We start from the raw sequence: 134,512 nt of genomic DNA on the forward strand, positions 1-134,512 counted from the left end.
AGTCAGTAAGAACCAGAAACAAGCAAACAAGTTGAAACATAAGCAAAGGACAAAGTGGCAATTCCCACAAGAACTCCTGATTGCAGAGGGAAGTGCAAATTAAAGTGAGTAGATACCATAGAGTATGGAAAGAGGGAAATAGTAACTTTACAGTGAAAGAAACATGGGAACACCACCTTAACCAAGTCAAGAAAGGTAATAACATCACCAGTAATCAGGCATGTGGGTAGCATGTGACCTCCAGTAGGGTGTGATGAGAAAGGTAGTTCATCTCTTCCCCCAAATCTATGACCTCTGGAAAGCCATGAATAAAACATCAGATAAGCTCCAATTGAAGGACATTCTGCAAAATGGATTAGGTTTGTGGTTTGTGCAGGTAAAGAATCTGCCTGCAATGCAGGAGACACGCGTTCAATCCCTGGGTTGGGAAGGTCCCCTGGAGAAGGGAAAGGCAACCACTTCAGGATTCTTGCCTGGAGAATTCCACGGACAGAGGAGGTGGGCAAGCTATAGTCCATGGGATCCCTGAGAGTTGGACCTGGCTGAGCAAGTAACACTTGCACTTTCTTCTGCAAAATACCTGACCAGTATTCCTCAGGACTATCAAGGTTATAGGAATAAGGAAAGACTGAGAAATGGTCACAGACCAGAAGAAACTAAAGAAACAGGACAATGTAGTATTCTGGGTGGGATCCTGGAACAGAAAAAGGACATTACTGAAATCTGAATAAAGTCTGGATTTTAGTTAACAGTAATAAGCCAGTGTTGACTTCTTAGATTTGACAAATCTGCCATGGTAATGTAAAATGCTAATATTAGGGGAGATTGACTGGAGGGTATTTGGGAACTCTCTTGACTATCTTTGTAACTTTTCTATAGATCTAAAGATACTGGTGGCTCAGTGGTAAAGAATCCACCTGCAACGCAGGAGATGTTGTTTCGACCCCCGGGTTGGGAAGATTACCTGTAGAAAGAAATGGCAACTCACTCCAGTATTCTTGTGTGGGAAATCTCATGGTTAGAGGAGCCCGGCAGGCTAAGTCCATAGAGTTGCAAAAAAGTCCATGGGATTTTCCAGGCAAGAGTACTGGAGTGGGGTGCCATTGCCTTCTCCGTACCAGCAGACAGGACTTAGCGACTAAACGACAACAACAAAGGTATTCCAAAGTAAAACGTTTATTTAAAAAAATGATGAGATACTGGGACTTCCTTGGTGGTCCAGTGGCTAAGACTCTGCCACCAATGCAGGGAGCCCACATTTGCTCCCTGGTCAGGGAACTAGATCCCACATGTCACAACTAAGAGTTCGTATTGTTGTTGCTGTTGTTTAGTTGCTAAGTTGTTGTTTAGTTGCTAAGTCGTGTTCAACTCTTTTGCAACCCCATGGACTGTAGCCCTGCAGGCTTCTCTGTCCATGGGATTTTCCAGGCAGGAATATTTGAGTGGGTTGTCATTTTTTTTCTCCAGAGGATCTTTCTGACCCAGGGGCCGAACTTATGTCTCCTGCATTGGAAAGGGGATTCTTTACCACTGAGCCACCAGGGAAACCCAGAGAGTTTGTATGCCACAACTAAAGCCCATGCAGGCTGTAACTAAAGACTGTGTATGTGGCAGGGAAGACTGAGGATGCTGTGTGCCACACCTAAGACCTGGCACAGTCAGATAAATAAACATTTTTTTTTGAATGATGAGATATTATTCCTACTCATGAAATTAACAAAGAATAAAAAGTCTGACTCAAAGAAGTATTGAGGAGGATATGGGAAAAATAATTCTCTCATATTTGCAGGTGGAAGGGTCAAAGGTATTGTAGGAAGCAATGTAGTCTAGGAAAGCAGAAAATATACAAACCCTGGAATCCAGAATTCCATTTGGACACCAAGAGATATTTATAAAGGCTTTGATACAAATTGTCCACAATAACATAAAACTGAAACAACTTGAATGTCTATCAACAGGGGGACAGACATACAAATTATATACAGGTTATAAATATGGTGGAATATTTACTACATAGCAGCTAAAAGGAAAGAATGAAATTTCTATATATCAATATGGCTAGATGTTAAAAATGCAATACTGAATGAAAAAGTAAAGGTGAAGAGGGGTGTATGTGGTGTGTGTGTGTGTGTGTGTGTGTGTGCTCAGTTGTGTCCGGCTCTTTGCGACCCCATGGATTGTAGCGAGCTCCTCTGTCCATGGAATTTTCCAGGCAAGAATACTGGGTTGCCATTTTCTTCTCCAGGGAATCTTCCTGATCCAGGGATAGGACCTGTGTCTCTTACATCTACCTGCATTGGCAGACGTGTTCTTTACCATTAGCACCGCGTGGGAAGCCCAGCATTTACTATCCTATAAATGTTGTGACACAGGCTCTGTTATTAACCCCAACATACTGATGACAACACCAAGCGGCAATGGAGTTCAGTAACTTGTCTTGGGTACCACACTTGGACAGTGGTAGAGACAGCAACCACATCCTGGAAGCCTGGCTTCAAGTCTGTCCTACCAACCATTATACTCTCTGCCTCGAATTCCCCCTCCTCATGCAGCTCCATTCTAGGGAAGGTAAGTAAGTTAGACAGTGAACGAGCTGTGGAGAAAAACAAAGAAGGGAAGGGAAAAGGGAGTATTACCCTTCAAAGAGGGAGTGTGGGGGTCATGGATGGCCTCACTGAGAGATAACATCTGAGCAAAGACTCTAAGGAAGTGAAAGAGGAAACCATGCCTGTATCTGGGGGTACCCGCATTTCAGCCTTGACAACAAGATCACAGGCTCTGGGGAGTGGTAAACCTGGAGTGTTTGAAAAATAAATAGCAAGGAAGCCAGGGTCACTAAAGCAGAGGGAATAAAGAAATGAGAATAAAAGAAATGAGCCCAGAGAGAGATGGAGGCTAGATTGGGTGGGGCCTTATCCGTCATGAGGACCTTGGAGGGGTCTGAGCAGGGGGTGACAATATCTGACTTGGGCTTAAGAGGGATCCCTCTTTGTTGAGGTGAGATTGCTCAGAGGTTCGGGTGGTAGCTTGCATTGGAGTGGTAGCAGTGGGTGGTGGTAAGAAGTGATTGGATTTTGGATATATTTTGAAGATCAAGTTGACGGTATTTGATGAGGATTGACATGACAGAGGGAAAGGAGTCAAGGATGACTCAGGTTTTTGGCCTACGTAAATGGGAAGACAGAGCGATTGTTTCCTGAATGGAGAAGACAATAGGAGAAGCAGATTTGAGGAGGGGGTGGGAAGGCCTGGAGTTTCGTTTTGGACATGCTGAGTTTGAGATTTCTACTGGACAACCAGGTGGACACGTTGAGCGTTCAGTTGGACATAATAGTCTGGAGTTTTGAGCAGAGGAGATAAAAATCTATGCCTCATCTGCATATAGATTTTATTTGAAACCACAAGAAAGGATGAGATCATCCAAGAAATGAATATAGATATAGAGCAGTGAAAATGTGAGAACTGAACCCTGGCGCCCCAGCATTCAGAGTTTGCAGCTGAGGAGGAGGAAAGGGAGAAGGGGGAGAATTCAGCAACAGGAAACTGAGAAGGAACAGCCAGAGAGGCGGGAGGAAAACCAGGAGAAAAGCCAGGAGAGGGAGCCAGCCAGTTGAGGAGAGAGAGCCAGCTAGTTGAAGAAAGCGTTCCAAGAAGGATCAAGTGATCAAATGTGTTGAAGGCTGCCGATAGGGAAAGAAAGATGAGGATTGAGAAATGACCATTTGATCAAGCATCATGGAGGTGCTGGGTGGCAGAATGTGCCATCCTCAAATATGCCACTTTGGCACAAGGATTGTTTTGAGCTAAAGGCAATTGAGAAGAAGCAGATAGAAGAAAGGCTCTCTGCCCTATACCCTCATTTGCATAAAAGCAGGACACACATTCATAAAGTTGTCCCAACTCCTGTCTCTACCAGGAGGGACAGAAAATCATCAGAAACAAGTTTTACTGACTATCCTTTATCTACCATCATTTTCTTTGATTTGCCTTTCCACAATTTGCTGCCCCTAGTGAAAGTGAAAGTTGCTCAGTTGTGTCCGACTCTTTGCGACCCCATGGACTATACAGTCCATGGAATTCTCCAGGCCAGAATACTGCAGTGGGTAGCCTTTCCCTTCTCCATGGGATCTTCCCAACCCAGAGATCGAACCCCAGTTTCCCGCATTGCAGGCAGATTCTTTACCTGCCCCTAGAGTCAGATCTTTTTCTTTCTCTTGTCATATCTCTAAAAATTTCATTCTTTTGCTAAGATGTTATATCAGCCCAAGCTCTAACTAAATCTTTGAGTTATTCATCTCTGGGTATATGCTGCACATGTTTATGAACTTCTATTTGCTTTTCTCTTGTTAGTCTGTCTTTGGACAGTCTAATTTATGCAGCCCCAGCTGCATGGGTATAGGAAGAGATCTGGGGGCAGAAGAAGAGACTTTTCTTGTCCTACAGTGGTCATTAGTGACATTGACAAGAGTGGCTTTAGGTGAGTATGTAGAGGTTAAAATCTAATTGGATCAGATTTGAGAGTCAGAGAGAAGGGAAATGATACAGGCAGTACAGATAATTCTCTCAAGTGTTTGACCACAGCTGGAAGGAAGTGTGGGTGAACAGCAGTGTGTTAAAGTGTCAAAATAGTGCATCACATTCATGATAAAGTTTCCTGTCATTGGTAGAGGTTGATGTACATTAACTGTGTTTTATTTTTCCAAGTGTCCTGTGGGGTCTTAGTTCCCCTACCAGGGATCAAACCCATACCCTTTGCATTGGAAGCACTGAGATTTAATCACCAGGAACTCCTACATTACATTCTTTTTTTTTTACTTATTCATTTATTTGGTTATGCCCGTTGTGGCATGTGGGGTCTTTTAATTGTGGCATGTGGGATCTAGTTTCCTGAGCAAGGATGGAACCTGGGCCCTGTGCACTGGGAGCATAGTTTTAGCCACTGGACCACCAGGGAAGTCCCCCATATTACATTCTTATAATATAACCTTGTCTATAACCTTGTCAGTGAAGGTTCAAAGAGACTTTAAAATCTGATGAAATAATACAGATATATCTTTTAAAAAATGAAGGCAAACGGAACAAACTGTAACACCCAATAATTCAGAAAGGTGAACATTTTGATGTTTGCTATATTATCTTTACACTTTCAAATTTCCAAGGAATCTTAACCACAGGACCGCCAGGAAAGTCCCCCTTAAAGATAATTAGAAGGGACTTCCCTGGTGGCTCAGATGGTAAAGAATCTGCCTGCCAATGCAGGAGACCCAGGTTTGATTCCTGAGTCAAGACGATCCCCTGGAGGAGGGCATGGCAACTCACTCCAGCATTCTTGCCTGGAGAATTGCATGGACAGAGGAGCCTGGCAGGCTACAGTCACTGGAGTTGCAAAGAATCGGACACGACTGAGCAACTAACACACACACACTCCTCGGTGGTCCAGTGGTTAAGAATCCACCTGCCAATGAGGGCACATGGCTTTGATCCCTGGTCTGGGAAGATTCCACATGCTGCAGAGCAACTAAGCCCGTGTGCCACAGCTACTGAAGCCCGCGTGCCTGGAGCCCATGCTTTGGCAACAAGAGAAGCCACCGCAATAGAAGCCCGCGCACTGCAAACAGAGAATAGCCCCCGGCTCACCACAACTAGACAAAGCCTACGTGCAGCCACAAAAACCCTCTGCAGTCCAACGTATAAATTAATTAACTACAATATATAAATAATTAGAGCAGGGAAAAATGTTTGTGGGCCTGAAGGTGTGAAGGCCTTTGAGTGCCATGTCAAGAATGCGGTGGGGGGAGGGGCATGGCTCAGAACGTTCTCCCTGAAAACTCTGGAGGGTGTGGGAACAATAAAAAATGTCCTTTACCCATTCAGGCTAGAGTTTTCTGAAGTGTGGACAGGACCACCTGCATCAAAATCTTCCCAGGGCTCATAAAATTCAAACCCTGGGCCTTTCTCCTCTGGCTTACTAAATCCTAACGTCTCCAGCAAGGCTAAGCAATCTGTACCTGAGAAGGTGGAGTGGTAGCAAGTTCAGGGAAAGGTTGGGGCTGTGATTAGTACCTGTGGAGATGGAAGTGCCCATAGGACTTCTGGTCTGTGAGTGGATATGAGAGTCTCAGGTTCACCGATGGGTGTTAACCAGATTCATTGTCCAGTCTCCCACAGCAGGAAGCACAAGGACTTGCACATAGTAGGTGCTAAAAGTTTATTGAGTGAATTAAGAATTTAGCTTAAGGGACTGCCCTGGTGGTCCAGTAGCTAAGACTTTGAGCTCCCAATGCAGGGAGCCTGGGTTTAATCCCTGGTCCAGGAACTAGATCCCACATGCTACAATTAAAGATCTCATGTCCCGCAACTAAGACCTGGAGTGGTCAAATAAATAAATAAATATCTGAAGAAAAGAATTTAGCTTCAAAGCCAATCACTCAGTCACAAATTCTACCTTCTTACCAGTAACTCTCTCCTGGTTGCCTAGCATGCAACGTATCTTCATGGTGGCCAACAGCCCAAAGAAGTTGGAAAAACTTGGACTTCAGAGTCAGACAGACTTGAATTCACACCTGGTTCCCCTTATTCCCAGCTCTGTGGCCACAAGTGAGTCTCCCCTTGGAACTTGGTTTTCTCAGGTGCAAATAATGTCATTCGCTCATTCATTCATTCAGTCTCTTTTGCCCTCCTGGAGTTTGCAACCTAAGGAGGTAATGGTAGTAAACAACAAATATAGTAAGTAGGTTTATTATACCATATGTGAGTGAAAATTGCTATGGAAAAAAAAAAAAGCAGCAGAGTGAGGGCTGGGCCTGACTGGGAGTGGCAGCAGTGATCAGGCTGGGGAAACGTCATTATTAGTTAGCATTATCATGTAGTAGGTCACGTTGACTCAGACAGTAAAAAATCCACCTGCCATGGAGACCCAGGTTCGATCCCTGGGTTGGGAAGATTTCCTGGAGAAGAGGATGGCAACTCAGTCCAGTATTTTTGCCTGGAGAATTCCAAGGACAGAGGAGCCTGGCGGGCTAAGTCCATGGGCTGGGAAGGAATCAGACGTGACTGAGTGACTAACACATTTGCAGGCCACACTGAGGAGGATTTGCAGAAGTGATGGGATGTGGAGGGTTTTGTGGAGGGATGTGATGGGGTGGACCAAGTGGATAGCTAGAGAAGAGTATTCCAGGCAGAAGGGACAGCAAGCACTAAGGCACTGACAGAAGCGTGCTTGGCACTGTGTGAGAAATAGCAAGGAGGCCGCGTGGTTGGAGTGGAGTCCGTGATGGAAGAAGAGGGCCTTGCAGGGCTGTGATGTCAAATAACAAAGCAAAGAAGGAGGTGAAGTCAGTTACTGAGTACCAACAATATGCAAGAAACTGAGCTTTGTGTATTAATATATCAGCTACTTAATATTTGCACTAACCTTCAAGGCATATATTCAGTCCTCACCCGCCTTTTATATACATGAATAAACTGAGTGACAGAGACAAAACCTTACTTCCTCATGATGCACAGCTAGTAAGTGGCTCAGAGGATCTTTTCCAAGTATGACACGTTGTTTGCTACTTATCTGTCATAGCTATAGCAATTCCACAAAATCCCCACTACTCAAAATTTATTTGGCTTTGCTGGATCTTAATTTGGGCACGTGGGATCTTAGTTCCTGGATCAGGGATTGACCCTATGTCCCCTAGGGTCAAGGTAGACTGGACAACCAGAAGGGGGATTTGCATAAAGGCTTGAGGGATGTGATGGAGTAGGCCCAAGTTCCCATTACTTTTACCAAAATGATTGAAGGAGGAGCACAGAGGGACAGACATGGCCTAAACAAGGGGAGATGCTGCCCAGGGCCAGGCATCTAGAGATGGTTCTGGATCTGCAGGAGAGGAGTCTGCAGAGACACAGCCCCTGTGAGTCAAGAGAACGTGTAACAGTAACACAATAGGACTTGCCAAAATGGGGTTACAAGTATTGCAGCATATATTAACTGATGACCTTTAACAAGATAGACTTCCTTGGTGCTCAGACAGTAAGGAGTCTGTCTGCAATGCGGGAGACCTGAGTTTGATCCCTGGGTTGGGAAGATCCCCTGGAGAAAGAAATGGCAACACACTCCAGTGTTCTTGCCTGGAAAATCTCATGGACAGAGAAGCCTGGCAGGCTACAGTTCGTGGGGTCACAAAGGGTCAAACACAACTGAGCAGCTTCACTTTCTTTCTTTCTTTTAACAAGATCATGCTTTTAACATGCAGAATACACAATATAATTTATCTAAAATTATTAAATTCAAAACATAATTTTAAGAAATTATTAAACTCATAGCATGCCACAGGGGTTGTGGTCTGATGATCAGTTTCTCAGATGTGAGGGATTTTTTTCTAGCCAGCATTTCTGTGTCTGAATGTGGCCCTAACACCAAAAGTCTACATTTGAGGCCCTCAGTGCATGTAAATGAAGATACAGACGGTAAATATAAGTGGTACTGCTGTGTGCTGCCCCGAGTTCCACATGTACATTGGCTAAGATCTTATAACAGCCCCATGAGACTGGCATTGTTGTTGCCCGCACGTGATGGAGGAAGAAACTGTGAAACAGGGAGGTCGACTGACTTACCCAAGGTCTTCTAACTACAGAGTGGTGATGTGGGGATCTGAACCTAGACTCTGGCTAGACTCTTTTTTTTTTTTTATGATTTATGTATTTTATTTTTGCCCGTGCTGGGTCTTGGTTGCTGTTCTCCGGCTTTCTCTAGTTGTGGCGAGCAGGGGCTACTCGTCATTGCTGTGCATGGGCTCCTCACTGTGGTGGCTTCTCTTGTTGCAGAGCATAGAGTCTAGGCCTACGAGCTTCAGTAGCTGTGGCACAAGGGCTTAGTTGCCCCTCGGCATGTAGGATCTTTCCAGACCAGGCTTGGAACTGGTGTCCCCTGCACTGGCAGGCAGATTTTAACCACCAGAGCACCAGGGAAGCCCACAGTCTGGCTAGATTCGTAAACTTAACTTTTCTGTTCTACTGCGTGGTCCAGGCTGGGCCTTGGTTGTCCCAGGTGGTTTTTCCCAAGGGCTCTTTCTTGGCACTGCCATGTTGGTGCAACCTTCTCCAGGCTGCAGAGGATCTCAGGGCTGGTATTTCCTGGTCCTCACGGGATCTGCTACTTCCCAGGCTGGTACCCAAGGACTGACTGAAGACTGGAGTGATGAGTCAGAGAGTGAGGAGGGAATGTTGCCCTCAAGACTGGAAAGAACTGGGAGCTCCCTGATGGTCTAGTGGTTAGGATTCGGCACTTTCACTGTCGCAGCCCAGGTTCAAGCCCTGGTCAGGGAACTGAGATCCTGCAAGCTGTGTGGCATGGGGAAAAAAAAGCTGGAAAGGTCTCAGGGTTCCCTCTCCATGTCACCTGCATAAAGTCCCTCCACTAACCCCACATTTGCCCTTCTTTTTGCTGTATTGAACCTGTGGTGTTTTGCAAGAGCTCTGGATTAAGATGTAAGAAAACTAACTTAAATCCTGGATCTATTATCTAACAGCTGTGTTATCTTCGCCAAATGGCTTTATGTTTAAATCTTCACTTTTTCTCCATCTGTAAAATGGAAATGCGAGTAATGGCTACCGTTGAGCAACAGGACTCGGTACACTGATAAACCTGGAAAACTTGGGTGTAAACTGTTTAGGACTGAACCGTTGTGAGGCATAATGCCATCATTCTCATTCTTGCCCCACACGCTTTTCTTCTCTTCGGTTATTTCCATTATAGCTGATGTTATCCTTTCATCTGCTGTCAGGTGACACAAGGCCCTTGGCTTTCTCTGAAGGCTCTTCTGGGCTCTTCTGTCATCTAGCAAGTAGCTGGACCTGTGCCAGGAGAATGTGAAGTGCAGAGAATCGGTTTAACGTTGGCACCTTCAGTCACAATCACATCACCCTCGTATCATTGGAATATACCTCCTTGTGAAAGGAGAGCATATCTTATGAAAAGTGCACAGATCATGAGCACTCGGTGGGTTATCACAGTATAACCTTTGTATCCACCACCCAAGAAAGAAAGGGAACAGTGTCAGCCCCTAGAAGCCCTTGTTGTACCTACTTTGTGCCCCCTCCCAATCACTGCCGCCTCCTTCCTCCCCATTATGTCTGTGTTGCCAAAGCCTAACATGAATCCTTGTCAAGAAGCCCATAAGCAGTTGCTAAACTGAACCGAGCCCCTTTGAAATCATTTTGTGATCTCAAGGTAATCACTTCAACTTCCTTGGCCTTGATTTACTCTTCTGAAAAACAGGGTTGGCATTTCAGTATTTTCAATAGTTTTCAATCCTAGCTGTACACTAGAATCACCTGGGGAATCTTTTGAAAAACTGTCCACCGCTCTTGGGCTCTGGCTACGAACCTCTGAAGGTCCCAGGCAGTGGTAGTTTTTCATAGCTTTCCAAGGATTCCAGTGTACAAGAATGATCACTTGAATCTTACCAATTCCAATCAATACACAATCACATATACATTCAAATCTCAGTTCCACCCCTGCCGTGGGTTGAATTGTGTCCTCTGCAAAGATGTTGTTTCTAACCCTGAGCACCTGCGAATATGGACTTATTTGAAAACAGGGTTATTGAAGATGAGCAAACTAAGATGAAGTCGTTAGTGTGTGTGTGTGTGTGTGTGTGTGTGTGTGTTAGTCACTCAATTGTGTTCGACTGTTTTGTAGCCCGCCAGGCTCCTCTGTCCATGGTATTCTCCAGGCAAGAATATTAGAGTGGGTAGCCATGCCCTTCTCCAGGGGGTTTTCCCAACCCAGGGATCGACCTGGGGGCTTCTACATTGCAGGCAGATTCTTTACCATCTGAGCCACCAGGGAAGCCCAATAGGTCTTTAGGGTGGGTCCCTAATCCAGTGTGACAGGAACCCTTGTAAAAAGAGGAAATCCTGGACCCAGAGACAGAGGCCCAGGGAGATCACCAAGTGAAGATTGGCGTTACCATGGAGCATCAAAGATTGCTGCAAACCACCAGAAGCTAGGAGAGAGACCTGGAAGAGATTCTTCCTCAGAACCCTCAGAAGTCCTCTGCTGACCCCTTGACTTCAGACTCTAAACTCCAGTATATGAGACAATAAGTTTCTATTCTTTAAGCCACTCAGTTTGTGGAACTTTGTTACAGCGGTCCTAGAAAATCAACATAACTATTTTCATACTAGCCAAGGAACTCTCTTGACCTGTTTCTTCATCTGCAAAGCTGGAGGCATAATCATGGTTTCACATCCTGGGCTCCATTCTAAACACTTCGCATAGATTATCTCATTTAGTCATCACATATACTTTACTACTGACTTCCCTGGTAGCTCAGTTGGTAAAGACTCTGTCTGTAGTGTGGGAGACCAGGGCTCGATCCCTGGGTTGGGAAGATCCTCTGGAGAAGGAAATGGCAACCGACTACAGTATCCTTGCCTGGAAAATCCCATGGACAGAGGAGCCTGGTGGGCTGCAGTCCATGGAGTTGTGAAGAGTCGGGCACGACTAAACCACTAACACAACATACTTTACTACAACAGGTATAGGTACTCCTGTTATCTTCACTTTTTCAGATGAGATAGCTGTGGAACAGAGGTTAAGTAATTTGCTCAAGGTCACATGGTAACTAAATGTCTAAGACAATAAAACATCATTCACGTTTCCTGGGAAGTCTCCATGAGACTGCGAAGGTGGATGTGAACAGCGCTTTGTAATTAGCAGAGCATTTTACCCTTTTTAAAGTTAGAATCTCTGTAGATGCTGGACTTTGGCTATCTCTGACTCTTCCCTTCTCTTTCGACGCGATACTTTCTTTCCTCGGCGACAGGGGTCGCTGCATCGCGCGGGCACTGACAGGTCCTTCTAGCCCGCAGCGCCGGCTGCTCGCTGGTGCCTATAAGTGGCAGTACAGCGCTCAGTAGACAGCAGTCAGCCGCCGCCGGTGCCAGGGCCGGGGCTGCAACTGGAAGCGGAGCTGGATGCGGAGAAACTGAAGCTGGGCCGGGGCGCAGCGCAGCACCGCGCCGGGGCCGCAAGGAGGGGCGTTTCGCTGCTGGCCCACCTCGAGCCGCCCCCAGCCCGCGCCAAGGCGCCCTTTCTCCAGGCCGCCTGCCTCCGCCTTCCGCCTCCCTCCATTTCCCCGGAATCTCAGCCCGGCGCGCCTGCACCCGGGTTCTTCTTTGGGTGGGGAAGCTCCCGGCCGCTCTCTGGTTTCACTCCTTCCTCGCAGCCTGGGCTCTCAGCTCCCTTTCTTCTTTTCCTGGACTGGGTCCCACCCCCTTCGATCCCCTTCTTTTAGCTCAGGCTCTCTGCTCCTTCCCTTAGCAAGAGTCCCAGCAGCTCAGCCACTTTTCTCAGCAGAGGGTCCCCGCCTTCCCTTTTCCTTGCCTGGGGTACCCCCCATTCTATTCCTTCCTCTGTCCCTAGGGTGCCGCCTCTCCCCTCCCCCACCCTCTTTCCCAGGCCTGGAGTTCCAAACCTTTTGGTCTCTTCTTATGGTCCTAAATAGGTCCTGGTCCCTCTTCCCCAGTTTGGCGTTCTAGATCAGGAACCCAGCCTTCTTTCCACCTCCAGAGGACTGCTTCCACAAAAACACATCTCTCAAACATGAACTTTGTCTAGAGTCTCTCCTGCCCCCTCCTGCTGACCCTTGCTACCTATGTCCCAGGTCTTACTCTCATTTTGCTAAGGGTCGGGGGGGTGGGTAAGCAGCGGGATGCTTCTGTGGCCTGGCGCCAGTGGCCTCCCTCCGCCTCGAATCTTCCCTTCCTTGCTTGTGGTGGTAGCCTTGGTGGGGCTGCTACCCGTTCTCAGAAGCTATGGCCTCCAGATCAGCCCTACCGCCAGCACCATCAGAGGCTCAGAGCCGCCCCGGGAACGCTCAATTGGGGATGTCACCACCGCCCCACCGGAGCTCGCCCCCGAGAGCCGCCCTGTTAACCATTCCTTCGCTGAACATAGCCCAAAGGCTCGAAAGGCCTTTCCAGTCCTGGGCATCGACTACCAACACGTGCGCATACCCTTCGAAATCGCCCTCTGGATCCTACTGGCCTGCCTCATGAAGATAGGTAAGTCCACCTCGCCCCCGATGCTTCTGCTGTCACCTAACTGATGAGCCTGTTGCCCATCCTTACCACTTGAAGCTGCCCAGGAATGAGGGTCTGGACTGCTCCTGTATAGTAGGCAGCCTCCATCCGGCCATCCTGATGCTTCTCAAACTTGAGCTCTGCGGCCTCCTCACATGGGAGCAGGGTATTGTTCACGGGAGAGAGCAGGACTGGAGGGTGCTTCTGGTCCTAGGTACTTTCAGCGAGGCTTCCAGGCCTGGCAGGTCTCCTCTGGAGCCAGGTGCCCAGCTGTGTGTGTGTGTGAGACAGGCGTGTCTTCAGCAAGTGACACAGTCTGCTCTGTCACCAGCCACCATTGTAATTACATGCTTCATGGAAGGCTGTTTCAGGACGGAGGATCTTTCTACTTGGTTTGCCTAAGGAGTTTGAGTAGAGTGGGCAACGTGTGTGCTGGAGACTTACAGGTGTGGTGGAAGATGAGGCATCACTGTATTCTCACCTTCCTTCCTTCATCCCGGGAGTGTTATCCGTCAGCTCTGCCTGCCCAGGCTGGTCAGGAGCCCCTGAGTCAGTTTCCTGCCCGGGAATGCCATTCTTTATACAGTTTATGGGACAGGGGGCCTTGGGAATTCCTGAAGTCTGGTTTGAGGCGGGGGAGGGGGAGTGGAGCACGGTCAGGCTCACCTCCAGGTTGCACCCTGCAGTGTCTCAAAGTGCTGTCCAGCCGGGCCAGTCATGGTGGCCTGCCTGCTACTCAGCCAAGTGGGAGAGGGACGGGTGGAGAAGCTCAGGATGTTCTGATATGAAGAGACTTTGAAATGTTCTTTTTGGAAGAAGGAAACAGAAAAGTGGTTCCCCTCCAGAGGCTGTCTCCCCGCTAGGTCTGGGCACTCTGTTCTGCTGGGTGATAGATGCTGGAGATGCTCCAGCTAATAGATGCTCCAGATGCTGCTGGAGCTCACCAGAGCCTGTCCAACCCAGAAGTCCCTGGAAGTGGTGTCCTGGGGGGCTTTGACATCCGCCTTTACCTTTTTAGCCCCCAGCCAGCTGTGGAAGGCACGAGGGCCTCGGACTCTGCTGGTTTGGGTTTGGAGAGTTTGTGATTCTTGGCAGGATCCTTGCAGCTCTCCCAAGGACACGCGGGAGCTGAGGGCGATGCCAGGCTGGTATGAGGCAGGCTCCGGAACATGCTGCAGGAGGGCTCGGGTGCTTCTGTCGTTACAGATCTAGGAGCTGGCTTCCTGATTCAGGGCTTTGGTGCTGTGACTGTGGCAGGCCTGTACATGGGGCTGGGCCACCAGCACCTATCCCCTGATGGCAGCCGGGAAAAAAAAAATCAAGGCCGGGGCGAGGGGAGTCGTGTGTACTGATTCTGACAAACACATGACCTTGAACAAACTGGGCTTTTTTCTGCAAGTCTCGCCCACCTGTGAAACTGGCAAGAATCTCTAAATTTGACCATATCCATTGAATCCTGAAGCCCCTGTGTCCTATTTTGCTGTAAGAACCTGAAGTGACTGATGTGTCATTTGCCTGTGTGAGACCGGGAAGAGGCCTCACAGGCACTATTTATAAATTGCCCTCCTCCTCTCTCCAACCCCGTCACCTCCCAGCCGCACCTGGCATTGTGTTAGGGCATGGGGCGGGGGGCTGGGGGACTAGTGCATGCGCGGTGGGTCTCAGTGACTTCTGGTAGGTCGACAGCATGACCACTGAGCTCCTACTCGGGACAGTCAGGAGTTTGTCTGTGCAGGCCTAACTCCAGTCCCAATGGGACCAGGTTTGGCCTGATTTGTCCCCGCCAAAACTGTGCCGGGGCCCCGGGCAGTTGGCAGAGGTGGTGCCATGACACGGGTATCAGCCTAGAAGTTAGGAAACTTGGCCTTTTGTCCCGTCTCCCTTGTGACCTTGGGCCAGTGACGCCTCTCCACTTGTCAGTTGATCTTTGTGGCTTCTTCCAGGTCTGACATTTCTGCCATTCCACTGACTTGGGTAACCCTGGCAAGTCATTCAGCCTTGGGCCATAGTTTTCCCATTGTAAAAGTGAGGATGCTGGATATGATCTCTGAGGGCCTTTGCAGTTGCGAGAGACTGTGTGTCTGCTTTGACAGGACGTTTTTCTGCCTCTGGAAATAGAGGTGCCCTCACACCTGGCCATCCTGGGGAAGAGAGTAGAGAGAAAGGTGATCTTAAGGGTCCCTGTTCAGGTGGCCAAAAGCGAATGCCCATTTCCCCCTCTTTGTTTGGCTGTTTGTTTTTTGGCCACACAGCTTGAGGGATCTCAGTTCCCCACCCAGGGACTGAACCGAGGCTGCAGCAGTCAGCCTGGAGTCCTAACCCCTCGGCCACCAGGGAACTCCCCCGCCCCTTTGCAGTGTTGAACTGAGGTTGGCACCCCTCTGCCCCTTACCCTCTCTGACCCTCAGTTTTCTCAAGTATAAAAAGGGGGAAATACTAGTATCTAGTTATGGTGCTGCTGACGTGGTGAGGACAGAAATTAACACGCCTGAAGCTGCCTTTGTGCTCACAGGAAGCACTCAGTGAGGCGCAGCCACCCCTGTTTGTAGTTCAACCACCTCAGGTAAACGCCTCCCCACCTCAGCCTCCTAGAGCCTTCCTCGGAGGCTGGAGGATTACGGATCTCTCGGCCTAGGCTGCCGCCAGGAGCCCCTCCTTCAGGTTTCAGGAAGGACTGAAAGTCAGTCCCACCGACTTTATTCTTCCTTTCGCTTTAGCAGGTCCTGTGGGGAAGGAACATGGTGCCAGCTGACTCCGGGGGTGGGCTGGGCGGCCGAGGCCATGCTCCCTCTCTACTACACTCTGGAGCCTTGGAGTTCATCTTGGGGTCTTGCCCCTTCTCTCAGCGCTCCAGCGTAGGTAGGCGCCCTGTTGGAGGCCTCATTCTGTCATCTGTGGCAGCTGCTTCCCTTGCACGTCACCTCTCCTTTAAGAACAGAAGGTTCTGTGTGCAGTTCTACGCTTGTCCTGGTCGTGGAGCTGAGCCTCAGGTAGACACTGGCCGAGGGCGGATGGCGTTAGAGCCTAAGATTAAAAAACAATTCTTCACCTGTACACCCATGGCTGATTCGTGTCAATGTATGGCAAAAACCACTACAATATTGTAAAGTAATTAGCCTCCAATTAAAATAAATAAATAAATTTAAAAATAATAATAAAGTGATGCTATTAAAAAAAGTTATTTTGGCCGCACAGGTGTGGCACGTGGAATCTTAGTTCCTAGCCAGGAATTGAACCGGTGCCCCCTGCAGTGGAAGCACAGAGTCAACCCCTGGACCTCCTGGGGAAGGCCCTAGAGCTGAAGTTCTAGAGGAGATGCTTCTGGGTTCTTTCTGAGTGACTCAGTGGGTGACATGGGGCAAGTCTCTTCCCTTCTCGGGCCTTTCCTGTCTCTCTGACAGTCTCCTTCTCCAAGGGATCTTCCCAACCCAGGGATTGAGCCCAGGTCTCCCGCATTGCAGGCGGATTCTTTACCAGCTGAGCCACAAGGGAAGCCTGACAGTCAGAGATTCTTGCCTTTTTCCTCGTGGGGAGGGCCTAGTGATGTGAGTCGGGGGTGAGCCCACTGGGAGAACTGTGAGAACGACTCCAAGCCCTGGGTAGGACCACTCCGCATCCCACCCCACCCCACACTGGGGTTTGGACCCTGCATGAATCCCGCTTTGTCTCTCTGTTTACCTGGCTCCCAGTCCTGTGTGTGTTTCAAGGGAGCGCCTCGCTGTAACCCAGCTCTCCACTGGCACCCCATACAGTTGTTCACCCACGTCCAGCTCCTGGCAGCCTGTGAAGCAGGGATTCAACTCGTCTCCTGACCACAGACAAAAAAAAAAAAGCCTTCCTTTGTCCCTTCACAGCTTATAGCTTTTCTTGGTTTTGGTCTTTGCAAGGTGCGTCCTGACGTGTCGTCCTCAGAACAGGTCTGTGAGGAGGGGAGATGGGAGTCGTTATTGCCCAGTTCACACATGTGGATATCAGACCCAACGGCTGGTTTCCTGTGTAAGACTAGAACTCGCTTCTCTCACTTCTCAGAAGGAGAGAGGAACAACTTAAAGGTCACCTTGAAACTGTCCCTAGAAGTCCAGGTGGAACTCTCCAAAAAGGAAAAGGTGACCTTTTTCTCTTTGGGAAGAAACAGCAGAATACCCGCGGGACAGTGTGGGGAGGTCAGCTGGGCCCTAGGAGGGAGTTCAGGTAGGAGCCCTGGGTCCCGGGGCTCAAGGACACTTGGAGGGCCTCTGCTGGTCGTGTGGCCTGGGCTTCACTCAGCTGAGCCCCCATGAGATGCCCCTCTCCTCTCTGTCCTGCCCCTTGCGGCCGCTCCCCCTCTAGTTCTGGTGGGAAGGACAGACAAGGTCACAAAGTCGAGGCTTTGCCCCTGGTACCTGCGTGACCAGGCACCTGGTGTCTCTGAACCTGACTTGCCTCATCAGGAGGGTGAGGATGCCTTCTCTTTCTTCCAGCATCGAGACAGAGGCCAAATGTGGGATGCCCAGCACGGAGTCCAGCGCTGTGGCGGCTTTTCAGGGCCCGTTCAGGTTCCTCCCCTTTGGGCGGTCTTCCCAGGCCACTCCAGCCCACAGCCATTGCTTTCATTTCTCCCCCAAAGCCGTATCCCGTATTGTTTATCCACAACTTTGGCGTCCGGCCTAGCCTGCCCTGTGACATCTCTTCTGCTGGGGGGGCTGTGTGTTTTAAAAAGAATTACCATTTATTGAGTATATGCAGAGTAGTGTCAGGCAGAAGTAATCTCGTTTAATTCTTACTAAAATTGGATGAGATAAAGGCTATCTCTGTTTCGCAGATGAGGAAACAGCTCAGAGGGCTTATCCTCTGTGATGTGGAGCTGCCGTTGTCTACTTGAGTCATGGTACAGCTTCCTCTCAGGGTACAGCTGCATCTCCCACCCTCACGTTCCCCTCAGCAGATGCCTGGCCTCTGCAGGGAGTAGCTGCCCAGCTCACCACACCTGCTAGCGGGGATTTTAGTACTCCCTGTCGGAGCTGGCGGCTTCCCAGGTGGCTCAATGGTAAAGAATCTGCCTGCCAGTGCAGGAGACGCGGGTTCGATCCTTGGGTCAGGAAGATCCCCTGGAGAAGGAAATGGCAACCTACTCCAGTATTCTTGCCTGGGAAATCCCAAGGACAGAGGAGCCTGGCGGGCTACAGTTCATGGGATTGCAAAGAGTCGGACATGACTTAGTGACTGAGCACTCACCCCTTAGGGGCTGGCACTTGTTGATGGCAGGAGCTCTCTCCCTCCACTCAGAGAGCCATCGGGGTTCTATGCCGGCATCCTCTGTCCCCATGAGCCTGCATGTGTGCACCTGAATCCCGCAGGGCTGGGCCTATCCCTTGTCCTCTGCTAGCGACCCTGCCTGCCATCTATTTGTTCTCTCAGTGGTCTGATCCAGAGTGCTTCTTCCCTGCTTGGACCGGGGAGGACCAATTAGAGGGTCATTTCCTTTTGCCAGCAGGGGTGGCTAACCTTGTGATTACCATCTCCTGCCTCTGGGTGGGAAGGGTGCTGGGCTGCTTTGGGTTACCCTTGGGGCCCAGCAGGGTCCCCAGAGAGGCAGCCTCTGTGTTGAGAGCAGGTGGCACAATTGTCTTTAGCCCTTTAAGGCATGTGGAGTTTAGTACTGATTCTCATTAGTATTGTAACTTGTTTCCAAAGCACTTGCATATACACTGTTTAATTCTGATCTTCTCAGTGGTCCTGTGGGCTAGAATAGCAGGTGGTGCTTTTGTTTTCGTTAATATTTATTTATTTGGCTGCACTGGGTCTTAGTTGCAGCACACAGGGAGCTTCAGTTTTCGTTGTGGAATGAAAATTCTTACTTGCGACATGCGAGATCTCGTACCCTGACCAGGGATCGAACCCAGACCCCTTGCATTGGGAGCACGGAGTCCTAGCCACTGGATCACCAGGGAAGTCCCTCGCAAGTGGTATTGATGTACCACTAATGACATCTGATGTACCAGATGTCATTTTACATCTAAGGAAACCTCAAGCAGGTCACTTAACAAGTAAGGACTCAGTCCCCAGACTTATAACCCAAAACCCTGTCCTCTTTCCTGCCTGGTCAGGTCATTGTGAAGACAAAGGGAGACCGGAGGTCCCAAGAGGCTTTAGCTAGAGTAAATGACCAGACGCATCCCTGTTGGTAACCTGAACGGTTGACAGGAGGGACAGTTTCCTCTTGGAGGAAGGAAGGGCGAAAGGAGCATGGTGGTTTGGGTTGCTCTGGAGCCCAGGCCACCTCAACTCCAAGTCCTTGACCCCTCACACACGCCTAGTATTTGTATGAAGAAAGAGCGTGAGCGTGTGAAGGCTGACTCAGCTTTGGAGTCTGTCCTTCTCCTAGTCTGTGGAGCAGCAAGCTTTTGAAATGGAGAGCTTTCCCTTTCCCTTGATGTGTTGTAGGCCCTCTGGGAGGAGAAAGGAGAGGCAGAGGAGTGAATTATAGCAGAAAACACGTGGGATGGGGCAGAAGAGGGAAAGTCGAGAGACCTGAGATCTGGTTCCAGCTTTTTGCCGCTTGTGTGACCTTTTAGGCAAGGTGCTCTTCTCTGAGCCCTCATTGCCTCATTCGCAGTGTTTATGTTAGATACTTGTTAATTATGTGAGCCGTCACATATCAAGCTCCTGTTGGAGACACTGTGTCAGATATTGCCCAGCTGGAAAGCACTGGGGTTGAAGCTCAGATCTGTGTGACTTTGCAGCTGGTGTTTTCCATCATCATGCCCTGATTCCCTTTCAGTTCAAAAGTTTTCTTTTTCCCATGATCATTGTAAAATAGGGAGGGAATGAAGGCATTGCAAGTCTTGGCTGCTCTCTGTGGATCATTTCTTGGGTTGAGGGGTGGTAAAACTGTGCGCCCCCGTTCCCTGCAAAGCCTCGCTGTGAAGCAAAGAGGCCTTCTCGGAAGTGGTGGCATTCGGAAACACGGGAGGGACCTGGGCTCCCTTCGGAATGCCAGCCTGTGTGCAGCTGGCTGGCAGGCCTGCCTCTCTCCCTCCCTCCTCCTGTCTCCCTGCCCTCCCCCACCTCCCCCCTTTCCTTCCGTGGTGGGGAGAGAAGGCTCACTCAGCAAACCCAGGACCTGGGTTATCCCTGAGTCATCCATCGCCTGTGTGGGCCTCCTTCTGCAGCGCTCACTGCCCCTGCAAACGTCTGAGTCAGACACGTCTCCCCAAGGTTGTCTGCACACACCGCGCTGGGCCCGACCATCTCTTTAGATGCCGACAAACATCAACTGGTACTTTAAGGCAGCCCGTGATTACATGTGGGTATTTTTAATCTTATAGGCTAATCTAATTTTAACTGAACTAGGTTTTGAATTGGGCTCGGATCAGTGGGCTGCCCCCACCCCCTTCCCTGAGATCGTGCTGACTTCATTTCCTTACCCCCTAAAGTTCTATCAACATATGAGGCCAGTTTGGGGGTCTGTTAGGTCAGACGTGACCCCTGAGTTCTGACACTGACTTGATGAGAGCCTGGAGTTTCCCCAAATTACCCAGTCAAGCGCTTTCCTGAAAAGATAGCGTCCTTAAGCAGCTCTGAGCGAGATTCAGAAGAAGTCCTATTCCTTCCCTAGTCCCCTTCCCAGTCCCTTGTGGGGGACACTTGCCCCTAAGCCCAGACTGGCCCTTCCACAGCGCTGGGCCTATTTGAGACCAGGTCACAGAAGGCAAAGAGACAAACTCACAGAGGCTCTGGCTTTGGGCTGGCCAGCCAGGACTGAGGGCAGCTAATTAATTCGTCTGTTCCAGCTGAGGTCGTAGAGGGAAATGAGCCGAAACCCACCAGCAGGCTCTGAGCTTGGCGGCCCGTCCGGAACCAGGAAGAGTGAGAGACCCAGGCCTGGCTCACCGGGAGCTTCCAGTCTGCTTGGAGAAAATGGTCTCTGTGTGCTGAGGGCTGGGCGGACTCCCGGCAGAGGGAAAGTTCAGAGGGAAGAGGCAGTCCCCCGAGGGCACAGATGGTTAGGGAAGGCGTCTCAGAGGAGGGGAACTTGAGCCAGTCTTGAAGACGGAGAGGAATTCGGGAAGCAGGCAGGACAGAGATCTATTCTTAGTACGCGATTCCTACGAGAATGTCAGCCCATTGAGGGCAGAGCCTTCGTTTGCTTTCTCCTCTGTGCCTGGCATGGAAGAAGGGCTCTGAAAGATCTGAGGGGACAGTGAGCGTATGACTGACTTCCATGCAGAGACAGTGTCCGTGGGAAGCGTTTGAGGCAGCCAGGACACCCGCCTGACACAGGGATGTCAGGCGTCAGCCAGCCCGCGTGTAAGTGCCTTCCGCCCCTGCCTCTCCCATCTCCCTCCGCTTCGCGCTAATGGAGGGTCTGCAAGGGCATCCTCTCTGAGCTGGGTGGGGTCTCTCTGGGAGAGTCTGGATCCATTTGGTTTGCCCTCAATTTGTGTAAGTAAAAGCAAGATACCAGAGCTTCCTCAGGGAGCTGCCAAGAGCCCTAATTGAATTTAGCTTTTCCCAGTAAGATTCCTCAAGTCATCACCCGCACGATGACTGTGAATTAATGAGACCAGTGGCCATAAACTATGCAAAAAGGCAGTCTCGCTAATTTATAGTTTACCCGGACAGGAGGACTTAAGGCTTCTCTTTGTTTCTATTTATGTGTTGGGGGTGGGCTGGGGCCAGAATCTCCATTCGGTGGCAGATTTATTTTCATAATTTGAATACGTAAAACACATTCATGGTAAAACAAAACAAACAAAAATAAAATCCAGCAGTAGAGAAAGGTATTAAGGTAAATATTAGCCTCCTCACTTCTCTGACCACCTCCACTATCACACTCCCCAGAGGTTACCCCTGTTAACTTTCTTGTGCACCTTTTCAGAAACTCTCATGCATGTACGAGTGTGGGAGGACAAATTTAGCTTTTTTTTAAAGTGTATTTTAAAAATTTTGTTATTTATTTCTGGCTGTGCTGGGTCTTCATTGCTGTGCAGGCTTTTCGTTGCAGCCAGTGGGGCTACACTCCGGTTGCAGTGCACAGGCTTCTGATTGCTGTGGCTTTTCTTGTGCGGAGCACAGGCTCTTGAGCAGGCGGACTTCAGTGGTTGCATCATGTGGGCTCAGTAGTTGTGGTTCCTGGGCTCTAGAGACTAGGCTCATGGGCTTAGTTGCTCCATGGCATGTGGGATCTTCCCAGACCAGGGATCAAAGCCATGTCTCCTGCATTGGCAGGCGGATTCTTTACCACTGAGCCACCAGGGAAGCCCCCAGATTTAGTTTTTATCAAGCCACCTGTGTAAGGTAAAGAGCTCTAGGCTTGGACTCAGGGACTGGGTCTAGTCCTAGCTCCGCCTCTTTCTATGAATATTGATCTGTGGCACGTCATTTTGCTCCCCTGGGCCTTAGTTTCCCTGTCTGCCGGTTTCAGTTGCTGAAAGGCTCTCTGGGACATTCCAGTAGGAAAGGCAGTCATCCCAGGGGAGCTCCTGCTCTTGTGAGGCCTGCGCAGACAGGCTCTTGGAGGGAGATTTCCGCAGCCCCACTGTTCTGGGGAATGCGCCACTGCTGTCATGAACCTTGGCTTCAAAGCACAGAGTTCTCATGTTCATGACCATGGTCATCTCCGACTCTGGTTCAGGGTTATGGGGTTAAATAAGTGGGTCCACACAGAGCCAGCTCTCTTGCTTGGGAACAAAATACAGGTGGGAACTTGTGTGGCTCTGACTGAGATGCTGAGGGGCTCAGAGAGGAGGAGAAGAGATGAGGGAAGGCTCCCTGGAGGAGGTGATCTTGAGCAGTGGGCCAGATGAAGAAGAGGAACATCACTTGATGGAGGTGGGAGGCTTGCTGTTCTGTCAAAAGAGCTGTTCCTGGCCAGGAAGCTATTTGGCTTTGTCCAGACAGGTCCATGCAGGAGAACCAAGTGCAAGCCTTGCAACCCAGAAGCTGCTGCTCTCACCCATCAGATTCTTCAGGCCTTTGACTCTTTTACAAACCAGCAAAGAGCCTGAGAGCTCTGCTTTTTATTGGATCTTTGCCATCAGTCCAGGGGATGAGATCTTATCTCCTGGGGCCAGGGCCCACAGGAATCAGGATGTCATACCATGTAGGCAGGATGCCAGCATGGAGGTAGGGCCAGCTCCCCCCACTGAGCCCAGCCCAAGGCTCTGAGTACAGCTCAGGGCAGGAGGGGAGTCGGCACCCTACCACAACCCTCTGGGCCTGCCTGACTGGTGGAGCTAATAAAGACGCACAAGAGCTGCTTCTCTCAAGGAGCTTAAGGACTCGTCTGAGGAATTCAGTGTAGATGCAGAAGAGTCAGGCAGTAGAAACTGGGTGTGAGTCGAGGTGCAGATAGAATTCTTTGAGGGTAGAGAGGAGGCAGAAAGACCTTCCTGGGACTTGCCCAGTGGTCCAGTGGCCAGGACCCCATGCTCCCAACGCAGGGGGCCTGGTTTTGATCCCTGGTCAGGACTCTAGATCCCACAAGCCACAACTCAGACCCGGCACAACCAAAATTAAATAAGTAAATATTAGAAAAAGAAAAAAAGGAAGACCTTCCTACCTCGGAGGACCAAGGAGGCTTCGTGGAGATGACTGGTGAGCTAGGCCTTGAAGAACAGGTAGGATTTAGATGAGACGCTTGAGTGAAACAGGGCTTACTGGGCACAGCCCAAAGCTTTGACTCGGGGCAGGACTTTCGGACTGCAGAGAGTGGCCCAGAGCAGTTTCCTCAGGAAACATGGTAGTTAGGAACAGAGGCTTTGCAGCTTGACAGACCTGGGTTGAAATCTTAGTTCAAATCTTAGCTCAATTCTGTAGTGACTCAGGCAAGTCACTTTCCCTGTTTGAGTCTCAATCTGATGATTCCCGACATGGGGATCTTCCCAGGTGGCGTGAGTGATTAAAGAACCTGCCTATCAGTGCAGGAGATATAAGAGATGGAGGTTTGATCCCTAGGTCAGGTAGATGCCCTGGAGAAGAAAATGGTAACCCACTCCAGTATTCTTGCCTGGAGAATCCCATGGACAGAAGAGCCTGGCAGGCTACTGTCCATGGGGTCACCAAGAGTCAGACTCAACTTAGCATGCACGTGTGCAAGCATGGGGTAACGCCTGGCGGGGGTGTCGGGAGGATTCAGGGAGAGTGCCCTTGTAAGATGCGTGGCATAGAGTTTGACACATTCTGAACATAATGATCAGTGATGGCACTTAGGAGTCCTTCTAGGATCAGGAGGAGGAGAAATAGTGGCTTATTTTCTGTGACTCCTGAATCTCCAGCAACTGAAAAATCACTCAGCAAGACTTCCTGATCCCTGCTGGGCATCCAGTGCTGTGCTAAACGCAGGGGTGAGGTGGCTGCGGATAAATAAAATTTATTATTTCAGTGAAGTGGGTGGAGCGCTTTTGAGCATGCATCAGAAAACCTTTTGGAGAGATACTGTCATTCTCCTTTATACAAACGAGCAAAAGAAGGCCCAGAGCACTTGGGTGACTTGCCTAGGATCACATAGCCTGACTGTGGCACAGCTGAAGCCAGACCCAGGGCTTCCCATTCCAAGTGCTGCTGTATCTCCTACATAACAGTCCTTTCCCCACCTCGCTGGAGTAGCAAGACTTATCACTTGAAGCACTGAATGAGCAAAGCGAGATTTTGTATGACAATTTGATATGTAACTATAAAAGCACTGAATTTTGCAGAACAGATGATGATTTTTAAAATAGACTCAGCCCTGATGAGGTGCCAGGTGATCTGTGCCAGTGTTAAGGGCAGAAGATTCTGCCAGTTCATAACTGCATCACCTTGTCTGAGCCTCAGTCTCCACAAGCAAGTGGGATAATGTCTGTAAAGCCCCGAGCACATCATAAGAGCTCAGAAATGGGAGTTACCACCATCCTGTATCATTACAGGAAGAGGAGGGAATTCCCTGGTAGTCCAGTGGCTAGGACTCCGTGCTCTTACGGCTGAGGGTGTGGCTTCAATTCCTGGAAGGGAACTAAGATCCCACAAGCTACAAAGTGTGACCGGAAAAAAAAAAAAAGAAAAGAAATTGTTTTAAAAGAAGAGGAGAGGGTGAAGTCTAGCAGTGGAGGATGATTTTAGGTAAGGGGGCTGGAGGATGTTGGGGTAGGGCTGACTGTCATTGTGACTGGGATGAGCATAGAATGAGACCATGAGCTGAAATGTCTGAGTTTGATTGTCAGTTGGGAATCAGTCCACCCTAAAGGGAATCAGTCCTGAATGTTCATTGGAAGGACTGATGTTGAAGCTGAGACTCCAGTACTTTGGCCATGTGATGCAAAGAACTGACTCATTTGAAAAGACCCTGATGCTGGGAAAGATTGAAGGCGGGAGGAGAAGGGGACAACAGAGGATGAGATGGTTGGATGGCATCATCAACTCGATTGACGTGAGTTGCGTAAACTGTGGGAGTCAGTGATGGACAGGGAAGCCTGGTGTGCTGCAGTCCATGGGGTCACAAAGAGTCGGACACAACTGAGCATCTGAACTGAACTGAACTGGGAATGGGGAGAGACACACTCAGTTAACACTGATTCATGCCTGATAAATGCTGTGCTAAAGATGGAAAGATGAATAAATATAATCCTAGCCTCACGGGAGAGGCTGGTGTATAAACAGGCACTTGCCCTGTGCTGTGAAGTGCCGCAGCAGGGCCCCCAGAACTGTGGGCGCATGGGGGGAGTTGGGCCGTGGGCGATGGATCAGGAAGGCTTCCCGGAGCTTGACGGTTAAGCAGGAGTTTGCTCATCTCGCATGGAGGGGGTGCTGGGGCAAGGTAAGATGTGGGTGATGCGGAGCATAGATGATGCAGAGTCACCGACTTGTGCTTTTGAAATGCACGGCGCATCCTTCATTCCCTCCTTGTCACCCCCAAACGTGCTTCATCCCCCTGCCTGGCTGGGCAGAGAAGCCGAGCCTCCCTGCGGAGTAGTGAGCACCCGGGATGGGTGTCCTCAGACACAGGTGGTCAGGGAGGAGCTGCCCTTGAGTGAGACCTCCGGGTGCCTGGCCTTGTGCTGAGGGCTTCACGCAGCCTGTCATGGTCTGAGTGTCCCCACAACCCTGAAGGGTTCGAGTCTGGTGTCTGCCTTTATCCAGCTTACAGCTGCCTTGGGAAAGTGAAAAAAGGGAATAATGACATGCTCCCTGATAGCTGCTGTGGTGGTGGCGGTTTAGTCACTAAGTCGTGTCCCACTCTTGCAACCCCATGGACTGTATCCTGCCAGACTCCTCTGTCCATGTGATTTCCCAGGCAAGAATACTGGAGTGGGTTGCTGTTTCCTTCTCCAGGGCACCTTCCTGACCCAGGGATCGAACCCAGGTCTCCTGCATTGCAGGCAGATTCTTTACCAACTGAGCTGTGCCGCTGCCTGAAGCCCAGAAAGACTTCAGGGAGGGGAGAAATGAGGCTGAAATGAGCAGGGGTCTTTGTGCCGGTGTCTTAACCCTCACATGGTGGTGGTAGGGAGTGGCAGGTCAGGTGAGGGTCGCAGCATGTGCTGTGGGCATGGGTGGGCATGGGTGGGCAGCTGAGAGGAGGCCGAGTCAGCTAGGGGGAAAGCCTGGGCTAGGGGTCGCTGAGAAATAAGATTGGGTAGGTGGGCTGGGATGGATTGCGAGCATCTAGAACTCCAGCCAGGGGGCTGCTGACTCACAGGCCTCTCTGGCTGGTAGGACAGACGGCTCCATGGGTCGAATGGAGCCCCTTCCTTGTGTTTCCACCTCTGACTAAGCCACGACAAGCATCTCTAACCCGGTGACTCCAGCAGTCTCCTGGCCCACTCCCCTCCACAGAACAGCCAGTGCGGTTCATTTAGAAATGTAACCCGCAACATGGTGTTCCTGTGTTTGCTGACAAGTGCTCAGTCGTGTCCGACTCTTTGCGAGTCCATGGACTGTAGCCCGCCAGGCTCCTCTGTCCATGGGATTTTGCCAGGCAAGAATACTGGAGTGGGTTGCCATTTCCTTCTCCAGTTCCTATGTTTAAAATCTTTCAATTGCTTCCTGATGAACTTGGGATAAAATCCAGGAGAGGTGTAGCCCATCTACCCCTCTCTCCCTCACTCCCTGCTTTTCTTTCCCCTGCTTCACTCACACCAAGCTTCTTGGGTTCCTCAAACCAACCAAGCCTTCCTTACCAGACCTCTTCCTCCATGGGGCCACGGCTCTTGCTTTCCCCCTCCTGGAAGACTGATTGGAGACGGCCACAGGCTGGCTGCCTCATTCAGGCTCTAAATCAGATGTCACCTCTTCAGATAGGCCTTCCTGGCCACCTAGTCTAGCATGTAGCACCCCTCACCACCCCCCACCCCAGCCCACACACTTCTGGGTGCTGAGGTCACAGCTGGGAGCAAACTGAGGAGGCTCCTGACATCAGGGGGCTCACAGGCCAGCGCGGGGCGTTGGACAGTGGACACAATGGCAGGTGGTGATAAATGGCCTGAAGGAAATAGATAGGAGAAAGATGTGCTGCTTTGGATGGTCAGCAAAGCCCTCTCTAGGGAGCTGGCTTTTGAGCTGACCACATGACAAGAAGGAGCCTGTCTTTCAAAGATCAGGGCCCCTGAAGAGAGCATGTTTGAGGAACCTGGGGTAGAGTAAGAGAGAGGGGGTGGTGTGAGGACAGAGAGGAAGGTGGGAGCCAGACAGAGGCTGCTCGGCCCGTGGGCCTTGCGTTAGGCATCGGACTGGGTTCTGGATGTGCTGCCGCTAAGCCAGGCCGGTGTGCAGATCACTGGTCTGACCCGGGGAGGGATAGGGCTAGCATCCTAGGGGTCAGAGATGGCTCCCAGAGCTGGCCGGGGCTCTGGGCTGGCCACAGCGAGCCGAGCAAAGCAGGACACTGGCCCAGGGCTATTCTGCCAGGTCTGCGAGAACAGGAGCAGAGCTTGGGAACAGTTACCTCTGGCCAAGCCAGAAGCAGGAAGGAGAGCCCTGTTCAGAGAGAAGTGGACCGGGAGTGGGAGGGGGGCGAGAGCTCTTGGGGTGGGGAGGGGCCAAGTGAGGTGCCAGGCTCTGCTGGACTCCTGGCCCAGCCCTGCACCCCCCCGCCCCGGGCAGGATGTCACCAGACCTGTCGTGTGGGAGGCGTGGCACTGCTGAGCCCCAGGACCCTGACATGCCTGTTCCCGGCTGAACCCTGGGCCCACGTGGCCTGGGGAGTTATCAGGCCCAGAAAGGGCCGGCCTGGAATCAGAGAATTAGCCTCGATTGTTGACAGGGATCCTAGAGACAGAGTCAGGAGTTCAGGGGGTGTAATGGAAAAAGATAAGGGCGGTGGGGTTTAAGAGGCCTGGACTCGAATCCTGGCTCCTGGTCACCCAGCTGTGCGGTGACTGATGGGCGGCGTTGGGAGGTTCGGTGACGGTGCTGTGGGGAGCACGCAGCAGCGAGGGCTCATCCGTGTCTGGCCCAGCCCCCTGTGTCACAGAGGAGGAAGCAGAAGGCCAGGGAGGAAATGGCTTGCCCACAGGCCACAGCGGGCGGTGGCAGAGCTGGGTTAGTTCAGGTCTCAAGCCCTGGTCTGGAGCTCTTCGGCGGTGGTGGGAGTGGGCCTTCGCTCCTGCTGGGTTCCAAGGGGTGAGCCCGCTGCCCCCGGCGCCCCACCTTCTCCCCGACTCGCCTCTGAGCACCTACTACGTACACATCTGCAGGGCTGTGTGGGAGGCGGCTGACAGTTCTGTGTGGGAGATAGACATGCAAACAGCTTAAATACAAGGCAGGCCGGAGGGACACCGGCAGGAGGCGCGATGCCGCGTGGGCCCTGGTGGCAGACGGGCTCCGTTCTGGCGCCGTCTCTTAGAACAGAGTGGTGCTGGGGCCTGGACCGGAGTCGGGCCCCCGTGGAAAGGCCTCTGGTCCGCGGCCGAGCAGTGAGGATAACAGTACAGTGGCAGCAATTGCGGAGGTTTGGGAGCGAGGCGTGACTCCCTTCAGGCCGTGGCTGAATGGCTTGTGTTTAGGGCGAAGGCCCTCCTGGCGGGTGGAGAATGAACTCGGTGACGTTTTCCCCCATGTTCTTGGCTCAGGGAATGTTCCGCCTCCTCCCTCCACGGATGATCATCCTTCCTAAGAAACTGATCAGATGGGAAGCTGCAGGAAGTGGTTTGGGACAAGGACTGTGTAGGAGTTGGGGGGAGAGCAGAAAGGATGTCGCAGAAGGGGGATCAGTGCCAAGCAGCAGGAGGTGACTGTCTTTGGAGGGGGTGGGGGAGCCTGGGCAGGCTGGAAATTTAAAGCACAGGGCGGTGGTTCTGGGGAATCCAGCTTCCTCAAAGCTCCTCTGCCCCTGGTCCCTGGTGGGGAAGAAGGTGAGATCAACTGGCAGGGTCTGGCTTTTCTGAGTCAACGGGAGCTGGGGTCCTAATGGGCTTCCTGGGTGGCACTAGTGGTAAAGGACCCGCCTGTCAGTGCAGGAGACATAGGATGCCAGGTTCAATCCCTGGGTGGGGAAGATGCGCTGGAGAAGGAAATGGCAACCCGCTCCAGTGTTCTTGCCTGGGAAATCCCATGGACAGAGGAGCCTGGCGGGCTACGTTCCATAGAGTTGCAGAGTTGGACATAACTGAAGCGACTTAGCACTGAGAACAGGGTCCTAATGGGAGAATGTGAGACAGCAAAGTCAGATGGCTGGAGCACTGGGCCAGGGGTTTGAGCTAATCCCAAGCCCACCTCTGCTGCTTAGCTGTCCTTCCACATTTGAAATTCCATCGTTGTGGCCCAGGGCCTATTATGGCAGGTGGGTGGGTGTGTGCAAGGCTTTCTCTCCCTGCGCGGAGCACTCCAGCCATCCCAGCTCCCAGTAGGCTCAAGACTTTAGTTTTGGGCCTGGCCTCTGCTCCCTTTTGGTCTGGCGGGTTAAACTGCAGCCCTCAGTGTGCTGAGCCTTCCGGGGAGCCAGGCTCCACCCACTTGATGTGAGCAGGTGACTGAACCACAGTGACTGGTGGTTAATATTGAGGAGCAAGCCAATCTTGAAGCCAGGGGCAAGGCTGCTTCTGCAGAGAGACACAGGGACTCTTTGGGGAGATTCGGGGCATCCTTTGGGCAGTCAGGGTTCAGTGTGGCCTGGCGGCTTAAGGTCTTCAGAATCTAACAGACCTGGTTTTGAACCTCAGCTCTGTTCCCTTCAAGCTGTATAGCCTTGGGCTAAGGACCTGTGTGACCTGTGAGCATTATTTTTTTCTGGAAATAATTCTCACCTGCATTTTTTAAAAAACCTTTCCCCCTCTGTTTATTTAATGGAGGAGTAATATACATCCATGGGGCTTCCCTGGTGGCTCAGGGGTAAAGAATCTGCCTGAGGTGCAGGAGATGCAGGAGACACTGGTTCGATCTCTGGGTTGCGAAAATCCCCTGGAGGAAGGCATGGCAACCCACTCCAGTATTCTTGCCTGGAGAATCCCCATGGACAGAGGAGCCTGGCAGGCTACAGCCCATGGGGTGCAAAGAGTCGGACACGACTGAAGCGACTGAGCACGCCTGCACCTACATACGTACATACAGTAGATTACACTGATCTTAACGTATACATACAGCTTGCTGATTATTTACAAATATTTGCACCCAGACGGAGATAGAGGACGTCTGTGTACCCCGCCAAGTCCCCTCTGCCTTCCCCAGTTTGTACCCCGACGTGCCGCCGAGAGAGCCACCGTTTTGACTTCCGTCATTGTCACTTGGTTGTACCTGTTCTTTGACTCTATATACCTACAGCCAGACACAGGGACTCTTTGTATCTGGCTTCTCTTGCTCAGTGTTTCCTGGAGGTTCCCCTTTATCCTCGCCTGTCCCAGCGGTTTGTTCTCTCTGTAGCTGTGTATGGTATCGCCTTGTGTGAGTAAGCCATAGTTGATTCATTGTGCTGTTAATGGGCATTTGGGTTGGTTCCCTTTTTTGACAATTATGAATAAAGCTGCTATGAATATTCTTATACGCCATAGGGTCTTCGTGAAAATTGAGATAAACAATTACAGCAACATGTTTAATACTGAGATTTTTTAAAAAATCATTTATTTATTTAAAAAAAAATTTTTTTTTTTTTTGGCTACACCATGCAGCATCCAGGGTCTAGTTCCCCAACCGTGGATCAAACCCACACCCCCACTTTGGACCACCAGGAAAGTCCCCCTAATACTGAGTTTTGACCTAGATCTGGTGCTCAGAAAATTCTGCCCAGATTTTTGTTGTTGTTGTTTGTAAAAAGGAAAATAACAAAAACAAACCAACAAACACTACATGAGTATTTAAAGAAAAATATTCAGGTCATATCCTTTTCACTCCACCTCTCCTTACCCGCCCTGCTCCCCAGAGTCACCCCCCCAAAAACCCCCGCTTAGAACCGATCACTCTTCACAGTTCAATGTGTCTGCCTGGACTTTTCCCTACAGTTGTGTGATGTTCTTTTTAATAAAAGTAGTTTCACGATAATAATCATGCTGTCCATAATATTTTGTGACTTCACTTTCGTCATTAAATCTGCTCTTTTAAGAGTCCCCTTATCCGCCTCAGTGGAGCAGTTTCGAGAGAGACAGGCTAGGTGAACTCTTGAACTGGTCTTTGGGCCTTCCACTCTAGCCTGGCCTGACTGCCCTCGACTTTCCTCTGTGTGGAGCCCAGGGTGCAAGGTCTGGCTCAGTTGTGCCCTATCTGAGTATGTTCTTGGGCATAAGTGCCTTGAGCTTTGTTTTTTTTCCTTTTTTTTCCTATCTTTGACTTGGGAGAATCCATACTTGCCTCAGAAGGACGCCGTGATGTTCACATGAGACCGGGTATGGGGAAAAGATAAAGCAAGATGGAAAGTGACGCATGTGTGCTGTTTATCATGTAAAATCAGGGGCTGTCAGAGGTAGAGGAGGCCTCTGAGAAGCTCACTCAGCCCATCATCCGGCACGCTGAGGAAACAGTGGCCTGGGGAAGGTCACAGAGCCAGCAAGTGATGGAGCCAGACCCGAACCGAGGGAGGTGTTGGAGCTACAGCGTCCCAGGGGACCTCCCCCAACCTCCGTTCCCCTCTCTCTGGACCAGAGCTTGGTCCACTTCCTACCTGAGGGGACTCCCTGCTAGGGAAGAAGGGTGGTCTAGAAAATTTCCCAGGCTCAGTCTCTCCCCTGGTTCCTGGCTGAGGCCACTGGGTGCTAGAAATTCCAGGCAGTGGTCTGGTTCCCCACCCTTCCCTGGTTCAAGAGTGCAGAGATGCAGGAGGGTGGGGGACAGAGGAGCCTTGGATGGGAAGGAGACGCAGCCCTGGTCTGGGACCTGAAGACCCGGGGCTCTGTAGCTCCCAGGGCTCTCCATGGGGCTCTGCCCCATGGAGCTCGCTTCTTCCCCCTTAGAAGCCAAGCTAGCACCCCTGCCCCTGTCCTCTCAGACAGACAAGGCCTGGATCTGAGTAGTCAGCTTGTAGCTCATTGTCCAGTTCTCCTGAACCTTCACCCTCACAGCTTCTACAGGAGAGTTGTAGGAGGTCTCCCAGGCTGGGGAGATTACAGCCTAGGCTGAGGTCAAGAATCTGGAAGCAAAGGCCTGACCAGCGTGGGCTGGGCCTCTGTCTCACCACCCGGCTCCTTCCCAGGAAGCATTTAGTGTGATAAGATACGGGCCCAGGTGGGCTGCACTTTGCTTGGTGTTACCGCCTGCAGTGCCAGGTACACAGTGGCGCAAGTGCCTCCTGTGCTCTGGCTCCTGCCTGTCTAGGAGGCACGGCTCATTGTGAAAGCACCCTGGGCGGTGATATCAGGGAGCCGGGCAGGCCCTTCCTTGGGAGTGCCCTGTTGGTCCAGGGTGGAGCCTGGGGACAGCCTCTGAGCCCTGGTATCTGCCTTCAGGGCGAGGTCGTGGAGTGCCACGTCTTCTAGTGGCAGTGACTGGTGGCGTCACAGGAGTCCGGCCCAAAGAGTAGGGGGCACCTCCACCTGGTGCCCGAGCCTTGCCCTCCAAGGCCCTCTCTGCCTTCCTCAACTCAGTGGGCCTCACCTGACCCTGTGAGGTGGTGGAGGTGTCCCCATTTGTAAAGGAGGACCCTGCGGTCTGGAGAGGTTAACTACTTACCCAGGGTCACACGCACCAGAAAGCAGAGGAACTGAGTGACTTTGAAGTGTAGGAAACCAGAGTGAAAGAGCCCCTGAAGTTCCCTGGTCCTTTCCCTCCACAGGGGAGCAAACCAAGGCCCTTAGTTCGGGCAGTGTGGGGCCTGGCATTCAGGGACAGTTTTCTGTCTTTTCCACTGGTAACAACAATAGTTATTCCATTCCAAGGCCCCCAGCCTGCTCCTTGGAACATTCTGAGATTGTTCCTGGAGAAGGAAGTGGCAACCCACTCTAGTATTCTTGCCTGGAGAATCCCAGGGACAGAGGAGCCTGGTGGGCTACCGTCTATGGGGTCGCACAGAATTGGACACGACTGAGGCGACTTAGCAGCAGCAGAGATGGTTGCAGTGAGGTCCATTCTTCAGAGAATTGAGAAAACAGTATCCAGATCATTTTCTCTGTGGCTCAGATGAGGAACCTGGCTAAGAGCCACCCTGGAGGATGAGCCGCCGTCAGCTCCGGAGTCAACCTCCTGGGCTGGAGTCCTGTTTGGTCTTGCCACTCACCAGCGAGGAGGCCTTGGGCAAGTAACCTAGCCTGTCCGAGCCTCAGGTTCCACATCTGGGAATGGATATGACAGGGCCTCCCTCACAGGGTAGCTGTGAAGGCTAAGGAGCCCTCAGTGAGGCTGTCATCATGAGCATCCCCGTCTCCTGGGGAAGCTGGGCTGCTGAGCTCGTTAGAAAACCAGGGCTCCACCTGGAATTCCAGGCCTTTTGTCGCCCAGGCATGCCCACTTACGTCCCGTGTGAAGGGTCATCCGATTGGCCCTGCCCACGGGGAGGCAGGTGCTATGGAGCCTTTCGCTGCGCCTTCCTGGGTGCGGTGCGCTGCCTTCTACGGGACGGGCCGGGGGCAATTAGACAGCTCGGCAGCCTCTCAGTCTGCCTGGGCCCTTGCCCCTCCGTGCCTGGCTCCTCACCGAAGGACTCCCGGCCTCCAGCCAACCGCATCTGAGGATGTGCACAACCTGTGCCCTGAGGACCAGAATGACAGCAGGAAGCCGTTATGCATCCTTTCCTATCCAGCAGCCTGGCTTGAGGGCAGAGCTCAGCTTCCAGGGTCCGGCAATCCTGGAATCAAACGCCAATTGTCTTGCTGGCTGGCTGTGTGCCGCCTGGGCAAGTTCTTTAGGCGCTGAGCCTCAGTTTCTCCCCCTCAAAAATGGGAACAGTAGCTGTCTCAGGTATTGCTGAGGTGAAATGAGAACGCACAGGGCTTGGTGTGAGTCTCCCTTCCTGTGCTGGTGGCAGCTGGAGGGCTGCAGCACGCCCCTCCGAGGCAGTGCGCGCAGGTCCACCCCAGGACTGAAGGTGCCTCTGCAAGGGTCCCATTCCTCTTCACCAGGGTACCAGACAGCTCCTGGTTCTCCCACAAGCACAGCAGATGCAGAACAAGGGCATGTGAGTGCCGCCAGGGGTCCTGGAGGGAACCAGAGGTCTAGAGTGGGTGGGTGGCTCCCCCCCATAAGGAGTGACAGAGCTGGCTGTGAACTGAGGCTTCTGCTCCCAGCACAGGGGGACAGAAAGCCAGGGCTCGGAGATGGAGGCAGCCTGGTTGAGCCATGGCTCAGGAGTCAGAAAAGACTAGCTCTGGGGCCCTGGGTTAGGTCCCTTCACCTCTCTCTGCCTCCATTTCCTTTGCAGAAGGAGGATGGCAGTACCTGTGTAGAGAACTTTCAGGAGGATCAGGCAGTTAATGTGGACAAAGCATCACAACGGAGCACTAGGAAAGGGTAGTTAAAAGAAAAAAGGTGGGAGTCATGTGAGGGGTGGTACCATGTTCCGGTGAGGACTGGATTTGGGATGTTGAGTCCTGGGTGGAGTCTGGCACTGCCATCACGTTGCAGTATGACCTTGGCCAAGTCCCTGCCCGTCTCTGGGCTTTCTTCTTGGCATTTGTGAAGTGGAGGGGTCAGATTGAGATGGTCTGGGGAGATCCTGCCTCCTGTGGCCTCCCTGGCTTTTTTGCTGCCCCTCTTCTTCCCCAGGAGAGGCCCGAGTCACTTTGCTGTTTCTGGAGCCCTGGGCCTTCCTGGCACCAGGACCGAGGCCTGCAGCCGGCCGTGTCCTCATCTCTGCAGTGTCCTCTAAAGGGCAGCCTCCTCTGAGCATGCTTGGCTCTGTGTGTCTCCGGGCTCCTGGAGGCCTGGGGCGGCACACTGTCCCCGGTGGAATGGGGAGGAGGCTGGGAGAGGCCCACCCGCACGCCCTCTGTGTCCCCCTCCTTGCTGACGGTCAGCCAGCTGGGATGTTTTCAGGAGAAGCATGTGGACACTTTCAGGGCAGACCCTAGACCGGTCCTCGGGCATCTTAGGGGGGACCTCTGGCCTCCCCACCCCAGCAGCCTACCTCAGGGATACGGCTGCTGAGGGTCCAGGGAGCCCGGGTCTGCACGGCCCAGCCACATCCCCAGCGCCCCAGATCTGTGTTCAGGTAGCCTGGCAGGACATTCTGTGGATCTTATAGGGAATGAGAAGTAAACCCAGTGGGGGCTCTAGAGGGCCTCTCTTCAGCCTCCCCTCAGCACCTCCAGAAACTCCTGCCAGCTGGGCTCAGCCTGAAATTGATGCTGACAGGGACAGGGCACCCTGCTGTGCTTCGGAGGGGCTGCCCCAGGATGTGGCCCCGTCTCCTGGGCGGCTGTGCTCTGGTGCCAGCAGGCCCTCTCCAGCCTGGGACTGGGGCGCAGCGTGGGGACCGGGCCCTCCGCTGAGCTCTTTCTTTGGCAGTCCCTTATTCAAGATGTATCATCGCCTCGGACCCTCAGAACAGCTCTTTGACATAGACATGATTGTGAACCTCGCTTTTCAGATGAGGAGACAGAGACTCAGAGGGGCGAGTGCCTGCAAGTAGGTGGCAAAGCCAGGAAACAGATTACTGGGTTCTCAGGACCAGGCGCCCCGCCTCCCTGATTTGTGTTGAAACTCGAGACAGAACCCGGGTGTGACACCCCTGTTTGTTTTTCCAGCGTCTCCCTCCGAGCCCACTAGCTCCCAGCCCACACCTGAACCACCTCCCCTGGCCCAGCCCTGCTTGGAGCCCAGGACCAATCCCTCTGCTTCAGTCTCCCAGGGAGCTGGCTGCTAGGGCCCCCGGGAGAAGCCGCCTCTGGCGCAGACCCGCTGCCCGACCAGGGTGGGTCCTGCTCCCACCAGGGCGTGACTATGAGGCTGGGCAGTGATGACCACAGCTCCCTGGGAGTTTATTAATGCCTCTTTTACTTCCTTTTCTCACAGCCACCCTGTGCCACAGTGCTGTTGCTAGAGAGGCAGGAAGCGGGGTTCAGGGCAGTACCATGGTTTGCCAGAGATCACAGAGGAGTTCAGGTTTAGAGCTGGGACAGAAGCCAGCACCCTGGTTGGCAGCCAGGACTCTTCATGCTGCCCCGTGCCGCCTCGTGCAGTCTTGATCAGCATGAAGGCTGCTCTGGCCCAGACATCATGCTTGTTGGCATGGGCAGAGATGGTGAGCGTTGCAGAGCCCTGGCTTTGTCCATCAGCAGGGCTCACCGGTCAGACGTCAGAACTGGAAAGGCTCTTGTTATGCCTCTGAGGAAGGGGGAAACTGAGGCCAGAGAAAGGCCAGGGCTTGTTCAAAGCACCTAGTGAGGTGGTGGCAGGGTCTTGACTGGAGCCCAGGTCTGCTGATCCCCGGCCTGGCTTTGGCTCAGGTGCTTCTCCTCTCAGTGTAGCTTTCTGGTCTCTGCAGGCATTTGGAGGTGAGATGGGGGCTAGGGCTCATCCATCTGTTGGAATCTTCCAGAAGTGGAGCCAGCTGCCCCCAGAGCCTAGACTTGCTTGCTAGGCAGTTGGAGAGCTCTGCTCCACCCCAGGGTGCTGAGCCTGGGGGCAGTACCATCTCCCGCCTCCCTCCCCGAGGGGCTTATAGGCAGGACTGTCAAAGCCCTCCGGTAGCTCTGCCTGGTCCACCGGGTTGACCCAGAGTTCCCTCTCCAAGGTATTTAAGGCCTTTCACAGTCTGGCCCTGTGTGAGCACTGGACTGGGAGTCAGCGGTGTCAGCTTTGTGACCTGGCTTGGCTGCTACCCATGTGATCTTGGGTCAGTGTCTGGACCTCTCTGAACTTGTTTCCTCATCTGTTGTCTGTGTGCCCTGGGTTTTAGCGAGGACCAGAGGAGAGGCTGCTTTATGACCACTTCTTCAGATGATTATTTCCTCCTCGGCCTTCACTCTCATTTGTGCCCAGTAGAAGCGCTCTACCCACACACTCGTTCCGTCTGTTCCGCCTTTCTGGACACTGGGGGCTTTGCCTGGAAGGCCTTCCCTGTGCCTCCCTAACCCCAGCCCTTCCTTCAGGCTCAGGCCAGTTCAGCTAGTGCTTAGTGCTCACGCGCTTAGAGCCAAAATTGAAGATTAGGTTCAATTAGGACAGGAATCGTGCCCTTGGATAGTCATGCAGACTCAACAAGGAAGTTTGATGCTTGCCCGGTGCCAGGCTCTGTACTGTGTGGGAGTCAGCAGTGAGTAGGACAGGGTCCCTGCCCTTGAAGAGCAATCTGGAGGAGAGACGGCCAACCAGCCCCATGGTGTGAGCAGACTCTCTCGGTCTGCTCCGGGCTCCTGTGTCTGGGTCTCATGCGGTCCTCGCATCAACCTTGTCAGGTCACGAGGCAGAAGACCATCATCCGTTGAGCAGATACTGATGGCGAGCCTATAGCCTGCCAGGCACAACTCTAGCCGCCAGGGACACAACAGAGATTGCGGCAGTCTGCCCTGACGGAGCTCACGTTCTGGGTCACGGGGACGTCAGTGAGTGCATACAAATGGTCAGGAAATGCCAAGTGCTCTAAGAACCATAAAGCAGGTTAAGCAGAGAGAAGGGAGGGTATGGGACCTGGTAGAAAGGAGGACCTGCCATTCACCTATTCAGTTTCAGGCAGAGGAGCTAACAGGTGCAAAGGCCCTGGGGTGGAATCGTGCTTGCACTCAAGACAAAGCAAGGAGGCCAGTAGAGCCAGAAGGGAGTGAGGGTTTGCCACTGGATTGGATGTGGGTTGTGAGAGGAAGAAAGGAGTCAGGATGATTCTGACGGATTCTGATTCAGGGTCTGGGCCTGAGCAACTGAGTGATGCTGGGGAGGTGGGGACCACTGCAGGAACAGGTTTTGGGGTCAGTGCAGCTCCCGTGTCCTTGTCACCCTGCAGGTCCACCCCATGCACACCCAGACACACTGGTCTCAGGGTTCCCCCATTCCCCCGCCACCCGCCTTCTGGACTCCTCCCCATCTTCTCAGGCCCGCTCCAAGCTCTGAGAGGTCACCAAAACACTCTAGTTGAGGGGTACCTGGTCTCCCTTCTTCATCACTACCCCAGACGCCATGAAGCACAAGTGGACTCTAGCCAATCGAGCTAGGAGGGGTGGAAGGGGCCCAGATGCCCCCCCTCGCCAGCCTGCCCCACCGGAGTCCTGGTCTCCCTTTGCAGCTCCCCCTCTCCCCTGCGGCCGCTGAAAATGGGGCGCCCGGACTTGCTTTTGCACGGCTATTGTCCTGGAAATGGTAGAATTTCTCTTTGTGTTGCTGTCCTGCCACCATCTCTCTGTACTCCCCCTCTCTCTGAGTGTGGTGACATCGTGAGCAAGTTCAAGTTATATATAAAGGATTGAATTCATTATTAGGCTTCTAAGCGGAGTGACTTGCAACTGGGACTCTTAAGAACAACAGGTATTTGGTATCCTCAATTTCAGTTTTCTCTTAAGCTTGCATTTGGCAAACTACGCCCTACCTCCACCAAAAGGAACAGGAAAGAAAAATGCAGCTTTCTCAAGGCTCTAAGGTTTCTGGAAATAGAACTTCTCTCACCAAGCCTCCTGTTTTCTTCCCCACCCCAGGTGTGGGGCAGACTGGTGCTTGGAGCTCCTGCTGCTGTCTTGAAGTCCTGAGAGCATCTGGCAGGAGTCATGACAGGTCCCGGGCATGGGGATGGGTGGGAAGGGCAGAGCCCCAGCTGGGGAGCTGCATACCTGGGGCATCAGGAGACGAAGGGGATGGTAGCTTGAAACTAGACTAACCCCTGGTTCTTTTCGAGCTCGAGCATCCTGTGCTTTCCTCTCCTCCACACTCCTTAGTTGAAATCCGGGGAGCCCAGAAGGGTCTCCTTTGCCAGGGGTGTGACTCAGATTTTTCTGATGCCTGTGGTACCAGGGGGTCAGGAGAAAGCAGAAACTGAGGCCCTCTGGTCTCCTTGCCAGCACAGAGGCACGGCCTGCCTGGGGCTCTTGGTGAAGGATCTCGGAGTGTAAGAAAGCAGGCTTCAGCCCGATGCCGTTGGTGCGGTACATCCAGTACATGATGGCACAGGCAGGGCCATACTCACAGGGAGGTTGATCCACGGGCCGGGGGGCGGGGCGGCCAAGGGATGGGACCTGGAGGGTGGGGTCAACCTGGGTCTGAAACACTGCTCTGTAGCCCTGGCTCTCTGACCTTGGGGCATATTAGTGGTCATCCCTCTGACCTTCTCTTTACTTACCTTGAAATGGGGACTGTAATAATGCCTGTTGCCGGAGGGTTGTTGAGAGAATTAAACAGGAAGCTGCAGCGTTTAGTGCAGTCTCTGCTCCATAGAAGCCAGTATAGCACTGTGTAGAATATACCATTTACACAAACATTTTTCTAAATGTTTATCTAGTCAGGCTGCCTTGGCCCTAGCTGCCGCACACGGGATCTTCGTTGAGTCATGTGAGACCTTTCGTTACCTCGTGCAGGCTCTCTAGTTGTGGCATGCGGGGTTAGTTGCCCTGTGGCGTGTGGGATCTTAGTTCCCCAGACGGGGATCAAACCTGTGTCCCCTGCATTGCAGAACAGATTGTTAACCACTGGACCGCCAGGGAAGTCTCTACACAAAAATTTAAAACTTGAGAAATACAGAAGAGTTTTGAAGTTTATGTCTCTGTTTCTGGGGTTAGGGGATTGTGGATTGGGTATTGAAAGAGGAGGATCAATGGCAGATAATTCCCCTTTGACTTAATGCACTTATATACTTTTGGGGAAAAAAAAAGTTTTAAAGGACCATGGGTTTCATTTAAAATCACCAAAGTAATATATTTCTATTTTGAAAAAAATCAAAAGTAGCTGGTGTGTATCACATGGTCCCCCATCAGGGACCCAAACCAGCCTCTAGAGTCTTTGGAGCCTGAGGTCCTACCCCACCCCCTCCGACCGGCTGCCTGGAGGCCTCTCCTTCGCCAGGCCCTCCGGCTGCCCGCTGGAGCTCTGTGTCTTGTCAACACACGCAGGCTGTTTACTGCCAGTCCCCAGCCCGTGTCCCTACTTCCCCTGCCCCGTGTGAGTCATCATCCACCTCCCTGTGTGGGGACACTCCATCCAGCACCTTTCCTGTGGGGGTGGGGAAAAGCTGCCGGAGGGAAATTCGTTCAGCACATGTTTATGGGGGGCTTCGGCGACTGGGGAGACTGGACTAGGTCCCTGGAGGTGCTGCCCCAGTGCAGGGTGAGGGGGGTGGGGTGGAGGTGGGTCCCAAAATGGGTCTTGAGACCCACAGAGAAGTCTGGTGGAGTGAAAGCCAGGGCAGGAGTAGAGCCTGGGTCAAGGCCAGGTCCAGGGCTGAGGGTTAGGGGTCCCTCTGAGCCCTGCGGTGTCGGCTCCAGTCCCTTGACTCAGGTCCTGGCACTCCTGCCTCCTCCAGCTGTGCCAGCGCCTCCCTCACTTGCAGTCTCATTTCCAGGCTGGTTGGAGGCTTCAGAGTCCTTGGAAGGCTTTGCAGATGCCGCCCTCTCTGTTCCTTTGTTCACTGTTCCCCCATCAGCCCTCTGCCCTCCAGACCCAACTTCAATCGCACATCCTTTAGGAAGCTTCCATCATCCCCTTAACTCACTTATCCCAAGCATCACTTTTGTGGGGCCCAGGGCCTTGTGCTGGGCTGCCAGGGGGACGAGAACACCAGCTGCAGAGCTCCCACCCCTCAGCTTGCAGGAGCACCTGACTCAGCCTGGGCTTTCAGGGAAGGCTTCCTGGAGGAGGTGACACCTGCACTAGGTTTGGAAAGGTGGGTAGGAGTTCAGAGTGAAGGATTGCCCTCTGTGTGTGCAGAGCTGGGATTTGGGCACTTCCAGCAACTGGAGTACAGGGGTTGATAGGTACGGGAGGTTAAGGGCTAAGGATTAACTGGCCCAGAATCCTGATCACAGCCTCTCTTGTCAGGTCTCCAGGTGGGCCCGGCAGTCACAGTATCTCTCTGCTTATTGCTTTCAAGTCTCCTTGACCCCCCGCCCCCTCTGTCCCATTTCTGTCCTTCAGTTCAATTCAGTCGCTCAGTCGTGTCCGACTCTTTGCGACCCCATGAATAGCAGCACGCCAGGCCTCCCTGTCCATCACCATCTCCCGGAGTTCACTCAGACTGACAGCCATCCAGCCATCTCATCCTCTTTCGTCCCCTTCTCCTCCTGCCCCCAATCCCTCCCAGCATCAGAGTCTTTTCCAATGAGTCAACTCTTCGCATGAGGTAGCCAAAGTACTGGAGTTTCAGCTTTAGCATCATTCTTTCCAAAGAACACCCAGGGCTGATCTCCTTTAGAATGGACTGGTTGGATCTCCTTGCAGTCCAAGGGACCCTCAAGAGTCTTCTCCAACACCACACTTCAAAAGCATCAATTCTTCGGTGCTCAGCTTTCTTCACAGTCCAACTCTCGCATCCATACATGACCACTGGAAAAACCATAGCCTTGACTAGACGGACCTTTGTTGGCAAAGTAACGTCTTCGCTTTTCAGTATGCTATCTAGGTTGGTCATAACTTTTCTTCCAAGGAGTAAGCGTCTTTTAATTTCATGACTGCAATCACCATCTGCAGTGACTTTGGAGCCCCCCAAAACTAAAGTCTGACACTGTTTCCACATCTATTTCCCATGAAGTGAGGGGACCAGATGCCATGATCTTCGTTTTCTGAATGTTGAGGTTTAAGCCAACTTTTTCACTCTCCTCTTTCACTTTCATCAAGAGGCTTTTTAGTTCCTCTTCACTTTCTGCCATAAGGGTGGTGTCATCTGCATATCTGAGGTTACTGATATTTCTCCCAGCAATCTTGATTCCAGCTTGTGCTTCTTCCAGCCCAGCGTTTCTCATGATGTGCTCTGCATATAAGTTAAATAAGCAGGGTGACAATATACAGCCTTGACGTACTCCTTTTCCTATTTGGAACCAGTCTGTTGTTCCATGTCCAGTTCTAACTGTTGCTTCCTGACCTGCATATAGGTTTCTCAAGAGGCAGGTCAGGTGGTCTGGTATTCCCATCTCTTTCAGAATTTTCCACAGTTTCTTGTGATCCATACAGTCAAAGGCTTTGGCATAGTCAATAAAGCAGAAATAGATGTTTTTCTGGAACTCTCTTGCTTTTTTGATGATCCAGCGAATGTTGGCAAATTTGATCTCTGGTTCCTCTGTCTTTTCTAAAACCAGCTTGAACATCAGGAAGTTCACGGTTCACGTATTGCTGAAGCCTGGCTTGGAGAATTTTGAGCATTACTTTACTAGCATGTGAGATGAGTGCAATTGTGTGGTAGTTTGAGCATTCTTTGGCATTGCCTTTGAGCTATTTGAAATAGCTCAACTGGAATTCCATCATCTCCACTAGCTTTGTTCTTAGTGATGCTTTCTAAGGCCCATTTGACTTCACATTCCAGGATGTCTGGCTCTAGGTGAGTGATCATACCATCGTGATTATCTTGGTCGTGAAGATCTTTTTCAGTTCTGTGAAGACCTACAAGACCTTTTAGAACTAACACCCAAAAAAGATGTCCCTTTCATTATAGGGGACTGGAATTCTGTCCTTACTTCTCATGTGTTGATCATCTCCGAAGTTTGTTTGCCACATCACAAGGTACAAGGTGCTTCTGTGTCCAGTCCCTTGATTCTCACTTGTCTGCACACGAGGAAACCGAGGCCCGTCTGTGATTTCATGATTTGTCCAAGCCTCCTGATTACTAAAGGGCAGAGCCGGGCCTGAAACCCACGTTTTGATCTGACCAAGTCCTCTTTTCCCTATGCCTCAGGGAGCCCAGCGTATGCTGCTGTATTCTCCGCTGATTTATTAGCTAATTTCCCACCCAGACTGGATGTTCCCAGAGGGTGGGACGCTGTCTCCCCTGAGACGGGGACTGAAAGAGGCCAGAGATAGAGGTGCCGTTTGGAAGAATGATGGGGGAAGGCACAGACAGAGACTGACTCCCCCGGTGTGGGGGACGATTCCTCTCCAGGTACTTGGAACACATTTATTTTTGGCTGTTTTGCAGGGGAGGCACATTGCAGACTTGACTTCTCTTTCCTCTGATGCTCACAGGCTTAGTTTTCATTGATGCAGCCTGCCACAAAGACTAGAGATGGGGAGACCTGGGTTCTGATTCTGACTCTGCCACTTCCCGGCTCTGCAGCCTTGGGGAAGTCACTTCACCTCTCTGAGCCTCGGTTTCTTCATCTATTAAATGGGGGTCAAGATATGAGATAAAATGAGAGGAGATGTGAAAGTCTTGCATCCAACCCTCTTAAGTGTCCAGTGTTTTTCTCCTTCTCTATGCTAGAGATTATATCTTAAAGTGAATTATGATCTTACTGGGTGGGCATATTTTTAAAAAATTGTCTTCACAGTTACCCTGCTCACTGGGTTCTCAGGTTACTCATCATCACCCCAGTGACAGGAGGGACCAAGACTCAAAGACATGTGTAACAGGTACTGTGCCAAGTGATTTATATACACCATCTCATTTAATCTTGGCAACTCTCCTGTTTGGGTATTGGCAAAGGCTTGGTGAATTCAGCCTTGCTATTTGTCTTTTTCTTTCCTTATTTTTCATTCATCCCATTATCCATACATCCATTTGCGGGGTACTTGTAATACAGACCCTGCTGCTGCTGCTAAGTTGCTTCAGTCGTGTCCGACTCTGTGCGACCCCATAGACGGCAGCCTACCAGGCTCCCCCGTCCCTGGGATTCTCCAGGCAAGAACACTGGAGTGGGTTGCCTTTGCCTTCTCCAATGCATGAAAATGAAAAGTGAAGTCGCTCAGTCGTGTCCGACTCTTAGCGACCCCATGGACTGCAGCCTACCAGGCTCCTCCACCCATGGGATTTTCCAGGCGAGAGTACTGGAGTGGGGTGCCATTGCCTTCTCCAATACAGACCCTAGAATGGCTTTTTTCTTCCTTCTCTCTCTGGCAAACTTCTCTTGATCCTTCAAAGCCTAATTCAGATGATCCCTGCTCTGGGAGCATCACCTACTCTTGAAATCTCAGAGTCTCTTCCATCTCCTTCCTCTTTCCCACACTTCACATCTGAAAGTCAGTTTTGTCTCAGTTCATAAATAGTTAATGCCCACTCTATGCTGACAGCTGGAGACCCAGATGACTTAAAAAGTTCGCACCATTGCAGAGCTTAAAGTGATGTCCATCCTAAATGATGGACAAGTGTAACAGGTCGTAATAACATAGTGTGATTCACATTAAACCTGGTTTAAGCCTGGTTTTGAAGATTATAACAATAATAGAACCACTTTTTGCCAACATTGAAGGTAGCAGTGTTTGCCATTCTTTACCCTTATTAGGTCCTCTTAGGTTCCAGAAACCTTCTGAAACAGGCTTTTACATGGACGGGGAAACTGAGGGTAGGAGATGTAACTTGCCCAAAGTCACCAAACTAGTCAGTGACTACATCTGGCTTGTAACCCAGGGCAGAGTGGCGAGTGCCACACGTCTTTGTCTCTGCCGGTCTGGCTGCAAGCCTACTGAGGCAGCAGCTGCATCTGGACCTCAGAGCTGACTTGATGGTGGGAAGACTCAACACTGAGAAGAGTCAGAGCCTCTCTGATTCTCCTGCCCTAGGAGTTTAGGAGAAGACTGACCCCTTCCGGCTGAGAGGGGGCAGCCTTAAAAGATGGAAGGGTTCCCTAAGGTCTTTCCTTGAGCAGAACAGCTGTGGCAAGACTTCCCTGGAGAAGAGCTCATGGAAAGAAATACCACCTCCGGTCCCCTGGGAACTGCTTTGGGGCTCTTCAGTCCTGAGTTCTGAGGCGCCCCTTAGAAACAAAATAAGAATAAAACCAGGGATAATGTGGCAAGTGGCTGAGAACCCAGAGTGGCGCCAGACTGCCTGGATTTGAATTGGTTGCCAGCCACTGGACTTCGAGCAAGTTGCTTCGCCTTTCTGTGCCTCAGTTTCCTCACTGCGGGGCTGATGGCTGTGACGGCCAGAGCCTGGTGAGGTGCAGGTGAGTTAGACATAGCAGAGCAAGCTGCTGTGAACTGTCGAGCGCCAGGCTCTCCTTGGGAGGGATCAGCTTTCATTACTGTAGCGGAGCCTGGTTGCTGGGGCAGTTGAAGAGGGAGTTAAAGACATGGAGTCGTTGTGCAACCGGGAATCCCTTGGGACCTGGCCGAGTTGCAGCCCCAGAGCAGTCCTCAGGCCAGGAACTAGGGCGGTAGAGCCCCTCATGTGCCCCTGGGTCCCTGCTGACCCAGCTCTGGGGGGCCAGGGAGGCCCCTCTTCCTGGCACACCCCTCTGACTGCCAGGCCCGGGGAGAGATGCGGCCAGTGGGGTTGAGCTATCCCTTCACCCTGGCAACCAAGGGTGACGTGGAACAGTCTTGCCTGCTTGCTGCATGGCGCCCAGTCTCAGCAGATGGGGACGGTCTGGAATGTAAATAAAACGTCCTCACAGTGAAGTACAGAGAGGCTGCTGGGGACCAAGAGCCCCTCATCAGTCTGCAGCTAAGTCGCGTGCCGGTTCAGTTTACCTGTGTGTGTCAGAGAAAGAGTATGTGTGTGTGTCTGTAAGACAGAGAGGGCAGGTGAGCATGAATGTCTCAGAGCGTGCGTGTCAGAGACAGCAAGAATGTAGGTAATTGTGTGCATGTGTGTAAGAGAACGAGTGTGTCGTCAGAGTCTGTGTGTGAGAGCATGTCAGAGAGTGAAAGCGGGGGGAATGTGCGTGAGAGAGTGTGTGTGTCAGACAGTGGGCAGAGTGAGTGTGTGTCAGAGCTAGAGTGAGTGTGCATGTGTGTGTGCCCCCCATTGCCCAGCTGTCACCCACTCCGGGCAGAGTGAGAAACACCACTCCCCTGCCCCCACCTCTTCACCTAAAAAGGGAAGCCAGCCCCAAAGTCGGCGGTTTCGCCCCGTGGCCGGGAGATGTTGAATTCCAGACCTCTTCCTCCCGTCCTTGCTCTGGGAGGTCTGGGGGCTCCAGCAGGAGGCCGTGTGGCTCGAGCGATCCCTGGACTTGAGCTTCACGGGTCCTCACGGGGGGACCGGCCGTGACCTGACAGATCGCCACCCCTCTCTGCATCTCAGTTTCCCCAACCATGTGATGGAGGATCTAGGTGGCTTCTGAGGTCCGCGTCGGCTCTCACGGCTTGGGTCTGAGTCTTGTGGCCTCTGCCCCACCCCTGATTCCATCCTGGTGACATCACCACTGTCACAAGTTCAGGCCCAGAAGTTTTGCCTCATTTCGTGGCATCCTGAGGTCCTGTCTCAATGCTGGGTCTTGGTCAAGGGCCCAGAGGCCCAACTGTCCCCCTTTCACTTCACTCAGTTTCTGGGGTACAGGGTTGGGACAGCAGGTGGAGGCAGGGCCTCTGGAGAGGGACAAGTCAGAACAGGCCATCAGGCCCCCTTCCGCTTTGCCTGATGACAGAATCCGCCCCTCCCCCAGAAGCTATTTTCCAGTAATGTGCAGCCTACCCACAGGCCAGGAGCCAGGGTGGATCCCGGACTTTCCTCCCCTCCCATTCCCTTGCCCATCAGGGCTCGTGATTCTGCTCCCCGAGAGGCAGGGCTGACACAGGAAGACCTGGGGGTTTCTGCTCTGGGGACAGGGCACCAGCCCCAGGTACTGTGAGGACCGACTCACTTGAAGTGAGATGCTCTGAGCTAGAGTCGAACTCCTCCCCTGCACTCTGGGAAGGCTACTGAACCTTGCCAAACCTCAACTGTCTCTTCTTCAAAATGGGGACAATACCTATCCCACAGGGCTAGGTATTGTGAGGACTAAAGACGTGACATATGCCTGGCTCCTGGTGCACCTTTAGGAGTAATGAATGTTCTTCATGTTATTGCTCTTGGAGTGTTACGCACACACACAGTCATCCCTCTGCTCCCCCAGTGGGCTGAGGCTTACTGGTCTCTGGTGCATTGCCTGGCACTTCCTGCAGCCAGGAAAGCTCTGTGGATCGGATGGATGGCATAGAGGGTGGTGAGGCAATTTCAAAGCCTAGCAGTCTGGGTGGAGGTGAACACTGTCCTCCACTTGCCCTGAGCTGCCTCTTTAGACTCTGTTTACTCCTGTGGCAGCTCTTGTTGCTCAGCTTCTGGGGTGGCGGTGGGGCGTTGAGGAAGTCAGCTGGCTGTCTGACTACTGATCAGCATGGGGGTTTCTACTGATCGGAAAATGCAAAGGGCTTGGCCAGGACCCACGTGAATCTCTATAACCTGTCTAGGGAGGGATGTTCCTCTTCCTTCCCAAGCTTCCCAAACCCCCATGCTGTCCGTCTTCCCTCAAGGCAGATACAGGTCCCAGGTGTGGTGCCATTGTCCTGTTTCACTGCGTCTGCCTGCGTTGTCTGACCTCACTGGGTGTTGGGGAGAAAGAGGAATCCAGGTCATGACTGTGGGTCAAAGGTTATGATGGGGGACACACCAGAGGACTCCTGCTCTAGCCCAGGCAGGCAGGGGTGGTCAGGGAATGCTTCCTGGAAGAGGAGGAACCAGAAGGATATGGTGTCAGCCACATACAGTGTGGGTAGAGGAACAGTGTTCTGGGCAGGCAGACTGGACTGGGCAAAGTTCTGCAGGCCAAAGAGGGTGTACCTCACTTGAGCGAATTGAAAGGAGTTTGTCAAGGTTGAAACCTAAGAATACGCAGTCGGGGGAATTCCTCGGTGGACCCGTTGTTAGGATTCAGTGCTTTGACTGTGAGGGCCTGGGTTCAATCCCCGGTCAGGGAACTAAGATCCTACAAGATGCATGGTGAGGTCAAAAAAAAAAAAAGAAAGTAGGGAGCATGAGACATGAGCAAGACCTGATGATGAAGGGCGTGCTGAAAGTTTGGACTTTAATCTTTAGAGCAAGGGAGACTTGGACTCAACCTGACTTAGCCCTTCGCAGTGTACCAGCCACACGAACCCTGAGGGTTACTGACAGACAAAGACGGATGGGCATGGCAGGGTAAGAGGAGTGGACTTTTCCGCAAAAGTGGTGACTTTCTATTTTTGCCTCACTACCCGGCATGTGAAATCTTAGTTCACTGACCAGAGATTGAACCCACACCCCCTGACACTGGAAGCCAGAGTCTTAACCACTGGACCACCAGGGAAGGCCTAAAAGCTGTGACTTTGGGTCAGGTCTGTTTTGAAGTGTCCTGGCCTAGAATGGGGATGTGTATTTTTTTTTTTTTCCAACATGATTCGATTGTATCTTCTGGGTGCTTGGCCCTGTCACATCCAGGCCCTGGGTGCTTGGCTCTGGGCCTGGATGGTATACTGAGTCCTGACTTGTTGCTGGCACCACCCCGATCAGTACCTGAGAGCAGGAGGGCTCTGGGCCTGGGGAGCGATGTTCCTCTTCCTTCCCAGGCTTCTCCAGGGGTAAAGAGAGAAGAGGCCTGGCCAGACAGGTTATAGAGATTCACGTGGGTCCTGGCCAAGCCCTTTGCATTTTCCGATCAGTAGATACTTGTTGAGCGCCTCCTGTATCCCCGACCCTGGGGACATAATCATAAACAGAGATGGAATCTGCCTGCAGAGAGTTTACAAGCTAAGGAGGGGAGGAGAGCGAGAGCTTCCACCTCGAGCAAAGTGGCAAGCGGACCATCCTAACCAGGCGGACCTTGGGGGTTATGTCCCAGGTCTTCTCCACCCACCTCCTCACCCAAAACAAACCAGAGACCCATGAGCAGCTTGGGGGCGGAGCTGGCATTGAGAGGGGCCCTCTCTGAAAGGGATTTTTGCCACTTCCCTGCTTGGTGTTTGGAAACAAGGGGGCCGGCTGCAGAGGGTGGCCTACCGCTGCTGCTGGCCAGAACCTGGCTTGGGGAGACAGTTGGTGGGTCTCAGGCAGAGGGGCATTTTCACCTTAATGGGGAGAAAGGAGGGAGTGACTTAAAGAAGGGGGCATTTGATAGAAGCTGGTGGGGTCAGACCTGGGTTCTGTCCTGGTTCTACTATTGATGAGCTGTGTGACCTTGGGTGAGTCCCTTCCCCTCCCTGAGCTTCAGTTGCCCCTTCTTTAAAGTGGGTGGAATTGGGTGAGAAAGAGGACGGCAAACAGGTTTTGTCTCACGCACAGAACCCATTGATTGCTGTCGGCTTCCTGAGCATCTCTCTGGGCTCAGCGGGAAAGCACTCGAAGCTGGGATTGGAAGTCGCTGCATGCGTGCTGCACGTTTGCAGGCCCCGGGCAGTATGATCCCCAGGTTCCTTCCTGCGCTGATAGTCTTTGATTCCTCTGTGCTCCTTCCTGTCTCCTGTGTCACTTCTCCACCGACCATTGTCTGCCTTTTGCTTCTACGCCTCCGTGATGGGGAACTTGATGTCTTCCCTTAAACAGAATTCTTCGATTGTTATGCCTGGTCTTGAGCTTACATCCATCTCCATGAACTTGTGCCTGGACAGATGACTTGGGTTCAGGTGTTAGGTAATGCCCTCAGGATTGCAGATGGAAGTTGTGAGAGGGGAAGGCACCAGAGAAGGACCCCTACCCTAACCTGGGCAGACGGGGCAGTCAGGGAACTGGGTGGTACTTGGAGCCTTGGTAATCGGTGTATAATTTCTGCTTTCTGAAGGCATACAGACCTGCTTCTTTCTCCTACTTTATGACAGTGACAGGGAGCCTCTGTATGTCCTTTGAAAAAAGCACTTCAACAACATCATCATTTAGTTTACACATCAGTTACGTATAAACATAACCCATAACTGCATTATATTAGCCTGTGAGGCTGGTGTTATCAGCTCTAGGCGAGGAGGCTGAGGCTCAGAGAGTAACAGAGCGGCCCCCTGAGACCAAGCCTGAGCCCCTCTTGGTCCTACCCCTAGCCTTCAGCCCCAGCCATATTCTGTTCTCCTGGCTCCCCTCAAGCCCACGGCCTTCCGTTATCTCACCCTCTGCAGGTTTCCACGTGATCCCCACCATCTCGAGCATCGTCCCGGAGAGCTGCCTGCTGATTGTGGTGGGGCTGCTGGTGGGGGGTCTGATCAAGGGCGTGGGCGAGACGCCCCCCATCCTGCAGTCGGAAGTCTTCTTCCTCTTCCTGCTGCCGCCCATCATCCTGGATGCTGGCTACTTCCTGCCGCTGCGGCAGTTCACGGAGAACCTGGGCACCATCCTGATCTTCGCCGTGGTGGGCACGCTGTGGAACGCCTTCTTCCTGGGTGGCCTCATGTACGCCGTGTGCCTGGTGGGTGGCGAGCAGATCAACAACATCGGCCTTCTGGAGAACCTGCTGTTCGGCAGCATCATCTCGGCCGTGGACCCCGTGGCCGTGCTGGCCGTCTTCGAGGAGATTCACATCAACGAGCTGCTCCACATCCTTGTGTTTGGGGAGTCCCTGCTCAATGACGCCGTCACTGTGGTGAGAGGCAGGGGCCACGCCCCGGGGCACGCAAGACCCAGACCCAAGCCCAGGTCCAGAGTGAATCCCACATCCCCCGGCTCACGATAGTAAGACAGCAAGTGTCCAGCCCTGCCTGCTATGTGTGGCCATCGTGCTGGGCACCGGCAAGGATTATCTCAGTTATCCTCCTGACTACGTTAAGAGGTGCTTCTTAGTCTCACTTTGCAGAGAAGGAGTCAAGCTTAATGAGGTTAAATAACTCAGTAGAATAGATAGAACTGAAATTAGAAGCCAGGTCTATCTGACTGCAGGGCCTGAGCTCGGCCTGACCAGGTCGTATGCTCTGTCCCTGATGCACTCTGATATGATCTTGGTTAAATGACTGATCCTCTTTGTACCTCAGTTTACCCTTTATAGACCAGTTAGTCTCTGAGGGGCATTTTGGCTTTCTTGGTAGCTGTATCTTAAGCTAGGGCTTCCCAGGTGGCTCAGTGGTAAAGAACCCACCTGCCAATGCAGGAAATGCAGGTTCAATCCCTGGGTTGAGAAGATCCCCCAGAGGAGGAACCCACACCAGTATTCTTGCCTTGGAAATCCCATGGACAGAGAAGCCTGGTGGGCTGCAGCCAGAGTTGGACATGACTGAGCATGCATGCGTACACACACACACACACACACACACACACACACACACACACACGTGTCTTAAGTTAGAGTTTAATTTGTGCAGAGTTTGGGGGCAACATTCATGGAAAGGAACCTTGTCTCTAAAACCTCCAGAAGGTGGCAAGTAAAGTGGGTCAGTCTGGGTTGGCCACTTGCTTACTGTGTGACCTTAGGCATGTGACTGTACCTCTCTGGGCTTCACCTTTGACAGCTGGGATGTGGCAGAGTAGTCAGTGCATTCCTGCCAGGTCTAGCGAGGACAGACACCCCCACCGCAGGGTCTGCACGTGGCAAGGCTGTGTATGTTTCCACATACCCTTCCTCCCAGCCGGCTTCCTCAGGAAGCAGGTACGTGTATGTGCACACCCGTGTTGTGTTGTGCAAACACCTACATCCCCCTCCTGGCTGGACCCCTCAGGGAGCAGCTGCCCGCACAGGAAAACTCATGGACCCATGTGCACGCCCTGTGCACGCTCGCACACGCACTCCCGCCTCACTCCCAGCCGCTCAGGAAGCCGCACCTCAAAGAAGCCACCAACGGTAGTGGTCGCCTGCCAACAGCCTCGGCTTCCTCTCCCGCTTCTTCCCCTGGCGCCCTGTCAGCTCCTCGTGAAGCCAGGGGAGCCGCGGGCTGGCCCATCTGTCCTGTCTCCTCGGGCACCCACCCTTGCCCACAGCTGCCACGCAGGCCTGTTTCCCCCTCTGGAGCAGGGACCGTTGTCCTGAGCCTGCCGTCCTCCCGGGGCTCTGACGGGAGTCACACTCACTCATACCTGCAAAAGCAGTGGGTGCCAGAGATGAAGCCCTCCCCAGAAGATCTGGGTGTATGTTGGGGTTCAGGCTGGCACTCTTGGGGAACAGTGGGGCGTGGCTGCAAGAGTGGATGCCCCCATCTGGCCACCGTGGGTCCATGGCCGTGCCTCCCCGAGACAGGGGCAGTGGTGGGAGTCATTGCTCGTGTTCTGTCTGATCATGTATTGTCTCAGCTAATCTACGCAGACTCCATGAAGTTAGCACGGTGATTTTTCCCAGTTTTTCGGGTGAGGGAACTGGGGCACTGGGAGATTAAGGAACTCATCCAAGATCATAGTAGCTGATAAATGATATACCTGGGGTTCAGATGTACACAGTCTTGAGTCCAGAGTCCAGATGCTTAGCACTATGCTACTCTGCCTCTGTAGTCCCAGTGACAGTGGTGCCGGGCCAGAAGTGAGGACCTTGCCCTCTGCACCTGCCCCATCGGCCCAGGCAGTGCACTTTAGGGACCTGAGCATTTCCTCAGGCCAGGAGTAGGTTTATGTAGCCCAGGGCTGAGAACGCACTGCCAGAGCCCTGCCCCGTCTCCCAGATGGCTGTGTCCAGGCACACGGGGGACTGGCCAGTGCTTGGCATCTCCCTTCCCTGCCTGGCCCAAGTCGGGCCCTTTCTAGAGCTCTGGGCGTGGGTGTGAATGCCCCATTACCCAGATGGTAGGGCTGAAGGCTGCCCCAAGCTGTGTGGCCTCAGGCCTTGGCCCTGGAGCAAAGGTGCCCTGCTTCCACATGTGGCCCAGGTACTGGGGGCTTGGGAGGGTTTGTTTCGGGGATCCCCAGGTCTTCTTCCCCACTCCCTCTCCATTCCTTCAGCCTGGACACTCCCCGGCTGGTTTCCGGGCAGAGCTGTCTGGGAGAAGGCCAGGCAGACAGCACCGAAGAGGAGGTAGATAGAAACTCAAAGCTGGATCCCCAGGGAGGCCATCCACTGCTGGCAGGGACCAAGCTCTGGGCCCAGTTCTGTTGCTCCCAGGCGGGGGTTGGGGGGTCCTCTGGCACATCACTTCACCATTCTGAGCTTTAGTTTAGCAAGGGAACAAGCATCTTTAGCCTGCCTACCTCATGAGGCTGTTGTGTGGCAAACAGGATGACCATAATCAAAGGGCTTTACAGTGTATGAAGTGCCACTTAAAGTCTGATGGTGGTGTTACAATGACCATTTATTTCCCCAGCCCAGAGGTGGGGAAGCCGTGGAGAGCCTCTGGTTCCATAGTGCCTGAACTCGGTGGTTCATTGCAAACCCCTGGGGGCCTTGTTGAACAGAGATTTCTGGGTCCCACTTCCAGACAATCCAAGTAGAGTATGGGCTGGCCGAGTGTATTTTTAGAAAGCTTCAGCAGTTAAGAAGTCCTATTCTAGTTCATTATCTGAATTTCCCAGCTTTGTGCTAAAGGAAAGACCGAAATCCAGGCAGGGACGTGCACGATGAGCTTGGTGAATAGCAGCTAATGCTGTGATAGGCAATTTGCCCTCATTAACTAATTGAATCTCACAGTAGCCCTGTGAGGTTGGTACTATTGCCCCCATTTTCTGGACAGGAAAACTGAAGCGCAGGGAGATTGAGTCATTTGCCCCATGTGTACAGCTGGGGAGCAGCAGTCAGAATTTCAACCCAGGTGGTTTGGCTGCAGAGCCGGTTCTTTCTCTGCACAGCCCACTGCAGGCCCAAAGACCCTCTGGGCCCCAGACCCCTCTGCCACCTCTTGGCTGTGGTCAACAGAGGGGACAGAATCACCCTGGGTGACCCCCAGGAGCCATGGGGCAGGGTGCTCACCCCCCTGCCGACCAGCCTGCACACCCTTCCCAGGTCCTGTATCACCTCTTTGAGGAGTTTGCCAACTACGACCGCGTGGGCATCGTGGACATCATCCTCGGCTTCCTGAGCTTCTTCGTGGTGTCCCTGGGTGGGGTGTTCGTGGGCGTGGTCTACGGGGTCATTGCAGCCTTCACCTCCCGCTTCACCTCCCACATCCGCGTCATCGAGCCGCTCTTCGTCTTCCTCTACAGCTACATGGCCTACCTGTCGGCCGAGCTCTTCCACCTGTCAGGCATCATGGCGTGAGTCTGGGCGTGGCGTGGAGGCGGGGCCCCAACTCAGATCCCCCCGGGCTTGGAGGGTCAAAGGGAGCTCCCCAGGGCCCAGCCCCCCAGATCCAGGCTTCAGGTCTCAGGGCTGCCCAGAAGCACAGAGTGAGGCTTCTGGAAAGCCTCACCCCAGCCATTTCTTCCTTTCTTTTGTTACAAAGGGAGCCCCTTGGCAGTCTCCGGACACAGGCACTCGCGCCCACTACTCCTCTCAGCAGCTCTAGTGAGGGGGCGCGAGGCTTCCCTTGCTTTGGGGGTCCTGAGGCCCCAGCTGCATCTTGCAGTTGGGGTTGGGGGGGCGGCGGGGAAGTTGTGCTAAGGTGCTCCCGCTAGGAGAAGTCACTGGAAGTGTCAAGGCTGGATTGGGGGATGGGGATGGAGGGTGACAATGAGGAGGCTGGGCCAGCGGGAGTGAACCCCAAGTGTGGGTGCCAGGCTGGGAAGGGCTTGGGCTGCCGCCCGGAAGACAGCTCTCTGTGGGGACCCCCGGGTGTTAAGGGGACCCCACACTCTGGAGGATAAACCTGTGGCCAAAGACGTGACCCCTGTCAGGTGGAGAGGCTGTGTGGCCTCGGGGAAAAGGCCCAGGCTTAGGAGCCGGGCAGAACTTCTTTTGTTCGTGTCTTAGCTCTGCCACTCCCTGGCAGTGTGACCGTGGGCAGGTGACTTTATTTCTGCATGTCTCAGATCTCTCGTCTGGAAAATGCCAGAATACACCAGTGTCTGCAGGGTTGGCTGAGAGTATTGAGAACAGGGGTTGGAAGCCGGCAGAGGTGTCTGACCCATGAGAGGAGCTCAGGTGCCCGGCCCCTGCCTGCCTTTCTGGCGCTGGAGGCGCCCTGGGAGGGTGTGGCTCGACTTTGAACCCCGCTCCCCGCTCTTTCCTCCCCTGACCCCCAGACTCATTGCCTCGGGCGTGGTGATGCGCCCCTACGTGGAAGCCAACATCTCCCACAAGTCCCACACGACCATCAAGTATTTCCTCAAAATGTGGAGCAGCGTCAGTGAAACCCTCATCTTCATCTTCCTGGGCGTCTCCACTGTGGCCGGCTCCCACCACTGGAACTGGACGTTTGTCATCAGCACCCTGCTCTTCTGCCTCATCGCCCGAGTGCTGGGTGAGGGGCCGGGCCCGGGGAGGGGTGTGTGTGCACGTGGCAGGGGGTGTGTGCGCGTGGCAGCCGGGTGCATGCTATGTGTGGAGGTGGTGGGCTTGGCTCCAGGCTGCTCCTGGTGCCCCCGTGGGATGGGGGGCTTCCCCATTCCCTCTCCCTGCAGCACTGAGGCCCTTATGGGCCCTGGAGGGGACAGAGGGCCACGCTTCTGGGGGTAAACAGTCATGATGTGCGGGTGGAAGAGGCATCAGCAACCCTGGGACTCTGAGCCAGTCAGTATCTGAGGAGAGGACTGAGGCCCCCAGGGCCAGATCTGTGTTCAGGTCTGTGGTCTTTGCACCTCCTCTTCCCATGCGTGACTTTGGCACTTGCGGAGTCTTCTGCAGAGCCTCCCAACTGCTGCTGCCAGCCCCAGGGCACCCCTGGGCGCCAGGCCTCAGGCCCTTGGGCAGCTGCTTCACCTCTGGATACATTGGATACCTCAGTGACCATGTGGCTTCTGCCCGTGGATCTCACCTCCTCTCTGAGGTTAGGTCTGGGCATGGCACTTAACTTGCTGTACTGTCTTAAAAACCCTTTCATCCTGGGCCTCATCCTCTGGAGATTCTGGGGCTATGGGGTTGAGATTGGACTCCATCCTCCCTCTGCAGTTTTTTTTTTTCTGGCTATGCTGCACATGCGCTCTTAGTTCCTCAACCAAGAATCGAACCCGTGCTCCCTGCAGTGCAAGCATGAAGTCTTAACCACCAGACTGCCAGGGAAGCCCTAGCATTTTTAAACAACTTTTTATTACAGAAAATATCAAACACATAGAAAAGTAGGCCCCGTGTACCTATCATATTTAATTGGTATCAACTTGTAGCCAGTCTTGTCTCATCTCTTTGCCTGGTGCCCTTCTGCCCTCCAGCTCCTGGAGGCCTCTATAATGTCTCTAAAGTGTACACAGGTTGAGGGACCTCCCTTAAAGATCCACCCAACTCTTGGATTGAGGGATTAGGAGCACCTTGGACTGAGGGACCTGAGATATGAGTTAGCTGGGTGGGTTTACCAGTGGAGGCTTCCTCCAGACAGAGAAAATCTCCCAGCTGCAGAAGCCATGAGGGGCCGGGACAACCTGACCCCTCGCTTCCCCTCCCTGGCAGGCGTGCTGGGCCTGACCTGGTTCATCAACAAGTTCCGCATCGTGAAGTTGACCCCCAAGGACCAGTTCATCATTGCCTACGGGGGCCTGCGAGGGGCCATCGCCTTCTCCCTGGGCTACCTCCTGGACAAGAAGCACTTCCCTATGTGTGACCTGTTCCTCACGGCCATCATCACCGTCATCTTTTTCACCGTCTTTGTGCAGGTGCTGGACAGGGCGGAGCAGCCCTGCCCGGGGGCCCTGACTCTGCCAGGAAAGAGGAAGCACATGACCGAGCGGGGCGGGGGGTGGGGGTGGCGGGGAACATGGGTTGTAGTTCCAGCTCCATCAATACCTCGTGTAGCCCTGGACAAGCCAGTCCACCTTTCTGGGCCTCAGTGTGCTCAATTGTAAAGGGAAAGTTTGGTCATGCGTCATTGTGGAGTGATCCTGCCCAGCTCAGTTAGGAGCCCAGGTAGCATTGAGAGGGATAGGTGCAGTCAGCAGGACCATGAAGTTCATGGTAGGGATTTAGGGAAGTGGTTTAATATCTTAGGGTCTCAGTTTCTACATCAATCAAATGGGGACAGTAGCACAACATGGCACTCCAGGACTCTTGCCTGGAAAATCCCAGGGACGGAGGAGCCCGGTGGGCTGCAGTCCATGGGGTCGCTAAGAGTCGGACACGACTGAGTGACTTCACTTTCACTTTTCACTTTCATGCATTGGAGAAGGAAATGGCAACCCATTCCAGTGTTCTTGCCTGGAGAATCCCAGGGACAGGGGAGCCTGGTGGGCTGCCGTCTGTGGGGTTGCACAGTCGGACATGACTGACGCGACTTAGCAGCAGCAGCAGCAGCCGCACAACATGGGGACTGGAAAGGTGAAACGACCCCCGAGCTGCGCCGTAGGAGGTCGTTAGCCAGAGCTCTGCTGCTGTCAGTGTGACCCTGGAAAGATGCTCCTCCCATCTCTGGGTCTCAGATCCCCATCTGTGAGGTGGGGGGACTGGACCAGATGATCCTGAAGAATCCTTGCAGCTGCTGGCCGTGATTTCTGTGCATTTGAACAACCAGGCTTCGCTGAAACCTCACCCACCCCTTGAGTCCCTGAGGGAGCCCAGCCTGAGATGATGTAAATCATTTCTCGTTGTCTGACCCGTGACTTTGGGCAAGTGAGAAACACTTCATCTGTGTGCTTGTCCATGTGTTTCTCTACCACCTGCTCCGTCTGTCCTGGATAATAACCCTGGACAAGCCCTCAATGGGAAACATCATTGCCTTCTCCAGAGAACACAGCGTAGAGCAAACTTCTGAGGCTGGACTTGTCTTCTGTCTTTTAAAAGGAGAAGAGGCTGCCTCTTTGATCATCTTGCCCTGCCTCCATCTTCAAAAATACTTTACCACCTTGATTTTGCAGTTGGTTTACTGAGCCAGTTTTTAATGAATGCAGCATTGAGATAGGGACCTCCCTGCCTGAGTTTGAATCCAGCTTTACTACTTCTGTGAGACCTTAGGGAGTTACTTGACCTCTCTCGGTCTTAGTTTCCTGATCTGTACAATGGGGACAAGGAAGGGGTCATCGTAGGTATTGAAATGCTAATTCCAGTAAAAACACCACTGGCCCTGGCACTCGACAAGCGTGCAGTTAGATGAGCTACTGCTGTCCTTACTGGGTCCTTCTGGGTCAAAAACGTGCAAGGGGGCCAGAGCAGAGGTGGTCCTCCCTGTTACGTGACAGAGCACATTTGTGGTGGAACTCACACTTGAACTCTGGCCCGGGCTAGCTGACCTGTGTGTGAGTCCCTTGGCTGGATATGAACCCCCTGGCTATGTCTTCAGGAATAAGTGGGCTTAATATAACCACAGCTTGGCTGTTGGGAGACTGGGGACGTCAGAGCAAAGGGCATCCCAGGCTCAGGGACCTTAGGGTGGGGGACCTCTGTGGTCTCCCTGCCAGGGTGGCAGAACTGGAATGCCTGACACCCACCCGCCCCCCAGGGCATGACCATTCGGCCCCTGGTAGACCTGCTGGCTGTGAAGAAAAAGCAAGAAACGAAGCGTTCTATCAACGAGGAGATCCACACGCAGGTACCGGCAGCTGGGCCTGGGCCCTGTGTTGCAGGAGGAGGCTTAGGGAGCTAGGGGTCAGCTAGGCCTTGCATCCACATCCTCAGTCAGCCCTCCTCCCTCATCCAATGCCTCCTGAGGTCACCGGGTCACCCCATAGGGAGGGGTGGTGTGAGCAGCCAGGAACCTGAGGAGGGGGCGTCATGCCGCCTCTGCCTCTGCAGGAACCTGGCCCAGGTGCTGGGCACAAGTGGGTTCAGAGAAGAGGGTTCAGCTGGGCCCCAGAGGCAGAGGGCTGGAGGGGTCCACAGGGATTCAGGATGAGTGGGGTGTGGGCGCCACCTCCTGGCTGCTTCTGGAACTACAGGGCTGGGTTGAGCAGAGCAGTGCTGGGGTGGAAGGTGGGGGCCCACTCAGGAGTCTTGGTCCGGGAGGAGCCCAGTAGTGAGGCTTGACCTGGCCCTGGGCACGTTTCAGTTCCTGGACCACCTTCTGACAGGCATCGAGGACATCTGTGGTCATTACGGCCACCACCACTGGAAAGACAAGTAGGTGGCAGGCCTGGTGGGCAGGAGGGCGGGGAGGGGCTGGTAAGGGTCTCCCCCGCCGGGGGCCTGGGCATCTTCCCATTGCAGGAGCCAGCTTCACCCATCTCCTCCTGCCTCCCACCAGGCTCAACCGGTTTAATAAGAAGTACGTGAAGAAGTGTCTGATAGCCGGTGAGCGCTCCAAGGAGCCCCAGCTCATCGCTTTCTACCACAAGATGGAGATGAAGCAAGCTATCGAGCTGGTGGAAAGTGGAGGCATGGGCAAGATCCCCTCGGCCGTCTCTACCGTCTCCATGCAGTGAGTGCTAATGGCCAACCCCGGCCGCGTCTGCAAGCCACACGCTGAGCCCTCAATACCCACCTGGAGCGGGTCCCTAGGTCACTCCACCGGGCGGGCGGATCATACTGAGGACCCAGGCTTGGTGCACCCAACCGGATCATCCCCAGGGGACCCTTCTGGCCCGGCCCAGCCCCCAGAGTCCCAGGAATTGTCTCATCTGTGCCCCGTTATCCCAGGAACATCCACCCCAAGTCCCTGCCGGCCGAGCGCATCCTGCCAGCACTGTCCAAGGACAAGGAAGAGGAGATCCGCAAAATCCTGAGGAACAACTTGCAGAAGACCAGGCAGCGGGTGAGGGGCTGCCCCTGCCCGGCCCACTTCACTTACTGCAGAGGAGGCCCCCGCCCCCACCCCGCCCCACCCGCCTCCGCTCCACACGCCCAGAGCCACCCCAGCCCCTCCAGGCCCAGCTTCTGGGCCCTGGCCGGGCCTGCCTGACAGCTGTTCCTCCCACAGCTGCGGTCCTACAACAGACACACGCTGGTGGCCGACCCCTACGAGGAGGCCTGGAACCAGATGCTGCTCCGGAGACAGAAGGCCAGGCAACTGGAGCAGAAGGTATGTCCGAAGCTGGAGCCGGCTCCTGCCTTTCTCTGGGAACCTGGGCTCTTCCTCTGCCTGCATCACCCCCAGCCAGCCCTCTGGGAGACAGAGCCACTCCCATCTGGTGTTTTGGCCTCCCCCAGTGTTCTCGCCTGGAAAATTCCATGGACTGCAGCCCTCCAGGCTCCCCAGTCCATGGGGTTGCAGAGTCAGACACAACTTGGCAACCGAACACACACACATACCCCCCATGTGTTTCAAAGGCTGAGCCCCAGGGAAAGTTCCAGAAAGCTGCTTTCTCCACCTCTTCTCCACTCAGAGCAGCAAAGAGGCCCCCCCTTCCCCACTGTGTCCTTGGGTATCAGATCTAGAAGAGCCTGTCCATGTGCTCTAACCTCTCATTTTCTAGTGAGAAAACTAAGGCTCAGAATCAGAAGGCAAAGACACGCATGCCTCCATTCATTCGTTAAGGAGAATATTTGCGGAGCTCTCCTTAAGTGCCACGCGGCAGAACTGCCTCCGTGAATCGGGTGGTGAATCAGCCCAGTCCCTCCCTTATGGAGCACACAGTGGCCCCGGGCAGAACCGGAAGTGCAAGGGGCTCTGAGCACCTCAAACAAGGAAGTGGTCAGAGTGCGCTTAGGAATGAGAGTCACAGGGGAGGGAGTGTGGTCAGGGGAAGGGCCAGGCAGAAGGGAAGAAACTGCATAAGTTCCTGACCACACACAGGGGGCTCAGCTTTCAAGGAAGCTCGTTAATGGCGTTAAGGGTTTGGGCTTCCTTCCAAAGCATGGAGAAGTCATGAAGGGTTCTCAGTAAGGGAAGCACATGGGAAGGGGTGCGGGTGGATTAGGGGGGTGGCAGGGGGAGGGGAGGAGCAGGCAGAATTCAAGGGACATTTAGGAGGTTGGAGTGGCAAGACTTGGTTACCAGTTTGAGGTGGGACCGAGGGAAGGGGAAAAGGAGCCAGGGGTCATGTCTGGCCTTTGATTGGGGTAGGCGGGTGGGGTGGTTGAGGGGACACGGAGGAAGGAGCAGGTTTTGAAAGAAAAGAAGTAGCTGAGTTCAGTCATAGCGTGTTGCACTGAGAATCCCGGGGGTCATCCAGGGCCCGGGTGACATTCCTGAGTTGATGGTGGGTCTGTCCTTAGGGGCAGATGAGGGCCAGAGCTAGAGGCTGGGCTGGTGTCCCCACGGGAGAGGTGGGACAGTGTGGGGGTGTCCAAGGTCATCCCAGAGCTCGACAAGAGGCTGGGCCAAGCCCTCAGGACCCAGCACTGGCCCAGGCTCCACGGGTATGGGCAGAGTAGGTGTGGGCACCCCGGGCACCCAAAGGAAGGGTGTGCGGCCACCGGCCTGGGGCGCCATCCAGAGGAGCCGCCTCTGCTCACCCCACTGCCCCCATCTGCTCTTCCTCTGTCAGATCAGCAACTACCTGACCGTGCCGGCCCACAAGCTGGACTCGCCCACCATGTCTCGGGCCCGCATCGGCTCAGGTGAGGCAGGCCGTGGGGGCCCGGGGAGGGGCCTCGAGGCTGGGCATGGGCCTCAGAGAGCCTGCAGGGAGGACTGGCTTCTCACGGGCCAAGCCGTGAGCTCCTCCTATGTCAGGTGGAGTTGGGGGTTCAGCAGAGGGGGGCCCCCAGAAGAGTAACCCTGCCGTCCTCCCCAGGGAAAGAGTGCTCCACGAGGGGGCTCACGCTGAGGAGCTGGGTGCCCACGGGGAGGCCAGAGGGGGCTGCACTGTTGGGCTCTCTGACATGTGGGGGACCAAGGCAGGCCTTCCAGGACGGGGGACTCAGGAGGGAGCCTAAACTCTTTGTTAGAGCAGGGACTCCTATGGGAGCCCCAGGGCTGAGCAGGGGTGCACAGTCCTACCTTGGAGAGCAGTCCGAGGGGAGGAGGAACTATTGGCCAGGTGACAGGATTCATAAAAGGCCCATTTGGAGTGATTTGAAGCATACCAGGATGACTGCACTCACAGGCAGTCTCTTTGGGAGCCACTGGCGTGGGCAGAGGTGGGCCACACACTGGGAGGACCCAGGGCCGGAAGCCAGCATGCTCCTTGCTCTTGGTTTGCAGACCCGCTGGCCTATGAGCCCAAGGCCGACTTGCCTGTGATCACCATCGACCCGGCCTCCCCGCAGTCGCCTGAGTCTGTGGACCTGGTGAACGAGGAGCTGAAGGGCAAGGTCCTGGGGCTGAGCCGGGATCCGGGAAGGCTGGCTGAGGAGGAGGAGGACGACGAGGACCCCGATGGGGGCCTTACGATGCGGACCAAGGAGCCCTCATCCCCGGGCACCGACGATGTTTTCACCCCGGCACCGAGCGACAGCCCCAGCTCTCAGAGGATACAGCGCTGCCTCAGTGACCCAGGCCCCCACCCCGAGCCTGGGGAGGGAGAGCCTTTCATCCCCAAGGGCCAGTAGCACGGGGGGCCAGCGGGCGGTGCCCTCCCACCACGGACTCTCCCACCAGAGCTAGGGCTGCTGGCGGGGGGCGAGGGCGGGGTTCCCCTCCTCCTTCCCGACCTGAACTGGCCCCGGCCCTCCCCCACCGCATGGCAGCTGGGCCCACAGCCCCCACCGCAGCACGGCTTCCCCTTGCCTCCTGGGAAGCGCCCTCCCTCCCGCCAGAACTGCCTTCCAGATCCATCCATTGGAGGTGGACCTGCCTGGCTGTGAGGCAAACCCTGCCCCCTCCCAAGCCAAACTCTCTCCCTACCTGGACCAGGGCCTCTGAGTCCCCTAGACCTCCGCGGGGCCCCTCCCATTCCGTCACCCTACTCATTCAAGTCAATCTTAGTTTCTAACCAAAGAGCCTCTGGCTCAGCCTTGGTCCCTCCTGGGAAGGGAAGGAGCCGGGGCCTCCATTAACAGGGAAGAGACTAGGGGACCAGGCGTTGGACTTGGGGAGAGGTTGGGGACCGTGGCCATGCTGTCCCCCTGCCGGCTCTCACCCTGGCCACCTCACCTGACCTGTCCTTACTCAGAGCTGCAGGCTGAGGGCACCTCTGAGCTCTGTCTGGAGCTGGGACTCAGCTTCTCCAAACTGGGCTCCAGCGGGGACCACTGGGCCCTTCAGGGGCTGCTGATCAGAGTTCCAGAGAGTGCTGCCTTTTTATCTGTTTTGTTTGTTCACACTTCCATGTACGATTCTATTTGCATAGAGGGCATTCCTGTTTTTAAAACATTTTGAAACCTCTGCCTGAACAGAACTCCTGCCATCCTAACTCCAGAGCACCACACATCCGCATACGTGCCTGTCTGCCCAACACTTCCCCAAATCAGTCCTTTGTACACAGGGCTCTGATTTCAGAAATGACCTCACCACCCCCCATGCCCAACACACACACACACACACACACACACACACGGACACCCCATCGTGACTTTCTCTAACTCATAGATGCTGGGCCTCTTGGGACCTTCTTCTGGGCCTGGTCCTCAGCTCCTGCTGGCCTGTTCTCTCTCCTCCCCCTCCCCACCCCCATTGGCCCCTGGAACCTCTCTTGTAAGCACTGCTGTAGAGCCCTGTCCTCGGGGGGGCGGGGGTGTCCCCTGAGCATCTCCCACTGGCCAGGGCTGGTGGGTGAGCGGAGCCCTGGCCCCAGAGGCCTTTGCTCTCAGAAATACATGCCTACTCCCATGGCCACCATGGGCCTGGCCCAGGCCTAGTGATCTCTGTTCTTCTCTCTAGGGTACTCCTTTCCCCAGGATCGTGCAATAGTCAGAGCATCCCCTCCCCAGTGGCCTGGGCAGAGGGTGCTCACCTCCCCCTCCTCTCCATGAAAGTGCTGTTTTGGGCAGGAGTCACCATGCAAGGGTGACGTTGACAACCATGTTCAAAGCCACCACAGCTGCTGCCGCTCTGCCGCCTGTACAGAAGAAACCGAATCTTTTTCATATTCTAATAAATCCGTGTGAGTTTTTGATAGAGTTGAGGGCTGCTTCCTGGGAACCAGGGACTTGGGGGAGGAAGGTGGCCCAAGCACCCGAAGGACTTGGCTCAGTGGCCAGCACAGAGAGACACTTAGTCCATGTCAGGCGCTGGTGTGCCGATTCCCGCGGCCCCAGCACCAGGGGCACAGGCGCGAGCAGAGCAGAGCAGGAGGCTCCCAGCCCTCGGCTCCTTCTGACGCAGAGCAGCGCTCACCAGTCCTGCCAGGAAAGCCATGTGTGCGTGTCTCTGTGCGTGTGTCTGTGTGTGTTTGTTTATGTGTCTCTGGGTGTGTCTCTGTGTGTGTCTGTGTGTCTCTGTGCGTGTGTCTGTGTGTATCTATGTGTCTGTGTGTGTCTCTGTGTGTCTCTTTCTGTGTGTCTCTGTGTGTGTGTCTGTATGTCTCTGTGTGTCTGTCTCTGTATGTGTGTCTGTGTACCTGTCTGTGTGTGTCTGTGTGTGTGTGTCTGTGTGTATCTACGTGTCTGTGTGTCTCTGCATCTGTGTGTCTGTCTGTGCGTCTGTGTGTGTGTCTCTGTGTGTGTCTCTGTGTCTCTGTCTGTGTGTGTGTCTGTGTGTCTCTGTGTGTGTGTCTTCGTGTGTCTCTCTCTGTGTGTATGTGTGCGTGTCTGTGTGTCTCTGTGGGTGTGTGTTTATGTGTCTCTGTGTATCTCCATGTGTGTGTCTGTGTGTGTGTGTCTGTGTGTATTTATGTACCTGTGTGTGTGTCTCTGTGTGTGTCTGTGTGTATCTATGTGTCTGTGTGTCTCTGCATCTATGTATCTGTGTGCTGTGTGTGCGTCTGTGTGTGTGTCTCTCTCTGTATGTGTCTCTGTGTGTGTCTCCGCGTGTCTGTGTGTGTCTGTGTGTCTCCGTGTGTCTGTCTCTGTGTGCGTGTCTGTGTGTATCTGTGTGCCTGTCTGTGTCTGTGTGTGTATCTATGTGCCTGTCTGTGTGTGTCTGTCTGTGTGTGTGTCTGTGTGTTTCTGTGTGTGTGTGTGTCTGTGTGTCTCTCTGTGTCTGTGTGTCTCTCTGTGTCTCTGTGTGTATCTATGTGCCTGTCTGTGTGTGTCTGTGTGTGTGTGTGTGTGTCTGTGTGTATCTATGTCTGTCTGTGTGTGTGTGTGTCTCTGTCTCTCTCACTGTGTGACAAGGGAAGGAGGGGTGTTGAGCAGGACTTTTCCTACGTGATAGCCTAGGAGAGAACTATAGGATGAGCTGAGGTTAGCCCGGTGAAGAGCTTCAGCGAGTTCCCAAGTATTCTAACTGGGAGCTGCACGTGGGAACACCCTAGGAGCTGAAGAAAGGCTGGTGTGGCTGGGTCAGAGTGACAGGCAGGGAGGTGAAGGTGGGACCTTGCAGCCCACGGTCAAGATTTTGGTTATGCTACAGGCAAGGGAGAGGCTCTCCATTGTAAAGTGGGGACAGTAACCCCTGGATGGAACATGCTCAGGAGTGTAATGGTCTCAGCACAGCGCCTGGTGGGCTTAGTTCAGCTGAAGTTGGATCCATGAGGTGCACTTTCTGGAGCTGACCACCAGAGGGCAGTGAGGCCTTGGCACGCACCCCAGGCACCCCTGGGACCTGCTTTATGGAGGATAGCTTCTCCTTTGCCCAGACTTGGGACCTGTGAATGGAGCTGGTTTGATCCATAAAATCTGAAGTGATGGGTATCAAAAAGACCATAGGGAGGGACCACAGCATCCATTCCCGTAACAGTGTCCCAGCAAGAAATGGATGGAACACTCAAAGGGTTACTAAAGAACCTTCAACTAAGGAATTCTTTACAGAGGTGTGGGCAGGGTTAAGGGAACTTAGCAGGGATGGGACTCAAGGGGATCACACTACAGGAAGCTGAAGGGCAAGAGGAAGAAGTTGTTACTTCGGTGGGGGGGGAGGGGGGGCTGCCTTGCTGGAGCTGTGCTTGCAGGGATCAGAACACAGCCCCTGCCAGACAGGGAGCCAGAGGAGAAATGCTCTGACTTTGATCCTGCTGGCACCTCCCCTTGGTCAGACCCATGGGGAAGGGAAGGGAGGCAGCGGCTTCACTGAGCACAGTTCACACAGGTGAGCCTTCAGTAGGGGGACAAGGGGAGAGTGGATTTAGAGGAGGCAGAGCCATTCCTTTTCCTCCCCCTCACCATTCACTGTTGTCCTTCGGATGAAAAATGGGTGTCCCTGTTGCGTAACGGCTACAGAACTTCTGTTTAGAGTAATGAGAGAGCTTTGAAAATAGATCATGGTGATGGTTGCACAGATGCCACTGATTGTCCACTTTAAAATGGCTTGTTTTACGTTATGTGAATTTCACCTCAATTCTTAAAATTAAGGGTTTATTAAAGAAAGCTCATCCCTAACAGGAGGAAAAAAAAACCAGACTCATCAGCTCACCATATCCTTGTCTTACCACAGCATTGTTATCCTTCAGTCACACTCACCGGGAACCTAACTCAGTCATCATCAAGGCTCTTTCAGCAAGACAGCAGAGGAGGGATAACAGCAGAAACCCGCTCCAGACCCCCTTTGGGAGCTGGTCACGAGACCTGTGTAGCAGTCATGCCTTCCTCCTCCCGCCCCTCCCGTGGTCCTCTCACCAGCTGCCAGCACTTTGGCTGCTCTGGGCCTTTACTGTGTGTGTGTGTGTGTGTGTGTATCTGGGTCTTTACAGTGTGTGTGTGTGTGTACCTGGGTCTTTACAATGTGTGTGTGTGTGTGTGTGTGAGTGTGTATCTGTGTCTTTACAATGTGTGTGTGTGTATCTGGGTCTTTACAGTGTGTGTGCGTGTGTGTGTGTGTACCTGGGTCTTTACAATGTGTGTGTGTGTGTGTGTATCTGGGTCTTTACAGTGTGTGTGTGTGTGTATCTGGGTCTTTACAGAGTGTGTGTGTCCTAAGTCTTTATTCCTATGGAATTCAGGTTCGTATTGGTCTTCAGTTTGTTGGGTTGCCATTTCTCACTGTCGCTATTAGACGTGGGAGATCTGAGAGGCGCTCAGTCCTCTGGATTCTAGACATGGCCTTCCTGCACACCCTCCCTTTTCTAGATTCATCAGCCTACCTGGTACACTTGATCCCCTCTCTACATTTGAGTTAAGCAATACACAGAGCTCAAAATGACCAGAAGGAAGACTACTTGTGACTTCAAGGAACCACATCTGTGTTCCCTCCAGGCCCACTGAACACAAAGTCAAGAGAGGGAAAGCAAAAATTCCTCCAGGAGGTTATTTGGAATCACAGAAGAGCCACCCTCATTTCCACTGCTTGGTCCCCAGGCCTCTGCATCCAGGCTGTGAGAGAGGCAGAGCCACTGATTTTAAACTTACACTGCATCCCGCATGTCAGTAACCCAAGTCGTGGTCTCCCAGCTGGCACTGGAGGTCTCTATCGACTCATCTGCTTCTGAGCGATGGGACTCACTGTGTGTCCAGTGCTTCCATGGGCGAGACCACTGCTCTGCGCCTTTCACCAAAAAAGGAAAATAGGCTATGTGGGGGATAGCAGAGTGATGAACAAGCAAGTACAAAAATGACGAGGCTGGCAGAAGCACTACAGGCGGGGAAGGCAAGTCCATAGCAGGAATGCACATTTATTACCAAGAGGCAATAGATAACTGATCCTTTATGAAGCAAGGGGACAGGGCACTCAACCTGCCAATAGATAGCTAGCTGGTCCCTGAAGGGTGGTTGTTCTCAAATTTTTTGATGTCAGGATCTTTTTACACTCTTTAAAATTATTGAAAGGTTATACTCTTAAAAATTGTAAACGGTTTTTGTTGATGTGGGTTATATCTATTTTACTGGATTAGAAGTTAAAGCGCTAAACTATTTAAAACTAATAAACCCATTACATAGTAACATAACGTTTTAATGAAAATAACTTTTTGAAAACAAAAGTTTTGAGAAGAGTGCCATGACTTGACATGTTTGCAAATCTCTCTCTTTTTTGACCATGATGTGAGGCACGTGGGATCTTAGTTCCTTGACCAGGGATTGAACCCGTGCCCCCTGCGGTGGAAGTGCAGAGTCCTAACCACTTGACGTCCAGGGAAGTCCCTGCAGATCTCTTTAGAATCTGGCTTAATAAGAGACAGCTACATTCTCAGATCTGCTTCAGCATTCAGTCTGTTGTATACATACTGTGTAGCCTCTGGAATATTCCACTATACACTCATGAAGGAAAAAGGCAAACACTGTCTTAGTATTAATAAAGTAGATCTGACCTCATAGAACCCATGGAAGAGTCTTCCTGGTCCACACTTTGAGAACCATTGCCCCAGCGAATAATTCCAAACAGGAAGCTCAGCTGGGTCTTCGCTGATGGCAGCTTGAGCACTCAGCAGTGCCCGCTGCCTGATCAGATGTGGTGAGGGAAATCTGTTGTGTCTATGTGTACTGATTTTATATGGCTGCTGGAATAAATTACCAAAACCCTAGTGGCTTAAAACAACACAAGTTTATTATCTTACAGTTTGGGAGGTCATAGGCCTAAAATGAGTCTAACTGGGCTAAAATCAAGGGCTTCCCAAGTGGCTCGAGTGGTAAAGAACCTGCCTGCCAAAGCAGGAGACAGAAGAGACCTGAGTCCGATCTCTGGGTAGGAAGGATCCCCTGGAGGAAGACATGGCAGTCCACTCCAGTACTCTTGCCTGGAGAATCCCATGGACAGAGGAGCCTGGTGGGCTACGGTCCATAGAGTCTCACAGAGTTGGACATGACCGAAGTGACTGAGCACGGGCTAAAATCAAGGTGTCTGCAAGGCTGCAGTCCTTTCTGGAGTCTCTAGAGGAGAATCAGTTTTCTTGCTTTTTCCAGCATCTAGAGGCTGCCTGCATTCCCTGGCTTGTTCCCTCCTTCCATCTTTAAAACCAGCCATGGCCAGGAGACTCTCACCTCACTCCACCCTGCCTCTGACTCTGTCTTCTGCTTCCACATCTAAGGACTCTTGGGATGACACTGGGTCCATCTAGATAATTCAGGAGAATCTCCCTATTTTTTAATTTTTCTGGTTAGAGGCTTATTCAACCCAAAACAATCTCTTTCAACTTTATTGAGGTGGCTGACCGCGTCCACGACGAAATCCTCCTCTGACCTGGAATTCAGTTGCTGACCCAGCCTCGGTCGGCACCAGGGGGCGCGGCGCTTTGTCTGTAGGTGTCTCTGTCGGCTTCTCCTCACGTGAGTCTTGCAGGTTGCTCTCCCTCCAGACCTTTGGGCCGCGGCCAGCCAGTCTCAGGACGGCTGCGGCGCAGAGTTGGCAGGCACGATCTCAGGGGGCAGGTGGAGGTAATTGCGGAGATAGTGGATGCCCTCGTTGGTGAGGTACCAGCAGAAGTGTCTCCAGGCAAACTGTTCCTTCACATAGCCTCACGATTTGAGAGACAGCATGGCTTTCATGACATGAAGATCAGGCACGTTCTTGTCTCCCAGCTCTGGGTGCTTGGGCATCCTTCTTGGCCACCATCACCCCCTCCTTAAAAAGGAGTTCATAAATGGCAATCCGGTTCTTCTTGGGCATCAACATCACAACGGCTGCTGCGTCCAGGGGCTGAGCTGGAAAAGCGAGAATCTCCCTATTTTTAAGGTTGGCTGATTAGAGACTTCAATTCTTTCTGCCTACTTTAAACTCCAATACTTAAACTCCAATACTTGGCCACCTGATGTGAAGAGCTGAGTCATTGGAAAAGACCGTGATGCTGGGAAAGATTGAAGGAAGGAGGAGAAGGGGACGACAGAGGATGCGATGGTTGGATGGCATCACTGACACAATGGACATGAGTTTGAGTGAACTCCAGGAGTTGGTGATGGACAGGGAAGCCTGGCATGCTGCAGTCCATGGTGTCACAGAGTCGGATACGACTGAGCGACCAAACTGAACCTTAATTTACCCTTTGCCCTATAAAATATATCCCCAGATCCTAATCCTAATTAGGATCCTAATCCTTGGATCACGATGTGGACATCTCTTTATTTTTGACTGTGCTGGGTCTTCATTGCTGCACATGGACTTTCTCGAGTTGCAGCAAGCGGGGCTACTCTTCGTTGAGGCGCTCGAGCTTCTCGTTGCCGTGGCTTCTCGTTGTGGAGCACAGGCTCTAGAGCGGGCGCTCAGTAGTTGCGGTACATGGGCTTAGTTGCCCTGTGGTGTGTGCAGCCTTCCAGAACCAAGGGTCAAACCCATGTCCCCTACACTGGCAGGCGGATTCTTAACCACTGGACCACCAGGGAAGCCCAGGACATGGACATCTCTGGCAGGTCATTATTTGTCTACCACGCTATGAATGGCCTCTATCCCTGCCACGTGGCCACTCTGTGTGTGGGCCCATTGAACCGGAACCAGAGTAGCTGGGAAAGGAAGCTGACATCAACAGATTAGGTAATCTTGTCCACCTGACCCCTGAGACCCTCCCTCACAATGGATGCCCTCTCAGGACACTTGTGTGAGTTAAAACAGCTTCACCACCTCCGCCCATTTCAAGCAGCTCATCCATAAATCTTTCCCTTAGACATCTTACCTCTTCATCACCAATCTTCCAATCTTGTTTTCAAATCCCCGAGCAGCCAGTCAACTTGTTAACCCACTGCTCATGAATCAGAGGAGATCTGTACCTCTAGTCATCTCTCCTTCCATGCAAAATGGACAATCAATGTGACCATAAGAGGATATCTCTTCATCACTGTCTTTTAGAGACACTCTGAGTGTGGCTTTAATGTGGCAGTTAATCCTTTTGTGGCTGGTGCTAACATACCATGCAGACTCATTTGGAAATAATGTCTGTGCTTTTTCCTCCCTGATAACCAGTCATAGCAACTTCCCCAACTGGGGGCTGAGAGAGAAGCAGTGAAGCAGTAAGACAGCCTACCATGGGAATCTGAGCCACCTGTTCCTGCAATCTCCTTGTGCCTCCTGGACTTACTCAGACCTGATCTAAGATACAATACTGAATAATAGAATGTTGCCATGCATGTCCAGTTTGACAAAGAGATGGATCCGATGATGTCCAGTTCTGGTTGCATGGGTCACTTGGTGTCCTGAAGTTAGGCATTCAGTCTCCACCATGCTCGGGTATGAGCCAGGAGCTGTTTTTCAGTGGAGAATAGTTATTGGAGAATAGTTACTGGCAGAAGAGGGCACGAATTAATCCAGAACCCTAAGGGTCTATAACTGTGCTGCATCTCTCCTGCTGGAGCTTGTCAATACAGCATATTTTCCTGCCATAAACTTCTAAATTGTAAAGCTCGAGGGACGGGGCAGCTTGCTCTGCAGTCTGGACCTGCTACAGCGTCTTATCTTGCCGCAGGCCTCTCTCAAAACTTGCAATATTATGAGTTTTTCCAGTAAATCGGTAGAACAGCATGACCAAATGAAGTATATATTACCTCAAAAATCCAGAGTCCCGTCAAACATTTTGCCTCTTTCTTTGTTGTAGGCAGTATCAGGTTCAGCAACTGTCATTCTGTAGGAGGTGTACTGACATGCCCCAGACCTCCAGGTACCCTAGAAACTTCCCTGACAAGGCATTCCTCTGAATACTTTGTGGGATTTATCACCCTTCCTTTGGCATACATATGTTCTGCTAAGAATCTAAAGTACTTGCAGTTTCCTGCTCACTAGGCCCAATTACCATAATGTCATCAATATAATGGACCAGCATGTTTGGAACTGTATCAAGATGATGAGCATCTCTTTGGACTAGATTATGGCAGAAATCAGAATGAACAAAGCCTTGGGGATGTAGACTGAAGATATACTGCTATCTCTAATACACAAAGACAAACTAATTTTGATGATCTTTGCTTAGTGGGATAGAAAAGAATAGGGGGGTCAAAGATGGGCCCCAGGGCAGAAGTTGTGTTGATTTGCTCCAGTGAAATTTTCGTGTCTGGATCGACAGTTACAGCTCCATCCCACCTAGTAGTTACAGTAATCTAGTCATTCCTCAAGACCCAACTGGCTTTTGCACCAGCCAAATAGGTAAGCTAAACTGGGTCTCAGTAGGAACGACCACTTCTGTGTATTTCAGATCATTGATGGTGGCACTAATTTCTGGAATTCCCTTAGGGATGTGAATATTGCCTTTGGTTTGCCCCCCTACTTTTTGGCCTCACCACAGGGCAAGTGGGATCTTAGTCCCCTAACCAAATATTGAACATGCATTCCCTGTATTGAATGGGAACCTACTTGGCTCAGAGGGTAAAGTGTCTGCCTGCAGTGCAGGAGACCTGGGTTTGTATTGAAAGCCCTGAGTCTTAACCTCTGGACCACCAGGGAAGTCCCCAGTGGTGTGTCTGTCAGTTAATTGTCAGAATGGGTCCATGGTCCCATTGAGCTCATTCAGGCTAAGAACAAACTGAAATCCTTGAACTCATGACTCAGTGCAAGGGTGGACATTCAGAAAGCCTCTAGAATGACTCTGAAGGAATCTTTGATCTCTGGGGGCCACAGGGAAGATGTAGCCGAGGACCAAGCCCAGGCCTTAAAGGTCACAGCACAGTCCATGGGGTCTCAAAGAGTCAGACACAACTGAGTGACTAACACACACACACACACACACACCAGGGTGGCAGAGCCAATTAAATGTGCAACCCACCACATCTTTATGCTAACGGAGGGGCACTGGCTAAGAAAGGATGGGACATCCAGGCATGGGATGGGGACATTTGGATAGAACTTGGAACCCCAACACCTCCTGAATCTTCCTTGTTGGTGAAGGCAGCACCCCGGCTTCAGTCTGAAACCTTCACACCTTCCTGGCATGAACACCCTGCAGTGACGTCACCTGGGGCCTTTTCCTGATGCTGGTTTTCCTCAGGACACCTCCATCACCTCTCACTACTTCTAGGCCATAATGAGAATTATATCCCATCAAGCCCAGTTCAAGGCTTTCAATCTGTTTTGTTTCCTTAGTGTGTGTTCCCGAGGGCAATCAGATGTAGAGTCAGAAGGCCGTGCCAGTCTTCGTAATCACTACTGTCACCATAGTGACTAAACGTCCTAGCTACTTGGTCTCCCGACATCATACCAGTGCATCTCACACCACCACTGGTCATAAAGGCAGTCACTGTGATGTCGCAGATAACCATCGGCCCTCACGCTCACCAAGGAGGATGTTCGCACACTAATCAGGATGTGTGAGCCACCCATCCCAGAACCCCAGAATCCCAGCCAAGAATCTATTTCCCAGGGCTATTCTGGTACCAATTACTGTAGCAGTCAGGACACTGGATGGAAACAGATGGCATATTTAAAGGGGTAACTGAAAAGAGCTTGATGAAGGGACGAGAGCAGAGCAGTGGGCACAGTTGGAGGAGCTAAAAAGGCTGCTGTGGTACTCAGGGGCCGGCAGAGGCAGGAAGCTTTACCCCCCAGGGAGCAAGGGACGGTCCCTGAACCTGATGAGGGCTGCAGCCCTGGGAAAGGTCGGCCTCCACGGACCAGAGCAGAACGGAGTAAAGTGAAGGGTGAGCCAGTGCTGGTACCTGGAGAACGTCAGACACGAGGCCCCATTTTACAGATCAAGAGACTAAGGCTTAGCTGCCCCTGAGGGATTCATTCAGCAAATAGGCCCTGAGTGCCTGTGTGTGTGTGGTGGGGATGTGTGTGTGTGATGGGTTGTGTATATGTGGTGGGGTGTATGTGTATTTTTAGTGGGGTGTGTGTTTAGTGGGATGTGTATGTGTGTGTGATGGTGTGTGTGTGTGTGTGGTGGGGGTGTATGTGTGGTGTGTGTGTGTGGTGCGATGTGTGTGTGGGTACGGTGTGTGTGGTGGGGTGTGTCTTTGTGCGTGTATGGTGGGGTGTGTGTGTGTCTGTGTGAGATGGGTGGAGGTGTATGTGATGGTGGGGTGTGTGTGTGTGTGATGGTGTGTGTGTGTGTGGTGGGGTGTGTGTGTGTTGTGGGGTGTGTGTGTGTTGGGGTGTGTGTGTGTGTTGGGGTGTGTGTGTGTGTGTGGTGGGGTGTGTGTGTACAGTGGTGTGTATGTGGTGGGGGGTGTGTGTGTGTGGTGGGGGCTGTGTGTGTGTGGGGTATAGTGGGGTGTGTGTGTGGGGGTGTGGTGGGGTGTGTATGGGGGGTGTGGTGGGATGTGTATGTGTGTGGTGGGGTGTGTGTGAGTTGTGGGGGGTGTGTGTGTGTATGTGGTGGAGTGTGTGTGTGTGGTGGTGTGTGTGTGTACAGAGGTGTGTGTGTGTACGGAGGTGTGTGTGTGGTGGGGTGTGTGTGTGTGGTGGGGTGTGTGTGTGTGGTGGGGTGTGTGTGTGTGGTGGGGTATGTGTGTGGTGGTGTGTATGTGGTGGGGTGTGTGTGTGTGGTGGGTGTGTGTATGTGTGGTGGGGTGTGTGTGTGTGTGTGTGTGTGGTGGGGGTATGGTGTGTGTGTGTGTGGTAGGGTGTGTGTGTGTGGTGGGGTGTGTGTGTGTGTGTGTGTGGTGGGGTGTGTGTGGGTGTGTGTGTGTGGTGGGGTGTGTGTGGTGGGATGTGTGTGTGTGGTGGGGGCTGTGTGTGTGTGTGGGGGTGTGGTGGGGTGTGTGTGATGGGATGTGTGTGTGGTGGGTGGGGTGTGTGTGTGTGTGGTGGGGTGTGTGTATGGTGCCGTGTGTGTGTGTTTGTGTGTGGTGGGGGTGTGTGTGGGGGGGTGGGGTGTGTGTGTGGTGGGGGGTGTGTGTGTGGTGCGGTGTGTGTATGTGTTTGGGGGGGTATGGTTGGGGGGGGGTGTGGTGGTGTGTGTGGGTGTGCGTGTGTGTGGTGGGGTGTGTGTGTATGTGTGGTGGGGTGTGGGTGTGGGTGTGGGTGTGTGTGGTGGGGGTGTGTGTGTGGTGGGGAGGGGGTTTGGTGTGAAGAGAGGGAGGTGCAGAGCCCTGTCCTGGAAGGACGGACAGTCTGGGGAGGCAGACATACTCAGCCTCATTTTCCCATCTGTAATAAAGAATTCCTAATTACTGCCCACATCATAAATTCAGTAAAAGGATCATGCCACTGAGAGCCAGGAAAGCAATTATCCATCAAGAAAATTTTTTTAATTTAATTTTTTTGGCTGCACCACATGGGTGCAGGATCTTAGTTCCCAACCAGGGGAGCCTGCACCCCCTGCTTTGGAAACGCAGAGCCTTAACCATGGGATCACCAGGGAAGTCCCAAGAAAGTATTTTTTGAGGGTCCATTTTGTGCTATTTTCTGCACTCAGGGAAAGGACGGGGGATTGGAAGGGGACACTTGTAGAGAATTGAAGCCCACCTTCCTAGTGCCCAGGGTGTCCCAGAGAGGGATTGAGGAAAGAGGACAAAGAGAATTGCTGTACACCTGGAACTAACGAAACGTTGTGAATCAATTATCGTGCAACATAAAGCAAAGTCACATTTACACTGTACTGTAGTCTATTGTGTGCAACGGCATTATGTCTACAAAAACAATATCCTTCTTGCTAAAAATGAAAAAAAAAAAAAAAACTTTAGAAATGGGTCTCATTGGTTAAAAAAAATAGTGATGTCAAGGTACATGGATTGGCTGGAGTATTATAGAAACAGACCGCTGCTCTTTCCTGAACAGGGAATAAAAATCCAGTTACCTATAGTGATTACCTGTGGAGTTTTGAGATTGATTGGAAAGGGGAAAGCAGGAATTTGGGGGGATTAGAGAAGTGTTTTACATCTTGATCAGGGTGTTACCAAAACTCATTGAATTGTACACTTAGGATGTGTGCATGTTACTATGGGTAAATTTAATATCCACTTTAAAAATTATATTAAGAAATCTAATGCTCAGCCCTCAGCTTACATCCTGGATAACAGACTCCTGCAGTGCTCACTGTTCTGCTGCTACTTGGGAGGCTTCTGGGAACCTGGCTGGTTAGACATCAGCCTGGTCCCACAGCTAGAATAGGGTCCCATTCTCCTCAAGTTTGTCAGAATCCCTGGTGACTCAGATGGTAAAGACTCTGCCTGTAATGCAGGAGACCCAGGTTCAATCCCTGGGTTGAGAAGATCCCCTGGAGAAGGGAATGGCAACCCACTCCAGCATTCTTGCCTAGAGAATCCCATGGACAGAGGAGCCTGGAGCCTGGAGCATGGCAGGCTGCAGTCCATGGGTGCAAAGAGTCGGACATGACTGAGCAACTAACACACACACGTCAGTAGTGTATATACGTCAATCCCAATCTCCCAAATCTTCCCATCCCTCCTTCCCCACCTTGATGTCCGTTTGTTTGTTTTCTATATCTGTGTCTCTATTTTCCATTTTGCAAATAAGATCATCCATGTGTGGTTGTGCTTATACGAAATAAAAAATCAATACAGATGCTTGTCTTGTTTCTTTGAGCGAGATGAGTGATATTAAGAGACATTCGTGAGCTATTGGGAAATGACCCAGGTGAGATGGAAACACTTTAAGAAAGTAAAGGGGTAGAGATTCAGAGTCAGACACCTTTGAGAGCAGCGGGGACAGCTTCTCCAGGGCTTTCCCCAGGGCCGGGAGCAGGTGGGTTTGCAAATTTAGTGGCAGGAAGATAAAGTATGGCAGTGTGATTGAAGGCTTTAGTTCTCTTAGGAAAGAATGAGGGAAGTTCACCAAACAAGAATAAGCTTCGAAAAGGAGGTAGAAAATTTGAGGAGGAACGAGGCAAAATCATGAAACAATAATCTTGAGAGTGTAGAGAAGAAGGAAATTGTGCTTATTCAGAAAATAAAGTAGAATTTTCCATGTTGAGTCCATTTGATGTTTGAGAACAGGAAACCAGTCAGCCTAATTGTATGATGTTATCAGTGATCTTCAGATACTTGAGCACAGGCACCGGAAGGATGAATTTTGCCAAGTAAGAAAGATGAAATAAAAGGAAATGAAATGAAAGATGTGATTAGCATAAGAAACCATAGAATCGAGTAGAGATTCCAAGAGAACTAAAGATGGAAGAAGAACTGAGGTCAATGGACTGGATATCTTCATGAGAGGGAAGCATTATTAAGCAGGTGTGTATTAGGGGGAAAGGCAAAGGAGCTATATAACAAAGATATCCCACAATACAGCAACTCAACATTAGTTTTTTTTTCCCGCATATAACAATCTTGCTCCAGTATTCTTGCCTGGAGAATCTCATGGACAGAGAAGCCTGGTGGGCTACAGTCCATAGGGTCGCAAAGAGCAATTTAAACAACACAACTGAAGCAACTTAGCATGGACGCAACAATCCTGAGATAAGTGGTCCAGGCTGTCGGGGCCACTGCGCTCCCTGCAGTCATTCAGGGACAAGGCCCCTCCCATCCTGAGGCTCTGACAGCTCCTTAGCTGTTGTCTTCATCTTCATGGTCAAATTATGGCCCATGTTTAGCCCAATGGAAGAGAAAAGGGCATGAAGGGGAATGCACCTAAACTCGAAAGCAGAGGCTGGAAGGTGACCCCCATCACTTCTGCTCACATCCACTGGTAACAGCATGTTGTGTGGGTGCTCCTAGCTGCGAGGGAGGCTAGGAAACGTAGTTTCTAGCTGGGCAGCAAAGTAACTCTACTGCTAATACAAAAGAGGGAGACAACAGATTTTGATGGACATCTGACAGTCTTCGCCATGGGGGATGCTTGAGAAAATGGGCATTGTAGTTGTCATATTTGATAGCATAATTTAATACTTTCCCCTTTTTTGAACACTACCTAGCATACCTAATTTTTATGTCTTTGAACTAATTTGCCAGTTAACATCTTAGTACATCAGTCTTTGGGAGTAAAGTTTCTGGTAAGCATCTTCCTAAAAGCATCTTCCTGAAAAGAAGATATTTTAGGAAGATGCTTATAATGAATAAGCATCCTTGAATTCTGACAAGCTTATGATGAAAAACTAGGCAAAATCTAAGTGAAATGAGGGAGGTTAATCAAGGTCGGGAACTGTTTTTCTCTGAGGTCTTTTGCCATCTGTGGGTTTGGTATCTAATGAACTTTGGGTTTGATGGTCTACAAAACTTAGAACCCATCGAAGAAGGAGAAGCTGATAAGAGACCCCAAGGGACCATACTCTCAGTGTAAGAGTGAGCCAACAGAAACCAATCCCACACTGCCCCTCACCCTGGGACTAAAAGGAAATACATCTTGGTTCAAAAAGACCGGGAGGAAAGAAACCATATCCCTGAGAAGTTGCTTTCTGAACTGTGCCTTGTGCAGAATTGCACATCATCTATCATGGTCTCAAATATTCAGATTGTAAATTTATTTTAAAATGATCGTGGACTGGTAACACCCCTAGCTTCTGATAGAAGCAAATGCCCTCCAAAGGAATGCACCATCATCCTGAGCTTCAAAATTTCAACAAATCGTGTTTTTAAAAATGTGAACTGTTAACCATGCAGACAAGGGAACAAATTATCATGAGTGACCACAGTGGAAAAAATAGATACAATTGATTTTATCACCATCCAGAAACTCCATCAAGAGAATGGAAAGACAAGCCATAAATGGGACAATACTTGAACACATTTAACTGATGAAGGAGTCCTATCTTGAATATAAAAAGAACTCAATAAGAAAAGACAAACCCACCAAATAGAAAATGGACAAATAAATTCAAAACATACTTTACAAGAGAAGGAAATCCAAATAGCCAGTAAATACATGGAAAAGTGCTTAACTCCACAATAATCAAGACAGAACAAAAAATATAAGAAATATTACTATACACACATACCAGTTGGGCAAAACTCAAAAGTGTGACTAAGTGGTAATAAGGATACGGTGCAACTGGAACTCTCACACACTGCTGGTGACTATTAGCCCAAGTACTCTGGAGGGATGCCTGGGGGGAAGTAAAGTGGTAGAAATACTCATATCCTGTGACCCTGTGACATCCCCACTGGAAAAAATGCTCTAAGAAGTACATGGATTCTTCATCAGGAGACATGCACCAAAACGCTCCAAGGAGAATTATTTACGGAGCCTCAAACTGGAAACAATCAAAATGCCTATCAATAATAAAGTAGCGAAGTAAATTTTGTTTATAATCAAACCATGGAGTATTAAACAGCAATGACCATAAACTAGAACTTCACAATAACATGGATTAATGATATAAATCCCACGCTGAGTAAAAGAAGCAAACAAAACTCAAAAGATATACAAGGAATTGTTCCATTTGTTTAAAATTCCATAACAGAAAAGTCTAAACTGTATTATATAAGGATGGATAAGCTGTATCGAACGATAAAACTATGACACTAGGCAGTGAGCGCATACAAAGTCACTTTAGTCGTGTCCGATTCTTTGTGACACCATGGACTGTAGCCCACTCTCCACGCAAGAATACTGGGGTGGCTTGCTGTTCCCTCCTCCAGGGGATCTTCCTGACCCAGGGGATGAACCAGTGTCTCTTCTGTCTCCTGCACTGGCAGGCAGGTTCTCCCACTAGCACCACTTGGGAAGCCATCACACTAGGCAGAGAGAACCTTAAATACAAGAATGAGTATCCTGAAGAGGAAAGTGGGGCATGTGACTGAGGAGGGGCACGTGGGGATTCCTGTGGCCCTGGCAATATTCTATTTCTTGACTTGAGTGGTGATTATACAGAGGTTTGCTTTACGATTGTACTTTACACTATGCATTTATGTTTTACACACCTTTCTGTACATGAGTTTTATTCTACAATCAAGTTTTTAAACAGAACGGAGTTTTTAAACAGATGCGGAGACACGTGCACCCATGGCTGATTCATGTCACGGTATGGTGAAAACCTCCACAATATTGTAAAGTAATTATTCTCCAACTAAATTAATTAATTAAAAAAAAAAAAAGAATCCGCCTCCCACTGAAGGGGACAGGGGTTCGCTCTGTGGTCCAGGAAGATTTCATACGCCTTGGGGCAACTAAGCCCGTGTCCACAGATGCGGAGTCTGAGCTCCAGACCCCGTGCTCTGCAACAGAGAAGCCACCACGGCGAGAAGCCTGCACACCACAACTAGAGAGGAGCCCCGACTCATCGCCGCTAGAGAAAGCCCACAAAGACCCAGTGCAGCCAAAAATAAATAATAAACAAATAAATATTTTTTTTAGAAAAAAGAAGTTACAATCTTATATAACCAAATCATGGAAGTGACGTTCGTCCCCTTTGTCATATTCTGTCAGTTAAGAGCAAATCCCACACTCAAGGGCAGCAGATTACACAAAGGCTTGATACCAAGAGGCAGAGAATCTTGGGGGTCATCTTAGAGTCTGCTCACCACATGAGTAAAGGAATTGAATCAACAGTTAAATACCCTCCTGCAAAGAAAATTCCAGGAGCTTCCCTAGTGATCCAGAGCCTAAGATCACATACTCCCAGTGCAGCAGGCCCAGGTTTGATCCCTGGTCAGGGACCTAGTTGCCACATGTCACAACTGTAACGATTCCTCACGTCACAACGAAGACCTGACAAAGACAAATAAATAAATAAACTTAAAAAAAAAAAAAAAAGACGAAAGAAAATTCCAGGCCTCCCTGCTAAATTCTGCTAAGAATTAAAGTAACAATTTCAATTTTACATACCAATTATTCCCTTAGAATAGGCAAATTAATGGGGCAAGTCTTTTGATAAATGCTGCTGATTTCTTTTTTTCCAGGAATGTTGTACTAATTTATATTCTTACTATTTTTCTACATACAGTTTTCCCCCATATTTATTATGAAAAATTTCAAACACACAGAAAAGTTGAAGAAACTGTGCAATGAATGCATATATACTCACCACCTGAATTCTACGATTGTTAACATGTTGCTATATTTTTATATCTATCCCATTATATATTCATCAATGCATCTTACTTTATCTAAATTGTGGTAAAATATGTATAACATAAAGTTTTCCATTTTAACCACTTTTAAGTATACAGTTTTGTGGCATTAAGTACATTCACACTGTAACTGTCTCCACACTTTTTCCTCTTGCAAAACTGAAACTCTATACCCATTAAGTAATAACTCCCATTCCTCTCCACTCCCAGCCCCTGGAAACTACCGTTATTTCTGTCCCTGTGATTGTGACTGCTCTACGAGCCTCACATGCATGGGATCATAGAGGTTTTTGTCCTTTTGTGACTGGCTTATTTCATCTGGCAAAATTTCTTCAAGGTTCATTCATGTTGTAGCACATGTTATAATTTCCTTCCCTTTTAAGGTTGAATAATAGTCCATTGTGTGTGTATATTACAGTTTATCCATTCATCTGTTAATGGACACTTGGATTGCTTCCACCTTTTGACTATTGTGAATAACAATACATCTTATGTTTAACACATTTGAATAATTTGCAGGTATCAGTACACTTCATTCCTAAACACTTCAGCATGAATAGCATTGACGAGTTTAATACTTGTTTGCAGTTCTTTTTTGCCTTTTTCTTATCAAAGTATAATTGAGGTACAATATTATATGTTACAGGTATACAATATAGTTATTCACAATTTTTAGGGGTTAAAGTACATTTATATTATAAATACTAGCTATATTCTCTGTGTTATACAATATATCCTTGCAGTTTATTTTATACACAATAGTTTGTACCTCTTAACCCCCTATTCTTATATTGCCCCTACCCTGATCTCTCTCCCCACTGGTAACCACTTAATTTGTTCTGTATATCTGTGAGACTGTTTCTTTTTTGTTATATTCATTGTTGGTTGTATTTTTTAGATTACACGTATAAGTGATATCCTACAGTATTTGTCTTTCTCTGATTTATTTCACATAGTATGATACCCTCCAAGTCCATCCATGATGTTGCAAATGACAAAATCGTCACTTTTTTATGGCTAATTAGGGCAATGGCACCCCACTCCAGTACTCTTGCCTGGAAACTCCCATGGACGGAGGAGCCTAGTGGGCTGTAGTCCATGCAGTCTCGAAGAGTCAGACGCGACTGAGCGACTTCACTTTCACTTTGCACTTTCATGCATTGGAGAAGGAAATGGCAACCCACTCCAGTGTTCTTGCCTGGAGAATCCCAGGGACGGGGGGCCTGGTGGGCTGCCGTCTATGGGGTGGCACAGAGTCGGACACGACTGAAGCGACTTAGCAACAGCAACAGCAGTATTCCATTACACACACACACACACACACACACACACACACACACATATATATATCACATGTTCTTTATCCACTCATCTGTTGATGGACACTTAGTTTGCTTCTATATCCTAGCAGTTGTAAATAATGCTACTATAAAGAACATTGGGATGCATGGATCTTTTCAAATTAGTGTTTTTGTTCCTTTCAGGTATATACCCAGGCGCAGAGTTGTTGGTTCATATAGTAGTTCTGTTTTTAGCTTTTTGAGAAACTTCCACATTGTCTTCCATAGCGGCTACACCAAGTTACATTCCCACCAACGGTGTGTGGGGTTCCCTTTTCTTCACACGTTGCCAACCTTTGTTATTTGTGCTCTTTTTGATGATTGCTGTTCTGACTGGTGTGAGGTGATATCTCATTGTGGTTTTGATTGGCGTTTGCCTGATGATTAGTGATGTTGAGCATCTTTTCATGTGCCTGTTGGCCATCTGCACGTACTTTTTGGAAAATCATCTATTCAGGTCTTCTGCCTCTTTTCTACTTTGGGGATAAAATTTAGACTCACCGAAATGCACTCACAACACGTTGGCCACCTGATGCGAAGAGCTGACTCAGTGGAAAAGACCCTGATGCTGGGAAAGACTGAGGGCAGAAGGAGAAGTGGACGACAGAGGATGAGATGGTTGGATGGTATCACCAACTCGATGGACATGGCTTTGAGCAAGCTCTGGGAGTTGGTGATGGAGAGGGAAGCCCGGCGTGCTGCAGTCCATGGGGTCACAAAGAGTTGGACACAACTGAGTGACTGAACTGAAACGCACAAATGACAAGTGTGCCATTAAATGAATTTAGGCAAATGTGTACATCTATGTTACCCAGATCATCCCCATCAATATACAGAACATCTCCATCCCCCTAGAAATCCCCTCATGCTCCTTCCTGTGTTGGCAGGTGGGTTTCTTACCCCTACCACCACCTGGGAAACCCATTAATGCTCCTTCCTACTCAATTCTCAACCTCTCTTGCCCCCAGTCCCAAGGCAAACACTGTAATAATTTTGTTAAACCATAGACTGGTTGTACCTGTTCTAGAACGTCATATCAATGGAATCATACACTACTGTGCTCTTCCATGTCTGTCTTCTTTCTCTCAGCCTGTTTCTAAGATTTGTCCATGTTTTTGCCATCTATCAACAGTCCCTTCTACTTTATTGGTTAGCTTTCTACTGCAAGTACACAGTCAAATCCATTGTGCTGCGGTGTCTCGTTGTGGCTTTAATTTACAATCCCTGGATGACTAACGATATTGAACATCTTGTCTTCTGCTTAGTGGCCATGTGCCTGTCTTTCTTTGTGAGTATATGTTCAAATTGCTTGCCCATTTTAAATTGGGTATTTGTCTTTTAATTATTGACTTTTCGAAATTCCATATTGTCTGGAAATAAGTCATTTGTCATGATTTGGGATTTTTGAATATTTTCTTCCTCTCTGTGACGTGTCTGTTCATTTTCTTAAAGATGATTTTTAATGAGCAAAAGTTTTACATTGTGGTAAAGATTAATTTACTGTTTTTTTGATAGTTATTGCTTGCTGTGTCCAGTCTAATAAACCTTGGCTGACCTTCAGATTGTAAAATTTTCTCCTACGGTTTCTTCTAGAAATTTTATGGTTTCAGTTCTACATTTAATTTCAACAACAAGTCATAAGATTTAGGTACTTTTTGCCCTTTTATAGAGGAGGAAACTGTGGCCACAGAAAGACTAAGTAACTCACACATAGACACACACACATAGACACACCTTTAGTAAGTAATCATTGTGTTGGAACTGGAACCCAAGAGGTCAGACGCCAGACCCAAACTCTGACACCCCACCATGAACCGCTTTTGAAAGGTGCTGTTGGAGAGAGAGGAGACCCAGCCAAGCTATTGTCTAAGGCCTGGGTAAGGGGCACAAGGAAAGACCAGTGCCCCACGGGCACATCTTTGGTCTTCACAGAAACATGAGCTTCTGGGTGAGGGGGGCAGGCTACGTGAGACAAGGCCCATCACTGCCGTTCAGTAAGTTTAAGAACGGAGGTGCAGGACTTCCCTGGTGGCTCCCTGGTAAAGAATCTGCCTGCTAATGCAAGGAGGACATGGGTTCGATCCCTGGTCCGGAAGATTCCACGTGCCAAGGAGCAACTCAGCCCATGAACCGCAGCTGCTGAGCCCACGCACCCTACGGCTAGAGCTCTGCAGCCAGAGAAGCCCAAGCAGCACAACTGTGTGTGTTAGTCACTCAGTTGCGTCCGACTCTTTGCGACCTGTGCATTCACTGTAGCCCGCCAGGCTCCTCTGTCCATGGGGTTCTCCAGGCAAGAATACTGAAGTGGGTTGCCATCCCTGCATCCCAGGAGATCTTCCTAACCCAGGGATCGAACCCAGGTCTCCTGCACTACAAGCAGATTCTTTATCATCTGAGCTACCAGGAAAGCCCACAACAAATAATAGCCCCCACTCAATGCAACCAGAGAAAGCCCGAGTGTAGTCATGAAAACTCAGCAACCAAAAAAAGCTGTCAGTTGTTTTAAAAAAAAAAAAAAAGAAAGAATGGGAGTGCAGGGAGTGTGGGTGGTGGGCGAAGTCAATCCAACTCTACAATAAGGTTCTATTGCAAGAGAACAAATTGCTACCCCTCTATGGATGAGATTCTTGACCAGTTGTGGCTTATGGCAGATTCTCAGAACCCAGGACATAACATGTAACAATTTGTCCTCCTCTTGGGAAGCAGATGGAATTAACAAACTATGACTATTAAGCAAGTTACACCAGAAGATAAATTATACATATTGCAACAAGGGGAAAGAGAACATGTAATGTTTGCAAAATTCTTAAGGGAATTTGTCCTTGTCCTGGGGAGGAAAAAAAAAAAGTGCTGGCTTGCAGTTTAACATTTCTATCAGAAAGCTGAAGCTCTCCGTGCCTCAAAGAAGGCAAGAAAGTCATGCTGAGATGTCACCTCTGAAGCTGCCTCAAGTGATTCAGAGTTCAGAGTCACAGTCTAGTTTTGACCAGTTCCGTCCCCAGGGAATAGATGCTGAATGTTGCTAGCATTATCTTAGGTCAGGATAACGAGACAGGGAAAAGCAGACAAATGGTCTGTATCTCTTGTCCTGAAATTTAATTCTCACTGCAATTAGAAATATCAAAGGTAAGCCGTAGTGGATATTGCAATATTTTCTCAAATTTTGGCTAGGTCCTAAAAACAGACCTGTAGCTCCCTGTAGATCAGTTGGTAAAGAATCTTTCTGCAGTGCAGGAGACCCGGGTTCGATTCCTGGGTTGAGAAGATTCCCCTGGAGAAGGAAATAGCTATCCACTCCGGTATTCTTGCCTGGAGAATTCCATGGACAGAGGAGCCTGGCAAGCTATAGTCCGTGGGGTCGAAAGAGTCGGACACAACTTTGCGACTAAACCACTGCCACCAAAAGCAGAGAAGGGACACCCACAGGTGTCCCCTGAATATTGAGCCTCCTTTCAGGTGGACAGCCACCTGGGACAATCATTCTTGCAGTCTGGGCCCATCCTGAGGGTCCAGCCACACAGCACCTCCTTGTCATCGATCCTCCCATCTCCCTCCTTCCAAGTCCCTGCCACCTGGCAAGACCGCCAGCCACTGCCCAGAGCTGACATAGAGCCTGACCCCAGGCCGCCTCTCCTTCCATGCCAAACAGACACAAAAGGTACTGCTAGAAGCCCTGGAAAGATTTCTCGTCACTGTCGCCGCCGGAAATCAGGCTGCAGCACCACAGCGATCGATTCCTGGCTGGGGCTGGCTGCTAGAGGAACCATCTGTTAGCAGGCTGTGGAGAGAGCTCAGGATTGTCTGCAAAATGACCTCGAAGTCTCATCCTGGGTTGCCTGGCAACTAGCAAGCTGGGACCAGTGGCTCCCAGTCCCCGAAGGAGGGGCTGTGCCTGAACCAGCCTGGCGTGGGATCAGGGCGAGGTGGGGCACAGGCCTCCAAGCCAGCACTTCCCCGGAGAGCTGATGCTTCAGGTCAGACCGCTTGGCAGTCACTCATCACCCCATCACTCCAAGGTCATTCTCACACTCCCCTATGAAAGGGAGAACAAGGGTCCCTGTGCCCCATGTACCTCCGGCCTCATCAGGGACCCGGTGCCTGTGGGTGCCCTGCCCGTGAGTTCTACCTTCACCAGTATTATGCCAAGTGTCCCCCAAGCTCTGCACATGGTGCGGGCTTGAGTTTTCGATCCTTGGGCAGCTGGGCCGGAGGGACCTGTGTCTGAGGTGTGGGTGGAGGGAAGGGCGGCAGGAAGCTGGAGAAAGGCCTCCGGGGAGTCAGCTGCCTGCTCAATAGCTCTCCTGGGTTTCAGTACGTGCCTGGGCCCAGTCCGCCTCCCTGCGTGCTCTCTCCCCTTGACAACAGATGCTGCTGGGCACACCTGACCTTGTGGCAAGGTCAGACAGCATGCGGCTCTCGTCACATGGTCCCCAGGTGCCTCGTGTCAGGCTTTGAGTCCCCCCTGGGGCCCACCAGCTTATGAAAGGCATGAGCTGTTTCTGAAAAGGAGAACAGTGGCTGGCAGAAGGGGAAACAGCTTTGCACTCAAACCCTGGCTCTGAAGCTGAGATTTGCCGCCTGGGGTTTGTCCTGGGCTCCAGAAGGGCATCTCAATATGCCAGAGACACTCGGGGCCTCAGACGAACCCAGCTTTGGAGCAACTGCCACATAAGAGAGCAGGGGTGTAGAGGTGGCTGATCCTCCACACCATCCAGCACCCCCTCACCATGGCCCAGACAGAGTTGTGCCCAAGGAGAGGGCGGCATGGCTCCAGCCTCAGGGATGGATGCAAATTATCTGAGGCTCCAGACTCTTGACCTCTGTCCATGAGCTCCCCTCCACCCCAGACTCCCCTGTTCCTTTAGGTCCCTGAGTTTCACCTGCCTTTAGTCCCACCAAGGGAACAGAATGGACTCCTGATTTTCTTAGAATCTACTGGAGGAGACAGAATGACACTTCATGTTCTCAGACTTGAGAGCATACATCAGAACTCCTCTGGGTGGGCACCTTGCTTAAAATAGAGCTGATGCAGGACTCAGGAATACACATTTTAACCAAACTTCCCATCTATGATTCTGATGCAGGAAGTCTGCAGATCTACATGGTGGAGTGCCTCAGGGGCAATCAAGCCTGGGTCGAAATCCAAGTTCTATACCTAGACTGGTTTAGATTCATTGCAGCCCTGAGGGACAGATACCCAAAATAACAGGAGCCTAAACAAGAGGAAAGTTAGAAGTTTCTGTCTCTCATATGAATGTTCAGGAATGTCCCAGATTCAGGCTGGTGTGGTAGTACCACAATCATTAGGAACCTAGACTTTTTCTATCTTGTTAGCCCCAAACCCTCCATATGCAGCTTTGCCTCATGGTCCAAAATGGCTGCTCCAGCTCCCGTCATCATGCCTTCATTTCATCTAGCAGGAAAAATAAAAGGGGAGAAGAAAGGCACAATCTTGTTTAAGGGCAAATCCTGGAAGCTAAACAACCACTCTACTTATATTCCATTGGCCAGAACTTAGTCATATGACTAGAGCTGCTGCAAGAGAGATTAGAAAACATAGATAGCTATTTAAGAGTTTGTAAATAGTGGTTTAAGACACAGAAAGAGTATGTAAAGTAGCTGAAACAAAGAAGGAAAGGGTGATGGGAGAGAAAGATAAAATCAGTCAGCTAATACCAATCATATACGGTGAATACAACTGAATGCCAGTGACTGTTGTAAGCACTTCATGTGTAACCATGAATTCAATTCAAAATGTTTTGATGTATGTCCTGCTATCCTTGTTTGTCAAAATGGAGTCATACACTCACTCCAAACCGCACCAACTGAAAGACTAGTCTTGCCAGCTACTCCCTGAGTAACTCTGAACAAATTCTTTGCTGGCAAAACAGAATAGGTAAGCCATTCTCAGCTCAGACCAGACACAATTTCCCCCTGAGACCTGGATACATTTTGCTCCCCAAACTTTGACCAAGTCAAACTTCTGCCAGCCGGGAAGAAAGGACATTTGCTTCCCTAATGTTTATAAATCAGGTGTCAGCCAGGGCACCCCATGAGACTGAGGTAGGTTGCACTCAAACCCCATCCAGAGGGTTGCTGCCTCTGGCTTCTTGCTTCTGCTAGATTCCTAACATCTGTGGATGTTTGGAGCCTGGAGGTGCAATTCCTGGGCTCTGGGACCTCCATAAGGGTCTGCTGTTGGCATGGTGCTAGGCACAAAGTAGTTGCTCCCTAAAGGGTTGTTGAATAACAATGACAATAACCATCACTTGATGAGTGCTCATCACATGTCAGGCACTATGCTCAGAGCTTTGCATATGTTACGCCATTAGACCCTGACAGCTGCTAAGATCTTCATATTTTCAAGATTTACTTATTTTATAAATTTTTTTTTTTTTACAGGAGAAGGTATTTATTTATTTTTTCTTGGCCATGCCAAGTGGCATTTAGGATCTTAGTTCCCTGACTAGGGATCGAACCTATGCCCCTTGCAATGGAAGCATGGAGTCTTATTAAACACTGGACCATCAGAGCAGTCCCAGCAAGATTTTCATTTTGCTGATGAAGAAACTGAGACTCACAAAGATAAGGTGTTTGCCAAAGGTCTCACGCCTGGTAAATAGTAGAGCTGGGATTTGAAGCCACACATTTTTTAACCACAAAGCTTGGATTGACTCAGCTGCTGCTGCTGCTAAGTCGCTTCAGTCGTGTCTGACTCTTTGTGACCCCATAGACAGCAGCCCACTAGGCTCCTCTGTCCCTGGGATTCTCCAGGCAAGAATACTGGAGTGGCTCCAATAGCCACCCCACATGTATCATGCGAGTCCCAAGAGCCTGGGATCTAGGCTGCTGGGTCTGTGCGCTGACAGAAGCAGAAGAATGAGTTTTGTCTGGGATTCCAAGGATTCAAACAACTGCGGGAACCTCCTGTCCACTCTCCTCGATTTCCCCCGCTCCCAGCCCCACCCTGAGTGAGCCTGCCGCCCAGAACGGAGGCCGTTTTCACTGCAGTAGGGGGACGGCAGGACGGGCCTTTCATCCACAAGGGACTTGGAAACCATTTTCAGAAAAGCAGCAGCGTATATGGTTGAGAGGCGGAACTCCAGCCTGCCACTCCTCAGCTTTGTGACCCGCTGAGGATTAAATGAGCTAACACACAGCACAGAAAGCCCTGAGGATGGGACTGGCACGCGGTCCACCAGCAGTCTTCTAGAATTAGTCATCATTCTGCCTGTTTCAGGGAAAGCTGGAACCAGCAGAAGCCAACCACCCGGAGAGGGCTGAGTTCTGGCCTCTCTTCTTTCTTTTTCTACATAATAAATTGGCTTTCAAATAACAAGTGATACATGGTCAACTGATAGAAACTGTAAAATTTTGGATTTAAAAAAATCACCTATAATCCCACTCTCCAAAGATCATCTTTCTCTTCTCGTTGTGGAACTAATACCATAGTGATTTGGTGCTATTTATTTTTTCCCCAGAAAGTGACTGGGATTTGTGGTTCTCCCACCCCCACCAGCATGAGTCACCCTAGTCCCACAGAGTCACCCAAGGCTCTGAGTTTGCTAAGGGGGTTGATGGCTCAGAGGCAAACAAAAGAGGCTGAAGAACAAGCCCTGCAAGTGTATTTGGCTTGGCCCCAGCCACCTGGAGAATTTTATGAGCAAAGAGCTTCAGAGACTTAAAGGGTGAATCAGAGCTGCCACCTGAGCTCACAACCTTTCAACAGCTTCCCATGGCTCTTTGGAGAAAGCCAAGGTCTTTCTCGTGGCCTTGGATGTCCACCCTCCCCGGCCTGAGTCTGAATCGTGGACTCCATCTATCAGTTGTGTGACTTTGGGCAAGTTATTTAAACCTCTCCATGCCTCAGTTTCCCCATCTATAAAATGGGAATAACAGAACCTACCTCTTAGAACTGCAGTGAGGGTGAAATATGGCTAGGTGAAGCACTTAGCACCTGGCACATGGAAAGCTCTTGATGAATGTTAGCAGTATAACTATTACTGTTTTACTCCATTCTTCCCTTTGCCCTCTACCCTGGGATGCACGCCCCAGCAATGTGACTGCAGAGCCCTCACGTTTAACCCCTCTGTACACAGCCTCTGACCATATCCGTTCAATGGTGCTAAGACAGGGCAGGCCTTCTCCTCAGATGACTTCCCTGTTTTCACAGGGGGTGAAGATGGGGGATCTTTCCAGAACCCCCTCTGTCTCATTAACCAGAACTGGGCCCCACACCTGCCCTTAATGAATAACTGGCAGAGAGGAATGCAAATGTCCTAGTTGTACAAGGCCTGGACAAAATCAGGCTTCTGTTAGCTCTGATGGTGCTTCTCAAACTCCAGGTGTGTTGGAATCCCCTAGAGGGTTTCTTACAACACAGATTTCTTGGCTCCACCCTCCAGGCTTGCTCACCTCTCAGGTGAGGTCAAGAATTTGCATTTTCCTAGAGAACTTCCTGGAGAATGCAATGGCACCCCACTCCAGTACTCTTGCCTGGAAAATCCCATGGACGGAGGAGCCTGGTAGGCTGCAGTCCGTGAGGTCGATAAGAGTCGGACACGACTGAGCAACTTCACTTTCACTTTTCACTTTCATGCATTGGAGAATACAATGGCAACCCACTCCAGTGTTCTTGCCTGGAGAATCCCAGGGACAGAGGAGCCTGGTAGGAGGTCATCTATGGGGTCGCACAGAGTCGGACACAACTGAAGTGACTTAGCAGCAGCAGCAGCAGCAGAGAACTTCCTTCCAGGACTTTCCAACAGGACTTCCCCTGGTGGTCCGGTGGTTAAGAATCCACCTGCCAATGCAAGGGACACAAGATCAGTCCCTGGTCCAGGAAGACTCCACATGCCATGGTACAACTAAGCCCACGAGCTACAACTACTGAGCCCGTGCTGTAGAGCCCACATGCCCGGGAACCTGTGCTCCCCAAGAGAAAGCACCGCAATGCGTAGCCTGTGCACCACAATGAAAGAGTAGCCCCCACTTGCCACAACTAGCGAAAATTCACATGCAGCAATGAAGACGCAGTGCAGCCCAAAATTAATGAATTTTTAAAAAGACTTTGCATTTTCCCAGATGCTTCTGCAGCTGCTGTTGATGATCCCGAGACCACACCTTGAGAATCCCAGGAGGGGAGGAGGAGGGGGAACAAATGTTTGCTCCTGAGATTAACCTGGCCTCTGACTGGGGCCTCTGGGTCTAGCTAGAGATGGCTGTGGGCAGCCCAGTCTCAACTCAGGCTGTGCAAAGACCTCCCCCAGATCTCATGGCCACTGTCTTGCTGCTGCTGATTTCTGGTCCGTGGCCTTTATTTCTGCCCTGGAACAGACCCAAGTGAGGGGCGGCGGGGGTGGAGGGCAGTTTCCCCAGCTCACAGAGCAACTCTGGGTACCAGCTATTGTGTGAGCAGGACTTGTACTAAAGACATGGCCCACGGAGGGAAAGAGCACAGGAGCGGGTCCTGTTCTGAAAAGCCCTGGGGCCTCCCTGACACCGAGGTTCTCAGAGCTCTGCACCAGTCGCGGCAGGACCCAGCCAGTTCCTCTCCCTTCCTCCTGGACTCCACGCCTACGCGCACCTCCCTCTTCGCTGCCCCCAGGCCGTAGAACAGCGTTCCCTCCACTCTCTCCTCCCCAGCTCAGGGCAGTCCTGCCAGCGGCCACGCCCTTCAGCTGAGGGCCAAGGGCAGGAGAGTCGGAAAACGCACCTGCGTAGAGCCCGGGTTAAGGGCGATGAGTCTGAGCCCCCAGCTGGGAGAAGGGGGTGCTTCTGATCTGAGCAAGCCCTGAAGGCGGACAGGAGACAGTTCAGGCCTGGGGGGTGGGGGCGGGACTCTGCCTCCTGTGGGCTGAGCAAGGACTGGGGTTTGGTTCTGAGCTATCCTGCCCGAGAGGATCCTAGGAATACTGTGAGAGATGCTGGGCAGTTGATCCCTCCTGCTCCTTCAGCTCTCAGAATCACGACAGGCTCATACCTGGAACTGAAACGGAGCAGCACCTTACGGTCCTTGCCCCCTCCCCCCAGCCCCCAACGCGTACTTTGCCTGCCTTCTGTCTGTGGAAAACTTTAGTCAAAGAGTAAGTTTAATCGGAGAAGTGAGAAATGCGGAAACAAAGGAAAACCGTCAAAGGAGACTAAATAATAATAATGTAGTCATTAAGCAGTCAAGGACCTTTAGTTCTTCCTCAAGGGCTGTAGATAATATTCTGAGCTACATCCGGTGAGCTGTCTTATAAATGAAACCCCAGGTGGAGAAGTTAACTCTATGATGACCAGACTTTACCCACAACATGAGCTGCTGCAATTCTGAGAACTGGCCGCAAAGAAATGGGAACAAACAGACCCTGGAACTGAAGACTGCTGCTGCTGCTGCTAAGTCGCTTCAGTCGTGTCCGACTCTGTGGGACCCCATAGATGGCAGCCCACCAGGCTCCCCCGTCCCTGGGATTCTCCAGGCAAGAACAGTGGAGTGGGTTGCCATTTCCTTCTCCAATGCATGAAAGTGAAAAGTGAAAGGGAAGTCGCTCAGTCGTGTCCGACTCTTCGCGACCCCATGGACTGCAGCCCACCAGGCTCCTCCGTCCATGGGATTTTCCAGGCAAGAGTACTGGAGTGGGGTGCCATCGCCTTCTCCGGGAACTGAAGACTAATTGTACCTAAAAAAATCAAGATGACACTGGTCAGACCACTCATGACCAATCTGAAGATGACTGTCGGGGCTGACTGTGCTGTTTCTGCCTGTAGTCACCCCTACTTCTGTCTAGAAAAGCTCTCGCCCCACTGGTTGCCAGTGGCAGTGTTGTAGCCACGCGTTGCGGGAAACAAACTCACTCAGAAGGACAATGCAGATAGTGGAGTGCAGTGTATTACACCGGCGGGCCCAAGGCAGAGTCTCCTCTTAGCCAAGGACCCCGACCAGTTTTTGTGAAAACCTTATAAACCCTAAGTGTACGCGCTCAAACCCGCCTCCCCAAATTCCCTGAAACTAGTCTGAACAAAAGAAAAGAAAGATACAATCAAAGTTAACCTGTGATTCGTAAGCCCTAAGCCTAGGTAGTTAATAGTGGACAATTATCAATAGGCGTATGGTCATACCACAATAAGCATAATAGAATTTATGATTCTATTCGGTTACACAGATAATTAGGGTATTCTTTTAGGCGAGGAGAGGCTAGGTACGAGCACTAGGGCTCTTCCATCCTGGGGTCTGGTTTTCCATTTGGTATGCTGTTTCCATAGATACTGGGCATATAGCTCAAAGTCCATAGTCCGGCCCAAGATGGAGTCCTGCTTTCAAGATGGAGTCTGATCTGTTTCCTCCTTCAGCGGGGAGTGGTGGGGGGAGTCAGGCTTTGGACAGATGTCCTCCCTGTCCTCCCCCTGCCCCCCCGAAGTTTCCAGCATCTGAAATGAAGCAAACTTTCCACCAACCTGGCCTGTTTGTTGGCTTTTGAGTGGCGAGCAGCACGACCCCACACTCTAGGTAACAGAATCCCTCAGGCTTTTGAGCCTCTGAAGAGAGAACCCACTGACCAGGGCAGGTTGCCCCTCGAGGCATCTAGAGGCACCATTTTGGGGACAGGGGCTTAGAAAACTCCAGGAGGACAGTATCGCTCTTTTTTTTTTTTTTTTTAATTTGAAGGAAGGGCCTTTTAGGGGGCTGTGTGTCTCTTCAGTGCTGACTGCAAGCTTTCTGTAGTTGTGGTGAGCAGGAGGCGGGGGGTGGGGTGGGGCAGCTGCCCTTCCTTGCGGTGTGTAGGCGCTAGAGCGCGGGCTCAGCAGTCACCCCAAGGCATGTGGAATCTTCCCAGACCAGGGATCGAACCTGTGTCCGCTGCATTGGCAGGCAGGTTCTTAACCACTGGGCCACCAGGGAAGTCCTTCTAATGCCATCTGATTTTACCTTCTCGGGTTCTGGAAAAACAAGTGGGTTCTTTATAGTGAACTTTGAGGATACTTAGGCCCAGACAGGGGGGAGGACCCTCTTGGCTATCAGCTTATTGCAAAATTTTGATTTCACCCAGAGGAATCCAGATTGGGGACCGCTGTTATTTATAACCACAGTTTCCTTCTCAGGAGAGTAGATCGGTCTTCTTTAAATAAAAGACTCTTTTGTTTGTTCTGAGGCCCCTTATTGGGTTTAGCAAAGGTAGCCAGGTAGCCAAGTTTGAGAGAAGCTGGGGAGGGCCAAATCCTTCAAACTGCTTGGTATCTCGAGTGAGCTGAGCCAGGGAAGCCCCCAGGGGCGGCGAGGTGGGAGGGCTGTGAAGGAAGGAGGGCAGGTGGAGATGGGAGCAGGCCGCCCAGCTCAGGAGGCAGGGGGCTGGGGAATGCGGGGGGCCACAGCTTTTAAGAACAAGGATGTCCCAGTGTCCCTTTCAGTTGGGTGCTGAGCAGTGCTGTGACTTCCAGAGACCTAAATATCTTCTGCTCACAAAGCATCCTGGTATTCATGCTTTCTTGGGAGAAGAAATGGGCTGCATCCTATGTTTGAGTCAATTCCAGGGCAGAAATAAAGGGAACAGCTGCTAGAATTCAGCAGAAGCAGGAAACCAGAGCCACACAATTGTAAGCCTGAGAAAGTGCAGAAGTCTTGGGGACGGGGTTTGAGCCAAACCTATTTTAATCCCAATGAGCTGGGAACCCCCAGCCAAGCCTGGGTTCTGCCATCCGGGAAGACTCCGCCCCCTGTTTCCTTACTGAAAAAGCCTGTTGTGTTTAAGGGAGAGGGCAGTGTACCCACCTGGGGTGGGGCAGGGGTGGGGAGGATGACAACTGGTCAGAGATAATTCTACATGTTCCCACTCCCCTCTGCTGTGATTGGGGTGCAGTAGGCATGTGACCCTGTTCTAGCCAGTGAGACAGAAGGGGAAGTGGGGCTGGGGGCTTCAGGAAGGATTTCTCTGCCTAATGAAAGGAGAGAGAGCCATTTTAGGGCAAGCCCTGCCCCTGCTTTCTTTCTGGAGATGCTATCTCTGGCTGAGCCGCTGAGCCATTGAAACCAGGGGTTCCAGAGTCAGGGTTAAAAGCACGGCTGGGCTCTGATTAGCTGGGCAGTCTTGAGAGTCACTCGACATTTCTGCCTCATCTGCAACGTGAAAATAATAATGGCACCTTCCTCATGGGGTTGTCGTCAAGATCAAATGAACGAATGCACGAGTGTCTAAAATGGTTCGACAGCTCCTGCACATGGTGAGCACTCGACACCTGACAGTTGCTACCATTCTTAAAAATATGTGTTTATTTTTGGCTGTGCCGGGTCTTGGTTGTGGGACTCTGCCACTTTGTGACATGTAGGCTCAGTACTTTCCCCAGAGTGTGTGGGATTTCAGTTCCCCAGCTAGGGATCAAACCTGGGTTCCCCTGCACTGCAAGGCAGTCTTAACCACTAGACCACCGGGGAAGTCCCTGTTTTTTTAATCTGTGGATATGATGCTTGGAACCACTGTAAACTTCTTTTAGCCACAAACGAGGAAACCCTAACATAGAAGATGGGAAGGTAGAAAGAGGAAAGTATTGATTCCAAAACAAGACCTCTTAAGATAATAAAACTCCCAACTCTTTAGGCAACATTTGGTTGAATATTTGTTATTTGCAGCCTAAAGCATTCTAACCATTTGTACATAAAACTTGATTCCCTTGTTGATTTACAATAAGAATAAAACCACTTAGTCTATAGGACACTCACATTAATTGATGAAAATACTCACCCTGGAGGCAGACTACAGCAGTGATCGCCAGTTATTCTCAAATGCTTGGTTTCTCCTTTTTTCAAATTTATCTTGTGGAAGTATAGTTGATTTACAGCATTGTGTAGTTTCTCCTTTCTTTAATAAAAATAACTGCTGGACACATGTGCCTAGCTAGAAACTACATTTCCCAGTCTCCTCTGCAACTAGAAGCCATATGCCCAAGTTCTGGCCACAGGCATGTGAATCGAGGGCCAGTCTTGGAGTTTGCCCTTGAAAGGGTTGGGCCTGCCCTCCCCTCACTCTTCTGTCTTCTTGCTGATGGGAAGATGATAAGACCTGGAGCAGTTACCTTGGATCCAGAGACCAAAGAGCCATTTTTAGGGTAGACAGAATTGCCCCACCAGCCCTGAACCACCTACTTCTGACTTCTTACAAACAAGAAAAAGAAAGTACCTTGTGTAAGCCACTGTATAGTTTTTTTTATCACTTTACTACAGCAGATCTACGTGCGAAACAGAATATCAGGTAGAAATAGTGGTACAGAAGTACTCTTCTGTGATTATTACTATGACCCTGTGTATCAGTCAACTGCTGCTCCATAACAAAACATCCAAAATTTAGGACTTAATACAATAATGCTTTACTATTCCTCATGATTCTGTGGGTTGGCTACATTCTTCTGCTGGTTTTTCCAGGGCTTGCTTGTGCAACTGCATGCAGTTGGAGGAATGACTGAGGGCTGGGTTCTGCTGGGACAGAGAGCATGGCTGAGCCCCCCTCTCCACATGGTCTTTCATCCTCAAGGAAGATAGTCCAAGCTAGGTTTCCTCACATGGTGACTCTATAAGAGTTCCAAGAGAAAGCCCCGAAGCACCAACATTTTTCATGTTTGTGTCATGGTTGCTGGTACTCCACTTGGCAAAGCAAGTCACATGGCCAACTTCAGAGTCAATGCAGGAGGGTATAGATACCAGAGGCTTGATTCACTGGGTTATTTTGGTAACAACTCACCTTACCCTATTACGCCCCATGAATTTTGGAAGCTCATTAAGGATAATTAGAAATCCTAGTGCTGTGCACACTAGACTCACCTGCACAGAGACTAATAACCCCCTAGGATTAGGGACAATTAAAATTCATTCCCTCATTTGGCTCTTCGTCATGTTCAGTCTGGAGAAGGCAATGGCACCCCACTCCAGTACTCTTGCCTGGAAAATCCCATGGACGGAGGAGCCTGGTGGGCTGCAGTCCATGGGGTCGCTAAGAGTCAGACACGACTGAGCGACTTAGCAGCAGAAGCAGCAGCAGCATGTTCAGTCACTCAGTCATATCCAGGCTCCTCTGTCCATGGAATTCTCCAGGCAAGAATACTGGAGTGAGTTGCCATTTCCTCCTCCAGGGAATCTTCCTCAACTAGGGATCAAACCCGCATCTCCTGCATTGCAGGTGGATCCTTTACCACTGAGCCATTGGGGAAGCCCAAAGGTCAAAAAAAAAAAAAAGTGTTTCAGGTTGTTTATATAAAAATTTTAAATGATAAAACTAAAAATTATTATTGGAAAGAATCAGAACAGGAGGAAAATGCGGGTAGGAAAAAACCAAAAGGTGATAGCAGAAGCAGGGTCAGAACAAAAGAAGTATGTCTCAGAGGTTCATGCTCCTACTAGGAGAAGGACATGAGGGTGTCTGGACAGTGCTAGGACAAGACCCAGGAGATGGTCATGGGTAGTGGAGGGGAGGGGGGTGAGGAAGTGGCTTCTCACAGGGCTGTGCCACTCTGTGGGACTCAGGGGAGCTGGGATGAGGCAACATCTAAAGTACTCCAAGATGGTGCTTCCCAACCTTACTGGGTTTTAGGATCACTTGGGGAGTAGGTTTAACACAGATTCATAGGCCCAATCCCTAGAGCCTGGACTCGTAGATGGTCTTTGAACCACATTGTGAAGTGACTTTGAAGCCCATTTCATAAGTGGATGCCAGGTTCCAGGTATGATATTCAGAGTGGAGGAATAACCAAGAAGAAAGTTTCTTGGGACTTCCCTGGTGGTCCATGACTAAGACTCCATGCTCCCAACTCAGTTTGATCCCTGGTCAGGGAACTAGATCCCACGTGCCACAATTAAGAGTTCGCATGCCGAAACTAAGTCCTGGCACAGCCAAATTTGAAAAAAGAAAGAAAGCAAGCTTGTTAAATAAGTGAATGGCTCCAGAGTCCCAGGAATATTCTGGAAAGGGGAAGGGGATGCAATGTGGTCTTGGAGCTCCCTAATATTTCAGATACTTTATTTCTGTCCAGAATAAACCTCTTTCCTGAATAAATATCTCCCAATGAGATTCTCAGCCCTCAGTAATATTACCCGCTCTAGGGCCAGCCCCCATCCTACAGCGCTATTGCTGGATTCCGCCCCTGCCCCAGCTGTTGCTGATTGGACCAAGGTTGACCAAGGTTGGGCATCTGGCTTAAGCTTCACCACACAGGTTCTCTCTGCCAGGAAGGTGAAACAGAAACAGGGGTCTTTGGTACTGTGTCCACTGATGGCTGTGCTCCCCAGGGACAGCCCATGAACCCCTGATGTTCAGGTCTGCAGGATTGCCTGGTTCCTGCCCTTCCTGGATCCTGGCTCTTCAGTGTCCCTCCAACTTGTGACACATTCTGGCATGCTTCCACTAAATTCTCCTTTGGCTGAGTCAGCTCTTATCCCTGGCCTCCAAAAGCACTTTAACTGCTGCATGCTGGCACAGTGACACAGGACCAGAGTTAGTGGGTCTGAGGTTTTCCCTGTGATCTCAAACTGGGCTGTCCCTAAGAAATGGGCCCATCTAGTCTTCTTCCTGGTGAAACCATGAGATGCCAAGGGCCAACCAACACTGTTTTGGGAAGAACTGGGGCAGTCCGGGAAAGGCATTTTGTGCTGCAGCTGGAGCTCACTGCCAAGATGCAGAAAGCAGGAGATCAATGAGGGGCAAAGGAGAAAGTGAGCTCATGGGAAATTAATGGGGCCTGCCCCGGCCACCATCTTCAGACAAAGCCCTCCAGGGGATGGAAGAGATGCTTTGTCTGTTGTTGTTGTTTAGTTGCTAAGTTGTTTCTGACTCTTTGCAACCCCATGGACTGTAGCCCACCAGGCTCCTCTGTCCATGGGATTTCCCAGGCAAGAATACCGGAGCGGGTTGCCATTTCCTTCTCCAGGAGATTTTCCCAACCCAGGGATGGAATCTGTGTTTCCTCTGTTGCAGGTGGATTATTTACACACAGAAGAGATGCTTAAATAGTTCTTTGAGGAAAGAAATTATTAGTGTTTTAGGTTTATATTTCTGAAGATTCACCTGAAGGCTGTGGTAGCCAGCCTCCAAGATGGCCCCCAGCAAACCCCACCTCCTGGTGGCTGGTCCTTGTGTATAGTCCCCTCCCACATTAAATAGGCTGACCAATAGGATACAGCAGGGAGGATGGCATGTGATTTAGGCTACTTCATGAACGACATCATGGCTTCAGCCTCACTCTCCTGCATGGATCACCTACTCTGGAAGAAGCCGGGCGCCATGCTGTGAGGACACACGAGCAACCCTATGGAGGAGCCCATGAGGGGAAGAACCGAGGCTGCCTGCCAGCCATCAACACCAGCTTGCCAACCGCATGGGTGAGCTACCACGGAGCAGGTCCTCCAGCCCCAGCCAAGCCTTCAAGTGACCACATGCTGACTGACATCCTGCCCACAGCCTCATGAGAGACCCTGAGTCAGAGCCAGCACTATGTTGCTCCTGAACTCCTGCTCCACAAAGGCTGCCTGAGAAAATAAATGTTTATCATGGCTAAGCTTAGGGGTAAGTCTGTGTTCTGGAAATAAAGAATTAATACGACTAAGGATGAGCACGTGCTAGACTTGGAAAGCAGTCGCAAAGGGGATGACAGGAAAAGAGCGTGTGGCCCAGACTTGCATCAGTGGGGCCTCAGGCACCAGAGGCAGCCATGCAGACCCCCAGCTTCCCCTATGTCAGGGAGAAGTGGAAGGGAAGCGCCACTGGCAATTGAGGGAAGGGACCCAAACCACTGGAAGCAGCTGCTAACTTCCTCATCTTTAAAGTATATCCTGCTTCATTATCACCAGAGACACAGCAAATTCACAATTCTTCTGATATTCAAAATACCAGGATTTCTGAGTGCCCATCCTAGCGATATTAAAAAGCAGAGACATTACTTTGCCAACAAAGGTCCGTCTAGTCAAAGTTTTGGTTTTTCTAGTAGTCATGTATGGATGTGAGAGTTGGACTATAAAGAAAGCTGAGCAGGGAAGAATTGATGCTTTTGAACTGTGGTGTTGGAGAAGACTCTTGAGAGTCCCTTGGACAGCAAGGAGATCCAACCAGTCCATCCTAAAGGAAATCAGTTCTGAATATTCATTGAAAGGACTGATGCTGCAGCTTAAACTCCAATATTTTGGCCACCTGATGCGAAGAACTGACTCATTGGAAAAGACCCTGATGCTGAGAAAGATTGAAGGCAGGAGGAGAAGGGGACGACAGAGGATGAGATGGTAGGATGGCATCACGGACTCAATGGACATGAGTTTGAGTAAACTCTGGGAGTTGGCGATGGACAGGGAGGCCTGGCATGCTGCAGTCCATGGGGTTGCAAAAAGTTGGACATGACTGAGTGACTGAACTGAACTGAACTGATCCTAGCAATAGTGAGAGACATAGCTTTTCTTCTCTTGAGGTAAGTCCAAGGATCCTAGAGAATCTACCAGTCCAAAGGAGGCCACCCCAATTGGTTTCTCCTGGTAAAGAAAGAAACCATAAAATCTAGTCAAGACCACTGAGGGGACCCATTTCTCAGCTGCACAGACTTCACCCAACCAGAAGTTCTAGCAGTTTCTCAGAGCATATCTGAGAAAATGAAATATTACTTTTCCAAATGCCAGGGACCCTTCCTGGAGGAACAACTCAGGAATGTCCCAACTTGTTAGAGTGCAGAAGACTAGAACATTGTACAAGTTGTCCTGTGCCAGCCAGCTGAGTCAGGCTGCACGCTTCTTGGGAAAGAAGGGAGACTCAAGGTTGTACTAATAGTGAGGAGACTGTTCTTGGCCTGCCGGGGCTCGCCATTTCCAGGGAAAGGTAAGTCTCTGAGGCTTCATGATTCCTCTTCCCGTTCCCGCCTTCTACTTCTCCACATGCTTCACACCGGCCGCCTCTGCCTCGTTCCCACCATATCTGGCGGCCTGTAGGCCCAAGGGGCTCAGAGACCAGGCCTTTTCCCTCAGGATCCACTTCCCAAGTAGTCCCACTCTTTTCTTCAAAGATTCTTCTTTCAGGAAATTCCTGAGGGGCTTGACAACAGCATGGGGTGACCTGTCAGGCGGACGTTACAGTCACTCTGTGGGAGCGGGGACCCTCACCCTAACTCACTCCCTCCTGCCATGATGGGAGGAAGACTTTCTTCCACAGCATTGGGCCCTGCGTACAGGGCAGGACCCTCCAGGAAACCACTTCCCAGTGCCCAGTGGGACAGACGCGCCCTCTGGTGGCCCCACACCATAGCTCCCACCACCACTCGTGGCCCAGAGCAGACTTGAATACCACAAAGGCCTTCAGGACCCCACCTGCCCACCTCCATCCCTGAGCTTGCTGCCTCTACCCCAGAGTGGAGGGGTCTCAGCTGAGGAGAGGAGTGAGGTCACTCCAGAGCTCCTTTCTGCTGAGTTGGGATGGACCATTCGATCCCCATTACATTTTGAAGAACTTTCATGGCCCTTTCATGGAAGGGCTGAGGGGTGACATTTATGCTGCAGGCCTCCGTGAGTGCGAGCTTCCAGGGAAATGGTGAGGTCTAGGGCGGAATCTCAGCCATTCTTGGGCCTCAGTGGTTGGGGGCACAGCCTTTCCGCACAGTCAGGATGGCCCCAGAATACAAGTCTGCCTTCTCACCTGAACGACGGGAGTTGTAAGGTCTTAAAAGGAGATTACAGAAATAAAGCTTTTATTCAGCCTCTGACGAGGTGAGTTTTCCAAGGGAAGTGGGCGCAGGGGTAGGCAGGGCTGGGGTACAGTAAAGAGATTCTGATTTTTTCAGAATGTCAGATGGCTCTGAATCCTGGCAGCAAAGCCAGGCAAGCAAAGACAAGGACTGATTCTCTGGAGAATCTCAGGAACATGATTTGTGGGGCTGACCTCAGGTTTGTTGAATGAAAAACAATGACTGAATCAGTGAATGAATGACTTCACAGGAAGCTAACTCAGAACCGGCCCTGTGGAATTCTCAAGACCTGAAACCTGACCGCCCGAAGCCAGCAGAGGTTGAAAACCAGGAGGCCAGCCCCCAGCTCCCAGTCGCAGAATTCACTATGGTGTTGCTGATAATTTGCCTCAGCGCCACCTGCTGGCGGGCACGAACTGGCCAACTCCTGTTAGAGCTAGAAATCAGTCACCTGGATCCCCAGGGGGCTGGTGCAAGGCTGGGGACCAGGCTCTCTCCAGATGACCTGCTCCCTCAGGAACCTGATTATGCCTGACCCATCCAAGGATTAGTCAAGAAAACATACAAAGTTTGGAAAAGGCAAAAGAGATTCTTGGATGTCCTTTCAAAGGAAGACTGTCCTCTAATGATAAGCTCATCCTTAGGGGTGTATGCTCTTCATTGCCTTTGACTGACTTTATAACTCTGTAGGGACAGAAGTAATTTGTAGAAAACAGATAATAATGCAAATGATTCCTGCCCATGGCAAGCAAATGATTCCTATTTATAACCACGCAAAGGAATTCAGTCCAGTAGAGAACATTCTCATTTACACTACTTTTAACACCTTGCTGGTTCCTTGTCAGTTATAGAGTTAAAGAAAATCTTTGACACACATTAATTTTTTGTGTGTGTATGAGGTCATGATTTTACCTTTTTGGAAGTTATGCTTTATTAGCTCTTTGGTTCTCGAGGAATCTACAAAGCCTCTCAGACCTTCCTTCCCATCATGCCCCCAACCTATTCAGGTGGCACCAGCAACAGCATCCTCTGGGTCCCACTGCACCCGGCACTGACTTCAAGGACAAGCTGCCCTGTGCCTCCCTGCCAGTCTCTCCCTCAAGACTGCCGGTGCCCAGGGGCAGGAGCTGGATGTGATTCTCACTGGATCCGGAGCTCCATAGAGGCTGTTGAATGAGTTTATGAATATACTTAGTGTGGGCCACACCCCCTGTTGATGAGGGAGCCCGGGATACTGCAAGCCAGAAGGGCAATTTATGTACTTAGCCAAACACTTCTCAGCCTCAGTTTCCATATCAATGCAATGAGGATAAAATTTACCGCGTGCTGAAAATACAAATGGGAAGGAAGTCTTTAAGTAACTCCCGCATGTTTTCCTTTTGCCTCTCTTGGTTTCTGTTCGGACCTCTCACCCCACCCCCAGAATACTAAGAAAAGGAACAGGGTCATTTCCTCTGGCTTCCCACCCTGCAAGGCCTACGGGAAGTGTTCAGTTAAGTATGCCCCACCCCCCACAGCCCATTCTGAAGGAGATCAGCCCTGGGATTTCTTTGGAAGGAATGAAGCTAAAGCTGAAACTCCAGTACTTTGGCCACCTCATGCGAAGAGTTGACTCATTGGAAAAGACTCTGATGCTGGGAGGGATTGGGGGCAGGAGGAGAAGGGGACGACAGAGGATGAGATGGCTGGATGGCATCACTGACTCGATGGACGTGAGTCTGAGTGGATTCCCGGAGTTGGTGATGGACAGGGAGGCCTGGCGTGCTGCGATTCATGGGGTCGCAAAGAGTCGGACACGACTGAGCAACTGAACTGAACCCCCGACAGCCCAGCCTGGTTAATGAATGAGAAAGGGAAGCGGAAATGGCTTGAGGGGCCAGGGTGCCCATCATCTGGCAGTCAAGGATCAGGGCCAACTTAGAAGCAGCTTGGGCTTGGGCTGGGAGGGGAGGGGAGGCGGGTAGTGAGGGGTGGGGTGGTGGACTGCTTACCTGAACAGAGAAACCCCAAGAGAAAATCCAAAGGGAGAGAGAGGCTGGAAGAGGCTCCATGTCCAGACCCCAGCCTCAACTCATCCTAAGCCATAAGAGCCCACCTGCCTCTCTGGCCAGCTACTTCCCTAAATAGCTACATCTGCTAAGGGCGGGGGGAAATTTACTTACAACCAAATAACTGGGATTCGGGCGCCACCTCGTGGTCATTTGTGAAACTGCCTTCCCAGGTGATCCAAAGGCAGAGGGAGGCCGACCAGCATTCCTCTAACTTTCCTGCCCTCCACCCTCTTCTTCGTCTTCTCCCTCCTACTTATTGAGCACTAACTTCATGGGAAATGGATGGGGAAACAGTGGAAACAGTGTCAGACTTTATTTTTGGGGGCTCCAAAATCACTGCAGATGGTGACTGCAGCCATGAAATGAAAAGACGCTTATTCCTCGGAAGGAAAGTGATGTCCAACCTAGATAGCACATTAAAAAACAGAGACATTACTTTGCCAACAAAGGTCCATCTAGTCAAGGCTATGTTTTTCCAGTGGTCATGTATGGATGTGAGAGTTGGACTGTGAAGAAAGCTGAACGCCGAAGAATTGATGCTTTTGAACTGTGGTGTTGGAGAAGACTCTTGAGAGTCCCTTGGACTGCAAGGAGATCCAACCAGTCTATCCTAAAGGAAATCAGTTCTGAATATTCATTGGAAGGACTGATGCTGAGGCTGAAACTCCAATATTTTGGCCACCTCATGCGAATAATTGACTCATTGGAAAAGATCCTGATGCTGGGAGGGATTGGGGGCAGGAGAAGAGGACGACAGAGGTTGAGATGGCTGGATGGCATCACCGACTTGATGCACGTGAGTTTGGGTGAACTCTGGGAGTTGGTGATGGACCGGGAGGCCTGGTGTGCTGTGATTCATGGGGTCGCAAAGAGTCAGACATGACTGAGCGACTGAACTGAACTGGGGTGGTCAAAATCTCTCCCTTGGAGGGCTTGGAGGAGTTTGGAGGAGCTTGGAGGGCTACGGTCCATAGAGTCACAACTGAAGTGACTTAGCACGTACACACAGCACTGATACTGAGTCTCCAGAGCTCAAAACTGATTTCAGAACGCAGACTAGGTGCTCAATAAACATTTATGAATGAAGTCATAAATCAATGAATGAATACAAGATTTTTGAAAACCCGAAAATTTGTCCCTGCCCTCAAGGTGCTGGTAGCCTGGTGCGGAAAACAGATCAGTAAAGGGCAGAAGTGGTTCCTTCTGCCTCTACCCACCCCCCACCCCCCACCTCCCCTCACCCCTCAGAGCTTCGCCAGAAGGACACACAGACGCTTCAGGACCCAGAGGAGGCACCTAACGTCATCCTACCCTGAAGCACTGAGAAGGATGACCAGCAGAGCTGAGACCCATAAAGGAGGGAGGCAGAGGCTCTCCCGGTAGAGGCCACAGCTTGCAAGAGGGCCTGCGCAGTGTGCCGTTCAAACCCTAAGCCTTGAGGAGGAAATAAAGGGAGAAAGAGAGGTCTGCAGGGAATTCATCAAGATTTGCCGTTAAAACAAATCCCCCCCTTAACTATGCCTCAGATTTCTCATCCACAAAATGGGGATAAGATGAGGGGGGAGGAGAAGCAGAGCCTGGCGCACTGTAATCTTTGCTGTTGTTCAGTTGTGTCTGACGACCCCATGGCCTGCAGCACGCCAGGCCTGCCTGTCCATCACCAGCTCCCAGAGTCCACCCAAACTCATGTCCATCGAGTCGGTGACGCCATCCCGCCATCTCATCCTCTGTCGTCCCCTTCTCTTCCCGCCCTCAATCTTTCCCAGTGTCAGGGTGTTTTCCAATGAGTCCACTCTTCACATCAGGTAGCCAAAGTTTTGAAGCTTCAGCTTCAGCATCAGTCCTTCCAATGAATATGCATTCATTCCTTTGATTTCCTTTAGGATTGACTGGTTTGATCTCCTTACTGTCCAAAGGACTCTCAAGAGTCTTCTCCAACGCCACAGTTCAAAAGTATCAATTCCTCAGCCATTCAGCTTTCTTTAATGGTCCAACTCTCATATCCATACATGACTACTGGAAAAACCATAGCTTTGATAGACTCTTGGAGAGTACAAACAGAACCTTGTGTGCACCAGGCCCCAGGAGAAAGGAGCAGTGACCCCACAAGAGACTGACCCAGACTTGCCCGTGAGTGTCCAGGGGTCTCTGGCAGAGGCATGGGTCGGTGGTGGCCTGCTGCAGGTTTGGGGCACTGAGTGCAGCAGTGCGTGTGTGGGACCTTTTGAAGGAGGTCGCCATTATCTTCATTACCTCCACCATAGTCTGGTCCCAGGTAAATAACAGGGAGGGAACACAGCTCCACCACCAACAGAAAATTGGATTAAAGATTTACTGAAGGTGGCCCCGCCCATCAGAACAAGACCAGTTTCCCCTTTAGTCAGTCTCTCCCATAAGGAAGCTTCCATAAACTTCTTAGCCTTCTCCATTAAAGGGCAGACAGACTGAAAACCACAGTCACAGAAAACTAACCAATCTGATCACATGGACCACAGCCTTGTCTAACTCAATGAAACTATGAGTCATGCTGTGTAGAGCCACCCAAGACGGGCAGGTCATGGTGGAGAGATCTGACAAAACATGGTCCCCTGGAGAAGGGAATGGCAAACACTTCAGTATTCTTGCCTTGAGAACCCCATGAACAGTATGAAAAGGCAAAAAGATAGGACACTGAAAGATGAACTCCCCAGGTCAGTAGGTGCCCAATATGCTACTGGAGATCAGTGGAAAAATAACTCCAGAAAGAATGAAGAAACGGAGTCAAAGCAAAAACAATGCTCAGTTGTGGATGTGACTGGTGATAGAAGCAAGGTCTGAAGCTGTAAAGAACAATATTGCATGGGAACCTGAAATGTTAGGTCCATGAATCAAGGCAAATTGGAAGTGGTCAAACAGGAGATGGCAAGAGTGAACATCGACATTCTAGGAATCAGTGAACTAAAATGGACTGGAATGGGTGAATTTAACTCATAAGACCATTATATCTACTACTGTGGGCAAGAATACCTTAGAAGAAATGGAGTAGCCATCATAGTCAATGAAAGAGTCCAAAATGCAGTACTTGGGTGCAATCTCAAGAATGACAGAATGATCTCTGTTCGTTTCCAAGGCAAACCATTCAATATCACAGTAATCCAAGTCTATGCCCTGACCAGTAATGCTGAAGAAGCTGAAGTTGAACAGTTCTATGAAGAGTATAAGACCTTCTAGAACTAACACCCTAAAAAGATGTCCTTTTCATTATAGGGGACTGGAATGCAAAAGTAGGAAGTCAAGAAACACCTGGAGTAACAGGCAAATTTGGCCTTGGAGTACAGAATGAAGCAGGGCAAAGGCTAATAGCGTTTTGCTAAGACAATGCACTGGTCATAGCAAACACCCTCTTCCAACAACACAAGAGAAGACTCTACACGTGGACATCACCAGATGGTCAATACCAAAATCAGACTGATTATATTCTTTGCAGTCAATGATGGAGAAGCTCTATACAGGTAGCAAAAACAAGACTGAGAAGTGACTGTGGCTCAGATCATGAACTCCTTATTGCAAAATTCAGACTTAAACTGAAGAAAGTAGGGAAAACCACTCGACCATTAAGGTATGACCTAAATCAAATCCCTTATGATTATACAGTGGAAGTGACAAATAGATTCAAGGGATTAGATCTGATAGAGTGAAGAAACTGTGGATGGAGGTTCATGACATTGTACAGGAGGCAGGGATCAAGACCATCCCCAAGAAAAAGAAATGCAAAAAGGCAAAAGGCTGTCTGAAGAGGCCTTACAAATAGCTGTGAAAAAAAGAGAAGTGAAAGGAAAAGGAGAAAAGAAAAGATATACCCATTTGAATGCAGAGCTCCAAAAATAGCAAGGAGAGATAAGAAAGCCTTCCTCAGTGACCAATGCAAAGAAATAGAGGAAAACAATAGAATAGGAAAGACTAGAGATCTCTTAAAAAAATTAGAGACACAGGGAACATTTCATGCAAAGATGGCCACAATAAAGGACAGAAATGGTATGGATCTAACAGAAGCAGAAGATATTAAGAAGAGGTGGCAAGAATACAAAGAAGAACTGTACAAAAAAGATCTTCATAACCCAGATAATCACGATGGTGTGATCACTCGCCTAGAGCCAGACATCCTGGAGTGCGAAGTCAAGTGGGCCTTAGGAAGCATCATTATGAACAAAGCTAGTGGAGGTGATGGAATTCCAGTTGAGCTATTTCAAATCCTGAAAGATGATGCTGTGAAAGTGCTGCACTCAATATGCCAGCAAATTTGGAAAACTCAGCAGTGGCCACAGGACTGGAAAAGGTCAGTTTTCATTCCAATCCCAAAGAAAGGCAATGCCAAAGAATGCTCAAACTACCACACAGTTGCACTCATCTCACGATAGCAAAGTAATGCTCAAAATTCTCCAAGCCAGGCTTCAACAGTACATGAACTGAGAACTTCCAGATGTTCACCCTGGATTTAGAAAAGGCAAAAGAACCAGAGATCAAATTGCTAACATCCGCTGGATCATCAAAAAAGCAAGAGAGTTCCAGAAAAACATCTATTTCTGCTTTATTGATTATGCCAAAACCTTTGATTGTGTGGATCACAACAAAGTGGAAAATTCTTCAAGAGACGGGAATACCAGACCACCTGACCTGCCTCTTGAGAAATCTGTATGCAGGTCAGGAAGCAACAGTTAGAACTGGACATGGAACAACAGACTGGTTCCAAATAGGAAAAGGAGTACGTCAAGGCTGTATATTGTCACCCTGCTTATTTAACTTATATGCAGAGTACACCATGAGAAATGCTGGGCTGGATGAAGCACAAGCTGGAATCAAGATTTCCGGGAGAAATATCAATAACCTCAGATATGCAGATGACACCACCCTTATGGCAGAAAGTGAAGAAGAACTAAAGAGCCTCTTGATGAAAGTGAAAGAGGAAAGTGAAAAAGTTGGCTTAAAACTCAACATTCAGAAAACTAAGATCATGCATCTGGTCCCATCACTTCATGGCAAATAGATGGGGAAACAGCAACAGACTTTATTTTTTGGGGCTCCAAAATCACTGCAGATGGTGACTGCAGCCATGAAATTAAAAGATGCTTGCTCCTTGGAAGAAAAGCTATGACCAGCTTAGACAGCTTATTAAAAAAGCAGAGACATTACTTTGCCAACAAAGGTCTGTCTAGTCAAGGCTATGATTTTTCCAGTAGTCATGTATGGATGTGAGAGTTGGACTATCAAGAAAGCTGAGCGCCAAAGAATTGATGCTTTTGAACTGTGGTGTTGGAGAAGACTCTTGAGAGTCCCTTGGACTGCAAGGAGATCCAACCAGTCCCTCCTAAAGGAAATCAGTCCTGAATATTCATTGGAAGGACTGATGCTGAAGCTGAGACTCCAATACATTGGCCACCTGATGTGCATAACTGATTCATTTGAAAAGACCTTGATTCTGGGAAAGATTGAAGGCAGGAGGAGAAGGGGACGACAGAGGATGAGATGGTTGGATGGCATCACTGACTCAATGAACATGAGTTTGAGTAAACTCCAGGAGTTGGTGATGGACGGGGAGGCCTGGCGTTCTGCAGTCCATGGGGTCACAAAGAGTCGGACACAACTGAGCAACTGAACTGACGTTGACTAGACAGACCTTTGTCTGCAAAGTAATGTCTCTGTTTTTTAATACGCTAAGTTAGTAATAGGTTTTCTTCCAAGGAGCAAGTGTCTTTTAATTTTGTGGCTGCAGTCACAATCTGCAGTGATTTTGGAGCCCAAAGAAATAAAGTCTGTCACTGTTTCCATTGTTTCCCCATCTATTTGCCATGAAGTGATGGAACCAGATGCCATGATCTTAGTTTTTTCAATGTTGAGTTTTAAGCCAGCTTTTTTATTCTCTTTTCACCTTTATCAAGTGGCTCTTTAGTTCCTCTTCACTTTCTGTTTGGTGTCTGACTGGATGCAACCCAATGGACTATATAGTCCATGGAATTCTCCAGGTCAGAATACTGGAGTGGGTAGCTGTTTCCTTCTCCAGGGGATCTTCCCAACCCAGGGATCGAACCCGGGTCTCTCACACTGTAGGCAGATTCTTTACCATCTGAGCCACCAGGGAATCCCTTCTTCCATAAGGGTGGTGTCATCTGCATATCTGAGGTTATTGATATTTCTCCCGGCAATCTTGATTCCAGCTTGTGTTTCATCCAGCCCAGCATTTTGTATGCTGTACCCTGTATCTAAGTTAAATAAGCAGGGTGACAATATACAGCCTTGATGTACTCCTTTCCCAATTTGGAACCAGTGTGTTGTTCCATGTCCGGTTCTAACTGTTGCTGCTTGACCTGCATACAGGTTTCTCAGGAGGCAGGTTAAGGTGATCTGGTATTCCCATTTCTTTAAGAATTTTCCAGTTTGGTGTGATCCACACAGTCAAAGACCTTAGTGTAGTCAATAAAGCAGAAGTAGATGTTTTATTGGAACTCACTTGCTTTTTCTATGATCCAACGGATGTTGGCAATTTGATCTCTGGTTCCTCTGCCTTTTCTAAATCCAGCTTGAACATCTGGAGGTTCTTGGTTCAGGTACTGTTGAAGCCTAGCTTGGAGAATTTTGAGCACTGTTTTGCTAGCTTGTGAAGTGAGTGCAATTGTGCGGTAGTTTGAACATTCTTTGGCATTGCCCTTCTTTGGGATTGGAATGAAAACACCTTTTCCAGTCCTGTGGCCACTGATGAATTTTCCATATTTGCTGACATAATGAGTGCAACACTTTAACAGCACTATCTTTTAGGATTTGAAATAGCTCAGCTGGAATTCCATCACCTCCCTTAGCTTTGTTCATAGGAAACTTTAGGACCTTTCAGTTCAGTTCAGTCAGTCGCTCAGTCGTGTCCAACTCTTTGCAACCCCATGAATCGCAGCATGCTAGGCCTCCTTGTCCATCACCAACTCCTGGAGTTCACTCAAACTCACGTCCATCGAGTCGGTGATGCCATCCAGCCATCTCATCTTCTGTTGTCCCCTTTTCCTCCTGCCCCCAATCCCTACCAGCATCAGAGTCTTTTCCAATGAGTCAACTCTTCGCATGAGGTGGCCAAAGTACTGGAGTTTCAGCTTTAGCATCATTCCTTCCAAAGAACACCCAGGACTGATCTCCTTCAGAATGGACTGGTTGGATCTCCTTGCAGTCCAAGGGACTCTCAAGAGTCTTCTCCAACATCACAGTTCAAAAGCATCAATTCTTCGGCACTCAGCCTTCTTCACAGTCCAACTCTCACATCCATACATGACTACTGGAAAAACCATAGCCTTGACTAGACGGACCTTTGTTGGCAAAGTAATGTCTCTGCTTTTCAATATGCTATCTAGGTTGGTCATAACTTTCCTTCCAAGGAGTAAGCGTCTTTTAATTTCATGGCTGCAGTCACCATCTGCAGTGATTTTGGAGCCCAAAAAAATAAAGTCTGACATTGTTTCCACTGTTTCCCCATCTATTTCCCATGAAGTGATGGGGCCAGATGCCATGATCTTAATTTTCTGAATGTTGAGTTTTAAGCCAACTTTTTCACTTTCCTCTTTCACTTTCATCAAGAGGCTCTTTAGTTCTTCTTCACTTTCTGCCATAAGGGTGGTGTCATCTGCATATCTGAGGTTATTGATATTTCTCCCGGCAATCTTGATTCCAGCTTGTGCTTCCTCCAGCCCAGCGTTTCTCATGATGTACTCTGCATATAAGTTAAATAAGCAGGGTGACAATATACAGCCTTGACATACTCCTTTTCCTATTTGGAACCAGTCTGTTGTTCCATGTCCAGTTCTAACTGTTGCTTCCTGACCTGCATATAGGTGTCTCAAGAGGCAGGTCAGGTGGCCTGGTATTCCCATCTCTTTCAGAATTTTCCACAGTTTATCGTGATCCACACAGTCAAAGGCTTTGGTATAGTCAATAAAGCAAAAATAGATGTTTTTCGATGATCCAGCGGATGTTGGCAATTTGATCTCTAGGACTCTCTGATTGGTTACCACACCAGATGCACTTTGGGGGTTTGGCCACCAGGGGGCAGTAAGTAGGTTCCCAAAGGCCTCTGGGGAATGACCTAAGACTGGAGCTGCAGGGGATAACATTCCCCATCTGGTTTAAATCAGTGTCTCTCAGATGTCAGCACTAAGAGTTCCCCTGGGGGCCAAATATCCAACTCCCATGAGATAGAAGAGATTCGTCCTCTAATTCATGGGTACTAGGTCAAGGAACTGGAGTGGGCCTCACAGTGCAGTTCAGTTCAGTTCAGTCGCTCAGTCGTGTCCGACTCTTTGCCTCACAGAGAAGACATCAAATAGAGTCCTTTGATGTAACCAGGAATTCATTCTTGTTTATTAAGTCCCTACTATGGTCCAGCCCTAGGGATGCTGCAGACAATAAACCAATATAGAGTGGGGGTGGGGGCAGGAGGTGATGAGATGTTGAACAACTCTTTTAGGGAGAAGAATAAAGATGAAATAGGGAATGTGGGGATGGTTTGCAGTTTTGAATAGGATGGTGCAGGAAGGCCTCCTGAGAAGGGCCCTTTGCATAGAGACCAGAAGATATGATGGAAAATCCATGGGAATTTCTGAGGAATGAGGGGAACAGGAAGGACAAATGCCCTGGGGGCAAGATTGCGCCTGCCTTGATTCAAGGAGCTCCGGAGAAGCCAGAAAGGGGCTGAGTGCAAGGAGGAGGGGCCCAGATGGAGCTGGGCCTTAGAGGCTGCTGAGATGCCCAAATGAGGATATAATATGCAGTGACAAAGGTACACGATGGGAAAGAAGCACAGCCCGCTCATCAGGCAAATCTAAACTTGTGTCTCATTAGCCAACCACACCTCCTGCAGTGCACTATGAATTAATATTTTCTATAAATCCTATAATTATCTTGTGAATAGCACAATTATATTGCATTGTATCCTCTATGTTGAAAGCATTCATTTGTTAAATGTAAACATTTAAAATAGACCATGTATTATGGAGCCCTTTTTACTTTTTTATTTAATAAACTGAAAGTCTTACAGTTAGAAGCAGAAGGGGCTTTTTTTGCCCTCCAAGAGTCCCACTGAAGCAGATCTACACTCACACGCACACTCTCACATACTCACACTCACTCACCCACAGTGCCTGGCCAGCACCCAGGGATGCTCACCTGTCACCTTGAGGTGGCCTCGGGCAGGTCACTGTTGTGTCTTCCACTACCTCAGCACCACCTCGCCCAGCCCTTGACTATGTACAGAGCATGTCCTCGTTCATGGGCCTTCAACTATGACGTGGGCAGGGATTAATATGTCCACTTTACAGATAGATACGCTGAAGCTCTGAAAGGTGCGTGGAGCACAGAGTCTGGAGAAGGATAAGGCAAGTTGGGACTGGCGAAGACTAAACGTGTAAGGCAAGGAGATCTAACCAGTCCATCCTAAAGGAGATCAGTCCTGGGTGTTCGTTGGAAGGACTGATGCTAAAGCTGAAACTCCAATACTTTGGCCACCTGATGTGAAGAGCTGACTCATTTGAAAAGACCTTGATGCTGGGAAAGATTAAGGGCAGGAGGAGAAGGGGACGACAGAGGATGAGATGGCTGGATGGCATCACTGACTCAATGGACATGGGTTTGGGTAGACTCCGGGAGTTGATGTTGGACAGGGAGGCCTGGTGTGCTGTGGTTCATGGGGTCACAAAGAGCTGGACATGACTGAGCAACTGAACTGAACTGAAGGTTATGTACCCCAATATTCATAGCAGCACTATTTAAAATAGCCAAGACATGGAAGCAACCTAGATGTCCATTGACAGATCAATGGATAAAGAAATTGTGCTACATATATGCAATGGAATATTATTCAGCCATAAAAAATGAATGAACTTGAGTCAGTGGAAGTGAGGTGGATGAACCTAGAGCCTGTTATACAGAGTGAAGTAAGCCAGAAAGAGGAAAACAAACACTGTGCGTTTACTCATATATATGGAATCTGGAAAAATGGTCCTGATGAAACGATTTGCAGGACAAGACTAGAAGCACAGATGTAAATAACAAACTCGTGGACCCACCAAGGGAAGGAGAGGGTGGGATGAATCCAGAGAAGCACTGACATATACACACTGCCATGTGTTAGACAGCTAGCAGGAAGCAGCCATAGAGCACAGGGAGCTCCGCTTGGTACTCTGTGATCAGAGGGTCAAGATGGGGGTGGGACGGGAGGGAGGCTTCAGAGGCAGAGGATATATGTATATTTATGGCTGATTTGTGTTGTACAGCAGAAACCAACACAACATTGTAAAGCGGTTATCCTCCCATCAAAAATAATTTTTTTAAAGTGTTTTTAAAGAGTCAGGGGAAAGTAAAGGTGAGGAGAGGAGCAGGAGAGTGTCATTACTAATCCTCTGGTGGACCATGATCTCAGACAGACTTGGGTTTGAATCCCAGTTCTACCATTTATTTATCTTGGGTAAATTCCTTAAAATCCCTGAGCCTCAGCTTCCAAAACTTTATAATGGTTATAACGGTAGTAGTCACCTCATGACTTTGTTATGCAGATTAAAAATTCCAATCCCAAAGAAAGGCAATGTTAAAGAATGCTCAAACTACCACACAACTACACTCATCTCACACGCTAGCAAAGTAATGCTCAAAATTCTCCAAGCCAGACTTTAGCAATACGTGAACCGTAAACTTCCAGATGTTCAAAGTGGATTTAGAAAAGGCAGAGGAACCAGAGATCAAATTGCCAACATCCGCTGGATCATCGAAAAAGCAAGAGAGTTCCAGAAAGACATCTATTTCTGCTTTATTGACTATGCCAAAGCCTTTGACTGTGTGGATCACGATAAACTGTGGAAAATTCTGAAAGAGATGGGAATACCAGACCACCTGACCTGCCTCTTGAGAAATCTGTATGCAGGTCAGGAAGCAACAGTTAGAACTGGACATGGAACAACAGACTGGTTCCAAATAGGGAAAAGAGTACATCAAGGCTATATATTGTCACCCTGCTTATTTGACTTATATGCAGAGTACATCATCAGAAACACTGAGCTGGATGAAGCACAAGCTGGAATCAAGATTTCCGGGAGAAATATCAATAACCTCAGATATGCAGATGACACCACCCTTACGGCAGAAAGCAAAGAACTAAAGAGCCTCTTGATGAAAATGAAAATGGAGAGTGAAAAAGCTGGCTTAAAGCTCAAAATTCAGAAAACTAAGATCATGGCATCCGGTCCCATCATTTCATGGCAAATAGATGGGGAAACAGTGGAAACAGTGGCTGACTTTATTTTTTGGGGCTCCAAAATCACTGCAGATGGTGATTGCAGCCATGAAATTAAAAGACATTTACTCCTTGGAAGGAAAGTTATGACCAACCTAGACAGCATATTAAAAAGCAGAGACATTACTTTGTCAAGAAAGGTGCGTCTAGTCAAGACTATGGTTTTTCCAGTGGTCACATATGGATGTGAGAGTTAGACTATAAAGAAAGCTGAGCGCTGAAGAATTGATGCTTTTGAACTGTGGTATTGGAGAAGACTCTTGAGAGTTCCCTGGACTGCAAGGAGATCCAACCAGTCCATCCTAAAGGAGATCAGTCCTGGGTGTTCACTGGAAGGACTGATGTTGAAGCTGAAACTCCAATACTTCGGCCACCTGATGTGAAGAGCTGACTCATTTGAAAAGACCTTGATGCTGGGCAAGATTGAGGGCAGGAGGAGAAGGGTACGCAGAGGATGAAATGGTTGGATGGCATCACCGATTCAATGGACATGAGTTTGGGTGGACTCCGGGAGTTGGTGATGGACAGGGAGGCCAGGTGTACTGCAGTTCATGGGGTCGCAAAGAGTCGGACATGACTGAGCGACTGAACTGAACTGACTGAGCATGGATGAAATGACTATTGTTATTACTGTTGTTTTCAGTCTTACCAAGGCCTGGGGTTAGAGCTGGGATTTTGGGGAGGCTGCTCAGATTCTGCCCACCCAGTCACACTGGCTAGACTCCTGCTCCCTCCGCCTGTGTAGACAGCAGTTATTTCACAACCATCAGTCCAGCCTTTCTCATCATTCTTGCTTTATAATTTACGAAGTGGGTTCATTCATTCATTCAATGTTTACCGAGTGCCTCCTGTATAAACCAGCACAGTGTGGGACTCTGGACATCTCCTGATGAATGAGGAAGACACTATCCCTGAACCTAAAGCCCTGATAGAGAGCGAGAAATCACACATAAAAATATAGTTAGAAATTGGGCTAACAGCTAGGAGAGAATGCTACAAGGAGCCAGGGGAGAAAATGATAAGGGACCCCAATTTGATCTCAACAGACCTGCCCAGCAGCAGCCAAAGATGTTTCACTCCTGCTGCCCCGGGATGGAGACCCTAAATCTCAGCATAAGGCAGGCTCTTGCCCAAGGGCGCTGGTAAGGTGGGGTGAAGGAACCAGGAAGCCAGCGTATCCAGCTGGCCCTCGTTCTTCCATTCTGGACATACCAGCCTCCTTGTTTCTCAAGTTTATGGGCACATTCCTCCCTCAGGGCCCCTTGCATTTGCAGTTGCCTCTCCCGGAATGTTCCATGCCCCCAGGTTTCTGTGGCTCCCTCTCGCACTCCACACAAGCCTCCATTCAAATGCTTTCATCTCAAAACAACATCTTCTGGGACTTCCCTGGTGGTCCAGGGGTCAAGACTCCAGGCTCCCAAAGCAGGGGGGCCGGGTTTCAATCCCTGGTCAGAGAACTAGATCCCACTTGCCACAGCTAAGACCTGGCACAGTCAGATAAAGTAAATTAAAATATATACATAAAAATATATCTATTTTTTAAAGAGCATCTTCCTTCCTTCTATCCCTCATCACTTTCTTTCAGAACACAAGTCACAGGGACTTCCCTGGCAGTCCAGTGGTTGAGACTTTGCCTTCCAATGCAGCGGGTGTGGGTTCAGTGCCTAGTCAAGCAGACAAAGTCCCACATGCCTAATGGCCAAAAAAACAAAACATGAAACAGAAGCAATATTACAACAAACTCAATAAAGACTTTTTAAAAAATGGTCCACACTAAAAAAAAAAAAAAGAACACTGGTCACCACCTCAAGTGCTATCATCCGTCTTCCGTCTAGAGGGGGGACTTTGCCTCCTGTTCACTGATGAACCAGTGCCTGGTACACTGTCGTTGTTGTTCAGTCGCTCAGTTGTGTCTGACTCTTTGCAACCCCATGGACCAGAGCACACCAGGCTTCCCTGTCCATAACTATCTCCCAGAGTTTTCTCAAGTTCATGTCCACTGAGTCGGTGATGCCATCCAACCATCTCATCCTCTGTCACCCCCTTCTCTTCCTGCCTGATTGAAGGCAGGAAGATTGAATCTCCCCCAGCATCAGGGTCTTTTCCAAGGAGTCAGCTTTTTGCATCAGGTGGCCAAAGTACTGGAGCTTCACCTTCAGCATCAGTCCTTCTAGTGAATAATCAGGGATGATTTCCTTTAGGATTGACTGGTTTGATCTCCTTGCTGTCCAAGGGACTCTCAAGAGTCTTCTTCAACACCACACTTCAAAAGCATCAATTCTTTGGCGCTCAGCCTGGTATACAGGAAGTATTGAACAAATGAATGAAGACAGATACAAAGTGGGATGACAGCTATGAATGAAAAATACAGGAAGTCTACTGATGAAGGAACAAGAGGCCTAATCTAACTGGTTGCTGGGAGTCAGAAATAGTTTCCCCAGGGAGCTGGGGCAGAGTTAACTCAGACTGATGCAAGGGGGTCAGACCCCTGAGACTCCCTGGTGACCAGGCACTGAACCCAGGCTGCCCCACGGAGGGGACAGAATTGTGTACTAGGCGGCTTCTGGGGGAACGAGTACCTGAGTCCTGAGTGGGGGGATCTGGGTGATGTACCCCAGTGCCCATGAGCAGCCCCTGCACGTGACCATCCAGAGTCACCCTCCTCATCTCAGCTTAACTGTGGAAAGTCCAGACTTCCTACAAACCTCTTCCCATCCCTATAATTGCAGGAACTTCAGAAGAGTTTGTGCGTGTCCAGGAACCCACCATGGTCAGGCCCAACTCTGGGAGCTCCTCATGTTGTATGCATGCAGTAAGCTCTCACTCACTGTTAGATGACCGGGATAGACTGTAGGGAGGAGAAGAGGGCAGAGACTAGGGAGACTGAGCTTCCTTTCCGATCTGGGCGCCTGGCTAAGATGGAGGCCGAATCTGGGGAGGGAAGATGCAGTGGGTTTGAGACACTCGGAGGTCCTGGTGTGACTGAGATACCCAGGCCCTGGGGTGCGGTGCCAGCTCCCTAGGGAGCCCCACCACGAAGGGGTAAGAGGGAGAAGAGACCAAGGGTGTTATGGGGCGGGGGCGGTGGGGGAGGAGCCTGGGCAGAGGTGGGGGAGCCTGGGCGGAATGGGATCTTGGAATCCAGGAGGCAGGCAACGATGTCAGACATCCAGAGGGCAAAAGGGATGAGGACCAAGAAGAGGGGCTGCAGAGGATGCGGCAGGGCCTGGCGGAGGCGCACGGGAGCCTGGGAGGGAGCTTGGGGAGGGGCCGGGAGCTCGTGAGGGCCTGTGAGGTCCCTGGTGCAATCGTGGGGGGCATGGAGGAGCAAGGCTCCCTGGAGAGCAGCCCATGGGAGGGCCTGCTCCAGAGCTCCCCCAATCCATGTGCCCAGAGGCCCCACCCTAACCCAGCCCACCGGTGAGAGCCCAGGGTTAAGGACCTCTTCCTCCCCCACATCTGCTGAGGTCCCCGCTACGAGGTGTCCCAGTCCAGGAGGCTCCTCCCTGGAAACTGCTGCCTTGGCCCAAATTCGAATCAGACAACAGACTTCCTGGCTGGGAGGTTTGGGAGGCGACTGGACAAGGTGAATGGCCACATGTCTGTCCTGATGAGAGACTGCACATGGTGACTTCAGGGGCCCCTTTCCAGTTGCTGGATGAAAACAGCAGCACCTTCTCCAACCTGGATGGGGCAGGACGGGAGCTTTTCAGAACAAGGGGGAAGCACTTGCTGCCAGAAAACGTCAGGTCAGGGTCAAGAGCTCGGATCTGAGCTGGACTCTCTCAGCTGAAATCTCAGCTCCATCCTAAGTAGCTGGGTAACCTTGGATAAGCTACCTGACCTCTCTGTGCCTCAGTTTCCTCACCTGTAAAAAGGGAACAATAGTAGTACCTCTCTCCTGGGGCTCTTGGAAGTTTCAACTAACAAACTGAAATTTGTCAGGTCTCAAAACAATGCCTGACGCCAAGTGAGCTCTACATACGTGTTTAAAGAAAGAAAGAAAAGATACTAGTGACTTCCATTTGAGAGCCTCTTCAGTGCTAAGCAAAGTTGTGCCAGGTATTTCATTTACATCACCTGTAATCCCCACGTTCCTCTACAAGCTAGGCCTTATCATTCCTCTTTTACAGATAAATAAACTGAGACCCAGAAAGGTGAAGTCACTTGCTTAAACTGAACTAGACTGACTTGATCAGCACTCCTAACTACCAGGCTGTTTTTCTCCACTACAACGGCAGAGGGATGGACGAGATGGCCTCCCAGAGGCCTGTCATGGATCCTCACACCCATGCTCACAGCACAGACCCCTCCAGTATATAAAGCATTCCTGCCTCATGGAAGCCTGAGAAGATTTTCTACTTTGAGGATAACTAATAACTCAGAGCACAACCATCTCATTAAGCAATTATTCTGGGAGGGCCAAGGCGAGGAAGTGACCTCACTGGCCACTCAACACCGCCCTGCCGCTGGGGATGGAGGTAATGGGGATAATCATGGCAATGGTAGTAGTGACAGTGACGATGACGTTGTCAGGTGACGGAAAAGGTGACAGCTGTCAGATCTCGATGCCGGTGGAGGAGATGACAGGGCAGGTAATTGACTTGATGCTGGTTAAGGAGATGGTTCCCTCAGTCAGGTATCTGTCAGCCAAGGGCTGACAGGTGCTTGGGCTGGGGATGTCCCCTCTGGTTTCAAAGACATGTAAATGAGGTTTAAAATACAATGTGTGATTCTCAACCTTGTGCTGTCTGAATAAAGCAGTTTATTTTGGGGGAAATAAAAAAATAGATCATAGCATCGATGGAGAGGTGACAGCGGTAGTGATGGTTAATGGGGAAGGTCCTGTGGTGGGAGTCTCTCAACTTCTATCCCACCCTCCTAGATGGGGAGGGTGGAAAGTTAACAACTGCATTTCCCTCCCTTGCAGCATTGCCTTGTGGAACAGGCTCCCCCTATTAGATTCATCCCAGTACAATCTGGAAGGCTAACACGAGGCACAGTCCTTTCAGGGCTTCAGTTTTCTCATCTATATAATAGGGATTAATAACACAACAGTGCCAGCCACATCATAAGCACTATTTATAATTTGGTTGTGGTGGTGGTTCTTTGTTTTGTTTTGTTATTTCATTTATTTATCCTTTTAATTTTGGCTGCACTGGGTCTGAGTTGTGGCACATGGGCTCTTCTCTAGGTACACTGCTCAAGGTTAGTTGTGGCATGTGGGATCTTAAGTTCCCGGACCAGGGATTGAACCCAGGCCCCCTGAATTGGGACCGTGGAGTTTTATCCACTGGACCACCAGGGAAATCTGGTTTTGTTTTGTTTTGTTTGCTCCCTTTTGGCTGTTTGTGCCAACCCATAAGGTCATAGTAAGAGGAGGTTTTTCTGCAATAGTGCTCTGGTTATTGGGTCCAGCTTCCTGCTTTCCCAGAGACAGTGCCAACTGTGAATGTGCTGGTAGCAACCTCTTACCTGCAGCTTCCTGATTCCTGGACTGAGGCTTTAGCAGAGTGTTCTTGAATTCACAGTGACTCTCTTGATGGGTCAGTTCTATGTTGTTCTGGGAAGCATTCTTAGAAGTGTGGCTCATCAACCTCTCCAACGGTTGTCCTGTATTAAATATCTTGCTGCTAAAAACACCTAGGCGGGGTTTCTGTTTTCCGCACTGAACACTGATAAATACAGTTTGAGAGTCTGAGGATGGTTAAAGCTGTTGATGCTTGAGGTCACAAGACATGGATGGTGATGGTGTCTGGTGAAGATTACGGGGCTCAGTTGATGGGTGTTTGATCTTGAGGTTGATGGAAATGGTGATAATGACAATGTCAAGTGGTGGAGGGAGGTGGCAACAAGAGTTGGGTACAAGCAATAGAACCTGACTCTGGCTGACCTCTGAAGAAACGAAAGCTATGGGGGAGCTCCCAGAATGGACACAAAGCCCAGTGATCCAGGCTGAGATAAAGGGCAGGAAGCCAGGAAGTTACAGCATTGGACAAAACCTCTGCAAGACACCCAGACAGAACTGTCATCATCACAAACCACACCAACCACCACAACCATAGGCCACCTTCCTGAGTGAATTCTAAACCCTCCTATATTTGCATCACTCACTCAAGATTCAAAGCTCTGGGCTGAGGCATCCACTTGGCTGAGCCCAAGTCATGTGTCCATGCCAGGGAGTGGGAGGAGGGGCCTGTGGGCCCCTTAGCTTCAGCTGTAGGTTGTCCATCAAGACTCATGTAGTGGGGCTTCCCCCTAAAGAGAAAGGGGGTTTGGCTGTAGGGCAGCCAAAAAACAAAAGTCTGGTGGTAAAAAACAAAATAAAAATTTCTTGAATTGTAAGAAAGAAAAAAAAGAAAGGAAGCCAGGTGGTAACGATGACATGAAGCTGGGAGGAGATGCTGCCTTCTTTATTGAAACCCAAGTCAGAGGCCTCTGGATCTTTAACACTGGCCAGACCCAAAGCCCCTTGCAATCACCTATCTACTTCTGCTGCCACCCCCACAGGTGCCCAGCGGCGCCCTAGTCCATCCTTCACACTCTGGCCAAGTCACTGCCCCTTACCTTTACAGCCCAGCGAAAGCAGAAAGCCGGCCAGGTCACTCAAACAAGATGGTAGCAATGACCCAGGAGAATACAGAGGAAAGAAACACAGACATCTATTCACTTATTCCATGTCCTTTTATCGGGCACCAACCAGGTACCAGGTACAGCAGAGAATACAGTCCCTACCCCATGGAACTTACAATCCGGTGGGAAGACAGTCGAGCCAGTGACACGCAAGTAGACGAGGACACTGCAGGCAGGAAACTCGAGGAGAATGAGATGGAGAAGAGCTGTGGGAGCCTCTTGGGAGGTGGGGTATAGGAAGGACCCTGAACTCAAGCTGAAGCTGATGTGCAGAGACTGGGGGCGACTGTGAACTCCAAGACCCTGAGGCTGGAACACGCTTGCTGTGCTTGTGGGACAGACGGGTGGCCCATGTAGCTGGAGCAGAGGGAGCTGGGGTTGGAGGAGGTAAGGTTAAAGTCAGTCAGGGAGGGACCTCCCTGGTGATCCAGTGGTTGAGACAGAGCTTCCACTACAGGGGCACAGGTTTGATCCCTGGTCAGATCCCACCTGCCATGGGGTACAGCCAATAAATCAGTAAATAGGGAGCCGCGGAAAGAAATAGTATTTTTTTTCCTATCAATGGAAGGCAACTAAGGGCCATCCTTTGATTAGAGGAATGAGTGGGGAAGAAGATGGACCGGGTGCAGCAAGGGGTACAGGGTCAGTAGAGGTGAGGGCAGGGCTTCCCACCACGCTGGGCTCCTGTTTCCTCAGTGAGATATGAGACTAGGTCATCACTGCATAGCGGAAGTAGGAGATGGCAGGACACGTGTCCATAAGGCCACGTCAGGCTTCCAGTGTCCTCGACAGAGCCACGATACAGCCCTGGGGAGGCCCTCATCCTCCTGGGCACCTCCTGGCAGTTCCCCTTGGGGGATAGAGGTGAGGTATCTCCTTGACTGAGGTCAGTGGTAGCAACCGAAGCCTCAACCATCACAAGTACGACATCAGTCAGGGTCATCATCACCATCACCTTCACACCAACAGGCACAAGGACAGACAGGAAACCCTGGAGGGCACCCTGGCCCTGGGAGCTAGCGGGACCCCAGCCCCTACCTGCCTGTGGACACAGCGGTGGGTCTGTCCCGGGACAGAGCTAGTGGTGTGTTAGAGCCGGCTCCTCCTGCTTGCAAGATATGATGCTGCGAATCTCTTCCCGATGCCACATGCAGTGACAACACATAGAAATATTGTCATAGAAATCAAGACAGTGGAGGGCTTTTGGTTATTTTTCCTGGGTGGTCAGTTGCCCAGCAAACCTTGAGGACAGAGGCCTTGACCTACACGACTTGCCTCTGTAAACCAGAGGCTGGAGCACAACCAGTGCAAGGAGGGTCCAGAGTTCTGGTGCTCAGGTCGTCTGGTGGGAGGATATTGGGTGGAGGTGGGAGGTCCCTTCCCCTCAAGACACACCTAATGGTGGACCGAGAGCCTGGGCATCACCAGAGCCTCTGCTCCAGCCCAGGAGTCTAAAGGAAACCTGTGGATTCCCAACCGGACTGTCTGACTCAACCTCTTGGGCTGGGTCTGTCCTGGGAGGGACCAAGGGGCTGCTTCTCCCTGCTCCCTGATCCCAAGATGAGCCCTGACCTTGGTCATAAACTGGACCTGAGCCCGGTGACAAAGATCTCCACCCAGGCCCAGACAGCACCCCACCCTGGTTCTGGGTTGGGCTATGATGGGGCCACAGAAAACACACTTCCACCTCTATCTATGCCTGACATAGGCTCAGCCCTTAAATCATGTCAAAGCCCAGCCCTTGGGCCCAGAGGGGAGCAGGCCTGGCCAGGGGTTGGCTCAGCACCGTCCACCTCTGCAGTCAAGGCTTAAGATCCTGCCTGGGAAGCAAACAGTGTGAAACAAAACCAAATTAAAACCCATCACCATCTCCTCCTTGTTTTAGTGACACATCTTCATCTTCAGAAACAAAGCCTAAAGGCAAAGCATATTTTCTAAGACCTAAAGAAAGAAAGTGAAGTCGCTTAGTCATGTCTGACTCTTTGCGACCCCATGGACTGTAGCCTACCAGGCTCCTCTGTCCATGGAATTTTCCAGGCAAGAGTACTGGAGTGGGCTGCCATAGACCTAACCCTTCCCCATTCCTGTCAGGCTCTCCCTGTGACTTGGAGATTTCTTGCCCTAAACTCTCCATCCCCACTGTCCACAAACAGAGGTCTCCAAATCACCAGCAGGATAGGGAGCTGTAAAAGCCCCAGGAACTTCATCTGAGACCCTAGAGGTAGAGGCCAGGGCCTTATCTGGTGTATGGGCAAGATCATTCCTCTCTACAGCCTCAGTTTCCCCATCTGCAGAGTGACAGCTTCAGCTTTCCAGCTCTAATAGCCAAGGATCTTGGGACTGCCCTGGAAGTCCAATGGCTAAGACTCTGTGCTCCCAATGCAGGGACCCCGGGTTTGATCCCTGGCCAGAGAACTAAATCACACATGCCAGAACTAAAAGGTTTCACGTGCCGCAACTAAGACCCATTGCAGCCAAATAAATAAACATAAATTAAAAAAAAAAAAAAAACAGAAAAAACAAAGTCAAGGATCTTGATGGAAATTTAGGGCCCCATGTTCAAGGGTTGGAAGGGTTGTACTTCCTGGACAATTCAGACCCAAGAGATCCAGGAAACTTTTCCTAAAACACGCATGGGATACTGGGTTCAAGTCCTGGGATATCTTCTTAGTTGTTCTGATTCCTTGCACTAGTGACTTGGCTTCTCTGGACCTCAGTTTTCTCATCTGTCAAATGGCAGTAACACCAAGTTTCTGAGGATCAAACGAGATGGAAGGAAGAAAATTGCTTTGGGACTTCCCTGGTGACTCAGTGGATAAGAATCCGCCTGCCAATGCAAGGAACATGGGTTTGATCCCTGGCCCGGGAAGATTCCACACACTGAGGAGCCACTGAGCCCATGCGCCTCAACTACTGAGCCCAAATGCTGCAACTACGGAAGCCCACGCGCCTAGAGCCTGTGCTCCACAGTAGACGTCCGCACATAGCGACATGAGAAGAGCCCCCACTCTCTGCAACTAGAGAAAGCACCCGTGCAGCAACCAAGACCTAGCACAGCCAAAAATCAACAAATAAAGCAGTGTGTCACGTAAAAGAATGTTTTTTAAAAAAAGTGTTTTAAGGTGTGGTGCAGTTGTCCTGAGATGGAGGGCTATTTGGCATTCCTGTTGTCATGGGTTAATGCTTGGCCTTCCAGCAGAGCCCAGAAAGGGGGTTGGTCTGGCCAAGCTCTCGGGTGGGAGACCTCCTCAGTCTCTGCGGAACCCACTCCACCGCCCAAAGCCAGCTCCAGCCCTGCATAAGCCAGCTGCCTGGCCTCCCCGCCTCCCCACCTTAGAGACGACAAATTTTCCTCGCTGGCCACGAAGGGATTGCAGGGGTCTGAGCCGGACTGGCCTTGGGGGATCCTCAGGTCCCGTCCCTTTATAGTGGCCCAGACAGGAAAAGGGCTTGCCCCAGGAGGCACACAGTCTGTCAGCAGCAAAGCTGGGCCTCAAACCCAGGCCTCTCTGCTCTACCCTGACCCCTAAAATGGGGTCCTCTGGAATCCTTACAGCAGCAACGCCCCAGCTGGTCCCCCAAGTCAGCACCCTGGCCAGGAGGGGACTCTGGGAGAGAGGGCTGTCTAAGGGATCCCTCCGTAGTCATCACGCCCTGCTGGGCTCCTGCCTCCTCCAGGAAACCTTCCCTGATTGGCACCCACAGGGTTGGCAATGAGTTCCCTCCCACATACCTCCTTTGACAGAACACCCGCTTAAAGGTGAAAGGTGTCGGTTTGCCTGTCTGCTGGCCTCCAGACTGAGAGTTTCTCAGGAGAGGGAATCTCTGGATTCATCTGGGCTCCCTACGACGGAGGCCTAAGCCAAACCGAGGGCAAAGGAAGGAGGGAGGAGTGGGAGACAGAGGGATGGGAGGGCGCTCGGGGCAAGAAGACAGTGCACTGGAATTTACTGGCCCCAGCTGCGAGCTCCGTCAGGATACAGGGTGGGGCCGACTGGACGTGGGAGTCAAAGACCCCGCCCCTTCAGACGTCAATTCCCGGGCCGCCCCGCCCTCCCCAGCGGCCAGAACCCCCCGGCGGGCTCCTCCCGTGGGAACTGCTGTCTCGGCAGCAGGCACCCAGCCACGTGGGTGCCAGGAATGAGGTTTGGCGGCAGGGCGGGCGCTTACCTGGGTAGCGTTTGTTCCGGGCGGTCTCGACGGGGCTGCACCTTGCTTGGGACTGGGGAGGGGGCGGCTCTGGGCGGAGGCCTCGCTGGGAGAGGGGCGGAATACGCGGGCCCAGGGAACATAAGGCATTTCTTCTCCCGCCAGCGCGCCCGCGGAGCAGCGGCTACGCAGCACCCGGGAGCAGTATAGAGCTGCAGGTTCTCAGGTCCTTCCCCAGACCTGCTGTTCAGAATCTGCACTTTAACAAGATCTTCGGGTAACTCCTATGCACATTTCCTTTTGAGAAGCCCTGTTTTGCAAGTGTCGGCCGGCCTGTGTATTTACAAGGCAAATACATAAATGTCTACACATTTCCAGTTAATACAATGAATAACTTATGGGTGTACTGCTTGGTGACTAAAAAAAATAATACTGTATGGTAATTCAAAAGTCGCTGAGAGTGGATCTTACAAGTTCTCAACACAAGAAAAAAATGTAACTAGACATTGTGGGAATCATTTCAGTGTATACTAATATCAAATTAAGTTATACATCTGAAACTTAAATGTTTTATGTCAATTATATAGCAACTAATAATTAAATCATGAGGGGAAAAAAAACATGAACTTCATTTCTTCTTTATGTTTCAGTTAGGGCATTACCTTGATTTTTTTTTTTTTTTTAACAAAAATAGGAGTATGTGAATAGGATATTTTATCTGTAAATTTCATTTCATTACAGGAAAGCAATATTGCCAGAAGTGAAAGTCACTTAGTCGTGTCTGACTCTGCGACCCCACAGACTGTAGCCTGCCAGGCTCCTCTGTCCATGGACTTCTCCAGGCCAGAGTACTGGAGTGGATAGCCAGTCCCTTGTCCAGGGGATCTTCTCAACCTACAAATCGAATCCAGGTCTCCCGCATTGCAGGAGGATTCTTTACCGTCTGAGCCACCAGGGAAGCCCAATATTGCCAGAAACTTATTATAAAAGAGGGTGTGGGGTCTGCTGGGGCTGGAAACCCACGGATGAATACCCACTCCTATTTTTAGTCTGCAGTGTCAGCCCTGAAGAGACAGAAATGGGAGTAGGCAGCCCTTGAACCTGAGGACCTTAACTTCTAGTGGGGGAGATGAGACAGATGTACATTGCTGCCTCCCGAACCTCAGTTTCCTCACCCATGAAATGGGCATACACAGTCATCAGCCAGGGATTCCCAGGTAGCACTAGTGGTAAAGAACCTACCAGTGCAGGAGACATGAGAGACATGGGTTTGGTCCCTCAGTTGGGAAGATCCCCTGGAGTAGGAAATGGTAACTCACTCCAGTATTCTTGCCTGGAGAATCCCATGGACAGAGGAGCCTGGCAGGGGTCCATGGGTCTCAAGAGTCATACGCAACTGAAGTGACTAAGCACAATCATCAGTCATGTCTGCCTGCCTCCCCAAGGGGCTACTACTACTAAGTCACTTCAGTCGTGTCCGACTCTGTGTGACCCCATAGACGGCAGCCCACCAGGCTCCCCCGTCCCTGGGATTCTCCAGGCAAGAACACTGGAGTGGGTTGCCATTTCCTTCTCCAATGCATGAAAGTGAAAAGTGAAAGTGAAGTCGCTCAGTCATGTCCGACTCTTTGCGACCCCTTGGACTGCAGCCCACCAGGCTCCTCCGTCCACCCCAAGGGGCTGGACAGGCTCAAATGAGCTTGGGGACAAGGAGGGGCTTTGTGAGATGCTTGGTACCTGAGGAGTATGAGGCCTGAGAGCGCCCTGACTACAAGCCAGGATCCCTCCTGCACTGGATCTTGTATGCCAGTCCAGAGACCTGGTAATAATACCCCAATGAGCAGATGAGGTATTACTTACTTCATGTATTCTGATGGGACTTCTGGTCCCATCACTTCATGGCAAATAGATGGGGAAACAATGGAAACAGTGACAGACTTATTTTCTTGGGCTCCAAAATCATTGCAGATGGTGACTGCAGCCATGAAATTAAAAGACGCTTACTCCTTGGAAGAAAAGCTATGGCCAACCTAGACAGCATATTAAAAAGCAGAGACATTACTTTGACAAAAAAATGTCTGTCTAGTCAAAGCTATGGTTTTTCCAGTAGTCATGTATGGATGTGAGAGTTGGACTATAAAGAAAGCTGAGCGCCGAAGAATTGATGCTTTTGAACTATGGTGTTGGAGAAGACTCTTGAGAGTCCCTTGGACTGCAAGGAGATCAAACCAGTCAATCCTGAAGGAAATCAGTCCTGAATATTCATTGGAAGGACTGATGCTGAAGCTGAAACTCCAATCCTTTGGCCACCTTATGCGAAGAACTGACTCATTTGAAAAGACCCTGATGCTGGGAAAGATTGAAGGCTGGAGAAGAAGGGGACGACAGAGGATGAGATGGTTGGATGGCATCACCGACTCGATGAACATGAGTTTGAGCAAGCTGGTGATAGACAGGGAGGCCTGGCATGCTGCAGTCCATGGGGTTGCAAAGAGTCAGACATGACTGAGCAACTGAACTGAGCAGATGAGAAAACTGAGGCTCAGCGAAAGGGAGTGGTTTGTGCCCAGGGTACACAGCCAATAAGACACCACGCGAACAGGAACTCAAGCTTTTGGCTTCCTTGGCTGGAAAACAGAAGCCAGTTTTCCATGACCTTGAGGAGGACTCCATTCACAGGCCCACCTCAGAGATCTGCCTGAAGCCACACTGCACCACGCCCTGGTTCTAGAAGAGTGCTCTTCCCTCCGGCATCCCTCATGTGTCTCATGAATCTTTATAGACTCCAGGAGTTGGAATACCCAGAAAACAAACTCTCTGCCCTCCTGTCGATTCTGTGCCAACAGAGAGGCAACAAATAGACCGGTAAACACACAGCATGATGTGTAGATGGTGCCGGGTGCTATGGAAACAATAAAGCAGAGGAGAGGGTGGGGAGGGGAGGTTGCCATTTATTATTTTTTAGGTTTAAAAAAAGTTATTTATTTTTGGCTGCATGGGGCCTTCATTGCTACACCTGGGCCTTCTCTAGTGTGGCATGTGGGGGCTACTCTCTACTGCAGTGCAGGAACTTCTCATCGCAGTGGGATATTCTGAACCAAGGATTGAACTCCATGTCCCCTGCACTGGCAGGCAGATTATTAACCACTGGACCACCAGGGAAGTCTCAAGGTTGCCATTCTATATATTTTTTTTTTTCAAGGTTGCCATTCTAATTGGGTGGTTAGAGAGGCCTCACCGAGAAGAAGACCTGGAAGAACTGGGAAGAAGCCATGTGGCTAAGAGGAAACCCATGTGTCGGGCAGATGAAAGCAATTACAAAGGCTCTGAGGTGGGAGAGCTCTGACTTCAAGAAGATCAGTGAACCCGCAACAGATGATAGAGGGCAGAGGGGGAGGAGACGGGGGTTGCGTGTCCCATGGAGCCTTGTTCGGAGTGGAAGGACTCTGGCTTTTTACTCCAACTGAGATGGAGGCATTAAAACACATGATCCGACTTATGTTTGAAAAAGATCACTCTGGCTGCTGCGTTAAAACCACACTCTCAGCAACAAGTGCAATAGAAGGAGGGGCCAGCAGGGAGGCTCCACTAATCCAGGAGCGGGGCGATGGCCACGGAGCTGGCAGCAAACGGGGTGAGGGGCGAGATGCGGTCAGAGTCTGACCCGTATTTTGAAGGTAGAGCCCACAGGACTTGCTGACACATTTGATGTGGGATGGGAGACGAAAAAAAAGAATACAAAATGGTTTCAGATGTTCAGCCCAAGAACTGGAAGTTGCCATTTGCTGTGGGAGGAGCAATTCAGTTCAAGAATTCAGTTTTTGACGTGCAAAATTTGAGGAACATAAAGAGACACGGAGAGATGTTGTGTAAAATTAAACAAATGAGCATAGAGGTCAGAAGAGAACTCTGGGCTGGAGTGTATAAACCCAGGACCTACCAGCACAGAGATGGTATTCAAAGCGTGAAACTGAATGAGATCATCAAGGGAGTGAGTGTAGACAGAAAAGCTAAGAGGACCAGGGAACAAGTCCTGGGCACTTCGCTGTCTAGTGGTTGAGGGGCTGAGGAGGAAACCACAAAACAGTAGTCAGTGAAACAGAAAAGTCAGGACAGTAAGATCTCTTAAAAGCCAAGTGAAGAAAGTATTTCAAAGAGGAGGGAATGGCCAGGTGTGTCACATGCAATTTATAGCTGTAGGAAAATATGAGGATTAAGAATTGACAGGACTTCCTGGGCTGTCCAGTGGTTAAGATCTGCCTATCAAAGCAAGGGACACAGGTTCAACACCTGGTCCAGGAAGATTCCACATGCTGCAGAGCAACTAAAACCCAGGCAGCACAACTACTGAGCCTGAGTGCCTAGTGTCTTCATATGTGAGAAGAATATGTTGGGTGAATTATATCTCGATAAAGCTATTTTCGAAAAAAATTGATGGTTGGATTTACCAATGTGAAGGTGACAAGTGACATCGACAAAAGCAGTTTTGGTCTAGCGGTGGGAACAAAAGCCTGACTGAAGTGTGTTCAAAAGAGAACAGAACAAGTGACGGCAGCAAGTATGAACATTTTCAAGGAGTTTTACTATATAGATAGTGCTGTACCTACAGTCGGAGGAGGCAATGGCACCCCACTCCAGTACTCTTGACTGGAAAATCCCATGGACAGAGGAGCCTGGCAGGCTGCAGTCCAGGGGTCGCTGAGTCGGACACGACTGAGCGACTTCACTTCCACTTTTCCCTTTCAGGCATGGGAGAAGGAAATGGCAACCCACTCCAGTGTTCTTGCCTGGAGAATCCCAGGGACAGGGGAGCCTCGTGGGCTGCCGTCTCTGGGGTCGCACAGAGTCGGACACAACTGAAGCGACTTAGCAGCAGCGGCAGCAGTACTTACAGTGGTTCGATTTATAATGGTTCGACATACAATAGTTCAACTTACAAGTTTTCAACTTTGAAAGTGAAAGTGAAGTCGATCAGTTGTGTCTGACTCTTTGCGACCCCATGGACTGTAGACTACCAGGCTTCTTCGTCCATGGGATTTTCCAGGCCAGAGTACTGAAGTGCCTTGCCTTTTCCTTCTCCAGGGGATCTTTCCGACCCAGGGATTGAACCCAGGTCTCCTGCATTGCAGGCAGACGCTTTACCCTGTGAGCCACCTTTTCAACTTTCCGATGGTACAAAGGCAATACTCACTCAGTAGGAAATGTACTGTGAATTTTGATCTCCCAGGCTAGTGATATTCAGTACAGTACTCTCTAGTGATGCATCTCAAGTGGCAACAAGCTGCAGCCCCTAGTGAATCACACTATCACATCACATTGAGGGGAGACAACCAATACACTTAAACCATTCTTTCACTTTAAGCACAGGATTCAATAAATTACACAAGATAGGGGACTTCCCTTGCAGTGCAGTGGTTAAGACTCTGCACCTCCAATGCAGGGGGTATGGGTTCTATCCTTGGTTGGGAAACTAAAATTCTACATACTGTGCTCAGAGCAGCCAAAAAAAATTTTTAAACAATTATATGAGATATTCAATTATTAAATAGGCTTTGTATTAGTTGCTTTTTCCTGACTGCAAGCTAATGCTAGTGTTCTGAGCATATTTAAGGCAGGCTAGGCTAAGCTATGATGTTTAGTAGGTTACATGTATTAAATGCATTTTTAACTTAGGATATTTTCAGACACCGTGGGTTTATGGAATGTAATTCCCTCGCAAGTCAAGGAAGATCTGTATAGAGAAATGGGGTAGAGAGGAGGCAGACGTGAAACATGAGACTTCATGGTTTTGTTATGGTTATTTTTCTGAGATGCAAGAAGTTATGTTTCAGTGCTGATTGGAATGACCCAGGAGAGGGGGAAATGGCCCAAGTGAAGTCCTTGAGTGGGTGAGAGGCGGGGAATCCGGTGTGTGAGTGGAGGGGAGGCACAGAGAGGGGCAACTGGGGTTCATCCAAAGTAGCAGGAGAGAGGGACAAAATGCGGAGCAGACTCGGGGACTGGGTAGAAGGGGTGTTGAGAGTTTGTGGAAACTGTCCTTTGATCACTTCTGTTTTCTCAGTGACATAGGAAGCAAGGTCAAGAGCTGAGGGAGGGTTGGTGGGAACAGCTATCAGGGACTGAGGAGAAGTAAGACACTGTTTATGGGGGGACTTGCCTGATGGTCCAGTGGTTAAGAATCCACTTTGCAGTGCAGGGGAGACCAGTTCAAGCCTTGGTCAGGGAACTAAGATCAGGGAACTAAGCCTACATACTGCAACTACTGAAGCCCACCCACCACAGCTAAGACCCAGTGCAACCAAATAAATTTCTGCTTTTAAAAAAAAGGAAAGAAATTGTCTATAGGACTGTGACAGAGTGACCAGACTGGATCATGTGGTAGGATATCAAGACAGTGCTAAGGGGCCCCTGGAGGAGGGCGAGGGTGACATTAAAGTGAAACCAATCATCATGCTGTGTGTTTTTCTCCAACTTCTGTCAACTGTGTGGGTGCAAGCGCAGGGTTGTGGTTTTGGATTAACCAGGGTGTGGTTTTGCCAGGTGAGTGCAATTTAATACGAAAGGAGCAGGGGGGTTGAGGGCGTATGCAAGGAAGTCATTATAATGATGGCCCATGGAATGTAAGCTGGTGAAGGAGGAAAGTCAGGACATGAGGGAGGCGAGGAGCAGTAGGGGAAAAGGTGGGAAGATCAATGGACTGAGGGTCCTGGTGGGTCTGGAAGCGATGGAGTCGGGGTTCCAGAGGGAGTGAGCAGAAAAGACAGGAGGCGGTGTCAGGAGGATGGGATACTTGATAATGAAATTACACAGGGTAGGGGCACAATTATGAGTAATAACAAGGTTTGGGAAATTATCTTGACCATGAGGGGCTGAGGCAGGGTGGAGGACAAGAACCATGGGAGGAGGGAATGGGTGTTCTCCATAGGGGAGGGTCATCTGTGTGTCGCTGAACAAACCAAGTCATCCTCAGAGGCAGGGCCCTGGGTAGTACATGGGCTTGGGATTCAGCCAAACCTGAGTATGAAGCCCCTCTTGCCCACCCCCTCTCGTGGGGGTCGTACTCAAGTTAATCAGCTTCTCTGAGTCTCAGTTTTCTCTCATGCAAAGCAAGAGATCACTCCTAAGTCCAAAGATTATGTTCTGAAAACTGAATGAGCTGTGCAGAAAGTTCCTGGTGTGGTTTTAGGCACAGGGTGCTCTGTAATGTGGGCGGATCCCAGGATGTTCCTGTCTTGGGTCTCAGAGCTGAGGAGGGGCCAATGTAGGGACCAAGACTCTCCCGGGACCCCTTCTCCTTTCCCACCATCTCAGATCATAGAAGGTGTGAATCAGGAAGAGCCTGATTCCCATTTCTCTCCCATTTTACAGAATAGGAAACTGAGGCCCAGATAGGAAAAGTGACTTAACGTGTGTCGCTGTGACTCAGTTATCATTCGGAGTAAGTTCCCTTTCAAAATCAGCTGAAGTCCGGATTAAGACAGGAAATTTGTATGAGGGGGGAAAGGCTTATATATAAAACTTGAAAGACAGTTGGACTCTTCAGGATATACTTTAGCCATCATTCCCCTCCATTCACTGGGACAGTTAAAAGTTGATCTTGGTGAAAATGAAACCCTATGAGATTACCCCTGCTCTCTCTCCTCTCCTCTCTCCTCTTCCTTCATCCCTAAGTCACACCCCGACCCCAGCACTGACGAGGTCCTGCGATTGGTCAAACATTGGACCGATTAGCTTTGGAAATAGAAGTGTCAACAAAAGGGTGACTCACAGCCCCTGAATTGGCCAATTGCTCCTCCTAGCCCTCCTAGAAAGAAGGGGAGAGGAAAAGAGACCTCTTGACTTTCCTTCTTTAGAGAACTTAATTCCAGGGTACAGAGTGGGCGCAGCAACAGTCCACTCTCACAAGACGCAATCATGAGTAGTTCCAGCCCTCACCAGTCTCCTTGGGGCAAATCCTTTCTGCGTTCTGGACCCCATTTTCCACATCTACAAAGTGGGAAGAGAGTAAACAAGAAGATTGTCAAACAGCCTGTCGGCTCAAGTCTTCAGAGTTCTAGGAATATGTGGCTTGGCACCACCTCTGCTGCTCTAGCTGTCCAGGGACAAGCCTGGGGAGACTGGGCCGATGTGGATCCAGTAGACACAATGGAAATATCACTTCCTTAGGGAGGCTTTCCACGGCTGCACCATCTAACAATGTATATGAATCTCTCTGGTTCTCTTCCCTCTCTTGAAAACTGTATCTTTTTCACACTCACACATATGGTTGCTCTCCCTCCCATTGCCCTGTTCTATTTTCTCCCTAACACTATTAGAAATGTCTTATTTATTTACTTGCTTGACTATGGTCTTACTACACTAGAATGACAGTTTGAGAAGGGCAGGGATCTTGCCTATCATACCCCAGGGCCTAGCTCAACACCTGGTACACAGTAGGTGCTTAATATGTCAGTGTTGGTTGATGAATGAATAAATAATTGGATGAATGGATCCTGAGGATGGTACCAGGGCTGTGCCAAGCATGACTGAGATCTGTGCCAACTCTTCTAAGACGAGCAGTTGGGCAAGAGGGCTTTGAAATCAGGAGACCTGGATTCAAGTCTTACAATGCCCATTAGTAGTTGTATGACCTTAGGCATGTCACCTGACCTCTCTAAATCTTAGGTTCTT

At 50.5% G+C, this 134,512-nt stretch overlaps 1 protein-coding gene, 1 non-coding gene and 1 pseudogene across 2 annotated transcripts; 2 read left to right on the forward strand and 1 right to left on the reverse strand.

Moving 5' to 3' along the window:
• Positions 1-9,243: 9,243 nt before the first annotated feature.
• TRNAE-UUC lies at positions 9,244-9,315 on the forward strand. Its single transcript has one exon. It is a non-coding gene; the product is annotated as a tRNA-Glu (tRNA).
• Positions 9,316-11,869: 2,554 nt separating this feature from the next.
• SLC9A1 (solute carrier family 9 member A1) lies at positions 11,870-63,968 on the forward strand. Its single transcript, XM_027519325.1, has 12 exons — positions 11,870-13,059; positions 50,290-50,750; positions 54,018-54,268; positions 55,196-55,413; positions 56,553-56,755; positions 58,531-58,620; positions 59,077-59,147; positions 59,272-59,445; positions 59,664-59,778; positions 59,944-60,045; positions 61,454-61,526; positions 62,113-63,968. Exons 1-12 carry the CDS (start codon positions 12,708-12,710, stop codon positions 62,457-62,459), a joined length of 2,457 nt encoding a protein of 818 aa, XP_027375126.1. The 5' UTR covers positions 11,870-12,707; the 3' UTR covers positions 62,460-63,968.
• A 4,989-nt stretch (positions 63,969-68,957) lies between these two features.
• Positions 68,958-69,653, reverse strand: LOC113878304 (annotated as a pseudogene).
• Between the last annotated feature and the right edge of the window lie 64,859 nt (positions 69,654-134,512).

The sequence above is a fragment of the Bos indicus x Bos taurus genome, chromosome 2, assembly GCF_003369695.1.
Source record: "Bos indicus x Bos taurus breed Angus x Brahman F1 hybrid chromosome 2, Bos_hybrid_MaternalHap_v2.0, whole genome shotgun sequence".
Taxonomy (NCBI): domain Eukaryota; kingdom Metazoa; phylum Chordata; class Mammalia; order Artiodactyla; family Bovidae; genus Bos; species Bos indicus x Bos taurus.

Excerpts from the sequence above, each read along its gene's own strand:
- SLC9A1 (XM_027519325.1), top strand. The coding sequence starts at position 12,708 with ATGCTTCTGTGGCCTGGCGCCAGTGGCCTCCCTCCGCCTCGAATCTTC. Across the intron at positions 56,756-58,530 it reads TTTTCACCGTCTTTGTGCAG|GGCATGACCATTCGGCCCCT; the intron begins GTGCTGGACAGG and ends CCCGCCCCCCAG. Across the intron at positions 59,148-59,271 it reads CACCACCACTGGAAAGACAA|GCTCAACCGGTTTAATAAGA; the intron begins GTAGGTGGCAGG and ends GCCTCCCACCAG.